This window comes from Colossoma macropomum, unplaced genomic scaffold, assembly GCF_904425465.1.
Source record: "Colossoma macropomum unplaced genomic scaffold, Colossoma_macropomum, whole genome shotgun sequence".
Classification (NCBI taxonomy): Eukaryota; Metazoa; Chordata; class Actinopteri; order Characiformes; family Serrasalmidae; genus Colossoma; species Colossoma macropomum.
The window spans coordinates 29,577,628-29,715,874 of NW_023494788.1; the positions used below are offsets into that span (position 1 = coordinate 29,577,628).

The 138,247-nt window shown below is 39.9% G+C and overlaps 2 protein-coding genes and 1 long non-coding RNA gene across 4 annotated transcripts; 1 reads left to right on the forward strand and 2 right to left on the reverse strand.

The window, feature by feature from the left end:
* Positions 1 to 44,496: 44,496 nt before the first annotated feature.
* zic6 (zic family member 6) lies at positions 44,497 to 49,119 on the reverse strand. Its single transcript, XM_036569101.1, has 2 exons — positions 47,931 to 49,119; positions 44,497 to 46,027 (listed from the first exon to the last, which is right to left on the reverse strand). Exons 1-2 carry the CDS (start codon positions 48,889 to 48,891, stop codon positions 45,429 to 45,431), a joined length of 1,560 nt encoding a protein of 519 aa, XP_036424994.1. The 5' UTR covers positions 48,892 to 49,119; the 3' UTR covers positions 44,497 to 45,428.
* A 2,128-nt stretch (positions 49,120 to 51,247) lies between these two features.
* LOC118807190 lies at positions 51,248 to 108,380 on the reverse strand. Of its 2 annotated transcripts, XR_005007175.1 has the most exons (4): positions 108,138 to 108,380; positions 100,703 to 100,761; positions 93,711 to 93,787; positions 51,248 to 51,636 (listed from the first exon to the last, which is right to left on the reverse strand). It is a non-coding gene; the product is annotated as an uncharacterized LOC118807190 (long non-coding RNA). The 2 variants fall into 2 exon arrangements; XR_005007176.1 differs by lacking the exon at positions 93,711 to 93,787.
* On the forward strand, positions 55,565 to 58,724 carry zic3 (zic family member 3 heterotaxy 1 (odd-paired homolog, Drosophila)). Its single transcript, XM_036569102.1, has 3 exons — positions 55,565 to 56,899; positions 57,763 to 57,926; positions 58,259 to 58,724. Exons 1-3 carry the CDS (start codon positions 55,867 to 55,869, stop codon positions 58,448 to 58,450), a joined length of 1,389 nt encoding a protein of 462 aa, XP_036424995.1. The 5' UTR covers positions 55,565 to 55,866; the 3' UTR covers positions 58,451 to 58,724.
* Positions 108,381 to 138,247: the final 29,867 nt, after the last annotated feature.

Sequence of the window (138,247 nt, forward strand, 5' to 3'; positions counted from 1 at the left end):
GAGCGGATCGAAATAACTAACAGCTGAAAACACAGATCGGACAGTTTAATTCTTACCAATTAAAACCTACAGGAGCACGTGTTTCTTTTCTTTTTTCTCCGCTGGGGGGTTTGTCGGGGGGTGGGGGGGGGGTCCGTTCTCTTTCTGATGGAGCAGAGTCAGTTGTTGTTATTAATCTTTCTTCATTGTGGGGCTGAGCGCAGTGGGCAGTACCGGATATGACAGGACAGGAGAGGAGAGGTGAGGGAGCGCTGCACACTGAGGCTCAGGATGCTCGTAATCACTGATCCATACAGGCCTTAATCCGTCCACAGCAGTAACAGTAAAGCAACCGTCTTTGAATATCAGTAAATAGATTGAAAAGGATCCACAAACAAATAAATAAATAAAACAAAACAAAAATAAAACTATTCATGAATTAAGAAAGAACATGAGACTTAATCCTAAAGTCGTATTTTGTGACTTTCTCTCACCTAAGGTGCTCTCCTGAAGCTAAAGCTAAAGCTAAAGCGCACTTCAGCCTTCAAAAGAGGAGATTCCTGATAGGAAGACAGCGGCGGAGTGTGTCCCACCTTCCAGCTTAAACGGATGATTTTGCTTTACAATCTCTGTAATCCTGTCGATAGTCAATTATTCCAGCTTTTATATTTCCTCATGATCCAATTTTCCAATTTTGTTTGTTGACTGCTAAAGATTTTATGACGATTATAGCCGCAATGACGCAGTGATAGCGTGACAATGCTTCACGCAACTGGATAGAAATGACTGCATGATTCAGGATAATTTGATCAAATAATTAATTATTCCAGGAGTCTTAGTGTCATGATCGGAAAATGCATTTAACAGGAATTGTTTCATATTACATATTTGGCGGAGTGTGTTAATGACGGTTAACTATGACTGGAGCCTACAGAAGAGTTTACCACTTAATAATCAGTTCAAAACAGAGCCAGTGGAGCTGCGTGGTTGTGTGTATGTAGGGGTTTTATTGATGTAATCTGTGTCTACATTGCTTCTCTTAAAACAGGCGATTCTTCAAGGGTTCTTGATAGCACCAAAAAGGGTTCTTCTATTGTTACAATGTCAAACTTGTAACAATAACAGAACCTTTTTTGGTGCTATATAGGACTATTTTCACAAAGGTTCTATATGAAATCATATACAACACATCTTCCCTCAGTCTGAAGACCCAAAGAACTATTTAAGCATGCAAGTAGTTCTGAGTATTATATAGAACATTTGTCTTTACCAAAGAAACGTCTTTTTTACGAGTGTGTAAAAGGCAGTTCACTCTAGTCCTAAAGGAGTTTAATTAATTGATTAATTAATGAATTGAACGCTAAAGTAAAGAGCGCTTCTCAGCGAACTTCTCTGAATAATCCCCTCAGTCAGTATCGCTGCTGCCTCCATCACACTGAAAAGCAAAAGAGGCTGATCTTAACGGAAAAATCAACACAGTGGGCACAATTAACGGAGCTCCACTCACGACCTGAAGAAGAAGAAGAAGAAGAAGAAAGGAAGAAGAAGAAGAGGAAGAAGAGAAAGAAGAAGAAGAAGAGGAGGAGGAGGAGGAGGAGGAAGAAGCCACAGGCTGCTCAGCAGGTCAGAGGAAACGCTCTGCTCCACTGATTAAGAGCATCCCAAAGTGTCCTCTGTGCGTCAGGGGAGAAAGGGAGGGCCCCTTTTCACCTCGCGACGCGCCACTTGAGCAGTGGAGCAAAGGCAAGGCCCTCCTTTAGACCATGTAAACACGGCTCTTTGCATTGTGGAAATTACTTGGATTAGCTCGCTTTTGTTGCTAGAACACTGGACCCTCAATGTACACACAGGCCCCAATTCAAGCCTTCTCCAAAGCCATTTGGCCTTAACTTGCAAAGCCAAATTTAAGGAAGTGTTACAGCCATTCATCCCGCGGACAGCGCTGCTGCCCTAACTTTAATGTGGGACAAGTTATTTTGTGTCCTGCTAATGACAGCCCGGCCTGACCACACTGTTCAGCTTCAGGCTGGAGATTGTCCTCTCTGTGGACTGACTAGGGGTGTTTTAGTAGTCCAGGTGTTGAGGTGGCCGTTTTGAATACACTTTAAAAAAAATTCAGTCAAAAAAAAGTCAGGTCAACTGAAAATTGTGAAGCAGCTCGGAGTTTTTTTTTAATTAATCAAACTTTGAAGGGAATTGACCAATTTTTCATGTGTTTAATTCAATGGTTGATGTAAAAAGTTATTCATAGTGTTTAGTGTGAAATTCTTCGTTCTAGAGAAATTTATTAATTCAGAGTTGTTCACAGTGGTGGTGATGGGAGCCAGTTTGAAGAGTTTATTGCCCCTAAAAGCTCCTCACAGAAAGTTATGAAATGAAATAGATATGAATATGCCGCCTGATGCCTGTTTCACCGTAGTTTTGCGGTAAACTTTAGGCCTACATTTGTTTTAAATCCATTCCTGGTGGAGAGGTACATGCAGGGTAATGTAAGGCAAAATAATCCCCCAAAATTTTGTTTTTAAGATTTACCACTATTTTACTATTAACATTACATTTGAACGTTCAGAAGATTCTTGTCGGTTCACATTTTGCATAGTAAATAAAAAGCCTGTTTGTGTTACAGTTTTGGACACTGAGATGTCTGGTTCCTATCACCACCACTGTCAAGAAATCCGAGTCAGTAAGTTTCTCTGCAGTGAACCATTTCACATCAAACCACTCTGAATGACTTTGTTTACCCCACCACTGAATTATGCAGTTTTTTGTAAAATTGGTGGAATTCCCCTCAACTAAAAAAAAAAGCTGTGAAGTAAACTGCCTTACAAGTTTAACTTGACTTGACTTTTAATTTAGACTGTAGTTAAAGAGGTAGAAGCATTAAAGCAGCACTGATCCAACACGAACCTTAAACGAACTGGAACATCCAAGTACAAATAATCCATATTTTAAATGTTTAGACTCGGACTGCATAAACTCAGCAGTTCGTCCTCCTCTCCGATTAAATAAAGCACATTGACTATAGATGTTTAGTACTGGAAAAATCCGTCGTTGTTCACTATTTCGATGTAACGTCTTTTTAGCAAGCTGGAAGTGAAGGTGCTACAGTTTATTCCCATTTTTCTGTATAATAAAGATCAAAGAAAAATGTTTTACAGCTTACATTAAAGAATACAATCGTGCGAGGGACGTACAGACTCAGATAAAATAAATGTTCAGTTCTTTTAAATGGGTCACTGCGCAAAATCGCAGGCATGTTTTTGATACATTTGAGAATTAGGTCTGTGAGTGACATTTGAATTATTAATAAAATCAGATTCAAATCTGACTGAGAGAAATGTCTGAGGGGATTTTGTCACATTTTTAAAGCACCTTTCATTTTCTACACATAATTATTTACTGATGAATCCGAATTTAATCTTCGAGCGTCTTGCTATTTTCATACACAGTTTCAATCACTGTCAGTTAAAAAAATATTATTAAGGTAGAATGACAGGCTCAGACACCTGTTGGTAGAACTGACTCAGCAAATAAACTGTAGAGAGCACATACATGCATATGTGTATGTATATATATATATATATATATATATATATATATATATATATGTATGTATGTATATGCATGTATGTGCTCTCTACAGTTTCTTTGCTGAGGCAGACTATACAAACAAAGAGTATATAAACACGCAGACTTTAGGTCATGCTTCAAAAATCATATCATCGCTGTCAAAAAAAAAAAAATGTATATACATTTTTGTCTGTTTTTATTTTTCTACACAGTTTGAAGACGCCAGCTGTCCAGCTTCCCTTCACATTGTGTGAAAATCATGCTCCAAAATCACTTTGAACAAAACTTCTTTCCAGTAACTTACATTAAAGTTAAGACTGCTTTGCCCTGGCCTGTAAAGTTACTAATGTGGAGTCACTTTATTTTGTTTTATTGTGTTTTTATTTATGTATTCATTTATTTGTATTTGTTTTGGATCATATACAGTTTAAATATGTGAACACAGAGTTTGTTATTTCGTTTTTTGGCCGTGTGTGCTGACCTCACTGCAGGTGGAACTACATTAGAGTTGAGTGTAGATGAATGTTTTCGCTCTTTTCCTCTGAAACGGACGAATCATTGAGTGGATGAACGAAATTCTCCGATATTAAGGTGCTGAGGGACGGAGATGACGCGCCGCTGTGTGAAAGTGCAGAGCGGCAGCGTGTTGGAGCTGTAGAGGTAAAGTGAGCCCATCTGTGTTATAGATGTGTTATATGGCCCGTTCGGGGATGGGATGGGGTCTGCTAATGAGTAGCCTTTCCCACTTCAGCTTTTGCACGTTGTTCGTTGCCAAAAGTCTGCGCTCTGTTACTGAGCACACACACACACACACACACACACACACACACACACACATACACACACACACACACACACACTGCACATTCTGCAGCTTTGGGGGAAAGATACGCTCTAATTGTTACCCATTAATGTGAATATGTTTAAAAGTTACAAGGGCATTACAAAGAACGTCTATGTCTGTTTATTATTAAAAAAAATTGTGTGTTAGCAGTATTAAGTCCCGATATGGCGCTACACAGCTAGAATAAATACGATAACACACTTTTCGGATGCAAATCTATAACAGTGGATTTAGGTTTAATTTTGAATAAATCATACCATTCAAACAGAAAGAAGCGTTATAAAATAGAAGAATAAAACACGTGATGAAGCAAGTTTTACTTTCGCTTCATCTGAGACAAAATGTCTTCATAGATTTGGATGAGAGAGAGAGAGACTGAGAGAGATTTAAATTTTGTAGTCGTATTTTTTTGAGTGTATGTGGCTGTAAAGTAAACTTTTTTTGAGAGAGCTCAGTCGGTCGTTCTCTCAGAAGCTCTTTGATGTGTGCAGGTGTTTGCATTACTGCTCCTGCTTTGTGTCAGCTGGGTGCAGACTGCACGCGCTCAGGATAGGTGTGTCCTGCCTGAAGTGCCTCCACTTTGGAAATAATGCTTTTGTTTTGCTTCTTTCAGGGCTGCTTACATTCACACTTTGATGTACATCCATTAAATCGTGTGTAAATGCCCCCCAAGACTTCCCCGAGCTTCTGCACCTGCACTCTCACAGCTCACAGCCACAGAGGCAGCCAGTGCTGCTAGTCTCCCTCGATCATACTGTTATACACACACAGCGTCCCGGCAAAGTGAACTGTGCGACTGCAAAGTGCAAATGTTCGTCACGACTTTCTAGAGTCTTAAAAAAATAAAAAAAAGTAGGAAAAGAAACTTTAAATGACGATTATGTGTATAAACTAAATGAAGGCACACACTGTTCATAATCATGTGGTATCATTTTATTTTGTTTTATATGTAATGTCTGAGGTGTTCAAACGGTTAGATGGATCATTCATAGTCCATTGCTGTCTATGTCAGTAATATGTGTGTGTGTGTGTGTGTGTGTGTGTGTGTGTGTGTGTGTGTATATATATATATATATATATATATATATATATACATGTTAAGTGATAATCAAATTCCAAAACTGATAATTTATCAAGAAACATTAAATAAATAATTACAGTGGTTCATTTATCATATAATAACATCTTGACCCTCTTGTGTGTAGTGTGTAACATTTTAATATGCAATTAAATGCAAAAGACTGATTGGTTGATTTTCTAAATAAAAGGTTAACACATTCTTTATAGGAAGAAAAAAACATTGGCATTTTTAACAGTTTAAGAGCACATTTTAATTATAATAAAAAATTATTGTAAAATTAAACATAAAACATATACTGAACAAAAATATAAACACTTTTTCAGAGTGGTGCATGAAACAGAATTCCCATAGTATCTGGTATGACCTCCAATTGCATACAGCAGCATGACACATTTCTAGGAAAAAAAAAACTGGATTTTTAAAAACTAACTGCTGTAAAATGGGAGCAAAACCAGGTGTTGCATTTGTGTTTCAGTTCAGTATCAAATGTGCTTTTGTACAGGCCATTATTTATGTTTTATTCAATTTCAATTATGTTAAATTCAGCAAACAAACTGTAATTGTGCATTAAAAAAGTGCATAAGTGTATTTACTGAGGAAGTGTTGTTCAGTTCTAGGCACCCAAAACAAAAGTCATTGAACTGGCCAGTAAATTATTTGCTCTGAAAAACATTAATGTTCGAATAAATATGAACAACATTGATTCAGAGGGTAGTGATGTTATTTATATCGCAGTGTCAGCTTAACCACTTCTGTCTCTCTCCTTGTGGCAACCTGGTAGTGTTTAGTAGTTATCATCCACCTGGTTTAGCTAACCAGTCCTTCATCGTGTAATTCAGGTGCTGATTTGATTTGTTGTAGTGTTTTTACTGAAAAAAACACAATTAAAATAAATGATTTAAAATATATGCTTAGATGCCTAAGGCTTTTCTACAGTACTGTACATACTGTATATTTTCCTACATTGAAGTAATCACTCACCATAATAACAGAAATTACAGCTTCCTTTACTTATAATTTACTCAAAATTTAAATATTTTTTTCAGTTAAATCTGAGTTTAGTCCTAAACTCGTTGTTTGTTCTAGTGTTTCAGCTGCTGTCCCTGCAGAACTGAGCTGTTCTTCTCTCTGCTGTGCTCCACGCCTCACAAGTCTCCACCAATTGTTCTCTGTGATGAGTGCGGAGGTCTCCGGTGTGGTCTGGTTATTTTGGATAAGGCAGATTATTCTGGATGCCATTTCTCGTAAATGAGTTAATGTGGCTGTTATAATGAGAGAATGAAGCATTCATCAAACACTAAATGTGAGGCACTGCTCTGTGTGTCAGCGGCCGAGGACGTGCCAGGAGAAACTCTAGAGAGCTGCGCTGGACTGCAGACAGCAGGAACTTGCCAGCTGTGAACACAAACACAAACACTGAAAACGTCCCATTCACTGCAGTCATTACTCATGTTGTACACTTGCAAGTGTATGTTATATTGTGTGAAATGTGACGTTCTTGGATTGAAAGCTCAGATTTGTGTTTTTATTTATTATCTAGCTGTATTATAATAACACAAAAGAATTTCTGTTTTCTATTGCAGTGCCTTCAGAGTTCATTTAAGGCCACAGAGGCCTTTATGGCCCTATCTGTATCATTGGGTCGATTACCACAGACAAAAACTTTGACACCTTTCTCTGTACATAAGAACAGAAAACCCATTGACTCAAAACACATTTATAATAGAAGCCAATGGGCAGCTGCTTCAGCACCAAATCAATGTTTTCTCTGTTCTTTTACTAAGTGCAGGGAAACAGGGAAATTATTCTCCATGGTAATCGACCGCAAGCTGCATGCAGCTCGAGATTTGGCTGAAAAATGCAGGAATATTCCTTCAACATGGTCGATTGTATAGTTGTGTCATGTAAAATGTACGATTTCTGGCCCATCGATCAAGAGGCTCAAGGGGGATTTTATTCCGCATGCTGAATAAAAGTTTTAATCTTGCCCATTACTGCTCAACATGCCAAAACTTTAGCAGATGCTATAACCACTCAACAGACCTGTACATCATCTGGCACTCCTACACTAATGAAGACTCATGTTGTCCCCGTGATCAACTGTTATAACACCATCTGCCATCTTACCTTTCTGTGCACAAGTCTGGTCAGTGGTTATAAAGAAGCTGTACTCAGTGTATTCATATGATATGTCTTGTTATGTAGCCTACAAAAAGTGAAATGAATAAATAAAAGTTTATTAATACAACACTGTGCCACTTTTTTCAGCATCAGGAAAAAAACAGGAAGTTTCATTCCAAAATACATCCAAAGTATATTAGGAAACATTTTTATTTCTCTTCTAATAAAGATGCTATAGCATTGACATTTCTTGTATGTTTTCAGGGACATTTTTCCACAACTCTAGTTTAGTCTTAGACGTTGGTTGCATGTTTTGCTTCTCACAATCCAACTAATCCCAAACACATTCAGTGATGTTAAGGTCTGGACTCTGGGGTGACCAGTCTATTGTTCTGAGTACATCAGCAGCTTCTTCAATCTGCTAGTTTTCCTTTTTTTTCCCTAGTAACAGCTTCTTGACAGCTACACATCCTTTCAGACTCATAGTATTGAGTTGTCTTCTCACAGTGGAAGGATGGACAGAAACACCTGAGAATTTTTTTTAGATTTGTTTGATTTGCTCCTCTCTCTCAAAGATGAAAGCTTTTATCTGATGGTGACAGTTATGGTGGTCTACTAGGTCTTGCACATTTATTAGGAGTCTCATTTTGACTAGAATCAGTAATAATTCTTTGAACTACAGTTTTGGAAATTCCTGTTTTTCACAGATTTTCCTTCGACTTTCCCCTACCTTGTGCCAGAATATCTTCTATCTAATCTCATCAGAAATATCTTCTGAAAAATGAATAACTTGAGTTTTAATTTTTAACTGGACATTAAATAAATCAAGACTGCCCTCTGACTTCTGCGCATTACTGTATATTCCTTCCATTTCTTTTTTTGTCAGTCATAACTTCACCATCTGAATCTCTTCAAATATGCAGAGCCTGAAGAGCGACTTCTAAACCTGCTCCTGCTAAGTCAACCAGCAGAGCATTTTGCCTGCAAAATCAAAGTGAATTTGTCAATTTCCCAACTAATGAAATTACATTTCATCTTTGCCCTGTCTGTCACTGATAGCTTATTGAACTGCTCCATGCTTTCTATTATGGAAAACACTTTACTTCCTGGCTTTGAAATGAAACAACCAATAGGATCCATTTTTAGACTCACCAGATGATGCATTTTCACGAGTTTGGTGAATAGAACCAGGAAATAAACATCCTCTATCTTGGTAAACACGTAGGAGTTCCAAACGCATTCCTCTCAGCAGATCCATGACAATCAAGACGAATATTAAAAAAGCAATATTCAGAACTTCATGAGGCTTGCTTTCAAAAATGTGCATATCATTAGAGTTTATCATGTTTATATGAGACTCTTCATGTGTTTTCTGATGAATAAATCATTACATAGATATATAGATTGTGAGTGCTTGTCTTCAGTCTTGTTACTTTCAGTTAATGTTGTTTCCTTTTCTAACAGCATTTGTATACTGAAATCCACATATACAATCATATTTCATATTTGCTATTAGAAAATGAGATTTCATCAATGTCACTGGTGAACAGGGTGAATATCCATATGCATGGAAAGTCGCTGCATCATTTAAGAAGCAAAAAATGGAAGAAGTTGTAATATCATAATATTATAATATTGTAAATCTCTCTCAATATACATTAGAATCATCCTACTCTGGCAGGTTTACTGACTGTAAACCTGCAGTAGTAGGGTTGACTGAATGTTGAATTGTTTAATTTGGAGATTTTTCAAAGGGACCCTGTGTGGAATATTTCAGTTCCTGAAGGGACATAAAGAACAGTGAACATTTCCCATGCCAAAAATCATTCCATCTTCAATTTTCCTAATTGTCTGTCATAAATACGAAGATGAATTGCTTGACAGATGACATTTGAAGGAGAGTGAATGCATAATAGTCACTGCTATTATTGGAATTGCTATGGAGTCTGCTAAATCTCTACAGGGTCAGTGGTGTAACTAGGATTTTATGAAAAACGATACATATGAAAACCCATCAATGAATAAGAAATGACTCATTTTTTATTACTCACTATGGCTATGTCTCAATCACTTTGGAGGGCTAATGGCTAAAGTGTTTTGCCAAGTTACTGTAGTTATCTATGAGTCACTGGTGCAACTTTAGCAATGTACAGGGTCCAGTAAAGATGTTTAAAGGCCTACAGGGCCTAGCATGATAAAGTGCCATTGTATAGGGTGTATACTCGCCTAAACAGGGCTTCATATTCTATAGTAGAGATTATTTTAGATGTTATTAGTGTTGCTTTTTTTGTCTCCGCAATACCAGGACTTGCAGCCATCTTGTTTTAAATGTAATACAACCCTATGTTTGTGTGTGTGCGCATGTTGTCTCTAGCCCCATTAGTGGGGTTTAAAGGTTTAACCCCTATGTTCAGGGAGCCACATTTGCTGCTCACACCAGGCTTCATTGCTCCTCCAGCACGTAGGCACGTTAGCATTTTCTTCCCCCCTCCCACACTTTTGTCCTAAGAGGGCAATTAAGGAAACAAACGTTTTCCTCCAGATTAGACGGCTGGCAGCTTTGCATGCTAATGTAATGCCAAGTGGTTACAAATAGTGAGTGCTCTAATTACAGGCACTGTTTTCAATCAGAAATTGCTCAATTTCCCAGGATGAAGCCTCTGTGGCAGGGGGGAAAAAGCTCCATAACCTGACAGAGGCAAGAGACAATCATCATTGCTTGTGTGTAGGTGGGTGAGAGAGAATATGAGCAGAAGTAAAAGAGTCTGAGAGGCACAGGCACAGCCCCAGCCCACACTGTATGTGCATCAACTGCAATATGTAGCACTACAATTACCCCTCATTCACTGGCCAGCTGCTTAAATGTATGACACATATGCAACATGGCATTCCAGAATCAGCTGGATATCAAACGCCTTCAAGCCAAGCAATTTAACACAATTACCGTTCTGTCACCACCAATAATAAAAAGGCAGCTATTACAAATGAATCCTGACTGCCGTACAAAAGCAGAGATGAAGAAAGCTTTGTGTTATTATTCATATTCCCTTTCCTGACAAGAGGTACAAATGGGAAGCGGTAGGGAAAGCGGAGGCTGGTTTGTGTTGAAGGACGTGTGTTGGTTTCACCAGTGATGTCCAGGGAAAAGTCAGTTGACTGACAAGGGCATCAGTGACAGAAATCTGTCTGATCTGCTTGCAGACAGCAGCATCCTTTTACCAAACCCAGACTGGCGCTAAACCCCATAGCTCTGCTTTTGGATGGCCGGTTGGCCTGATGAGCACCAAAGTATAGCTGTCCATATGGAAAATGCAGCAGATGCCTTACCACTGTCTGGTAGCAATGACTTGGCTCTCTGGATCTCAAACTGGCCTCTGATGAGACAGGACAGCCAGTCTCAGTAGTGAAATGGATCTCTATGGTAAATGAGAAATATTTCAAGAAAGTTGAGCTTGTTCTTTAGAGAACTATTTAAAAAAAATTCTGGGAGTGGAATTCAAACTGCCCTGCGATGGACTGGCGACCTGTCCAGGGTGTATCCTGCCTTCCGCCCGATGACAGCTGGGATAGGCTCCAGCACCCCACCGCGACCCAGAAGGATAAGCGGTTTAGATGATGGATGGATGGAATTCAGACTGAACAGTGTGGATTTCCCAACTGAACCAGAGAACTAAGCTGCAAGGCCTAGAAACAATATTTGAGCGCTCTCTCTGTCAGTTAAGATCTCACATCTAGGGAACTTCTGGAGAACTCGCTTCGGTCAAGCTTTTAGGTTGACGTTTCCCATTAGAACAAACCCCTTTGACCACTGAAGCTACTTGGGAGAGAAGCCTTGTGGAAATATTGTGATGCTGCAGCTCTGCAGTGGTTCAACTTGAGCACTCTTGATGATGCATGACGGAATCTTTTATCAAGACAGGCAAGGGAGGAAAGCCCTGAAACTTAGATTGATTAGATAGCATTCGTTCACGTTTCTCCAAAACCCACGAGCCTGTGAAGAAAACAAGAGGAGTTAATGGCAGATAAAATCACTCGCAGTGGGAGGAAGAGGGGGGAAAAATGACTTCAAAGATGGATTTGCACAGATTGTTCTTTTTATTATCATTAACAGTAATGTGATACACATGCCTCTGGTGACCTTTTAACAGTATTACATATTCCCAGCTGAGTCATTCATTAGTATGGCAGCACAAACAGAAGGCTGAGCGCAGCCATCCATCCGGAGAGTGTGAGAGTGTGTGTGTGTTAAGCGCACCCAGCCAGTGTGTCACACGGGAGCTCTAAGCCCCCGAAGGTCAGAGGCAGTGCTGCTGAAGCATTTCATGCGTTATTTGGCACATCTGACAAGAGTCATTTGTGGCTGATCCTGTGCTTTTGATAAATATGCTTTCTGGAATCAATGGCATATTACTGCAGAGCGCAATCAAAGGCATATTAATTTTTATCTGCTATCAAGATCTCCGAAATTGCAAACTAAAAAAAGCCTCACATGTGTCTCTCACATCTGGATGTCAGGAGGAAGGCATGGCCCTTTTATATGTCAACAGCTATTAGCAGTACATTTAGGCTTAATGAAACACATAGAATGCGTCAGAGAAAAGCACACAGAGACAATCAACAGCAGAGACTGGGGCTGGAATGTTTATGTGTGTGAAGAAGTTGAGCATAGACTCTTAAAAATGAAGCCTTCTAAATCATTCTTGGCTTGGACATATGGTTCTAGGAAAAGCTGCAAAGAGAAATTCAACCCATTTAAAACAATCTGACTAATGAAATCCTTTAAGTTTAAACAAAGTAATTCTGAGTGGTTTGATGAAAAATGTTGCATTGCAGAGAAACTTACAGAGCCAGAATGGCTCACAGTGGAGGTGATAGGAACCAGAAGCCCAAAGTGCTGCCTGAGACATAGTTTTCAGATAAGGTTTGGACCTTAAACATATTTTCTAAAAGCCATTTACACAGGAGGGGTACCCGCAAGCTGTTGTAAAGCAAAATAGTACGAAATGGAAACATTTATTATTCAGATTTATTACTATTGCACCATGTGTATGTTCACTCTGGATAGTAAATAAAATGGCTTTATCTGAATTGTTGACATAACAACCTCTGGTTCTTATAATCACCACTGCAAAGTAATATGAGTGGGCAAGATTTTTCCCAAAGCATCATTTCACTTCAGACCACTTTGAATGAGTTTGTTTACATCTCAACAATTGAATTATGCCAATTCCTCTTTAACTGATATAGAACCTTTACATTATGTGAACTTCATCTCATTTACCAAAAAAGTTCTTTAAAGAATCATTCATTGAAAGATTCTTTAGGAAACCTAAAGTGGGACTTCAGTGGTTCTACTGTTTTCTGCACCTTTTTTTAAAGAAAGTAGTTCTCAGATAGAGAAAATGTCTAAGCATTCGACTTCTACAGATACATATACAGAAACATTTAAATCAGTACAGTTAAATAAATAAAGTAAAATGCAATCCTGGCTTTTAGAGTCTCTTATCAGGACTAAAGGCTAATGTGGAGGCTAGTGAGACTAACCGCAAAGCACCTTATGTTTTTTTTTTAAATATGATATAAATGGATTGTACAGTTTTTGCCTGCATGCTTTGGCCCGGTGTTTATTCAATAAGATTTTACACTTGAGTAGCACTTACTGTGTTTTTTTTGCCACCATCGTGTTACCTACGGTGGGCCACTGCTCTCCATCCTGAACCCCCAGAGCCTCCTATCTTAACAAGCCAATAAAGCCAGCTATGGGCCACATACACGCTAATAAAAATGTAAACTTGTGGATGGGGTATTGGTTACTGACAGTGAGAGAGAGAGAAAGAGAGAGAGAGAGAGAGTGAGAGAGAGAGAGAGAGAGAGAGTGTGTGTGTATGTGTTAGCGTTCTTATCTTTGTCAGATGCTTCGTTGCGAGAGCGGTGGAACACACTCCTGAGCCTCCTGGTTGGATTTGTTGGAATGTGTGAGAGGGAGGATTTTAGCGCCATGAGCCCAGCGCCAGAGAGCCGCAGACTTCATGCCATCTGTCTCCCCCTTCGCTCCTCCACTTGCCAAACTTGCCTTTTTTTCCCCTCCCTCTCCCTCTCTTTCACTCACTCATTGCATCCCCCTTTCATCCCTCTTCACAGGACTAAGGGACATAGAGGGATCAAGCCGTAGACTGGGGGGCTCGGGCAGTTGAAGAGTTTCATAGAGACATGAGAAATCCCTTGGAGTTGTTCATTTTGATTAGTGGCCCAAGAAATGACGTTTAATTAGACTGCATTAGCCTGCTAAGTGTATTGACAGCTGCATGAAAATAATTGCCTATCCTTTCACCATATGACCAACATTTGGGAGAACAGGACTGCTGTATTAATATGGGATATGTTGTATGGCTAAATTAGCTATTCTGTAATAATTGCCCATTTAATACAAATGAAACGAATATGAAAAAGCCAGAAAATTTGGGGATTTTTGGGTGATTATTTTCTCTTTTGTAAAGAGTGATTTCATTTTGCACTCCAGGAAAAAGTATAGACTAAATAAAAGTAGGCTTTAACATAAAGCGGATATAAAACAGCATAAATATAGCAATATAAAACATACAGAAATGCAGAGAATCCATCCTGAAAAGATCCCAAAGTTTCTGCAAAAGAATATTGCATTATTATATTTAGCATGACACATATAGTAAGCAGATAAAATTACCTCACAGAAAGTTATTAAACAAAATGGTTATAAATGCCTCGCATGATAACTGAGACATTGTATTGAGATAAAGTTTTGTCCTAAAATATATGTATTTAAAAAAATACACTGATGTTGGATAGCTACATGCTGGGCATTGTGAGGCTATACAAAAGGCTGACATATATGTTTTAGGCCAAAACCTTATCTCTGAACTGGCATAACACATTTTTAGGCATTGAGGAACATAATCATTATTTCGTGTAATAACTTTCTATGTTGTCGCTTTTAGAAGCATTAAATGCTTCGGATATCTGGCTCACTTCACCATACCCGTGAACAATTCTGACTAAAATAGAGCATTTCACATCAATTCACTCTGAATGACTTTATTTTCTTCTTAACCATTTAACTATGCAAAAATTAAAGCAATAATCAATATACAACATATACCAGAAATACAGAGAATCCATTCTGAAATGATGCAAACACAGAGGAAATTAGGTGGTCTGAAAACGTCCTGTAGCTTCTGTAAAAGAAAATCATGTTATTATATTGAACGCGACACATATAATAAGCAGAAGAAATAATTGCTTGCTCACCCATGTCTAAGCATGTGGGATCGGTGTCGCTTCATTAAAACCAGACCAGATCCCCTCATCAGATGAGGCTGAGCGCATGGATGGGCTTGACCTCTGGCCCTCTCTCTATGTGGGCTGACTGCGCCAGGGCCGGGGTGGACCCCACGCCTCCCCTGGTCTCGCTGAACCTGCTGAAGGGGAGAGGAGGTGGCAGTGGTCCGGGTGTTCCATGACCCGCGCTGAACACCAGGTGGCCGGGCGGCGGGCAGGGGGCCTTTGATGGCGACCCTTGGTCATTCTGCTTGGACGCCTCCTGCCATTGATCTGGCCTGCCGCAGCAGGGAGGGGAGCCAGGTGCCCCCGGTGTGGCCTGGGATGAAGCGCAGGCTGGGGAAGCAGGGCCGGAGGACGCCTGACCTCTCCAAGCAGCCAGACCAGTTTGCAGAAGCCAGGCTGGAGCGCTCAGATCATGGCAGGCAGACATGAGCGGACCAGTGAGCCAGCAGGGCAACAGAGCTAACCTCAACTGAAGCCAGTGATGCTGCTTATGTTACACAATGCCATCGTGTGCTGGGTTTGATACACTCTTACAAATAAAGGTGCCAAAAAAGCAGTTCATTGGAGTGATTTCAAAGGAGAACCACTTTTGATTCTCTAAACAACCTCTACTCAACTGGTTCTTTAAAGGTGAATTTCAGTGATTTGTCAAAGTGTCTGCATAATTAAAGCAGTAAAATGTAAACAAGGTCATTCAAAGAGGTTTGCTGTGAAACGGTGGATTGTAGAGACACTTACTGAGTCACTGCACGACAGTGTTGATAGGAACCAGACAGCTAAAGCATTTAATGCTTCTAAAAGCAACCTCACAGAAAGTTATTACACAAACTGGTTCAATTACATTGTGTGATACCTGAGAAATTATGCTAACTTTGAGATAAGCTTTTGGCTTAAAACCTTTTTTTTAAAAAAACATTCATGGCAGAGATGTAAATGCAGAAGACTGTAGGGCAAAATAGTCCCTAAATAAAGTTGGAAGTGACTGTTTTCCTTTTTATTTGCTATCCAAAACAACCAGTGAACCAACATGTGTCTCCTGATTTTTTGTAATGTCAACATGTAATGTTAATGATAAAATAGTGGCAAAAAGTTTTCACATAATAACTTTCTGTGAGGGAGCTTTTAGAGGCATTAAACACTTTGGACATCAAGTTCCTATCGCCACCACTTTGAACAGTTCTGCTTTTCCAAGTTTCTCCAGAACAGAGCATTTCAAAACACTCTGAATGACTTTCTTTATAGCATAACCATATAATATTGCAGGATGTTTTAAAAATCAGTGGAATTTCCCTTTAAAGAACCATTTGTGGTTCTTTATGCGCAAGAAAAATCTTTTCCAAGTTTAAAGGACCATATAATGTAAAAGTTCTATACCAATTATAAACTTCATAGAACCATACACTCGAGCCAAAAACTGTTCAGAACACCATTATTTTTAAGAGTGTAGTGTTGTGTTGATATAAATGATAAAAAAATGAACATTAAACTTTTATCGTTCATGGATGTCCACATTGAACAAAATAAGGTTTATTATGAGATGAGCGATAGATATCTAGACCTGCCGGCAGGTCTGTAAATGTTTATTAAATTAAGTGGGTAGTTTTTACTGCACGCTCCTATGTTGCCCTGAATATGTAATACGAACAAAGGGCAATCAAAGCTTCATAAATAAATCTTAAAAAGAACAATCTTATAGGGTACACACAATGCTGGCTTCTGCCGACAGACAATATCTTGTATAAATGATGCGAAAAAGAACATTAAATAAAGGACATGGTAGCACTTCACTGCATCCTGAATATAAAACATAAAGAAACAGGGATCAAATATTCATAAATAAATGCTAAACATACATACCTTTTATATGCCTCGCAGGCACATAAAGAAAAATGTTGTAGAGTGCAAATAGGTGTTATTACAGTTGCAAACAGTTTGTTTATACTATTATAACAGCATTTTTATGATCTTGACAACAGACGGGCCAGAGGAGAAACTTCTGAACAGCTGCTGTGATAAACGTCATAAATGTCCTCCAGTGGCCTTCATGTAATGATTTTAACTGATTTGTACAAACAGAACAAAAACCTTTCGAAAGCATAAAAAATAAACAATTGTTAAATCCTTTCAAGTTAAACTTTTGTGTACATTTTTTTCTAGATCTTTCCCACATCTCCTGTACACACAAAAATAACCATACTTGTTTATATAGAACGTCATGACATGGGTGTCCATACAACTGTCCCTCACAGCACCGTGCAAAAATCAAAGATCTTTCATTTATTTAATTTCCAATCAAAATGGCCATTAAGTACAAATTATTCATTTTTCAGCAATGATTATGTTCCCCTTCAAAAAGACATTCACACAAGCAACTGCCCAAACACACCTTAGCTGCCCTGCAGATTTCTTACTCATGAGCATCTGAAATGGCTAAAGGACATTAGGTAGACGACAATTCACTTGCAGAAGGAAGGGGAAAGTCTTGAAAGATACAGATAAAATGGGCCTCCTAACAACCATGCAAGACCGGGCAGACCACCAAAACCGTGACCATCAGATAAACAGAATTTAAAGCTTTCATCTTTGAAAGAGAGGAGAAAATCAAGCTTCACTGTTGCTTCAGATCTGAGAAAAAAACCACAGGTGTTTCTGTCCATCCTTCCACTGTAAGAAGACAACTCAACACTATGGGTCTGAAAGGATGTGTAGCTGACAAGAAGCTGTTAATAAGAAAAGGAAACAGACAAAAAAGAAGAACATTTGTGCTAGAACACTAAAACTGGACATCTCTGTTGCTGTGTTATAAGGTTTTATGAACTGATGAGTCTAAACTTTTTGGGACTGGAATGACTTGTGACCAACTTGCAAGCATGAACTTTAGAGGTATGGAAAAATATCCCTGCAGATTTCTTAGAAAAACTGAAAGCAAGTCAACAAAAACAAATGGAAACTGCAAAAAATGTGAAATAATCAAAGTGGACACAGTAAATACTCAAAATGTTGTTATTGTTAATTTCAGTTCTGTGTAATCTTAAGTTTTATATATGTTTTCTGTTTTTTTCTGGTGCTGAAAAATGAATAACTTTCTAACTTAATGGCTGTTTTGCCTGGAAAATGAAATAAAAGAAAGGGTGGTCTCTGACTTTTGCACAGTACTGTATGGATTCTATGGATAAGTAGTAAGAATTTTCCAATCAACCTAAAGTGAAGCTCAACTTTAACTTCATTGTCAAGAGGTTTTGCTCTTTCAGTAAAAAAGCAAAATTCTGCTGTTTACTGTAGTGGGGCCTTCTGGTTTCACTACAAAGTCCTGAAAATGTACAAAAACATGTACAAACACATTCACACAAATACACACTCACACACAATGAGTGGGGTGGATAATCCTGCCGCTCCCCCTGCTGCTGGTGCCAGTACGTGGAGGAAAGGCAGATTCGAAAAAAAAGAAGGCAGCACAGGATGTGCCTTATAGCATAAGCCTCCTCGGCTATGGTATTTGTAGTTCTTCAGCCCCTTTTCCCTGCACCAGGACCCACTCTGGCATCATCTAGGTGTCTATATGCTCTCTAATCACAAGCCCACAAACAGACCCCTGAAGACCTGCTTTAGAGACCAGGGGAGAGAGAGGCGGTGGGATTGGAGGGATGGGGGGTAAAGAGAGAAGCAGCATCCGCAGAGTCAGAGGAAGCCGCCGAGTGTTATTATTAATAAAGCATTAAAAAAGTGAGCACTTCAAAGCCCACAGGAGTCATGCTATCACACATGAAAGTAACATACTATGGCTTAATGTCTCCTAAGGCGTGTTATGGTGACGTGGCTTTGATTTGAAATGCATTGTGTGGCGAATGGATTTGCGCGAATGGAGAGAGCAAACGCGGTTTGGGCACAGACCATAATTTACAACCTGACCTCACAAGCTCTTCAAAGCATCGGCGAGTGAGGATATTTGGTGCTTACTGATGGGGGGAAACACTACTACACAAACAGCACCTGGATGTGTTTCCTCGGATGCAGCGATTGTTTGGCAGACGAGAAGCTTAACTTTTTACATAAAAAGGGTTTTGAGGGATGACTATGATTTAAGAACAATAATGTGGTGACATTGACTCTTCATTTGCTTCAAGATATACCCTTCAGCAAAGGCAACTATTTATATAGAACAATGAGAACCCACAGAACCATTTGAATGCTCAAATGGTTCCTAGTATGGATAAATGTCTCTTCTCTGTGATGGAGAACCTTTTGCATATCTTTAAAGAACCATTTAAAAATGGTTATGGGCCACTCTACCAAATTAGTTCAAACTGCGGCCCCACAGTAAAAAAAGACTTATTTTAGACGAATTTTAAAAACAACGTTTTCAGACCGTAGATATTTAAAGGATACGTTATGATCTATTTATAGAGTACGTGCTATTGAGAGGTGGCTCCCTCAAACCCTAAATACACTTTCAATTTTTTTCTATTTTTTTTTAAAGATTTTTTTTTTGTCTTTTAAATTGAAGTTGAAAGATTTAGATTTATTATGTGTTCAACTTAAATAAAATCTAAAAAAAAAAATAAATAAAAATAAAAATGCTGTCCCATGTTTTTTATGTCACTACCAAAACACAAAGAGTTTTAGTCTATGGGTGGAGCTTTATTTTAGCCACACCCCTGTATTTTAGAGCAGGAAGCCAGACTGTATTCCTGTCCCTCATGGCCACACGGTGAGCAGTTAGATCCCACTGTTTTAAAGTAAATGAGTCCCAAAGTCTAAAAATCAGTGTGTAAATTTAAGAACTGTCACTACCAGAACACACATGTACAACTGTTCTAAGCTGTGTTTGCTAATCATGTACTAGCTACAGTGGTTTTAAGGTCCAATTGGGTACCTCAAATACATTTTTCCTAGGTGAAAAGTACATATTTGTACCTTTTCATAACATAATGTTTTAAAACAGAACAATAAAATAAAAATCCTGGAGACAAGATGGGGTGTGTGAGTCAATACAACTTAGAAACTATCATTTTAATGGATTTTGGTACAATTATGTTCCCTGACTAAAGGTACTGAGATGTACCCTTGAGGGTACCACCCCTGTGGCAAGAGGGTTACTGCCCAGTGACAGTTTACTACCTTTATTTCTTAGAGTGTAGAGCATCCCTTGTCCAATACCCATGCTGAAACCTTGAGTTTCAATACCGATTAGATTTTTTTTTCTGTAAAAACTGCAAAGCTTTATAATGAGCTTTTGTAGCACTTCACTTAAGATGACCACTGTCCATGCTCAAACTGCTCAAACTGCTCAAATGCTCTACTACCTCCTACCTTACAGGAAGAAATATACAGCTGACAACATGACTTACACCAAATATAGTATTCATTTACACTCCTCCATAACCAAATAAACAAACAGAAAAAATGACAATTTAAAATAGAAGAACTCTAATACCGGGCTGCTTATTCATTGTTAGTTTAGCTCTAGTTTAAACCTAAAGATCTTGCCTGGTTCAAACTCAGTGATTTGTAATCTGTAATCTGATAAGGCATGTTCTGAAGTTTCATTTACACTGTTATTCAAAAGTGAGTAAAGTAAAAGTATTAGTACTTCAGTAACGTCATGACTCAAAATACCTTTCTAAAAAAACAACTTGAGTAAAAGCACAATAGCAGCGACCAAAAAACTACTTAAAGACTGAGTTCCTTATATAGTTGTATTCAAATGTTTGGGCACCCCTGGTCAAATGGCATGTTTTGTTGATTTGAGTGAAAATAAGATGACATTTCTGCATATATTAATGCACAATTGCTGTTTATTTTACTGAGTTTAACATAATTGGGAGGAAAAACATAAAATGTTGCCTGTGTAAAAGTTATAGTTTTATTTATTTTCAATTAGAAAATCAACAAACCATTTGACTTGGAGTGTTTTTGCATATGTCTGCAGAACTGCAGTGGATCTGTTTAGTACATCCAGTACCTATCAGCATAGGAAAGGAAGGTTGGTAGGTACTATTCTGTTCTTGTTGGGCTCCTTTTGGTCTAAAAAAAATAAATTAATAAAGCTCCAAAGTCAGAGGTGCCCGATCACAAAGCAGTCCAATGCCGTCCCCAGCAGAATGCGAACGTTAAACATTTAATGAATTAGCAACTAAATGTAAATGACTAAAATATGCAACTGTGTAAAAAGGAGATTTCCTCACAAATATGTGTGAGCAGATGATACTGTTATCATTTGAAAATACTCAGACAAATCCAACAGGTTTTTAGTTGAGGACATGCAACTGGGTAAATGTAACTAGCTGTTACCCACCTCTGCTGTAATTGTATGTAATTAACAAAATCAAAAATGTTCATATAATGGCTCATAGAAGAGTCCCCTTGGGTTGATCATCCAAAATATGTCTGAAACAAACTCCCTTTTAAAGCAACCAGTGTTAACAGGCAATACTAATAACTAACATAAGGATAAACTGCCTGAACTATTGCATCAGGTCGTTTAAAAACCTTTATCATTCTCTATAATTCCAACTCTGACCCCATCTGTATTGAGAACCAATAACTAGTCTGCCTGAGCTTCAGCAGTAGCAGATCGACTTCGAGTCTCTGCTGCACTGTAGGCAGCTCTGACAGAGGATGTCTTAATCACTGAGGATAATCAGGCTTAGTTAGCTCCAGAATTATGGGCAGAATTTTTCCACGATAAGCAAATGAGGCTGCCGAAAGGCAGTGGCAGGGGGCTGGAGCAGGGGGCTGCTGTGAATTCTGGCCTGGCCTACGCTCCACAAAGAAAGGCCATTTTTCCAACAGGACGCGACAGCTGATTGACAATAGCGTAGCGCTCACCTTGCGGCTTGGAAACAAGATGTTTACAGACGGATTGGGGGTGGGAATTTCGTCTCACTTTGCTTCCACTGGCAAATGACACCCTTGGTGGTTCAAAAAATGTTGGGGTCCCTGAACAGATTTCACAGTTTTATAAATAAAATGTGTGGCACAGACACAAAGATGAGCATAATAAAGCCCACTTTGAACCCAAAAGAGAGAATTGACGAATGCCACCCCACCCCCACGCCTTCTGTAGCATAATTGTTTTTAGAAATGTCACATATAGTCACTCTATATGCAGAGCTATTGAATCATGAATGTACAGTACATACGAAATTTTGACCTTGTGCTAAGTCACAATATCGAGAAAAAATAACAGATGGAAAACAGTTAGTAATCAATCAGTATCTAATAAAGTCAGCACTGTGCAATATTTAGGAGTCACATTAGGTGGAGAAATGTCATTCAAGCCACGACAGATACTTCCATTGTGATTATTTTCTATCTGAGAAATGCTCAACATGAAGTTATCTAACTATGAAGTCCATTCTGGCACCAAGTGGAATCAAATCCATTTAGAAAACAGTACTGCTGTAATATTTACAGTGTAAATCTTGCTGGCTAAAGCAGCCAAATATGTATGCAGTAATATAAATAGCGATCAGTGATATAAAGAGTCATATTTTTGTATGAATTCAGTCAACAACAAAATGGAACAATGCTGAAGCATTCTGAAACAGCAGCATTAGCAGAAGCTAATGCTCCGTGCTGAACAATGGGTCTCTACACATGCCAGTGTTAGCATGTAGGCAAGACAATGTGGTAGTTAGAAATATTGTTTACACAGAATTACACCAAAACAATGAGTAAAAGCTTCACTTAAATCATTTCCCATGCAGGGAACCTATTACAATTGTTTTGGATGTAAATTCATTTCCATATCGGGCTAAGACTCCACAGCCCAGAGATATTGTTCTTGCTATCCCCTCTTGTGTTTATGCATATAGTCGAAGTGGGCTATTTATACTGCTCAGCACAGGGCCTATAGCAAGGCATGATTGTATTATTTTTTTTCCTGTGAGCATTAACTTCAAAAAATGTTTTCAATACACATTTCACTTTATGCAGAAATTCCAAATAGGACGGCTCTGTGGGTGCCCCATGACCCTGAAAATCCACTGCAGCTCCACTATTTGTCTAGTAAGCTGCGGGCGTCCCAAGTTTCTTAGGAGATAAGTAGTTCTGGCTCTATCGAAGAACACAAAGCTTAACGGAAGCTTGAAGGAAAAAAAGAAAGAAATGGTCCAGCAGAGAGCAATCTATAGCACGAACATGAGAATGAATTATTGTAACACTACCACTGACACTAAAATCTAAAGTGATGTATCATAAAATAATAAGTGCCTGCTAGGATCTGTAAGGTGATACTACATCCCTTCTTCTCTCTACTTTTCTAAAACAAATATGTTTCTGCAGGTCTGTGCTCTAAAACATAATGTGCAATCTTAGCAAAGGCACTGTAATGACTTAATGAAGCGCTTGGCCATGGGTGATTAACAGGGGTGTTGGAGTTTTTTTTTTTGTTTTTTTTTTTGGGCCAGATGAAGATTGGGGTGTTTTGGGGAAAGGGAGGGGGGCTAAAAGGAGACTGAATGAAAAGAAAATGTCAGTAGTGCCCACTCAGCTATTTTCCCAGTCAAGATCAAAGACGCCGATGGACTGGCCGCACCGCGGGAAACTTGAAATGTTCCCTGCCTTTGTTTGCTGTTGCTAGGAGACTTACAGCCGGCAGAAAGTGTTTTCAGTAAGCTAGAAGATCAAAAACATTTCAAATATAAATTTTCAAGACTGCCATGTTTGAGGCCTAGTCTTGCAATTTACTGAGGATTCACTGAGGAAGCACAAAGGATAATGATCTTTCTATATCCTGATGCTGGTCATGGTTTGGAATGAGGGTTTATCGATTTTCTTCTTTTTTTCTCTTAGCAAGCAAGGTAAATTATATACTACCACAACTGATTAGAGAAAGGCCTATTTTCTCTTAATGCTGCGGCCTTCAGACGATGCCCACAGAAACAAAATGGTGACAGGATGAGAAGGTAGTTTCTCTTAGTCTGTAGCACACAAACAAATACAGAGAGAGAGAGAGAGAGAGAGAGAGAGAGAGAGAGAGAGAAAGAGAGAGAGAGAGGAAGATGAATCATTTGTTCATGTATATTTCCTGTACTTAAGCAACAATTCAATAGTGAGCTCTGAGTGTGGGTCACTGGGAGCTCATTAGCCATTATTAGTCTAACACTCCAATAAATGTCAGAATGTGCTGAGCAAGAGCTGCTGGTAATGGGCCCTGGGTATTATCAAGACTGCTCATTTAAGGCTGCGTGTCACGTTAGATAAAGGCCAGTGTGGACTGCTGGGCTGCCATCACCCACTATACGTGTGCATCGTTTTCACACATCGCTGAAAAGCATGCTTTTGGGCAAGCGAGGCTCCACGTCGACTCGTCTGGATTGTGTGGTGCTGAGCTCAGACACATTTAAGGGACCAGAATGGCTCATGAAGAATAAATAGCCTAAGTAAGCGCGAGCTTTTTTAATCCGCGCAATTACTTAACGTGGTTTTCAACCACTTAACCTGAATACGTGACCTTACAGAGTCCAGACTTTCTCTTAGCGTCTGTAGCTGAGCTCGCTCTTCAGTGACGTCCTAAACAAAGTACCAATCGTGTTGCGAGACTGGGGTCACACCCACGCGCCCCTGCGCGTTGTCATTGGCTGCTGTAGAAGGCCGCAGTGAAAAGGGCGGAGGTTAGCTTACAACATGCTAATACCAAATCAATTACTGTGGGGTGAGGTGAAAGAGGCAGGCCCTGCCTTACTCTCAGTGCCTCACTGTTACTGTTACTGACTCAATAAGTACTTAAAGGTGGTGAAGATCGTTCCTTTTCCTCAATGGAACAAATAAACATGGTGAGTCCAACCGAGAGTGACCTTCGTGTCTGGAGCGATTAAGATTAGAACCGTGCAGCGTCTGCCTCTTGTTTTGAGGAGGCAGAGCCAACTGGCACGGAGAGGGCTCTCTCTCTCTTTCTCTTTCTCTCCCTCACTCTCTCTCTCTCTCTCTCTCTCACTCACTCACTTACTGTCTCCCTCTGTCTCTCTCTCTCTCTCTCTCTCTCTCTCTCTCTCTCTCTCTCTCTCTCTCACACACACACACACTCACTCCGTCTCTCTCTCTCTCACTCACTCACTCACTCACTTACTGTCTCTCTGTCTCTCTCTCTCTCTCTCCGTCTGCCGAGTGGCCACCGCATGGCGTGTGCAAAGATGACAAAAATACTCTCACGCCAAGAGATTTCCGTGCCGGCCAGGCAAACATCACGCGACTGATTGAAAGAGATGAAGCAGCGCGGCTGGACTCAGAGATACTTTACACTGTCATCCATCACGGATGTTTTAAATTACAAGTTAAGCCACCAGCGGTTTAGCCTACTGTCAGTCTGTCAGTTTATCTCTGTAGCTATCTAGCTCATTCATTCATTCATTCATTTATTTATTTAGTTTAGACTTACAAGTTAAGCAAGTAGTTTATTTTGTCTGTATAACTCTCTCTCTCTCTCTCTCTCTCTCTCTCTCTCTCTCTATATATATATATATATATATATATATATATTCAATCATTCATATTTAAGTTATGCCAATATATTAATCTATTTTTCTGTCTAGCTCATTTATTCATCAGTCAATCAACCAATCAATTAACCAGATTTTTTAATGATAAATTAGGCCAATGTCTGTTTGTCTGTTTCCCTTAACTTTATATGTCTATCTGTCTGTCTATCTATCTAAACAAACAAGCAAATAAATGGGTAAACAAATAACAGAATGGATGACTAGACAGGCAGGCACATAGACAGATCAATCTATCTATCTACCTGAACAAATCCGCAAATAAATAAAACAAATAACAGAATGACGGACGGACGGACGGACGGACGGACGGACAGACAGACAGACAGATAGATCTAAACAAATAAGCAAATAAATGAGTAAACAAATAACAGAATAATAGACAGATGGATGGATGGATAGATAGACAGACACACAGCCAGATAGATAATACCCTCATTCAATCATTCATTCATACTTTCAATAGCTTGTCTATATCATTTTATCTACCTATTTATCTATCTATGCATTTTTAATCCATCAATTAATTCATTAAATTATTTATTTATGTTTTTTTATCACAACTTAAGCTAATAGCCCTCTAACCAATCTAATATATTTAACTAGATATCTAGATCTGTTTATCTTTATCTAGCTAGCTATGTATACATGTATTTAGCTCGTGCACTATCTATGTATGTGTCAATTAATTAAAATAAGTATAAATACATCTATCCATCAATTTATTGATTGATATACATACTTATTTAATACATGTGATTAGTGTCCACTGTGAACTGTAGGATTTATAGGTTTAATGTTTTTAAGCAGTCATATCTAGTCTGTAGCTGACTGACAGTCACTGGTATTTAGTGCAGTGCTGGTGTGCAGCGGGCCTGATTGGTAGTTTCTAGTCTTTGTCCTGTCCAGTACTGTGAACGGTGGGCAGTAAAGTGTCCGAGAGCAGAGAGAGGCAGAGGCCGTGCTCCGTTTGTTTACTCCATTTCTACACCATCACGAGCTCTTTTCACCCGGCGAGATATCTCATACACTCACACACACACATACACACGGTGCGGATAGATCCTCCCAAGAGTGACATCATCTGCCCACACTTTTACTAAAGCAGTTCACACAGCGCACCGCAAACCGCGTATAAACCCAGAGGAGCACAACAGCCCAGAGACACAGAGAGAAGAATAAACTATAATAAATGCATAGTCACAAATAAAGTCAGATAGATAGATAGATAGATAGATAGATACTAATTTTTAAACTAAATTTTAAAAAGTAATAATCGGTCTATGGACGTATCGGAGACGGAATGGAGAGTAATAATATTCTAAGAGCGCTTTAAAGTGATAAATGGCGAAATAATCAGCAGTTAAAATCTAACAGATGAGCAGCTTTTGACAGAAAATGTGTAATCATGCAATTCACGCTTCCAAATCTTCGAGCAGTTTAAATTGTTTGTCCTGCCACTGCAGGCCTGTACACTCTGCCGCAAAAACAAACTCTTTGCAACTTTAATGCAAACCCTAAAGTCTGGCCTACAGAGCTCAGGGCTTAGAACAACACTCGGGCCTGTTCTGTCTCACTGAAACTGCTTTTTTTTCGCCCAGAGCAGTAATGGTGTACTTTCTCCGCCTGTGACTGCTTTCTGAACTCTCCAGGCTTCCCCGTGGTGACTATAAAATGCTTCGCTTCTTCTCAGTTCCATGAAGGTTCAGGCGTTTATAACGCTGCGAGGAGAGAGGTAGTTGAGGAGAGAAAGATTTAGTAATGGTGATTAAGAGATGGGATTCTTGACTGAAAGGTCACAGAGGACAGAGTTACACACTTTACACGCAGAAAGCTAAAGGCCGGACAAAACGAGTCTTTGTGAACTTGCATTTTAAACGAGATAAAACATCTACTGACTTTTCATACTAACTTATTTAATGACAGTCTATGATAGTGCTGCTGTTCAACTGAATGAACCTTCTCAACTCCACTGATGTGTGTGTGAAACCACTGAGGAGAGTTAACAGCGCAGCTAGTGCTGCTTTTATACATTCATACTCGGATTTTCAAAATGTATTTATTTATATTTTTATATAGCTTTTTAGTTCTAGATTTGTGGGGTTACGTTTTTAAATTTCGATATTAAATGTATATTTACCATTTTAAGTTTTATTTTGTATGCATTTATATATATATATATATATATATATATATATATATATATATATATATATATATATATATATATATATATATATATTTTAGATCCAGATTTCAAGGTATTGTTATATTTAGAATTTTAAATGTGTTTCTGTTTTAAGTTATATTTTTATTAGAACTTTTGTACTTTTATTTATTTTTACATGTAGTTTTTGTTGTTTTTTTATTCATTTTATTTGTTTGTGTAGTACCATATAAGTTTTATTACACTAGTATTAGTTTATTAAACTAGTGATTTTTTATTTATTTAAAATTTTTTATATCTAGATTTTCGGCTAATGTTTTTAGTTACATATTTTTTTTCAAATTTTATTTCTATTAAACCATTTAAAAGATATTTTTATTAAAACGTATTTATTTATTTAGGCTTTGAACCCTTTTTAAAATTTGTTTGTTTGTTTGTTTATTTATTAAGGTTTTGATATCTAGATTTTCAGGTTCGTGTTTTTATAGGGTTTTATTTGGTTTAGAGGGCTTTTTTTTCTATTTAACCCTTTTAAGTTCACACACACACACACACACACACACACACACATATATATATATGTATATATATATATGATCACGCGATGGATGAAGTCTTCGATCAGTCAGTGAATCAGTCTGGCTGCTGAATAGATGGATTGAAGTTGAGGATCTGTTAAACTGTTAAATTAAACTGCTAAATAACTCCAGCTGTAGTGAGCGCTCTCTGGAGCTGGTGCGCCTCCACTGGAGGCCGGAGCTTCCAGGACGGGACGCTCCTCTTCCCCCTCAATCTGCTGCTCCCAGGAGCTCCACATTTCAGCCATGCTGTCTCACTCGGTGTGGAGAAGCTTTGGTGGGAGACGGTTCTCTTTCTCCCTATAGAGCCGCGTTAAGAGGCGTAAAGCTGTGTGGACACAGGGGCGGCGCTGACGTCACCGAGCCCGAGTCACCCGCCGTGTGGACGGCGTCTCCAACCAAACACTTAACCCTTCAGAAAGAAAGAGAGGGGTTTCGGCCCGCGGTGTGGGTGGACAGAGCGTGAAACCGACTATCATCATCAGTTCTGAAGGAGAGAAAGAAAACATATATTCCCCCAAAAGAGAGGCTCATTCCGATTCAGCTGCGTTGTTGGGACAACGGGAACCATCCCTCAGATGATTAGTTCCACTTCAAAAGAATTTACTTTCCGCCAGAGAGAAAAGTCCCCCTTTTGTGTCCCTACACACAGTTTTCAGCAGCAAAAAAGAAGAGTCGTACGTTTAGTCACTCTGTTTATTTTTGGCCTTCTCTTCACACTGCAATTGTATTAAATAAATAGAGGAGTGGCCACAATGGCCCGCCAGCTCATAAACATGTAGAGAAGGCTGAAGAAAACGCCTGTGTAACCAGAGGTGAGTAGAGAAGCCTAAACCCACTCACACAAGTAAAAGTGCTGTTACTTCAAAGAAGCAATGACTCAAGTTAAAGTAAAAGTAGCTTTCCTTAAAACCACTGGAGCAGAAGTATAAAAGTAGGAGGTCAAAAAATACTACTTCGTTACTCATTAACTTGTAGAACAGCAGTGGAACTTCTCAGCAAATCCAGCATCTATTAGCAGCTCTGTTCTTCTCTTTTTAATGCATTCTTTGTCTGAAATAAAAACTCCAAAGTCAGATTTGTGACCAATCACAAAGCAGTATAGACTCTGTCACCAACTTAGCATAATGGATTTAAACCCAAATGATTATCAGCTAAATGTTAAAGACGAATTCCTCGTTTTTTTCACGATTTCTGCACACAAAGTTAGTCAAAGTGGTTTGATTTGAAATGCTCAGTTCTTGAGAAATTTACAGAGTCAGTTCACAGTGGTAGTGATAGGAACCAGACATCCAAAGTGTTTAATGCCTCTAGAAGCTGCCTCACATAAAGTTATTGCATAAAATGGTTAGAAATACATTGTGTGATACCTGAGTTTTGAGATTAGCTTTTGGCCTAAAATACATTGTTTACAATACATACATGGCAGAGAGGAACATGCAACATGATGCAATGCAAAATAGTCCCCAAGGAAAACTTTACTACCATTTTACCATGACCAACATTACACATAAAAACTCAGAAGGCACAGTTAAGTTCACTGATCATTTTGGATAAAATGGCTATTTTCTGCAGTGTAGACACTTCAATCACCACCACTGTAAATAACTCTGGGTAAGAGAAATCTTGGGGAGAGTTGGTAAGTATCTCTACAGTGTAACAATTCACATGAAATAAACCTTACTGACTTTGTTTACATCTGAACTATTGAATTATGCAGAAGTTTTGCTGTGGAATTTCTCTATGTACAATGCATATATAGTCAAAGACTGTATATATAGTCAACAATCTAATACATTTACCCAAAACACATCAATACTGATTAAATTTGTGCTCTCACCAAAAGATATTTCTTTATTGACACTTTGACCAAGTAAGGTTGTTGTAACACAGAAGTGAGCTATAGCTATAGTTCAGGAGATCTGAACTTGGCAATTTTCAACACAAACAGCAAAAAGACTCAAATTTAAGCACCTCATAACGACATCACTGAGCTAATGGCTGATTACAGGATAGTGTCCTCAGTGAATCCTCTCACAAAATGTTCCACTTTAATTCCAGCCAAAGAAAACATGGTGACACTGTTCATTTCCCACTGACCCATATTAATGTGCTCTTTAGTCAGTGAGAAACAGGTTTGACTGTTCAGCACAGGACTGCAGAACTCCTTAAGTGCCGTTTACAACCAAAAGTCATATAAATAAACTTGGGACTGCTGTCAATTAACTTGGATTTGTTGCTCTTTTTAGGGAACAGAGGGTCATGCATATAAACATACGGAAATCTGGGACATCTGGCGCAATTTTACACTGATTGGAACATTTCTGAACTGTGAGGTTTCCCCTGAAAACTGCAGGCGTTCAGACACCAACATGATATTTGGTGTGCATTACTGTATACTAACAGCAGGTACCTCATATCCAGTACTGTACAAAAGCCAGAGAACACCTTTTTTGCATAAGGAAGGGGAAAGTCAGAAGAAAATAAGTTAAAAAAACTGCTTAACTGAATGAACCTTCTGGAAAAAAAGTTTCCAAAACTGCCGTTCAAAAAATACAGAATGAGCCTCATAACAACCATGCAAAACCTGATAGATCACCAAAACCACTATCATCAGATAAACAGTACTTAAAGCTTTCAACTTTGAGAGAGAGAGAGAGGAGAAAATCAAGCTCCACTCTTGTTTCAGATCTGAAAATGTCCACAGGTGTTTCTGTTCATCCTTCCACTGTGAGAGGACAACTCAACACTATGAAAGGATGTGTAGCTGTCAAGAAACCATTACTGATAAATCTGAATTTTCACTAGAACACTGACACTGGGCATGTTAAATATTTGGTGTTATATTTAGTTGCTGAGGCTTCTTTGTATTTTTCAGTTAAATAGGTTTTCTCCTTTTTTTCTGATGCTGAAAAATGAATAATTTGCATTTAACGGCTGTTCTGACTGAAAATTAAACAAACGAAGGCTGGTCTCTGACTTTTGCACAGTACTGCACATTACAACGTCCATAATAATGTCTCTTTTTCCAAATCCAGAGTACAACTTATATGCACCAATATTTGACGGCAGTATCTAAACACACACTCTTAAAAATGAAGAAGCCAGAAGGGGTTCTTGGCACGATGCCATAGAAGAACCAACTGTATTTTCGAAGAGTGTAAGTGCATTAGGGAGCTATTTTACACTAAAAAATGCCATGGCAGAGCTTTACTATGTGCAACACTGATTAATGCTAAAGATGCATGTAAATACAGCACACTGACCTCCTGCAATGTTGTAAAAGCTATGTCAGTATGGTCAGTCCGAACTGTCCACTATCATTGATAATTCAGTAACGCAATACAAATTAGTCAACTGTACAATCCAAACGATGTCTTCATGCACGCTCTAAAGCTTCACACAGGTGTTTTTATCAACACGTGGATTTAGCGACATACAATTCCCTGCCTGGTTTCTTGCAATATTCCATATGTAAAAATGTACTGCAGTTATTTTCATCGCCATGTGCTGGGAAGTGTGCAACAAAAAATCCAAAGATCAAAAGACAGTGACGTGCATCGAAATAAATACAATTATACTTGCAAGTGCAAGGAAGGGAAATCAAAGCGTTTTAAAAGCATACAATTTTCTTCTCTCCCTATTATAGGAAGAAGGTTGACTAGTGGAAGTGGAAACATTCTTGACTGAAGTGCAACTAATTGCTTCTTTCATCTACCCAATTAAAGGCTGAAGTTTAATCCAAGAAGTTTTATTTAGTCTTATTTTGATAGCTCATCACATGCCTTTGCCCTTTAATCAGAATAAAAAAAAAAGTGGTGTTTCTTATTAATTCTCACCTGAAGGTTGCTATTTAGGTTATCGATTCGGATCAACCTCACAAGGTATAGGCCCCCTCGTGAGTAGCTTAGGGGACTAAATGATGTGTAAAAGAAGCTGAAGATGTTGAAAGCGAAGCTAAAGGCTAACACTTCTCCCTCTGCTGGAGGCAGGCTATGTGCAAAAGGATGTGAAATCACAAATGGCGGTTGCAATCAATGAAATATTGATGCGTGTAAAAGACCTCAAAAAGACAATGCTAGACATGTGACTGCACACTGGCAGCTAGTGTGGCTCGGCTGCTGCACCAGCAGCTAACTGCTAAAGAGGCAGGCGCAGTCAGCACTTACCCTGCACTGGCCTAGCACTGATGAAACATCCCAGTTCCATGAGGTAATCGCCCCCCTCCCAAATCCTCACTCAGGCTAATATGAGATGCTAATGTTTACATTTGGGGAATACGGGAACACACAGCCCACTTTAGCCGGCGCTAAAAGAGGCGTATACCTCAACTGTGACTAATAATAGAGCCTCCTACTGTATTCCTTAGGCAAGCATTGAAATACAATGTTGTGTCTCACAGCACAGATCCAAAATATAGGTCAATGGGAAATCTAAAAAAGAGAGAGGGAACAAAAATGGAGAAAAAAAGAAAACAAAATAAAATATGCAGTGCTGACTAAAGATCTAAGGAATCCAGTTGCTATTAAGGAAATTATTTGGGGAGAATAACGGCACAGAAGATTAATTAACATAGTTGGTTTTAACTGATTGAAAGGAAATATGTCCGTGCTGAAGCAGGCCTAATTATATCCAACCCTTACTTGTCTTATTAGGCTTTGTAAACAAAAGTGCCAGTGACTTGAAAAATGTTCAAAGGCAATGTGAAAAGCACCAATTAATTTATCACAAAAGTTGATCAAAAAGCTTTGTTCCCAAAATGATTGGTTATTTTATGCGGAAAGACCACCCGGATACATTGGTTTAGGTCTAACATGCATTATGATTTGAAATATATACATGTCGTGCACTAGTACCACATAAGAATAACAGTTAAAGTGAATTTAAATGTGCTTTTGACCTCGGCTCCCCAGAATATTTAATGTTGCCACAGAACTCTGATTAGCTGGAAATCACAGTGATAAAAATCATAAGACAAAATCACAGACAAACAACTGATCTGAATATGCAGTGAGTGGATTCCCATGCCCCAGTGCACTGACATGCTTACAAAATGCCTGTTCACCTAAACCCTCCTTCATTTCATCTGGGCTCCTCCCTCGAGAAAGCGCTTCCACCAATCTCAACGAGAGACTGCAGTGACCTGATATCTGTCAAGCCAAAGGGGATTTTAGCAGCACCACTTCACGGCATAAATTTTCATGAGGCATGACTTTCTCTTTTCTTTCTTTTTTCTTCCTTTGGCAGATTGAAAAATTTGAGCCCCTCTCAGTTATACGACGCAATTGCATAACTCTGTCACTTACGTAATGGCGAAAATATCATGTGTCACATTCTCAGCCGCGGTAATGCAGGTTTATGGTAATGCAGGAGATAGATGGGCTGAGCCAGGGATGGAAGCACTAATTACTCTAGCTCTATTCCCCTCTAATAATGGGCTAAAGGAATTTCCAGGAAATTCTCTTCTTTCATGTGCATGGATTTTTGTTCCACCGCTTAATCAATACATCTAAAACAGGGATTTCTTTCCCCTGAGCTGAATGATTATGACTTAGTGTCTTTCGCAGCCTGTTTCAAAGTTGTTGGCTCCGGCTGTAATGACCTCTATATATGCAGAGATGTCACTGCAGACTGTTATCTAAGGGTGGGCGCGAGGGGCACCTGGCGCGCACTAACAGAAGCTGAAAAAGTCACACAAAAAGTCATTCGGAGAGACTCACCATGTGATAAAAGTTGCCATTTGACAAAGAATTATGACAGATATTTAAGGAAAGGGTAGGGATTTAACATCAAATAGTGTCGCTTTCCAGAGGGATATCTATCTCATCGACTGATGGAGGGATAAAGGTAACATATATTGATTTGTCTTTCTGTCCTAGAGCTTGCTACCTGTGCTCCTTTGAGACTGAGCAGGGACTGAAAACACTGCAATGTTCAAGGTGCCGCTGTCTTTCCCATTGGACCAGATGGCTATCATTACAGGACATATTAGCTGTTTATAAAAGATATTCTGGTAACGTTTTACCGTAGGCAGTTTTCTTAAGGCTGCAAGGCAACTACATAAGCTTGTCATAACAACAGACAAAAACCTGCACAAACATTTATAAATGCCTATTCTGATTAGTGACATCTGTCCTTTGATGTCAAGTTGACATAACACCTGTCAGGTGATACATTGCATTATGTCATGACCCAATGTTATAGCACATTGTAACAACTGACTTTGTAGCTTACTGTACATTACAGTGACATAATATTGATGATGTGACATAGCTTAAGTATTATAAATGATACAATTAAACTCAAAGTAACATTTTCAATGGGTACCATGTCTATAAGAATCTATGAACACATTCATAACATGTTAAAATACATTCATTATAAACATGACTATAAATATTTTTTTAAATGCATCACACTTTATAGTCTGTTTATAATGCACAATGAATTGTTAACATAATGCATTATAAACGTGCATAACACGTAATACTGTCAGTGCCAAAAAAAGACATAAAACATAACACATTATGATCTGCCTACCCATATACACTCACTGAGCAAAATCATGATTTCTTGGAATAACATTGGATCCAGAATGAAATATCAGCCTATTATAATTGTAGTGTATTGTAACATTTTGTCTTTGCAAGCTGACAGCATTTATACGCCTGTCATTATGGTTGTAAATCATTATTGATAGACATAAGATATTATAACTTAATTAGAAGAACTTTTATTTGTGAGCTATAAGTGAGACATATTTTAGACCAAAGGAAAGTTTATTGAAGCCATGGCATTGCTCAGCATTTATGACTAGGCAGGTTGTATTGCAAGCTGAGTTTCTACTGGCATTATAACATGTTATGAAGACCATTTATAATGCACTATGTTACATTAAAATGTTGAATTTAGACAATCTGTGTTTTCAAATGTCTGTTTGGTGTTTAAGATAATCCATAATGTCTCTGTAGAGCTTTGTTCAGCTCTATAAACAGGATCAAGGCCACAAGGTCACTGCCTAAACTACTACCTTTGCATAGTCTGAAATTTTATTTAAAGATTTTTTTGTTTTAAATATGAAAACGTGCAGACTTTGATATTTTTTCTTGTGATGTTAAAAAGTGGACTCAATATTATTTGAGCTCTTTTCACATTTTACATGTTGTATAGTTGTTGGTCAGTGAGCGTTAGTGTGTATTTGTGGTGAGCTGGGGAAGAGTTGGTTATATGTTCAGATATAGCAATGAGATTATCACTGAGATTGTGTGATTTAACTGTATTCTGTCTGTGTAATTTGCACTGTATCTATTGTGTCTTTTGTATTAATTATGTGTTTACCTGCCTGGGAACTGCAGATTAAAATTAGCAGGTTTGCTAACACTAAAGCAAAGCATTGTTTTTTTCATGTATTTATTTGTTTGTGGTTTTGAGATTTAGGTGTTTTTGAACATGGTCCCTGATAAAATAAAAACAATAAATAACTCACCTTACACAAAGGCCACAAAAAAATGCTCACTTTTGATCAACCAGCCTGTCTAGGTAAGCGACATTATATAATCTGTAGCATACACTAAGACACAAAGGCTTTAACTGTGTCCAAAACCGCAATATGACAATACTAAACATTTTAAACTAATGAATGGACTTCTAATACTGGCATACATACAAAATATTATTTAGTATGGTAGTATGTGGTTTTGGATGCGCCATGTGTCATTTCCCCCCAGAGAGGGACACAAACTAATGTCCAGAAAAAAATCAGTGTGACGTGACATAGATGCTATGTCGACATGACACCAACAGACATTACCTACAGGAATCCCCATAAATATTTATGGAGGTTCATGTCAGATGTCATGACAAGCTTATGCAGGTATCATGTAGCCTTATTACACTGCCCTACACTACCCTATACGGTCACCATTATTTAGCTGTGAAGCTGCCCTTAGAGGGAGCAGAAGAAGTAGAAGAGTCTTGGCCCCACTGCTTCGGTCTCAATCTAGCTGTGTTCCTCAGAGTGGATGGTCAGCACCAAGCCAAATCCGATTTGTCCCTACCATTAATGTCATGGCCTTTAAGCTACATATCATCACAGAGAGTGAGCTTGCTCAGACTGTAATTGAAAGGGCCTGGGGAGAAATCCTAAGGTTCCGCTTTCCACCCTCAGCCCACTATATCCACACTACCATCCATCACTGTACAGACTGGCCTCAAGGTGCTACCGTAATGCTGAGAGGTTAACAGCGAGATCACTCCAGCAATGCTCACTTACTGTTTCCAGAACCACTAGCCTTCAGGCACACACACACACACAGACACACTCATAAACAGTCTAAGGGCTGTGTCAAGTATACATTAATTCAGCCACTATGCAGTGGAGAGTGCTAGTTTGAATGTGTTGACAGTGGCATGCTCAGAGGATGGATGGACTTCAATAGGGGAAGTGATCAGAAACGCCATCCTTCCTTTAGATGTCGAGTTCACAGGCTTGATTACACAGCCCTCTCGCGACGCATCCTGCTACAGATAAAATTAAACACCCGCGATTACACACTACTTTGAAATACCCTGGATCGTGATCAATGTGGTCCCTGATTTAAAGCGCAATCTCAGAAGGCAGGGTATTTCATAAAAAATTCAAATATGATATCTCACGACAGGCCTGCATTGTTGCTAATGAAAAGTGATGGTGCTGAGGGAAGAAAAGACAATAGGCACTTGAGGGTTCTTGCTAGCCTGTTTGTCAAACGGAAAAGGATGCTGCTCTTCGGGCGCCTTGATCAAAGACGCTTTAACATTTTTCTGCAAGTATTCAAGATGCATTCTGTATCATGTAAATCATTGACTAGCAATGTTAAATAATGACATGTAATTTAGATAAAGAAACATTTTGATGAATCTCTTTGCTGAGGCTGTGACACTCTAAGAGCAGATCGTTTGGCTCCACTGCGCCCCCCCCCCTCATAGCATGTTCAGCTGGCCTCTAACATACATGAGATCTGCCAGCATGTCCTTGCCAAGAAGTGGAGGACACAGCGCTGATCTCTAATGAAAAGGATCTGGAGGGAAGATCAGAGAAAAGGACTGATGGCAGCGGTCACCCTTCTGAAAGCGTGGCACTGCCTCTCGGAGTCAGGGGCATACTCAAAGTTACCCCCTCCAACCCTTCAAAAGAGGGGGCGAATCTAAGGCACATGGACTCAGCCCACGATGGACTGACTTTGTTCCCTGGGTCGATTGTGGACCTCCTAGAAGTCCACACACAACCTGCTGTCCAGCCAGAAGATGAGCCTGTGTCAACAGCCATGCAGGAGCGTAAACCAATCGATTGAGTAGAGACCTTTAATGTCTTCTTTACTGCCCTGAGAACCCACCATCAGACACTGTCACATATCTCTTATGTAAGGCATGGATAATGAATGAAAAAAGAAAGGGAGTTAAAAAATATCTTTTTAAGAAATGTCCACGGGGGTGAATAGAAAACCCAAAATGCATCAAACGACAAAAATGCGTCAGATTCTGAGACGGGTAGGGTCGGCTTCTCGCAGACCGAAGCTGTGTTGAATCGAGCTACCCCATACCGAAAAACAGAGAGGAAAATGCGAAAAAAGGAACCCCACATTGGAGGGAGCTTAGGGTTTGACAGCAGAGCTGAATGTCCAGCAAATGAATAGGCTACTATTTAATAATCTGGTACCAGCTGAGCTACACAGGGGACTGGCACCACCACTGACACAAGAAAACTGCTCTGTGGATGAAGATGAGAGAGAAATCCAACGGATCAGCCGACTCAGTCGCCAGCACTGGGCTCCGGGGCACTAAACAGCTCTCATTTTCCATTTTGCCAGCAAAGAGACAGTAGATAATATACAGACATTATTGATTCAGTCCGAAAATTCACAGTGACTTATGTATGAATCCTCGCGTAGCTGATGCATTTTTCAAAACTGTGTTAATTGTCAAGCTGATGTACGGTCCGTTTTTCATTTTTCCCCTTTTTCTTTTAGTGTTTTGTTTTTTTTCCTCCCCTGATGGAACCGGAGGCACATATGAGACAAATTAGCTCGCAGAGATTTGCAGGAAACATGACATCCAATGAGACGACACTTTCGTCGAGCCGCATTTCTCACCGCTCTCCCACGACTCATCTCTTTGATAGGCTCATTACAGTCTCACCTCTAAAATCAATTTGCCTGCATTGCTAGCATCACTCTCATTACACATGGTTAGCATCAGGAGCGTACGAGTGCCAAAGCCCTGCAACTGAGCCTCGCGCATGGCTCGTTTGGAAACAGATAAATGAGAACTACTCTAAGGAGAGGGCTGAGCTGCGGCTACACAAAAGGGAGCAGAGGTCCAGAGTTTGGACTGTGCATGCACATGTGAGTGCCCTCGTGTTTGCGCGTATGTGTACACAAGAAAGCGAGGCTGCAAATGATCCAGAGGAAAGGAAAAAAAACAGGATCTGAGGAGGTGAGCTTTTGGGGAGCAGAGCTTCAGAAAAGCTCAGAACTCCCACCTGCCACAGGACCACACTGAAGAGGCACGCAGATTAAGGGGCCAACGTGAAGGGAGGGATGGGAGAAGAGGGTGGTCAGGAGCGCCGAGCGGAGTAGCAGATGAGAGAGGGGAATGGTGGGCTCTGCTGGAAAGGAGGGGGTGGGCAGCCATGGATGAAAAGAAGCTCCAGCCAGGGAGCACCAGCACCACTGGCTTGACCTGGGGATGCTGGAAAGAGGCAGGAATCCAATTAAAATCGCACCCCATCGGCCTGCACAGCCACCGCCCCCTCACCAGGCTGACGCAACCTCGCACGGCTTCTGCAGGACGCGTGATTCGGGAATAGTGCGAAAGCGGAGGACGTGGAGATCTTGTGGCGTCACTTGCACATGAGCCCTACGTGGCAGTAAGGATGTATCATGGCCAAAGTGGCCGTGACACCAAACCTGTCCCATAACAATGGCCTGGCAAAGGATTCATAAAGCTAGCATAGAGGGAACGAATGGGTTTATATATAGGTTGAGTCACAGGAGGCAGTGTAGAATTGCATATCCTTTCCGAAAACCTGCAACCAAACCTACGCCATCGCCTGGTGTTGCTAGGCAGAAAGTGTTGCTCGAGTAAATGTAGAGCAATGTGCTGGGTGAGAGAGGTTCCGCCATGCTATGTTCATCAGCAATGACATTAGGAAGAAATGGGCCAAGGGTGTGGTTAGCCATCTATTTATGGAACACCACTATTGCCTTGCCAATTGGAAGATACAAAGAGAAAGCTTTTAGAATAGATAAACTGTGGGTATTAAAGGATCTCTGCATGAGGCGGGGGGACAAATCGCGTTTCAGGGTGTGCACACTCAATGTATACATCACCACTCCGCCTGCATAACAAATCTAATGGAGGCTAGATTATTCCCCTCAAGTAAAGACATTTATCCAGGGCAATTATGTATGCAGCAGTATCAATGTCCTCCAAAGACTTCAGGGAACAGATGAACCATGTTTGAGGACAAAAACAAACAGTAACTGGGAATAAAATCTATGTTGAAGGGCCGGGATGCAGCTCCAGAAAAATGGAACAGATTTGCAGGCCACTGTAATGGAGAAGTTTTTTAAAAAGTGATTTTGCATTTTGATGAATTTAAGTGATAAAATAACCAGATGCCTGTGCTATAAGTGAAGTGCATGCAAAAAGACCTGTGTATCTTTGTATGACAATATATGACAGTCAAGATAAGAATCATATATAGCTAAATATATACAGTACTGTGCAAAAGTCAGAGACTACTCTTTCATGTATTTCCAATCAAATCCAGTACAAGTTATTCATTTTCCAGTGTCCAGAAAAAAGCAGTCCACATTTAACTTTTTTTTTTACTTGTGTGCACCCTTCTGCCATTTTAACTCTTTCATCCTTCCAACCAACAAGTTCCAGCTGTATCCTCCCAACAAAAGCTGTTCCCATAGGTGTCAATGACATTGCATTGATCTTCAAAGAGACACTAACATTCACACAACCAACTACACAAATTTCTTTCTCATGTGCATCTAAAATGGCTAAATAAGATATTTCTTAGATTAGATATAAGATCATCCACTCGCATACGTTAGGGGGAGTGTAACAGGCAAGTGACTGAAAACCTGGAGTTGAAAAATAATTTAAGATATCAAGAAAATGGGACTCATTACAACCATGCAAGACTTGGTAGACCATAAAACTGTCACAAGATAAAGCTTTCATCTTTGAGAGAGGAGAAACTCAAGCTCCACTGTTGCTTCAGATCTGAAAAAAATATAGGTGTTTCTTTTCATCCTTCTACTGTGAGAAGACAACTCAACACTATAAGTCTGAAAGGATGTGTAGCTGTTTATAAGGTGTTACAGAGAAAATTAACTACACAAAAAAGAAGAAAACTTGCACGAAAATTTGCACAAGAACACAAAAACTGGACATCTGAGATGTAGAGTCAAGTTTTACAGACTGACAAGTCTTAATTTGTAATTGGGATGACTTGGATTATGAGAAGCAAAAATGCCACCAACTTCTAAGACTCAACTTTAGAGGTGTGGAAAAATATCCCTGCATATTTCTTAGAAACTGAAAGAGAGTCATCTGAAAAGATTATATGTGATAAAGGCAAAAGAAGGACACTCTCAATACTGAAAATTTAATTTTACATTTAATTGTTGAGACTTATGTATAATTTAATGTAAAATATATGTTTAATTTTTTTTTTCTAATACGTAAATATGAATAATTTTACATTTAACTGCCATTTTGACTGGAAATTAAATGAATGAACAACGGTCTCTGACTTCTGCACTGTACTGTATATTACAAAGAAAGCAGTCAAAAAGACAAAATGCCTTTTCTGTTTTTTTTTCACTCCATCCAAAAAACAGTACATCCTTCCACAATGTGTGCTCACCTGAAACATTCAAAGGAAAATTCCCTTTTCAACTTCTTTTCAGTGTACAGTGAGGCTTATTGTGGCTAGTTAAGAGACCTTCTGACCAGCAGGGAGTCAGATCATGTCAACATTGTATAAGGTCATTTAATGTCAACCATCATGCTAACAGGAGCCGCTAATTATTGTGAAGAGATGAGCCACCAAAATATAAAGCCTGCAGTGTACAATGTACTCTATGTCCTCTAACAGCACTTTTGGTCTCGGGCAAAGTAACTGTAACTGCTGAACAGGGAGGTGCCCGTTATGTTTGACTGACAGAGAGAACTTGAAACAGATGGTTTAAACCTTTTAATGCTTTTTCTTCTCTTTTTTTTCCCCCATATTTGACATTTACAGGCAGACACGCCTTAGTGAAAGTGAGATGCACTAGCAAAATCAACCAGTAATTTTGTGAAAGAAACCTTCAGGAATTTCAGGGTTGTATGCGTTGTGCATTTTGATGCTGTGAGATGAGCAGTATTTGCTTAATGTCTTAAGGTGATTTTCTGGCATATGACTCTACTCATATTCAGGAGGAAACAGGTTATGTTCCGATTTTGGTAAGTAAGGAATCTCTGATTTATGGCCCGAATATATCTGAGACTGTAATGTTTGTACTATTCAAACTGGGATGAGAAAAGATGTAACAAATGACATGAGACAACAATAGACAATTATAAGAAGTAAGCAGGGTTCACTGCTTACAATCACACAGAGGCCTTATAACAATGTATAATGCCACTTGGCTTGATTGAACTCCAATTATACAACTGATGCATAATTGCACCAAATATGCTTAATAATGCCTGGCAAAGTGTGCAAGTTCCCTCTCAACTCAAGATACGCCTGTAAGTATAATTTAAAAACTGACATTCATTCCCACAGGTGGCCTAATTACTTACGCTCTGAGGAGTACCTCATGCAACATGATGCAAATGCAACATGAAGATGTAGTTCAAGTCCTGTTGTTTGAAAGCTCCAAAGTTTTGCTGTATCTATGACTACCCTCATTTTTTTCCCAGTTACTTCAATAAAGCATAATTCCCCAAAATTCTGTCCTAAATTTGAAAGGCCTCATGATTATTATGTGAGATAAGGTTACTGTCCACAAAAGGGGCATTTATGAATCTATCATATCTAGGCCTCAAGGCATAAATAAATGCATGAATAAACTCAAAATCAGGTCGGTATATATTTTTGATATTTTGATGGAAGCCCCATGTGGTCAAAAGCCCGAGTAACCTTTTTTCCTTGCAAAAAACAGTTAACTTAGACACTGGTGGTGTTGCGCGCCTCAATTCCAAACAGAAAAAAATTAGCTGGCCTAGTTAGCGCGCTAAATTCTACAGTCACTGATTTTTCAGCAGTTTCTCTTTTTAAGCACACTATAATGATCGTGTGCCCGGGGCACTATCCTCGACAATGGGAATTGTGCTCGTAAACTATGAATGAGCAGCATTATTGTAATAACCATCCCAGGCAGAAATTAGCATTTGTAATAGAAAAGGCCTACCCGAACATTAGCCTAGCAGGCTCTGCAAAATCACACAGAGAAACGCGATACGGAACTGAATCTCTACGTGCCTGAAATGAGACAAGGAACATCCACTTATGCTAAAACTGATTCACACAGACCTACAGTGAGGCAGTTACTCGGAAAACGTAGTCAACAAAGAAGTCAAAAGCAGACAAAACAACCTTACAGCTACTCCCCTCCCACAGCGTAGTCATACTGGGCCACTTCCACAACAAATGGATCCGTCAAGAAGACAAATGTCAGAAGTTTCCAAACTCATCCTTTATGTGCACGCGGAAAGTTGACGTGAAAGCAGCTCCAACCAAACTCTTCAATAAATCAGACACGTGACGTCAGTTCGTGTGGAGTCGCTTCCAGTGTCAGTCAAAAAGCTGAAAGCGACGAAAATTCAATTCAATTAGTTTGTTAATTACTTAAAGGGGAATTCCACCGATTTTTCAATTTTTCCTTTTTTTTTGCACAGTTCCGTCCTTGCTACGTAAACAAAGTCACTGGGTTGATAAGAAATGGTCCGTTGTACAGTAAGTTACAGTTACATATTTCTTTACAGTGGTGGTGACAGGAACCAGACGTCGCCGTGTCTACAACACAAATACAGCCATTTTACTACTTATCCAAAGCCACCACTGAACCTACACTTGTCTTCTGAGTTTTTATATACGTCGATGATGCTAAAATGGTGGAAAATATGAAAAAAATATGTTTTCTTTGGGGACTATTTTGGCTTATAACCCGCTGTATGTACCTCACTGCCATCAATGGATTAAAATAAGAGGATTAAGACGTTTAGGCCAAAACTTTATCGCAAAACTAGCGTAAAACAATGTATCAGGCATCAGGTGGCGTCTTCACAGTATCAGGCATCAGGCGGAGCATTCATAACCAATTTGTGTAATTAACTTTCTGTGAGGAAGCTCTTAAAGGCATTAAACTCTTCAGGCGTTTAGTTCCTATCAGCACCAGTGGGAACAATTCTGACTCGGTAAGTTTCTCTAGAATGGAGCATTTCACATCGAACCACTCTGAATGGCTTTGTTTACATCTTAACCATTTAATTATGTGAAACTTTTGAAAAATTGGTGGAGTTCTCCTTTAATTGGTTTCGCGTCGTCTAAGCGTCTAAAGCCTTCATTTTAGTGAAGCACAGTTATGGACTAATAGCGTAGACGTCTAGGCCTGGATATTTATGTTGATTTTTTATAGATTTTTTTTTAGACATCCATCTATAAGTACTGGGTGTCTGTCAGTGCACTCTTTACCGGCGCAAACTTAAGCGATCACAGAAAAGTGAGTAAGAACACTGTATAAGTTGTAGTAAAGTGGTGTGGCGGTGAGCACCAGGTGGGCATGTGGGCTAAACTTTCCTACAGTGGCTTTAATAGTGCGGTCAGATATACTGTGACAGATATAACGTTCATATTGAGAACTCTACTGCAGTCTAATAAGCGTGACACATTCAGATTATGACCAGCACTTGCTTTAATATTCCCGCTTCTTTCTAAAACCAGCAATAGTAAAGAAAGGACTGTAAATGTGTAAATTGCGGAATTCTCAGTGGGCGATTAGTTCAGACTTGTCCGCGTCTGCTTTAGTCCGCGATAACATGTTTGGAACGAATTCAAAATGCTGAAATTTTAAACAGAAGGGCCCGTAATCTAGCCTTCTGTTCCGAAGCACCCCACCGTGCTCACTGACCACTACTGCCATTACCTGGATTTTGTGTCTTGCTAATTGAATTCCAAGAAATCTGAGTGATCCATCTTGTAAGGCAGAAATAAACACACGAGTTGAGTGAGTCTCGACTGCAGCACGTTTTCTTTAAGAATGCATTGAGTTTAATCACACTAGGCCTGATCAAAGAGAATAGAGACACTTTAATGAAATCTTGAATGCATAATTAATGGTACAGTATATATACAGTGGAATTTAATTAAACATTTTAATTCTTATGAGAGACTGAGAGTGGGATTGTAAATGTTATTCACCGAAAAGAAAAAAATATATATATAAATTTTTATTTCACAAAAGTAGGAAATAGTGTCGACACATACAAACGGAGAGCGAGGGCTTTGTGGTGCAGTGGTCTCTATGAACATGGCCTAAAAAATGGTTCTCCAATGCAGAAGGCCTAGTCTCATCCACTTGGGGGTTAATAACAAAAAAGCTTTTTACATTTTTCTTTTTAAGTTGGACCCATGTGAAATAAACTGAAGGCCTCGGCACTGTAAGTGGGGTCAAGCTTTAATGCACGAGCCTCCCACTAAAAAAAAAAAAGTTCTTTTTAGAGATAGAAGTTGAGTGAGTCTAAATTATAATTCCCTTTAGTTTCTCATTGTAACACATAAGATATCTGCCTCTCCTTAAAAGGCCTCGTGACCTCCACGTTGTGGTTAAAAACCTCTTATACAGACAAAAAACGTAAACTTACGACCATATTATATATCCTTCGTCTCATAAAATATTTAGACTATATATTATGAATAGGAAGAGAAAGAGCGTGTATAGACTAATATCTAACAATACTTCAAGTCCAGTGAAGGGTGGAGTAAGTACTCTACCTTCAGTTAAAGAACATCACTAACACAATTCAAGCCCACCAATACACCAATAACTGTCATGTACAACAGATAAAGCTCACAGCAAACAAATTGCACTATGCTATACAGACAGCTGACATATAGGACAATTTGACACCAAAGGTCTCTCCATACTGTCATGCTGCCTTATATGTTGAATCCGAGTTTAAATGACCCCAAAACCCACCCCTTCAATTTCCCGAGCGCACATCATACATCATTATTACACTGCTTGGACGAGAAAGTCTCCACGCCACCATGGCACGTGTACCAACCGTTCACGAGACTCTTTTGGAAAGGTGAGTGGGGTGAGAAGGTCCTGTGGCTAGGGGCGAGAGTGGGGCTCGCTTGGCTACACGGGTACTGGCCAGTTTCGGGTCTGTAATTGCCCCGGTGTATCAGCAAAGGGTCCAGAAGGGACTGCGGCCTGTGCGCCGTGTAGTCCAAGCTGTTGTCAAACGTGTGATGGAAGCGAGGCCTCAGGGCCGGCTCGCTCAGGGCCTCGGGGGACGGGGGCTCTTGAGAGGGGACGGGCGGCAAGGAGGACGCGTCCTGCTGTTCAGTCACCTCGGGAGAGCCGGCCCGGCCAAGGTGCTCCCCGTCCTCGCCCATTTTGCCAACGTAGGCCTTGCAATGGAGTTTCATGTGCTTTCTCAGGGAGCTGGGGTGCGTGTAACATTTCTCGCAGCCTCTGACCTTGCACGTGTAGGGCTTATCGCTGGAGTGCACGTGCGAGTGCTTCTTCCGGTCACTGCTGTTCGCGAACCTCCGAGTGCAGCCCTCAAACTCGCATTTAAACGGTTTCTCACCTAAACGGGGAGCAGAGGAGGAGACAAAATGACCGGCGGGTTACGGGTGATGGAGCCTGAGCTATAGCCCTCCACTCATCAGCTCTGAGCCCACAACGGGATGGACAGCACTAGCACTGTGGCTTAGTCTGTTTTTTTTTTTGTTGTTTTTTTTTGTTTTTTTTAATAAAATAAAATTAATTTGTAAGCCCCACTTGCTGCATTCAACAAGCAAAGAGGACGCGGATTGTTTAGGTGCCTCTTTCTCCCAAAGTTTACAACACGACGGTTAGTGAGACTCACTCCTCATTCACTGTGGACTCTGCTCTGTTCACAGCTTCCGTCAATTTAATAAACAAATAAATAAATAAACAGAAATTAAGCTTTTCATTTCTCATTTCTGTTTTGGCCCATTTAAGGATCTCAGCTTGTATTCATGGAGCATCATACAGCTCTGCTAATTTGTAGTTTAGGTAATCCAAGGTAGGCCCTCACAAAACATCAGAAACAAACAGAGTGGACCAAATGCAACATAACTCAATTCTCTCAAACTGTTTGTCCGATTTCTCCCTTCTACCGAAAACAAACCTTCTATTGTCCGTAAGTTAGCAACTTAAAGGACAGATAATATCATGTAATGAGGCTGTGTATCAAACCTGCATAAAATAATACGAAACACAATTTCATTGTCTGTGGTCAAATTATTTAGATCTATGAGACCTCTCATATCAGTTAACTGCAAGAGTCGTTATGTGGGCTCCCACTTCAGTTCCACATGGTATAACTTACATATTAGTTTTGCAGTAGTTAGCGAACCGTTTATAGCTGTTACTGAATTGAATTGAAGTACTAAAATGCAATAAAAGTAATAAATCTTAAGACTAATAACTACATAAAGTTTGAGAGAGGTTAACAAATCAGGCCTAGATTAAAGAAACTATTTCAACCTAAACCTGTACGTTGTAAGCCTTCTTCGACTTAACTTTCTATCGTTTGAAAGTTCGCTGAAGTGGCTCAGCAAACTTTCTGCGGGATATTTCACAGATCAGAGAGAAACACAACAGCCCAGCTCTACAGAGTAATGATAGCAGGCTAGTCTATGTAGACTATATCAGAGAGCGTTCCGTATATTCCTATACGGTCTATAAATCATGTATAAACATTACATTAATGCAACGATGGTCTCGTGCATTATTCAGCAAAGATTATTATTTTCAGGAATGACGTGACGTCAGTTCCACCCGAGGACCGTGTGCTCGCTGAGTGGGGAGCGCGCAGCCGTAGCTGCTGCAGCGTCAACGCTACGTCACAGCTCTCCGGTGTCCCGCGCTTTATTTATTTATTTCACTGCATGAATGAGAGGCACCCAAACAACTGCCCCTGAGAACCTGCCTCCTTTCAGCACCGCGACTGCTTTCCTGTTTTAATCAATCCGAGAGCCACTGACCTGATAACTGATAGAACATCAGTGCTTATTAGGCTCCAGCAGAACGCTACTGATTATTACCGACAAAAGCTCTTCTGATTAGAAAGGAAGGTGCTAAAGGAGGACACACAGCTGCGCGAAAAGTGCTGAGTAGATTTTTGTTGGCGGAAACGCGTGACTAAAGCAGCCACAGAGCGAATAAAACGTTTTTCTACATCTTCAAAAGATAGGCTGCTTCTATAAGTTGAGATAAATGTTTCATGAACAGTTCTTACAGAGCTAATACATTTTGCCTTAAAATTATGGAGCTTGTAAAATCCGGCGCTTTGAAGTTCAAATCTGAAGTGAAACAATATATGTATATATTTTCTCACAAAAAAAGAATTGTTAAAATACTACAATACACATTATAAATTAATATATTATCATTATTATTATTACTGTTATTGTCATTATTATTATTATTATTATTATTATTATTATTATTATTTGACCAACCTGTGTGTGTTCTCTTGTGAATCTTGAGGTTTTCGGATCTGGCGAAAACTTTCTCACATCCGTGGAAAGGGCAGGGGAAGGGCTTTTCCCCCGTGTGCACTCTGACGTGGTTGACCAGCTTGTATTTGGCTTTGAAGGGCTTCCTGTCTCTGGGACAGTTCTCCCAGTGGCACACGTAGTCGGAGTGCTCGGGTCCCCCGACATGCTCGATCGTCACATGTGTGACAAGTTCGTACATGGTCCCGAAGGTCCTGGCACATGGCGGCTTGCCAGCGCCTTCTTGGCCGTCCCGCCACTTGCACACCAGCTCGTGTGCGAGGTTCTGCCTGGAGCACCTGAGGAACGCGTCGCCCCCTCCCCGCTGCACGGCCATGTTCAGCGGCTTGTAGAGCCCCAAGAACTGGGTGACCAGCTGCTGGCCGTTGGCCCGAGGGCCGCCGTGCGCCTGCCCGTACGGGTGCGCGCGCGAGAGGATCTCTCCTGGAAGACCCAGCATGACCTGGCTGCTGAGGTCTCGCGCGGCGTCCGCGGAGCCGTGGGCCTGCTCTTGGTAGGTGGCGAAGAACGCGTGGCTTCTGCCATCTCTATAGCCGTGGAGGTCACGGTGCCTTCCAATAGCGCCATGTTGGTTGGGTCTCGGCGCCAGTTGATCGGCCACGGGTGGCATGCCTGCTCCTGACAGACCTGTCCCAATGATAATGCCCCTAGGACTGGCTTCTAAGCGGTGGCTGGTGTATCCAGTGTCTGGAAAGTGGGGGATCGAGTGGTCAACATACGCAGTGGCCCTCGTCTCGGGGTAGTCTCGCAGACTGTGCGAGGGGCAGAGTTTTAAGGAAGTGCCAGTGGGGTGCCCCATGTGCTCCCCTGCCAAAGGTGGCAGCACCACACTGGGTTCAGTATTGCTCTCCCCAGGGTTGACGCAAGAAAGAGGGCAGCCACTAAACCTCGACAGGCTTGTCATTGTTGTTATTGGTGCTAAGTTTGGCTGTGGGTCTGCAAAAGCAACCGAACCTCTTCACGCTCGAGGTTTACCTACAAAACCTTGTCCCCCATTGGCCCTGCCCGTGTATCATCTGCACGTGCAGCTCTCGGCCGTGAACGTCGCGGACGCACGAATCGGACCCGAGTTCGTTAAAGCCGGTGCGAGTCCCATGCCGTTCACTTTGCCCTCTTGATTTGTGGCAATAACCGTGGTAGTAAAAAATGCTCCGAACCAGGCCAGGCTGCAATATAAAAGCACAGCAGGCAAACCTGGGTTTAAAAAAAGGGCGCTTGGGGATTGGTTGGAATGCCCGGTGATTGACAGCGACTGGGTTTGTTTTAAAAGGGACACGCAGGCGTTCACCACACGACTCCGTTTTCAAATCTCGCAGTGAAAATGCTTTGATATGTGCCGCTTATGCGCTGCCAAATATCGCCGCCTCTTTGACTTCAAGGCGTCAGATTACAACTTGCAAAATATCTCGTGGTGGAACATCTAGACGTTGCCTTATAGAGGGATAATGCAGAAGATTTTTGCTGGAGTCTGAAAAGAAATTAGGATGTGCAGTAAATCATCTGTCAAATCGGCACGAAAATCAAAACGCGCAGTGTCTGTTCGCTCCTTACATGCATATATTCTTGTATGTGCGAGGCTGAAGAGTTTAGGACAAAAAAATAAATTAACACTAAAGAAAAAAAGCAGACTCTTATTTCGTTCCGTAATATGTGTGCTTTGGCAACACTACACTTTCAAAAATCATTCCGTTTATTCAACAGACATATCTGACAAGGTAAACTACGCTTGGCACGATTTCATGACAACCGACAGCACAATGACACTATCATTTTACTTCCAAGTGCTTCTTAGCCATAGGGTACCCACTACCAAGACTCTAATGGAGTCCGTTTGGACATGGGGTCTTGGCTATTTTTCAAATCCAACACAAGTGGGACGTTACCAAAAAATTGGCACTAAAAAGACCCACAGAGAAATATAGACAAAACATCATCCGAATGAATTATATTTTAGCTTTAAGGTGGGCTAGTTTCATGCCTCAGAGATTTTGCAAAGGCAAGTATGGCCTAATTCCCCACTTTAATATGTAACAGCTGAGTTTGCAGTAAAATACAGGGACAAACTGAGCAACAGCATTTATCTAACTGATCTAGTTACATCTCCGTTATATTAGCAATATAATTGCTAGCAATAGCTGTTGATTATCTGTGGTGAGCTACGTATTACATCTTATGTTGCTTTTTAATTTCATTATTTACTGATTTTTTAATTATTTTTTAAAATGTCCAAACGTGTGTAATTACATGCTTATAAAGCAGCACATATTTTTCTTTCATTCTGTGTAAAACATACGGGTACTTCTATCTAAAAAAAGCGTCAAGAGGGCGAGTGAGTGTCAATTTCATCTGAAGCCTTTAAATATCCAAATAAATGACCAAATTTGTGTCTGTACAGGCCTAACTATATACTGTAGGTCTATTCATAGTTCTCTGTACACCAGCTTCATAACCATCATCATCACCCCCTCCCTCTGCACTGGTGTGTTTGTGTAAGAACAGATAAAATGATTACAGTCTGTAATAGCCCATAGACAACCACAGTTCATCTCAGGCCATGGAGATTTATTTCTAGCACTCCAATGATGCATTTTACAGCCCAATAAGGGAAGTAATTACTATGTAATTAATAAGCTGTTATGTTTCCGAATGGAACTGGAATTTTTCACCTTGTAAACAGGAAATTTTGCACAGGTGCAAAGTGCACTGAAGTATATTCATAAGCTACATATGAACTCATATATATATATATATATATATATATATACATATATATATATATATATATATATATATATATATATATATATATATATATGTATATATATATATACATATATATATATATATATTCTTTTTGTCCTGAGTTAAATAATTTATGGGTCCAAAAAGCTCTAAGTTCTAAGTCAGTCATTTTTTTTCCCAAGAAGAGGCTTGATCTGGATATGAGTGTGCACAAAACCACCACAGAAATGGTCAATTTTACAGCAGCAAAAAATTTATTTTGTATATTTATTTTTTCTGCGTTATTGTATTACATATATAACACGTATGTAATAATAATAATAATAATAATAATAATAATAATGATAATAATAATAATAATAATAATAGTAAATTTCTCTATAGTAAGAGCTGGCATTCAGTGACCATAACACTGTTACTCTGGTTTACTTTCTTTGAAAATAATTTTTAATTAAACATCACAGATTAACTATTAATTCCAATCTGGTGTCAAGTATAAAAGATTTTTACAGTAAAAAAGTGATGACAAAGCCTTCAGACACTTTCATGGCATTGCTTGTAAATAAATCAAGGCAGCAAAATTACATAGACGTTACATTTCACATGTATTGAGTCACGACAGTGATACTACAAAGGCTAGAGCTAGCGGTTCACCTAACCTCAGAACATCAGCCCCATGCAATATGGCTGCAATCAACAAATTCTGAGAGAACTGGCTGTGAGAGTGCTGCCCATTACCACATTCAAACACTGTAGAGCCCAACACTGTTGAGTCAACTGCAAATGATTCTTTCTGAAAATACCACCCAACAGTTCCTGGTCACCCACCACCTTCTCTACAGTCGCCCGACGCACAGCTTACTTCTCCATTATGTGCTGCTTTTTCATCTTCTTCAGTTCTTTGGTTCTAGAAAAAAAGAAAAAAAACATTTAATTACAAAATTTGTGGCATCCATAATATCATACTAGGCTTTTCATTACAGTTTCCATCTAAAAAGCTTTCCAAGTCTACCTACATTAGTACACACACCTGTTTAGTACACTTAGTACATATGTTGGCATTACATTTCTATTATAGGCGTCTATCTGTATATATAAAACAGAAAGAGAGAGAGAGATAACTAGATTATCTGTATAGTTCTGTAGTACTGTATGTCTTTTTTTCCATTTTTTTTTTAACAAAAATGAATAAGTAGAACTGGGTGGAGATCACAGCAACATTACCAAAATACAGCCATATCATAGAGTTTTAATTTTCCACTAAGGAAACAAGAATCTGAGCTAAAGTGAAGCCACTTCAGATATTAAATGACCAAAAAATATTTTTAAGAACGTTTTTACTCTTAACATAATAAAGCGATATCATGTGGCCACAAACTGAAAATGGACACCTACTGAACTTCTGAACTTGCTCAGAATTCATCAAACTAAGGTCAAACGTAAGCTTTAGCGAAATAACCACAAAACCTCAGTCTTATTCCCATTTCTGTAAAGCTATTTTAAGTAGTTACCAGCATCAAATATCACAGCTACATCAGAAGGAAAAACAACTCTGGCTCTTTGTAAACTAGATGCACCGATCACTTTAGTGCACATGCAGTTACAGGTGTGTGTGTACGCGTGTGTGTGTGTGTGAGGAAAGTTGTTAGCCACCTGTTCCACAATTTAACTATCATGATAACATTTACCATTAACATATTAAACATGAGAAATATGTGACCACAAACCATCAGTGTATGCATTTTCAGATCTCTTATTATAAATTATTCAAAGGTGTGTAATCATTAGATGTACTGATTTTTACATAGACATTATATATAGACATTTGCCATATAGACTTTTCCAGAATCAAAAAAAATTACATTTGCTTTCATACAGCAGACTCCATCTCCTTCCTTCTCTCTCACCTGCTATGTGCCTGCAGATTTAGAAATATGAGTCTAGTTCTAAACTACAAGTAGGGGAGTACTACAAACCAGTGATGACTCAATCATACTTTAAAATCAAGAGCAAAATTAAATGAAGACTCTCTTGTTTAATGACAGCCTGTAGTATGAAATTCTCTCTGCCACAATCAGCTGAACTGCAGCAGTTGGTATTGCATTTCTATTACAGACAATGTCTGGGAGCTATTGGGTTAACAGCTGAGGAGAACGTTTCACTGCACTGAAGGGCAAATGGCCTGCACTGCTTCCCACAGGCAACTGGTCTAAAATCAAAACGGGCTCGCTGGCTGAAGAAGGCAGAGGAAGACAAACTCAGATGTTTTCAGAGAAACATATTCCAGTTAAGTGGGAGCGATAACACTGCCGGCCCTGCTTCATACACGCGCTCAAGATGGACCTCCTGAAAACTTACAGAACGTCCCCAAATAGCAACAGTTCATTAGTCAGGAAAAAGTTATCTGCAACTTTCATTTCACTTCATTATTTTCGTTGACGGAGCTGAGCGAGTAATTAATGCATTTCCTAATAAGCTCTGCTCTCACGCGCATGCCCATAAGAAATATGCCCATTAGAGTGGTGGGCAATGTCCAGTAAGCAATTTTGCGAATTACGTTTAAAAAAAAAAAAAAGTTCTTTTTTCATGTGAACAACAATAATGACAATAGTAATAACAATAAGAAAAATAAATGTGCTATTATTATTATTATTATTATTATTATTATTATTATACTATTGTTATTAACTAGTATTAATCATTATTTACTTAGCATAGAAGGAGAATCTATAGACTATCGTGTTTATATATAGTGCAGTCAAAACTGATCTTATACTACTTGTTGACCAGGCTGTAAGATGTAAAACAGGTGATGTCATTTTCTGACGTGAGAAATTTGCTAAATTATAACCGGCCCAGATAATTATTAGGAAAAATAAATTGTTTTGCTGGCTTTGTTTTCTGTTTTTTTAAGCCATCTTAAATGTAAGGCTGAATTACTAAACTACCTGTAGTACAGAGGCAGGTATATTTTGTCTTACAGCATAACAGTGCCTGTAAAATAACGAGAAGGAAAAGTTACTCGCTGTCACTTGTAAAACTTCAAAAAGGTCGCCATAAATCTGTGTGTGTGAGTGAGTATGTGTGTGTGTGTGTGTGTGTGTGTGTGAGAGAGAGAGAGAGAGACAGAGAGAGAGAGAGAGAGAGAGAGAGAGAGAGAGAGAGAGAGAGAAAGGAGGGGTTTGGGGGAGATAGATGGAACTGAACAGAAAGAGAGTATCTCTGATTTTGTTACCGTTCCCCTTTAAATTTTACACTTTTTTTCTCTGAGGACGGTGTGATTTTTATCAAACGCAACGGCTCGCGCTCTTATCTTAAATACCTAAACCGTAAACCAGCAACACTAAACATAAACCAGTCGCGCCCTAATATTCTATGTCCCATTTTGAACCTCTGGGTGCTGCTGTACTTTAGGAGAGTGTACAGTAATATTTGTCCACTTTCCTTCCAAAGCAACTAACACACACACACACACACACACACAGCTCTACAGGTTAACTACACTTTCTAAACGTACTAAGAAAGAAAACATAATCAGAGCAGAGAGACTCACCTTCAGATCACATTAAGGCTACAGTGAGTTTTTTCCTGAGCATTGTGTGGTGCGTGCGGATGGGCGGAGGGGCTACGGCGGAGTGAGAGAGTGATTTGAGGCTGATTTTGCTCGTTTCAGGTTTGTAAAATGCTGAAGTGAGGGGGAGAGCGTGTGAAAGGCTCGGCGCTCTAAAGCGCTGCTTGAAGCGCAGCGCGTCTCTGAACTTGATCAGATTTTATGTGTCCTGCAGGGAGTCAGCGGCGAGCCCGAGAAACGCGCTCAATTGCACGGGCTCCTGGCAGAAGAGAGGAGGGGGGAACAGAGAACTCCGAAGATATTACAATTACTGCCATCTTTCTTTCTGCCTTTTATTCCTGCGTCCTACGCCCTGTAATGCTTTACAAACCGCCCCCTTCCCAACGGCTCCAAGACAGAGAACATTCGGAACTGAGCCAGAACAGCCGTTTAATAACACAGGCCAACATTTCACAAGAGAATGGGTTTAATGGGATAGATAGATAGATAGATAGATAGATAGATAGATAGATAGATAGATAGATAAATAGATAGATAGATAGATAGATAGATAGATAGATAGATAGATAGATAGATAACTCTCGTTGCATTTTAGAAATGAGTAATGTCCTCACAAGCATAAAATTTCAATATTTCAATTTCAGGTATTTAAATCTATTTCTAAAATGCACACCACCAACGACTGAATTACGTTGCTTAGCTTTTTCTATACCATCAACTTGTTTAATGCAGTGTAGTTAGTCTGTATTCGCCTGTTGATGCTGAATGGTGATTGGTCCAAGTTTTAACGTTAAGCATATGTTTTTTCTTATTTTTCACGTCAGTGACTTTTTAGTAATGTAAAAGTTATTGTTAATGAAAACTTGTTTGTAAACTGCTTTTCTTGTGCCCAGTTTTGAGACTGACAGGGACGGTGTGCAAAATATAGTGCAAGACTCAGCAATCAGTGTCTGAAATATGTTTCTGTAACTTTTTTTTTGGAGCAGCTGTCGTGCTGAGGGCGGCACATCCAAACTGCAGCCCAAACGCGTCCCGGCTGCCTCACCTGCACAATAATGCCAGCGCTGACCAATCAAAGTGACCCGCTGAGGCGAACTGCCATTTTCAATCCCAAACGCTGCCAATCAGCCGCCAACCAGCCAATTAACTCTTCGCGCCGCCGTCACGTGACGCGGAGGGAGCGTGGTTTCCATTGGTCGGAGCGGACCTGCCTCCCGAGCTCATTTATGTGCAAGGAGTGAGTGATTGACTTTATCAGTCCAAGGACATCATTCGCGCGGAGAGGGGGGGAAGTTTGATCCTCGTTCTCACGGATCCCTCTAACGGGAGTTTACTCTCCCCCGCTCCCTGAGCCCGGGACTACTCATCTGCGCTCGAAACTTTTCTCTTTTTTTCCTTTTAGGCTAAGAATTAGAGCTTCGCGTTCCGTGCACAGGCTGAGTCCCGCTTTTCGTCGCTCGCGTTTGTTGAACTTCACTCCGCTAACCTGGGGTTTCCAATCTCTTTCCTCCTCCTCCTCCTTCTCCTCCTCTTTCTCCTTCCATTGCTTTTGTCACTCGAGCCCGAATGACGATGCTCCTCGATAGCGGTCCGCAGTTCCCGTCGTTAGGAGTGGGAGGCTTCGGCACGCCGAGGCACCATGAGCTGGGCAACCGCGACCCTGGCCTGGGGCTGGGCCCCTTCGGCGACTCCTCGGCGCACTCAGCGGCGTTTAAGATCAGCCCTGTGGCCCACGACATCGCCTCCAGCCAGACGTCCGCGTTCACGCCGCAGGCCAGCGGCTACGCGGCCGCGCTCGGCCACCACCATCATCACCACCACCACCACCCCGGCGGCCAGGTGGGCTCGTACGGCGGCGCCGCCTTCAACTCCACGCGGGACTTTCTGTTCAGGAACCGGGGCGCCGGCATCGGCGAGACGGCAGCGGCGGCCACGAGCGCACAGCACGGGATCTTCGCCGCGTCGGCCGGCAGTCTGCACGCGCCGCCCGGGATCTCGGACAACGCGGGCCATCTGCTCTTCCCGGGGCTGCACGAGCAGAGCGTGGGGCACGCGTCGCCCGGCGGACATGTCGTGAACGGACAGATGCACTTGGGCTTGCGCCCGGGGGACCTTTTTGGGCGGCCCGACCCGTACCGGCCCGTGGCGAGCCCGCGCGCCGACCCGTACGGCGCCGCGCCGCTGCACAACTACAACCACGCCATCAACGTGAACGTGGGCATGAACGTGCCCGCGCACCACGGCCCGGGCGCCTTCTTCCGCTACATGCGGCAGCCCATAAAGCAAGAGCTGTCCTGCAAGTGGATAGACGAGAACCAGCTGAACAGGCCCAAAAAAACGTGTGACAGGACTTTCAGCACCATGCACGAAATGGTCACGCACGTGTCCATGGAGCACGTCGGCGGACCCGAGCAGAGCAACCACATCTGCTACTGGGAGGACTGTCCGAGAGAGGGGAAATCCTTTAAGGCCAAATACAAACTCGTGAACCACATCCGAGTGCACACTGGAGAGAAACCCTTCCCCTGTCCGTTCCCCGGCTGCGGGAAAATATTCGCGAGGTCGGAAAATTTGAAAATTCACAAGAGAACTCATACAGGTAGGTCACTTGTCTGCTGCTTTCTTTCTGCTGCATTTGGAAATAAGCAAAGGTGTGAATTAAGTGAGAGACTGACCTGAGCGTTTAGGCCTTCGAGGCCGCATGTTTTCGTCTTGAGAAGCTGAGCAAATGTTTAAAAAGTGGTGACAAATGAGGTTGTGTGGAGCAAAAGTGTAGAAATAACGCGCATAAGTAGGTTTCATTTTACTATTCCGAGTTGGGAACCATTTAAGTCGATCTGTCTGGTTTTTTGCTGTTGTTTTTTTTTTTTTGTTTTTCCTGTGAATGGCTGTCTGCTTCTTCCATTTGTAAATCTACTCCTGATGACTGGGGCTTAAAGTTGTCAACAGAATGTGTCCTTGTTTGCTTAGTTGCGCGAATCCATGACAAAAAAGCGACAAAAACGTTAAATGTTTGTGTGGAAGTGTGAAGTGGGCAAATTACATTTTAGTCTGATGGCCCCTTGATGGATCTGTGTGGAAATCGATGACCCGTTACTTCTGAGAATCACACGCAACGTAAAGCAAGCTGTTGAAAATGGCTACAGTTTGGCAATTAGGTTGCTGTGGCTCGCAGAAAGCGGAATTTCGTCTTGCTGGAAAGTAGAACTGCATGTACTTGTTGTGCAGTGCAAAGTTAATTAAGAAACCATCGCTGCTGCTTCAGATGAAAAACTAGCTTTATTTGTAAGTCACAATATCAGGGTAACTTTGGTGGGGCAGTGGGCTACTAGCCTGTTGAAACGAATTGCATATTACATAATAGGACGCAGAAACCTCTTTGGCGGAACATCAGCAGTCTGCTGTTTGCTGTTGGATGCATGCTTTTTAAATGCCCTCCCGTTCTGCTTCTCTGTTTTTTAGGCGAGAAGCCGTTTAAGTGCGAGTTCGATGGCTGCGACAGGCGCTTTGCAAACAGCAGCGACAGGAAAAAGCACATGCACGTGCACACGTCGGACAAGCCATACATCTGCAAAGTGTGCGACAAGTCCTACACGCACCCAAGCTCTCTCAGGAAACACATGAAGGTAATTACACCTGGCTTTACTGTGACCACTTACCTCCCAACAAGTCTGACACAACGAGAACTAAATAAACACACTAATGCTGAGGAGGTTTTCATGCTGGTCAATGATGATGATGATGATGATGATGATGAGTTTGCCACATTCTCTGGAAAGCTGCATGTATTTTTCCCAGTTGGTCACTCTTGCAGTAGATCTCAATGCTGAGTAAACGCAGCTGTAGCTTGTATGATTGTGATGACTGTGCCACAAGCCAAACCAGAGCATTATCTCAAATACCGTACAACTGTGTCTGCCATCACCCTTAAACGCTCTTAACTGTCGTCAATAAACAGGTACACGAGTCCCAAGGCTCAGAGTCGTCTCCAGCTGCCAGCTCGGGCTACGAGTCCTCCACGCCACCGGTCCTGGTGTCAGCCAGCACGGAGGACCCCACCAAAACCCCCCCGTCCGCCGTACAGAGCGCAGCAGCAGCAGCAGCACACAGCGAAGGACTGGCGCCCAACTTCAACGAATGGTACGTTTGAAGCTATAGGCGCAGAACTCTTACTGCGGACCAAAAGGTTAAAGAAACCTTAAAACAAAATAAACAACAGCAGCAGCAACGACTACAACAACAACAACCACCATTCACACCACGGTGAACAAAATGGCAATGGAAGAACGTGAAGAGAGATGAGAGTTCGCCAACAGGCCTCGTCCATTCTCAGGATTCCAAAATCAGACTCTTATTCCGAGTGCGAAGAAATGAAAGAAAAAAAAACATTAATAATACAAAAAACTACTACACTTTCTAAGAAATAAATAAAATGGTTTTCCGTTTTACTTTTCAGATTTCAGATGATTATTTTATTTTTCATTTTATGTATTTTCTCAAAAGTTTATTTAAAAAAAAAAATAAAGGAAAAAAAGGAATAATATTTCACGGTGTTTTTATATCGGTGGCGCCAACGTCACCTTTGGATTGATTGTTAAAAACTTCGAACAGTCTTAAGAAACGTGCCAAAGTCTTTGTCTTGAACTTGAACAACAACGACAGAAAAAAAGAATAATAAATCCTAAATAAGTATATAGCCTACTCGTGAATGTATTTCCTTGTTTGATGGAGTCGAATCTGTTGTCCACGTCCGTTTTTTTCAGATGGAGAAATGTGCTAGTAGGTTACGATTGTTACCTTTGAATATAACGTTGCCTTTTGTTAATAACGATGTAAATACATATCCATGATGCCATATTTATCGATTTGTAATTTAATTATCGGCCAGAGAGCCGAATCTTAAATGATATTTATGGAAAATGTTTTCTAACAAGATTGTACAGTTTTGAGTCATAATAACCAGCTTAACATTGAAAGAAGGTCATCAACTCTAAAAGCTTCCTTGACGCGATTGTATCTTTTTTTAACCAATAAATGTGTCTTACCTGGATCACAAAAATATCACCTATGAATATAATGGATTGACTTTTTTTCCTAAAGGTTAGAGTATTGTATAGGTTATTCGAGGTCTTTAAGCTCTTAAGGGCATTGATAGACGCAGCAAAACACTCTGAGAGAGAAATTAGCTATATGAAGCGTTGCTGTCGACGTTTTCTTGATTTTTGATCCAAAATTAACTTTTTTGTGCATTTTTTTTCTTTACTCTTAGCGAGAGGTTAGAACTACACTTCTATAAGCAGCTATTAGGTACAAAATTCGAGAGGCCCATTAGGCAGCATCTGACTCCTCGCATTTCGATCAGACTCTCATTTGTGTTATGCAAGAGCATATAGCTTTCATCCATGAACTTTTAACTCGTGTGACAGTGTTACAGACACCAGATTCTTGGGGTCGTTCGAGTCAGTATCGTACTCCATTTTGATGGTTCCAGTACTGTCTTTGTGGATGCAAGTATGTGTTTAAATGTTTCCAACCAGAACAATGAACTGTCACCACACAGTAATCTCAAATAAAACTTTTTTTTGTCTGTCACTTTGCATTGTTTTAAATGTAGTTCTTATGTGGATATAAGCGTGTTATTCGTCATGAGTACTGTGGTGTTACATATAGAAGAGTCTTATTACGCATTTGCTTGTTTTATGTGAACAGCATTTCCAGATGAATTATGTGTGGACGGAATTTTAGTCTTGAGAGTAATAGAAATATGTTTCATGAGGGGGAAAAAAAATGTTCAGTGGCACAAAGAGTTACAGCATTGCATTGTAACCTATTTTTGAGAATGAAAATATTATGCATTCACAGATATATTGTGCTTACGATTTCAGACCACCAGCACTACTTTTGAAAAAAAAAGAAAAAAACAAATAATAATAATGTACAAAAATACAGTACCTCGCAAGTTAACAGTGATATATCAAATACTTTTATTTAAATAATTTAATGAATATATGTTTTATAAGCTATTTTCTATACCTTAATTTAAAAGAAATAAGCGTTTATTTCAGCCACCCTCACTGTATCATAAGCCGTGGACTCGGATGTAAATCTGATGTGCAAGAGCAGCTTGAATGTGATGTTGTAACACTTTCTGGGAGAAATGGGTCACGCAGCAAGTTATTCCTGAAAAGCAGAAGTTTAACTGACGAACTGTGTCACTGTGCCACATTCGGGGTGAATTATGTTTCATTTTTCAACGAGCCTATTCGTAATTTAGCTAAACAGGAGAACCTTGTACTTTTCAAAGTAGGCCTATTGTTTGTCGGTTTGTTTGTTGAACAAACTATTTATGATGAAATGTGAACCTAAGTTTTGACTGAAATTAAAAAAGTTACGAAATGTGACCAATGGAGACCCGAATCCATCTCTTCTTTTATGAATTTGTCCTCCTCTGACCGCGGCAGCGCATCTTGCTAGCCTCTGCTCCGTCCTTAGCCTACGAGTCACTAACACAACTTGAACTTGACAGTGAATAAGACGCCATTTTAGCATCTTGTTTCTTAAAGGGGCGGAATAAGCTGTAGTCTGTAAATACCTTGAAGCGAAAGGTTTCCAGGTTTGCTTGAACACGAGTAAGTGTGGAATTCATAAGCTAACCTGAGACTGTTTAGCAAGTTTTTTTAGCATGTTCGCCGCTGTAGTCTATGAGGAGCGAGTTCAGCCTAAAATCACAGCAGATGAGAAAAGGACAGCGTCTCAAATCACATACTACTACACTACACACACCACACTCATGAATGTACTGCTAATAGTGGTGTACTGTTTTTGGCATACTATTTAGCCTACGGTAGTATGCGGTTTGAGACGCAGCCTGCTCATATTTGTGCTCTGTTTGCGGCTATTCTGGACTGACAGAGCTTGTCTGAGAACACGCCGAACATGCTGACTCAAGGAATTTAATTCAGAACACAGCATTATCTAAGTGAATTTGTGTAGGTGCAAAAGAGCACTTCTACTCTCAGTACCAGGATACATCTGAATGAACTCCACACCACACCTAACATATCAAAACAAGTAATGAAGGAGCCAAAATGAAAAAAAGAAAAACGAGGCAAGTTTTGTTTCCAGCGCAAGAAAAAGAAAAACAATGTAAAATACTTTTCACACTGGTTCACCACTTTACACTCAAACATGTCTAGACTGTAATTAGCTCGTTATTTTAATAGGAATTCGGCTCGGTTTTGTAGCAGTTATGTTGTTCAGTATTTCGGCGCCATCTCCACAGACCCCACCCCTACCTCAACCCACCCCCATCTTCGAATATAAACAGTTTTAAGAATTCATTTAAACCGCATCTTTTCTCTCTCTTGCGCAAGCGCAGTCTTTTATTTCTCCCATTTTTTTTTCTGTTCTTACTCCAGTCTCTCCAAACCCCTGACACGCGCGGTGACGTCACAACATGGCGCGGGTTCTCGAGTCTCGGCGAAGTAGACTAGCGAGTGAACTTGAGCGGCGGGAGTGAGCGCGCGCGGACTCCGGGTTAAAAAAAAAGAAAAAGTACGGCGTGTGAACGAAATTATATCGACGGTCACATGAAAAGGCCTGGTCTTTGGATCATATCACCTAAAGAAAAACCATGAAAGGCTGCTTTTCTGTGGATTCTCAAAAGGATTAGACAGCCTTGGCGATCACGTGGGAGGAGTTCTGTAGGGTTACTAGCATAGCTGCTGCTACACAGGGATGATGCAGAACCGTGGCTGTTACAGAAGTGCAGGACTGACTAAAATGTAAAATATCCTCAATTTAAGAAGAACGATTCAGTATTGAACTGCTTTCTCATCAGAATTGGTTTATAAGATCGTAATAACACATTCAGATACCCACTCGTACCAAATGTAACGGGCAAAGTTTTCCTGGTGTTTGTCGCCAAGTCACTCTGAGGTGATTTTTTAAGGGGGCGAGAGTTGCTGCGTTCTGGCCGACGGTTTAGCAGCCACCGCCTTTCCCGAAGCCCCACACAATCTCCCAGCTTTGCTGTCTAAGCAGGGAAGCGCAGTCTAAGAGGATAAACCGGCACAGGCATGGCCCAAACGCTGTTTTTGTCACGCAACTCAATTTGCCATCTTAATAAAGTCAGTGGCTAAATTACGTCGCGCGTGACGTGGAATATCGAACATCATCACCGCGAGACATTCCCCCCTCGCGCTGTCTGCGATACACTAACCTACATTCTTCCACTGCTCCGCTCTCCTTTTTCCCCTTTTAAATATTTGAAGCACCACGACTCCCCTCTTAGACACTCACGCACGCGCACACAAACACACGCGCGCGCATACACATCTCAGGCTCTATTATATCAACACACAATGATGTCAGTCATGTGATGTTGAGATGAGGGTGTTTCGCGCAGCCAGGAGTTGGCAGCACTTTTCAAACCGAGACACGCTGCTGGTGCAGGCAGCACGCAGCGTCTGAACACAGTTCCTTTACTATATCCAGAAACCTAATGGTAGATTTAGGCTTAAGCTACTGACGACAGTTTAACTATCCTAATAGCTTAAACTAGTTCAAAACTTCTATTAAGATCTGACTAATTGCTTTGGGGAATATGAAAAAAATAATTTTCAATATTGTAGAAAGTTATGACAACACTTCTTGGTCTAAAAGGAAAATATATATAAAAGTAATGTGATGTGAAATTTATATATATATATATTTTTTTTTCTTCCAGGCACGTTTTAAAGGGATTTCAGTAAGCCTGCGCGAAGTGGACTCTTATTTATGCTTATTCACCTGCTAGAAAAGTGCTGAATATGCAAAGGTGTTCAACGAAGAGCGTAATCCAGGATGTACCCTTTTAAGGTCAATTTAGGACGCGATGCGAGACCATTGTAATGTTAAATGACGCTCACAACAGTATTGTTATTTAGGGCACATCAGGAATTCCTAAGTTGAACGTTTAAGACTGTTTACATTTCACTTTGTCTCATTTGGAATTACAAGTAGGACACATCATCGAGTCGCTGACAAAATAAATCAGATCGCATACCCCAGGGAAAAGTACATACTTCTACTTTCTCCCTAACTAAAAATACTGTAGACATACCCTTGAGTTTACCACCCCAGTGAGAAGAGGGGTACTGCCCCAGCTATCGTTTAGTAGCCATTTTTCTGAGCGTGTATATCTATCTTTCAGGGCATACACGCTGTCACGGGGTGGTGCCCCTCAAGGCTACGTCTTCAGTATTTTCAGCCAGGGAACATAATTGTGTCATATTCTGTTGCAGTTATGTTTTAAGTTACACTGACTTCATCACTGTCTTGACTAGAGGAGTTTTTTATTTTTGTACTTAAAAAAAGTTATGAAAAGGAACACATATGCCCCATTTAACCCTAAGAGGGAACATGTTGTACCTTTGACGGTACATTTACATTGTATCTAACTTGGGGGACTAAAATGTATCTAGAGGGGACCTTTTCTGACAGTGTAGGCTTACAGTAAAATAAAGACACGGCTAGAATTTGCACAAATTATATTTCCAGGTGAAATTAGCCTCATTTATAATACAAATATTAAGTTTACTCTTACTAGACCTGCATTCGTTATTCGTTTGGGATCAGATATTCGTTTCTTTGTCATTCGCTACGTGATCCTGAAAATAAAGATTCTCACTTCACCTCCCTCGCAGCTACTTCATGACAATGCGATAATAGAAAACGTAATGCTTTAACAATTGCGTCATTATCCAGCAATCAGAAAACAGAAGTTTATCAAGTCCAAGTCCAACGGCAGTCAATTCTAACGCTTTAACATCTGGGAGGCTTTTTTTCCCTTGACAAATCCATTCACTGTGTGGATGTTAATGGGTCTCCAGGGTGAACGTGAATTGACAACGTGCTTTTTTTTCAGCAAAGCAGCTGTTCTGCAACGGTGTGACTGTTTTGACACCTTCACCCCAAACACAAATGAGAGGTGTGTAAAGACAGACTGACGGTTAAATACAGTTTAACGTAAAAACGCTTTTCAACACCAAATCAGATGTTTCCAGGTGAAAGTAGCCTCAACTCGCCATTTCTCTGCTCCTGACTGGCCAGATCTGATAATGAATTTAGAGAATTAGCTGAGACCGATGTGTAAATCCCAATGTTAGCCTGTGTTTACTTCAAAGACGGTTTGCACTTGAATAGATTGTGTCTGGAATGAAGAAAGGATATCCCACTGAAACAATGCGTCTCCTGGAAAGCAGTTAAAAGGCGCAGATCAGCAGCCTTTACAATGAAAACAATGAATGCAGACGCGATGCACAGCCTTGTTAATGTTCTTCAGTAGATAAGGCAAAAACCACTCTAATTTTTTATTTAAGGTGAGCGCATGGGCTGCTATGGAGCAAATTAGTTACACGAATATGCCTAAAAATATTCAGAAATCCTGTTCATAAAAGATTAAATGATTCATTAAAAATGAAGACCGGCCCACACATGGAAGCTGAAAGGCAGAAGTCGCCTTAAAACGTGTTTACCATTTGTCATGTGCCTAAAATAACATTAGAGTCCATCTGTTCGAATCTTTATGCATGAAGCTACATGTGAACAAGTGATGAGTCACGTAAAGTAAATTGTCACAAAAAAAATGCATATTATATTTTTTCACTAGTGTACTACTAACTACTAGTTAAACATTCTGCAATGCTATAAGAACAACGTTACTTAAACGGACCTATTCAGCAATAACTTAAAGGGGAATTTCACATATTTTTCAAAATTTCAGTTTAATCAAGGGTTAAGATGTAAACAAAAGCATTCAAAGTAGTTTGATGTGAAGTGCTCCATTCTAAAGAAATTAACAGAGTCGGAGTTGTTCACAGCGGTGGTGATAGGAACCAGACGTCTGATGTGTTTATTGTTCCTAAAAGCTACATTACAGAAAGTTATCACATAAAATGGGTATGAATACACTCACTGATTGAACAACTGAACAACATCTCAATGATTCAAGACACTGTTTTATTGTAGTTCTGCTAAAGGTTTTTAGCCCAAAGCATAATTTTAAAAAGTTATTCATGGCATAGAAGGACATGCAGGGTGTTGTAAGGCCAAATAGTCCCCAAAGATTTTTTTTTTGCAGATTTACCACTATTTTACCATTATCATCATTGCATTTAAAAACTCAAAAGGCTTGTGTAGGTTCACTGGTCATTTTGGATAGTAAATAAAATGCTATATTTGCACTGTAGACATCATGACTCTTGGTTCCTATCACCGCCATTATAAAGAGGTCTGAGTCAGTAGGTTTCTCGACAAAAAAACATTTTACATCAAACCATTCTGAATGACTTTGTTTACATTTCACCAATTTAACTGTACAAAACTTTGAAAAAATTGCTGACTTCCCTATTAAGCAAGACTAATTTTCCATGCAGGAAAGATATCGCATGTAGCCAAATACAATGCTACAAAACTCAGACTGAAGTTTGAATCTGAGTATATTTAACGATAACACTGCTGTGCTATTGTATGACTAAAGGTTGTATTCAAGTAAATATGAATCAGAAATAATAATGTGTTTTCCTTTTGTAACAGAACCAGGGAGGGTCTGAGCTAGCAGATAGTCTTCTCTCAGTGACAAGTGGAGGTGATGGGAGGAGAACATGATATTATTGGCTGATATTATGTTCCCCGCCCACTTGTGCATGGTGACATAGGCAAAAATCAGAAGACATTTTAGAGGTGGGAAAAGCTCATTATTGTGACAGAAGATTAGCAGAAAACAAAAAAATTGTCTTTTATAATGTAGTATGAGTTATCCAAGTTACCTATAGCCAATCCACATGTTTATTCTGTTCCATATCAGCCACCTCAGGTGTGACTAGACACAGAACAATATAAATCTGGAATGGCTGGGGCCACCAACAGACTGGACCAAAACTCCTAAGATCACATATGTGATCTTATTTTCTTTAATGCAACTGAAAAGATTAAGAAAATATTTTACTGAAGCCTTTTATAGACCTGTGTCATCTACAACACATAACTGTCCAAAGTGTCCAACACATGGTAACGTTAAGTAAATGTTTTACTAAAGAAAGTAGAGGGGACAGGAAATCATTTAGATGTAAACAAAGTCCGTCAGAGAGTTTTGAGGTGAAATGGTTCATTGTAGACTTTCCAGCTCAGATTTCTTTGCAATGGTGGTGACAGTCTTCTGAATTTTATATGTATATGATCAGTTCATGTAAAATGAGTTATTTGCTGATAATAGCAAAATAATGGTAAATACAAAAAAAAAAATTTGTTTGGTACTATTTTGCCTTACAAGCCCTGCATGTATAGCGCTCCATCATCAATGGATTTCTAAAAATACATTTTAGATCCAAAAACTTATGTCAAAACATGAGCTTACACACAAAGAATAAGAAAACAACGTCTCAGGAGACAGGCAACGTAATAACTTTCTGTGACGTAAAGCTTCAGATGTTTGGTTCCTGTCACCACTGTTGAGAACATTCTGACTTGGTTCTATAGAATACCACATTTGACTACATCTCAATGATTTATGCAGAAATGCTATAAGTGGAAAACCCTTTCAAGGGCTCGAACAGTACACAGGTTAGAGTTCATTGCCATGTTCAGTTTCTCTGGTCAGTGGACTCCTTATATGTATGGAGAATCACATATTCACCAGAAACACTGAATTTATAAGCACAACAAACCACTTTTTAAATAGACTATCCATGTAATAATCTCTGCTATGAAATCAGTAAGGGTCTGACCAAACTGTCTGTTTTTGGGTAAATTTTATAGTATCAGAAAGATACCATTTAAACTATGCTATCAATTACACTACTCTACACTCAAATGTACAGAAATACGTCATTGCATGAATGTAATTAAATTACGCAACACATTTTTATAAAATAAAACAGAGAACAGTCAATATGAACAGACTCTGTGACCTCAATATTAGATACAACTTATTTGAAGAGGACATACTTTCATATTTGTAAGTCAAACACCCCCTCTGCTCGTTTTTTGAGTGCAACAACCCGTTCTTCTGTTATGGACTGTAAGTCTAGCTGTGGTTTATATTGTTAATGCCATTTTCATCCAATATAGAGGGGTGTTTTAAGCTATGCGGTGTCTGTACAATTCATGTCATGTTTATTATCATATACTTATTTGCTTTGTGTTTAGAAATCCAAAGGGCTGCAGTAATGTCTGGCTTTGGTAAGAATATCCCTATTCATTGCCAAAGTGCTTTTCACACCGTATGAACTAAGCTGGAACCTTTTCTCAAACATACTATCCAGAACTAGATAACAAAAACAATCCTGGCCACTGGTGTTGTGACTTGAAATATTTTCCTTCTCTGCACAGAAATCACAAATATCTTTGGGCCCATGCGCAGCGTATCTCACATTTCATCAAATCAAGTTAAAGGTGTTATCATTACAATTCTTAGGACACTGATCAGATGATTTCATGGGCTTTAAGATTTTTTAAAAACATGTATGGATGGTTTTCACTGACACTGCCGTCATTTAACAGTCTGCAGTGGAATTCCTCCCAGCTAAGGGAAAGAGAAGAATTTAGAAAGAGCAGGTTTGAGACCATTTACTATCACAACAGTCCTTGTTCTCCATCCACCTTCATTTGCCAGATTGAAAAGGTGGAAATATAGATATTGAAAAACTAGACACTGAGTGCCCTTTGCTTTGTTGGAGACCTACTACTATCATGGGTATACCATTAAAAAGGATTTTCAATAGTTTTTTATTGAATTTTCTGCAAAATTGAATCAATAAGATAAAGTAAATAAAGTCAGTCAGAGTGGTTTGCTGTGAAATGCTTTTTAGAGCAACTTGCCAAGTCAGAATTGTTCACACACTGTAATTTGATAGGCTGATCTTACTTAAAGGAATCTAGGAAACCGGGTGCCTTGAAAAAGTAAATATTACTATTCTTTTTGAGTTATATTTACTTGGTCATAGGAATCAGACAGGTTTTAACGCCTCTAAAAGCTCCATCACAAAAAATTATTACATGAAATAGTTATGAATATGCCTAAGACATTGTTTTATGCTACTCTTTCAGTGAAGATTTTGGCCTAAAGATGTATTTTTCTAATCCATTCATGACTGGAGAGGTACATGAAGCAAGGCAAATTAGTACCTAAAGAAAACTCTTTTTTAAATGTACCGTTATTTCACCATTATCAACATTACATCATCATGTTTTGGATAGTAAATACAACATACATGTGATAGGGTCTTGACCCCTGGATCCTACCACCACCACTCCAAAGAAATCTGATTCAGTAAGTTTCTTTAGAACACTGCATTTCACATCAAACCACTCTCAATGACTTTGTTTACATGACTGGATTATGCAGAAATTTTGAAAAAAATGATGGTTCTTACAAGATTCTAAACTCATCTAGTTAACATCCCACAATGGCTTTGAAAGATTACACAAAAAAGAAAGTCCATCGGTTGGACAAACAGTTCACAAGAGTGAAACAAGGCTCCATGTCAACCCCCTACCTCCCCCCCTTTAAGACTCACAAAGTGGTTTTGAAGTAGTGCAACCTCAAAGGGTCACAACACCACGAGATAATGTCAGAGAAGGAAAGTCCAGCACTGGACATGACGGGCTAATCCAGGCCAAAGGGTCAGTGGTTGGCAGAGCAGGTCAATAGGCAGTCCATTATGGGACAGTGACATGTCATCAGACAGGGTCACTGATATCACTCCAGGGAGTGAAGATCTACTTGGCCTGGTCCAAACTGAGCCATCAATACAACACCTGTACATAAATAGCAGGGTGAGTGAAAGAGCAGGTGCTATTGGTTCAATGTTGTGGAAGCCTCCATACACACTCAGGCCAGAGAATACAACTACACTACAAATGGATGCACTTAACAAAGTGAGAGTTTTCACCTTGTCCTTGCAGCAGCTGACACAACATTCACACCAGGAGTTCTCCTGCAAAAGCATCTAGACTTCCAGCCTATTCCAGTCTTTTCAGCTCTTCCGCCTACGCCTCAAAACAAAGTATCCCCTGCTTAATGTACATCTTACTCAATGAGAGTACGAACAACGTTGCAGAAATCTCCTTTGAATATGATGCAAATTGCACAAAATGCAGTTAATTCAAAAATCAGGTGTTCATTCAAATCTAAAAGAAAAAATGTTTTCAGTTGCAACAATCAACATTTTATAATGTAAACCTTGTTTAAAAATGTGAAAATAAGAGTATGTTGACTATATTGTTACTTTTGTATTATATTAAATCTTGGTAAATCACTACATGACTACTGAAGTTCAGCACTTCTTGATTCAATCAGTTCACTTGCTTTTTGTAAGAACAGCAATTATTCACTACCTATTCACATATTCTGCTTTGTGAAATGAACAAAAGGTCAGCAAAGCATCACAGGGGACACTGAGCAGGGGAGATGGTATGGAAGCAAGCACAGGTAGACTGACCATTGCGAGGGGGGGTGGGGCAGATGCCTAGTGGAAATTGTCAGACTATTGCCAAAGCGACCTCATGCCAGGATAATACAAGGTCCATAGGTGTTCCTGAGTCAGTCCCAACCCACATGCTGATAGCCTTACAATGCCTGAGGGCCAATCTCCAGAGTAATTGCTTTTCCTCTGTTTCATCTCTTCTTTTCGATGGGCATTCCAGAAAAAAAAGATAAAGGATTATTCACTTTGTCTTCCCTCAGCTTTTCCGTGTGAGAAAAGATGAGGTCTGTACGCCACTTCCAGAGTCTGTATCTTGCTGTGCTTGTGTTTCCTTCAAAACCATTCTGTGATCAACGCAAGCAGGCATCTTACATAAATAACAACTTTTGATTTGAATTAATATGCAATTGTAATATTTGAGGGACAATTATGGTTGTATAATGCACAAAAATATTTTGATTTATTTTATTTATTCCGGTATGACTATTGCAGGTCTACAAACTTAAACATAGTCAGTAAAGCATCCGAGGGTGAGTTCTGAAAGTGCTGTGACATTAAAAACATTTAGTCAGTTAGACAATTATTGAAAAGAAGACTTTTTTTTAAATAAGACATTATTATTATTATTATTATTAGTAGTAGTAGTAGTAGTAGTAGTAGCAGTAAACTTTATACAATATTATTTGAAAGAGGATATTACGATCATTATTTATTATTATTATTATTATTATTATTATTATTAAGGAATTTCGTTTGGACAAATATATTTACTGAAAATTAATTATTCACCTTTATTATTATTATTATTATTACTATTATTATTAACAATAACAATAATAATAATAATAACAATAATAATAATTAATAATATTTTAACTCTTCATTGGTCTGTTTTTTTAAGACCTCACGTGAAGGAAAGTGGCGCTCTGTAAAACCAGACTGAGGCCGTTTCTGCTGATAAAATCTCTTCCTGCGCTAAAATGAGCGTTTTGTATGAAACTACATGCTAGCTTATCCATGCTTACATATATCTTAGCATGTTTATAGGCGCCTTCAGAGGAAAAAAAAAAACATGCCAGTCTAGAAGATGAGACTCAAAACGACAAACTGAAATGACCCTGAGCCCTGAAGCTGCAGATTCTACTGTATGAAAGCGTCGCGTTTGTTGTTATTCTCGCCAGGCATTAATAATACACCAGCCCGCCAGTCTGCCTCACATTTCATATGCACTCGTTCAAGCATTAGAAATAAGTTAAAAGAACGGGTGGCTCGACGTGTAGCAGTGATATTATAAGGTGGGGCTCAGATGATGTGGGAGACTCCTTCACTTCCACAAGCAGCGACCAAAACTTAGCGTTAGCAGTTACACATGAATTAGCACCTGCTAATTCACGACGAGAAAAAAATACACAAAATGGCGCTGACGAAACAACAAGCTCCACAGTAAACCACCGTCCAATATGGCCTACAAACTAGCAAAGCAAGCTGTGACTGTGTATAGGTGAGTATCCATAAAATATCGTTAAAAACAGCCCATAGCCTATGACAATGAACATTACACTTTGCCCTGATGTATGTCTGAAGTCCTCCTACCTACTTTAACAAATGTGTTGATTCCTCCAGAAAGCTCAAATGCTGTGTGTGTGTGTGTGTGTGTGTGTGTGTGTGTGTGTGTGTGTGTGGAGTATTCTGTTTAATTTAGCTTGTCTCCTAAGTGATTTTGTTACATTACCTAAATAAGGTGAAATCTGGGGCAGGCAGACTCAAGTAGACTGGTTGTCGGACTCAGTGAAGTGTGAAATTGCAACACCAGACAGGCAGCATAATAGCTCAGAAGGGGGCTAATGTTCCTGCTACATTCACAGAACATTTTTATAATGGCTAAATTAAAAGAAAAAAATATATAGATTTATTCTGGGCTCAGTTTTCTTTTTAATTCATTGTTTCATTTTTGCATTCTTGTTTCAAATTCCCATTCATTCCCTCCATTTGGCCCTTTTCTTTCAGCAAGGTCCCAGGTAATGGACTGATGCTTATTAAAAGGAAAAAGGGCCCATGGTTAGAGAAAGAAAGCGGAAATCAAATGGGTATAGCTGGGTAGAGGAGATACATGAGGTTTGTAATTTGGGCCTTTGGAAGCCCCCCGCCACGAACAAGCTCCCTGTCGTGTCAGCAAAGGAAGGAACAATTTAAATTAATAACTGTGAGTATCCCTGTTTTTGACTAAGCCCGTCCCATCCCCCTGCAGGCCTCTCCTCCAAGGTGACAGCCAAGCAGATCAATAGTGGCCGCAGGTTGCTTAAGTCACGAGTGCTTCTGTCAAAGAGTGAACTTTTCCTTCAGCAAGACTGTTTCAGAGTAAACCAAATCCCACATGCATATTTACAAGGCCCAGGCTACTAAGAACTTAAGAACCAACTTCAAAACGTTGTTAACAAGTCTATAGTGTTTCTTAGACACATTAGAAAGGCCTCTAAAGCAAATGGTGGAGCACACGAACACTGTGGAACTATTTGTTGAAAGATCTACCTCACTGTTAATGGACATCTAGCTATGACCACACTGAGAGGACTCTGCCCAACCTGTTATGAACATGACCTTGGTGGCGGAAACTGATATGAAGATGATCCTGGATGGAAGGAGCTGTCTCGTGAGCTTTCTTCTCAATGTCGTGGAAGTCTTACGCACAGATAATACAGCACTACTTTTTCTTTGTTGTTTTGCTCCATGGTGATGAGTGCTCCCAGCAGACGGGGTCTTGTCTAAGCACACTGGGCATGCAGACAGACAGACAGCACGTGTAGATTAAGAAGGTTTAACCTTGTTTAAAATTATTAATCCACTTCTAATTCCAGCTGGCTCCCCCGAGAGAGGGACCCTATCAGAAAAATCAGCGCATTCATTGTGAGATCCAGCTGAAGGAAAGGGGTGTGTGCTCGCCCCCGTCCACTATGCTTCCAGCAGACCACTGATTAAAAAAAAAAACTCCATTACCCCCCCTGCCTTACCCACACACTGTGCAAAGTCTCACCAGGGAAGAGCCTCATTACTTCCTTTTGGGAGAAGTGTTCTTTTGGGGGGGGCTTTTTTGTGCTTGTACGTGCTATTTATTAGGCATTAACGTTCATGGAAGGTCATATGCTGTGCTTTTACTTTTCAACAAGAATGAAATATGAAAGTTCTTCAAGTTTTTTTTTTTAGTTGTCTGCATTTTTCTGAATCCTGCCACTTGAGAGGTTGTAGGATGCCACTGCATATGACTTTATATGACATGCAATAATAACACAGCCATTTACTAAAGCAGTGCACATTTTCACAATGTGCTTATTGATTGTATCTTAAAGGTCTTGATCATTCACCTACTGGTTTGGCACAGATTGCAAAACGCTGCACAACTAGCCAGTTGACACACTGTAAAAAAATACAGTTGAATCCTGCAGTCATCTACTCTATTCCTTAAGTACAGCAGAGTGCTGTAAAAATGGTGCTTTCTAGTAGATCCAAGTCAAGCATCTTTTTAAAGAGGTTAAAATGTTGACTGTTAATTTTTTGCAAGTCTCTGAATACAACAGCACTGGGGGTGGAGCTTCCCAGCATTCCTTATGGTTTTGTTAATTAGCTTTTATTTCTTCAACTACTTTCACATGAGTTTGTGTTGTTTATTTAACAGGTTATTCTTACCCTCAAGATGTATTTAAACACATTTTACATGTTTTGTTATTCCAACCATGACGGTGTTTTGTGCTATAATTGTGATCTGCAGTATCAATTTTTCAAATTTCTGCATAATTTAATGAAGTGAAATGGTATTATACAGAAATTTACAGACTTTTTTTTTTTAAACAGGGATAGTGATAGGAACAAGGGGTCTCAAAGTCAAATACAGCAAATAAAGACATTTTATTTACTATTTAAAACAAGTAGTGATAAATCCCCTTACAACACCCTGCTTGGACCTCTTTGCATTTAAAAAAAAAAAGTGTTGGGCAATTTTACAGGTAATTGTTTTATAGTCCAGACATAATAACTAATGCATACGTTTACTAAAGAAATGAACATTAAACAGTGTAACCGATAACCACATTGTAAAGTTCTTTACCAGTCGCTGTGTTACTGATTTAGCAGAAATTGCAAAATTGTGCATATGACTAGTAAATTGGTTCAAAAGTGACTCCCACCCCGCATTCACGCAAGCACCAGGAAAATGACTGCGGCCTTTAATAACATACATTTGCAGCAGCTGCAGCCAATGTGACTTCACTTCTCACTGTACTGCATGTCAGTTGCACTAAGTAACAGCTAGAATCCCTCAGGAAATCGAACTGTCGTTTTAGCCCGATGAATGAATACCTAAATCCAAAAGTCTGTATAATGTTCCTCGTTTATTCCCCTTTAATGCGCTTGGGTGCTTGAAAGGTGTTGCTTCTGGAAAAAGGAAAAAAAAAAGAAGGACCAAACTTTGGGTTATATCCAACATGCATGTGAGCAGAATTGTGACATACATTGCAGACTAACAAGTTAATGGGTTATGTAGACAGCATAGATAAGCCCAGAGAGCCCAAACATTAAGGCCCCCACTAACATACTTGTATCTTATTATGTCTATCTCAGTTGCGCTGATGGCTGTGCATATCTCTCCATTTCTCCTTGCCACATTTTTCTTTCAGACAGCCATTAGACCTGTCATCTCCCATACTGCATACACTCTTGCTCTTGTGGCAGAAAATTGCGCCCCAATTAAAAGTAATCAAAGGATGATGAGTAAAAAGCATCCCTCCGTCTATGCTTTTAATTTTGCCTTTTTTATTTCCATCTGGCCACTCATATGATGATATGTGAGTGCCGGTGGATTGACAGAACAAAAGAAACTGTTGTGCAGTCGCTTATTTAATCAATTATTTATTTATTTTAATGTCACAGGAAGTTGTTGTGCCCTGATTTCGAACAGTGGATGGAAAATTACTGTGATTAGGCAGAGCCACTGCTCCTGCCCTTACAAGCACACCAGGAGCAAGTTTGGCACCCAGGGACAGATAGTTCAGGGGAAAAAACAAAAAAAAACCTTAAAAAAGTCCATCTGAATAGGTCTCTGTGGACCTCTTTTCTGGGCTGCCCTGCATACCTTGTGTCCACATTAAGGGTATAATGATTTCAATGCAGTATTGTATTGAAACATTCAATTCAAATATTTGTGCATTGAAATTTAAAACTCTATAGCTTACACTCCCAATGGTCTCTTTCAAGCATCTCTCATTTACCATCTTTCATGCAAAACAGTGTCAAAATTAGGCATCTGGGTGCATCTGTTTTTGTCTTCATAACTCAATTGCACTGTTTTATATCACAGTTTTACACATGCTACTTTGCATGTCCTTAATTTTGTTTTGAAGTCAAATTTGCAGTCAAACCAATTCTGAGTGTAACCAATCTGTGTAGTATTTAATTTGTGGTCTGTAGAATCAAGACATTTCTAATATATAAAATATTAAAAATCATTTTGAAACTTGACCTCAGAACTGAATGTCACATTGAAGCTAAAAATATGTGTATTGTTACACCCTGAATCTACATGCTGGACAAGAAACACCGGAAATATCCATCAAGAGATGACTTAAGCATCATGATCCAAACGTGGAACGTTCTACCAATGATGTAATTTGATTAAGCTTAATAAGAAAAATTTGAATGGTCAATTCATTCCTGTTAATATAATATGACTTGCACCTTATTCAAACCCACTGGGACTTGGAGAAGGAGACAAGGGACAGCTGTGTCATCACTGCTTTCACATGTACAGTAAGTAAAATATTTATAGCCTGTGGCAGCCATTAGCTGGACACACAAATTTTCCAGTACAGCTAAAATGGTACGCCTTCCACATCCGTCTGTCCATGTGTAAACTGAATTTGTCAATTTCACAAAATATCAAACTACTGATCCACTATTGAATCACTGTTGACATAATAAAACAGTAGCAATATTATACACATTATGTGACACAAAGCATATTAATATTCTACTGCAATAAATAAGCATAATAATACAAACATTATAGGCTCTTTAATAGAAATAATAGAAAGAATTCTTCTAGTGAATCATTTTGTCACTGCTTTTGACTTATACGAGGCTTCATGCCCTCATCACTGTAAAATAGCTGTTACACTGATTCTGGCCCTATGGATTGGCAGTTGGCAGTCAAGCAAGCCTCTGCCAGGATCATACTTTTTTCAGCAAAAATATTTTTACAGAAAAAACATTTACAGTCCCTAGTAACAACTTGAGATGTTTCCTGAAATAGCATTTTGAGCAAATGATATATGATGGATTACATTCTCTTGGTATACTTGGCTGGGAGTTGAAATCCTGGCATTTACACATTGAATAAATTAAACATTGGCTCCTAATGCTTGCTGCACACGTATTAGGTTAAATGATGGTGGTCTATGTACATCTGACTGTACAAGCCGCCAATCAGTTCCTCTACTGCAATTTCACAGCTATTAACAATCAGTTAGTTTTAATTTCCATTCCTTACTGCAGTAAGGGCACTTCCAACACTGGTCTTCCTTTGCTGTGCTGTTGCTTTGCTGTTACCGAATTGTCTTCTCTATTTTTCCCCACACTTGTTCATTTCTTGTAGTGTCTTTATCAAGCTGCTCTTAGGACAGGAGAAACAGTATGGAGCATTAGCACATGCAAAAAAATAGCAAAAAAGATAACCGGTCAAAGCACTGGTCACTTCCTAATTGTTAATTGTTGTTTGCGAAGCTGGAATTTCTTTCGCTCTTTCTTCAATTAGCATACTGAGCAGGAAAGCGTCAATTTCATAAAACCTGGTCCTGTTTAAACGGCCCACCGCCACATTTTAACTGTTGCTTTTCCTTGGGTTCCTTTGAGTCTTGTTAACTGAAGTTATCAGACACATGTTGCACAACGAGTGCTGGAAGGAGAGACTTGAAGAAAGGTTTGTGAGGTAACAGGGATGAAAGTCCATTTGCTCATTTTATGATTGCATGGCCCAGTGTTCTAAATGTGAAAGGGAAGAGTTATGGGCTCTGTTTGACCCCTGGCATCAACTCGCGTTGTTATCACTGCATGAAAAAGGAGAAAGGAGCCTCTCTTCTCACACAGTCTATTCCAAAGCTTTAAACATCTCTAACAAACGCACGTCAGCAGAGGGATGGCTCGTACCGCAATGCGTTTAAACCTCTTTTATTCACCCTGTCCGATCTCTGCCATATGTGCAGGTCTCTAAAAAAACAGCCTGGTCCCCTTTGTTCTGGCCGAATGCTTTGCGCCGAGTGTCCTGCATTTGGTCGTCTTCCTCACACAGGGGCCGGCAGGAGCTCTCCAGGTTTCCACTCATGCTTCTCATTACTGGGGCATGTTGGAGTTTTATGGAGTCTTGTAAACCACTAAATTACTGCACTTTAAAATAGATTTTGACACTATTATGTGAGCGTACTTATGGAAAAGACTTTCATTGCTAGACGGAAGACTCATACTGGCGGATGACAAAAGAGCATGACTTGTTAATTATTTTTAACTGCCGGATAAAATGATTATGAACTGAGTAAAATACACAAAGGGCCAGTAACAAGAATAAGACTCATGTGAGAAAAGAATTCAGTGACCTTTTTTTGTAGACCAAAAAAAAAAGTTTATCTGAACAAACGTGAATGGTTTCAATACATTACAATAATCAAAACAATCATAGTAACGTAAGATTCAACAATTAGAAACATTATTTCTCTCTGTTTATAGAACAGTATCATTCAATGTAATGTAATCTGCTGAGTTTTGCATATTGTCTCTTGTTTGAAATAAGACAATTTAATAGTGTTTTATATGAATACTGGCTGAACAGATTTTAATAATCATATCTTACTGTCAAAACACCTGCTCCACGTCTCACTTTTCAACAACATCATCAATTAAAATAACATCTACAATTTGATCAACTCAAAGAAACTGGAAACTGCAAACTCACATTTAATAAAAGGAGAGCTTTGATAATCACACTACGATCTAATTTGCACACCGCTAAAGGAAAATAAATTGTCAATTAGGAAAAAATCTACTGAATTAATTATTTTGTGGAGAGAGACAAATTGTGTAAATACACAAGAACCTGGTAATTGCATCACTGTATCACACACAATTCTGAAAGACAATTAGAACATAAATTATCTTTTTAGTGACAGCCGTACATATGGACAGCCGCATGTTCGGATCTGCATTTGTCTTGTCTATGTCTGCCCTCTTGGGCTCTTTTGAGGCAGAGGCCGTCTGCTGGGCGGCAGAGCGGTCAGAATAGGTGGTGGCAGCCAGTCAAAACACTGCCTGTTATTCCAGCCTGGGCCCAAGTGCTGGTGAAGAGCTTCTTTTCATGCACCCTTAATGTGGTAAAGTGATCTTCTGCACAATAGGAACACTCAAGGAGGCCATCCCCAGCAAACAGGCCAAAACAAACAGCTCCCCCAGGCCCCTCTGCTCACTCCGGCCAGCAGAGCTCACCACCTCTCAGGTCTGCCGCACTGGACTCACATGTGGCAGTACACACTGTGTACACGCATGCACATACTTAAGGGTGGGCCAAATGGCAAAACAAGACATAATGCTTGAAGACATTTTCAGCAAACATGATACTTATAGCAATATTTAGTTTTTTTTGAGGTTTACAAATGGAACAAATGCACCACTACAACAATAGTACCACTTTCATAAATGGCTATAAAAAACAGAAGGGGAAATAACTGCATAAAATGGGATAAAGGGCTACTATACAGCTACTATGCAGTTTATGCACTTAAAGAGTTTCATTCCAAAATACTGTGTATCTATTTATAACAATTTAGATATGTTTTTGAAAAGAATATCAGCTGATGTATAATGAAAACAAGATTTTTTATTTCACTAATACAGGCTGTATTGATCATGACATTGATAATCCTTATCTGTATAATGACGACTCCCACCAATAAAAAAAAAAATCTTGAAAGTGGTCTATAATGTATTTGGAACAAAACCCTTCAGTTATGCGCTCTCTGACTGTTTTTTTGTGATACATATACTTACTCAGGGTTCTAGACATACAAAAGTACTCAAAAAAGTGTAATGTGACATAATTTAATATGCTCACATATGGTATTGCCCACCCTACACACACACAAGCATATTATGTACTAGGAGTGCAACAATACAATGTATACTGTTCAATACAAGCCTCTCAATAAATAAGCTCAGAGCATGTAAATTCTTAAGCACTGTAAATATGCAAACACCTAACGACAGTAACTTGTTAAAAGCACATATTGAAGCTCTAATTGCTTCATTTACATTGTTGTTGCTCGCAACAAATGGAGTCAACAATCCTGATGCTGGGCACTTAAATCTGAGCTGGTTGGATGGACGTCAAAGTAACTGGCTGTGGTTTCAAAATAGCATTGTTATCAATAATGTAACTGATTTCTGGTAATGTACTTTTTCAAAGTATTAATAAGTAATCTTTTGTTATGATATGTTATATGCTATATGATATGTATGTTTGGATAATATGGAATTCATTTGACTAGTGTTGTGAAAATGTGCAGACGGCGTGCATATGTATTAAACTTTCTGGTCGTTTCCCATATTTCTTCAGAAATATTTAATATTTAACACCCTGCACAATTGCTGTGCTTGTGTACACAAAAAGAAAAAGTTTTAACTTTAAAGTTTTGTTGATTTTCAACTTTAAAAATTAAGAAGGATGATGCTAATTCCTCATGTTAATATCTAGGTCTGCACACAAACTTTAATTAAACTTTTGTCTGTTTTTAGCTACTATATTTTTAATGACTGTGAAGTACAGCAGGCCAAAGGCCCTAACATATCCGTACAGTGACTGAGAGTCTAACTAACAACTCGGCTGTAGTTTTGACTTTGTGTACGAGCTCTCTGAATGCTGACCAGAGCGGCTGCTTGAGCAGAGGCCCAGCTGGCCCTGGGACAATTTGGCTGACAATGACAGAATAATTAGCACTCACTTTTATTAGCCCAGCCTCAAATTACTTTCACCCACTCTCTAAGCCACTCTCACTAAATGAAACAAGCAAATTCAAAAAGCAACTTTATTTGAGGTCAGCCCATGCCCGTAACAAGCCCCTATTCTCAGTTCCAAAGACATAATCGTGGCGAATAAAAAAACCCGACTGTTTACGACACACCAACAATCGTGAGCATTATACGAGGCAAATACAAACGACTCCTGGAACAGGCCCTTTCACTAGACCAAGAGAGAAAGAGAGCAAAAGAGACAGAATAAGAAGGCTAGGGCTATTTTTCTTTTTCACCCCTCTTCTTCTCTTCTTTCTCCTCTTTTTCTTCTTCCCTTTGCCTTAGTCTTCTTGTCTGCTGAAACATGTGGTCAGCTGTTGTGCTTCCATGTGGTCAGATGATCAAAGGCAGAGTGGGGTAGTAATTGTCCCCCGCTGAAGCGCAGCTCGGCCTGGGATCAGGGTCCCAGCAGGTGGGGGGACAGCCATGAGAACGGCCGGAGAAGGCTGGAGGAACGCGAGAGGCCCTGCCTGGCAGAAATAAAGACTTCCTAAGGGCTCCTCTCTGACAACAGAGCCGCTTGGGGAGGGTGAAAAATGAAGCCTCCACACATTTTTTTTTTTGAAGGGGGGAAAAAGGGGCTGCCGTTGGGGGATGGGGTGGGCAAAATGGATGCATAAAAACGAGGGATTATAATATTTGGAATGAGAAAAGGTTTTTGATGGAGGGTCATTTTTTTAGCTCGCCTGCTAACAAATGACCATTATCAACATTTCGTCTTCCATTAGTGACGTATAAGGGATCATATCAGTTGCATCCTTAAAGTGTTTCCATAACCACCAAATTACAGAAGAACACAAAACCAGGTCCTTATAGCAATTGAGATGGATACATTCACCAATCACCATTCACACACCCACTGGAAACGCAAATTGTGAATGAGGCAGCATGAGGAAAGCACAGCAGAGCTAAGTCTGTATTTACCTGCTGACCAGAGGGAGCTGTGAAAGCTCACAAGTTGGGCTACTTCACATATATGTGGGAGCCCACAAAACACTTTTCACTGCTGTCTGTCATTTTGATTGCCCAGCACGACTCCCTCCGCACTCACCCACCCCAACCGACCACGTTCCCCCCACCCTCCCCCTTCGATCCCGCCCTCCCTCCAGCCAGATGGCTTTTAACTGTCTGTGGGCTCTTGCACCTCCACACTAAATCCCTAGAAGAAGCAGGAGGAACAGGCCAGCGGGGTGTGTGTGGACAAATGGTTTGGAGGTAGCAGAGCAAATAAAACGGATTAAGAAGGAGCCTTTTCACAGATAGCCCCAAACTAGTTTTTGGCGCTTCTTGGCCACGGCCTTGATAAGCAACATGGGTCAGCCAACTCAGGGAGAACATAGCAAAATGATAAACAATCTAAATGATCTATCCGCCTGTCCCAGAGCACCAGAACAACACTTCACTTTGAAATACAATCATTACAGTAATTTAAAAGTCTCACTAGTTTAAAGTGTGTGAATCCATTTAACATCTCAACCCTTTTATCTACACACATTCACCACTAAAAATATCTGCAATATTTTACATGTCAATGTTCAACAAGAAGATGCAATTGAATTTCCTGAAGATCATGAGAGGATGAAAAATCAGTTCCCTAATTTTTACTTTGCTTTTGTTGATACTACCCTAAAAATGATACTGACATCACTTTGACAGTACATCCATCCTAAACCTAATTTATAGACCGACTGTAAATTATTCATCAAAAAATTCATTTCTGCAAATCATCGAAATGTCCTTAATGTCCCTGTGTCATTAGCATGCATGCTAGTTAGTTCTAATTCTATGCTAAAAGAACGTAATCCCTGTTACTATATATATGTATGTATTTATTTTTTTCCTGTTATGGGTTAACACATTTTAACAGTTAAATGCATGTTTACTTAGATTTAATGTTGAAAAACAATTAAAAAAGTAACATTTAATTTTTAAGAGGCACAATGACTAAACGCCACTCCAATAAAGGTTTCTAAATGGTTGTTTGGTTGGCTCTAAGAAAAACCTTTTCTTAAAAAAAAAACTTCAAAAAGGTTCTTCACATTCATCTCATTTACAAAAGAAAGACTCTTTAGGGAACCAAAAGTGGTTCTTCTATGAAAAACATTCCAAAAAACTATTTTTTCCACGTTTATTTTTTAGTAGAATAGAAAGAATAATGAAGCACATCTATAAACACGGTCTACTAGTTTTATGGGTGTGTGAGCTTACTCTAAAATTAACCAAGCATCAAAAATCTAACTCTGGTTGAGATGAGGGGGGTAATAAAGAATGTGTTTTCAATTAATCTCAATCTTCATAAATGTAGGTTATGCTTGTGTCAAATACATACAAAACTGCAACATGCTCTAATAAATAAGTGAAGAATGTGTCCTATAACAGATCTATCATGAATGCAGAACTACAAAACTACAATCCCCCTCGAGAAGAAAATCTCAATGTCTGAAACATGTTGGTAACAACAGAACCTGAAGTCAATCTGCCACCAGTTGCAAATACTTCAAATTGAAAATAAAAAAGAATTTGGTCTCTGCAGGATAAATAAGTTACTGTTTCTGTCTTTATCCATGAATATACTGCTGAGATAGCAGTGCAGGGATTTTGCTCATGCCATCCTTATAGTTATGCTAGTCAGGCTTCTTGATGTATGTTTCTGAACATCTTTTGTATATGTTTGTGCATTAGGTTTTAATGGACTTGGTCTAATTTCTCTCCAGATTCCTGCGATGGACAAGAGTTTAAAAGAACATTCAAATCAAACATACATACATACATACATCATCTAAACCGCTTAACCTTCTGGGTTGCGGTGGGGTGCTGGAGCCTATCCCAGCTGTCATTGGGCGGAAGGCAGGATACACCCTGGACAGGTTTCAAATCAAACACATTTATCAAATATATAACTACATATTAATTCAAATATATTGAATACTAATGCAATGGCAGTCGACTGAAACATAAACTGCAAATTTCAGAGCGGGCTGACATTTGACTTCCTGATCAAGTGTCATCATGTCACTAGGCAACATGGCATGAATGTCTTGCTTGAATAAGGAGAGATATTTCGGGTTGGCAATCGATAAAAGAAAGCTGACGTATTTTGCATAAGTGATGCACATGGAAAACAAAAGGAGTATCATAATTATCATTTCTTCAATGTGTCATTCCAGAAAATCTCCAGAACAGAATCCCATTCGCACCATTGAGTTAACAACCATTTGCACCAATAAATTCCACTTATTACTAGAGATACTCAGTGAACAACTACATCTGTCGTCTCATGAGTTTGATGTAAAGTAAAAGCATGTATAGAGCTCATGGTATAGAGTTGTTACTATTAATTAAATTAGTAATGGAGTCTACGATAGCCTACAGATTATTTTGATGCTTAATCCAGGAATTAGTAGGGGTGCACACAATTTAATTCTGATTTCTTTACATCAAAATTAGCCAATTTTTATTAGCTTCTTTTGTTAAATGCCCAAAGCTCACACTGGGCTAAATAAACACATGAAACAAGTTAGCATATTGCCTTTTGATTAGCTGAAGTTGCAATATAAATGGCATTATTTGCTCTATAATGGGCCAAACTGCCATTTCAAATTAGCCAATTTAAATAACACAAATATATAAGGTCCTCCATCAGTAGTAAGAGGCAACTGGCCATTTAGCACAATGAGTCATGTATAACTGGACTCCTCCAAGGAAAAAACATTTATTAACCATTCCATAAATTTCATTCACAGTAATAAAAGATTTTAAAACAGGCTAAATAAATGTACTTAACTGAATAACAAATCATGTAATGCCTTTCATAGATTTTTCAGTGTAAAAAGATAAACAAAAAACCAAGACTTCATTGAATATAAAACTCCATGTGGCAAAAGATACACATGGGCGTGTCCATCGGGCTCTGTTTGGTGAACTTAAAATATGCATTACCATCATCCAAACTGACAACTACTTATTGCCAATTCATTGCAAAGGTATATTGTAATCAATCATTTTTAGTCATGTGATGGAATTAAATTGAGTTTAATCAGGTAAACATGACAGCCGTAATCTGATGTCACTGCATGCACTCTTCTCCTTCAGGAGACTGCTGAGACACTGTGCAGTCACATCTGCCAACCTCAGGTCACAGGGCCCATGTCACATGACACCAAGGCCCTGACCCTCCTAACAGTGACACGTTACTAAAAGGTCTGTCAGATCAGTCAATTAGCCAGAGAGGACAAAAGCCTGGGCGTGGATGAGGCCAGAGATCAGCCACCCTGCCAGCAGCCTGTCCAAAGCAATCCAGCCATGGTGTTCTCATCCTCTCTCTCTCTCTCTCTCTCTCTTTCTGTCTGTCTTTCTGCCCGGCCCAGCCTGGCCTGGCTCTCTTATAGAAGCCCACTGACCACAGGCCAGTCCACTGCTGCGATCTGCAGCCAACAAGCCGGCCAAGAGGAGCTGAGGAGTAACTGGTGTCTGCCACATGGCAAAAGTCTGATCTCAGAGAGAGTGAGGAACACACGCTGAGAGGAGAAAATAAAGCTGTTCACTGAAGAAAATGCATGCATGCGTAACATACATTTACATGTACACATCAAACACTATCACCCAGGCATACATAGGGAATCATAATGTATGTGCAAGCAGGCAAAAAGACAAAACAAACATAAACAAACACCCAGTCACATACACATACACATGCACAAGGCCGATTTCTGTACTGTATTACACTACCCCATCCACTCTCTCTCCCTCCCCTTCTCTCTCTTTTTCAGGCAGAAGTGTTTCACTCGCACACTCTTGCCCAGAGGGAATGGAGCAGCGGTGGAGCTCAGCTGGGAGAGTGATTGTAGTCAGAGATCACATGATGCATTTTAGGTGAATCACACTCTGATGGAGGCAGCTGAGGGGCTCGATCTGAAGCTGAAGTCTCTCTGTTGCAGCACACACACACACACGTACATGCACACTCGCACACACACACTCTGATGATCAAGATACCCTGCTGTCAGAAAGGATTGCTCCCCGCACTTCAGCTACACTCTTGTGCAAATGACGAATATGTAAAAAAATAAAATAAAACACAAAATAACAACTCTACGAAATGTCATAGCTTGGAGTATGCTGCCTGTTGCTAAGGAAGGCAATTCGGGCCTCGCTCTCACTGAGTGACAGAATTGAAAACGTGTCAACACTGAGGCAGGCACACATACACACATATACAGTGTTGTGGAAAAATCAGAGACCATGTTTCTTTTATTTCATTTCCAGTCAAAATGGCCATTAAGCCATTAAGTGAAGGTATAACCGATAAACTAGTACATAACTAGTTACAACTGAAATGCAAAAAATAATTTAAATATACAGAGAAAATTGGCCTCCTAACCTGGTAGATCACCAAAACTGTCACCATCAGATAAAAAGTACTATATTGAGAAATAGGAGAAAATCAACTCCACTCTTGCTTCAGATCTGAAAAAAATCCAGAAGTGTTTCTGTCTCTGCTGTGAGACAGCAACTCAATGCTATGGGTCTGCAGGGATATGTAGCTGTCAAGAAGCTGTTACTGAGAAAAGGAAATAGACAAAAAAGAAGAAAATTTACAAATCAAAAAAGAAGCTGCTGGTATTCTCAGAACAATGGACCCACCCCAGAGTCCAGACCACAAACTCACTGAACATGTTTAAGACTACTTAGATAGTGAAAAGTAGAAAATGCAAGTAATGTCTAAGACTGAACTTTAAAGGTGCAGAAAAGAAGGAAGAATGCAAAAAAAGAATGGTGGTCTCTGAATTTTGCATTTAGCAGACACACACACACACACACACACACACACACACACTATAATATTCATCCAGACAGCAGTCTTTTCTCCCTATTCCCTCTATTAAAGATTAATTCTAATGACACAAACTTACAAATGTTCCACTACTGTAAGCACAGTGCAACAGCTGGACCTGTGATTCGCATAATACAAACTTCCACAGCTGCCTTCTCTGAGCATCTGCTCAGCTATTTATGGAGATAATACCACGCATCCTTGTAAAGATCCTCATAAAATGATCCTCAATCTCTAAACCCATTGGTGCTGAGAAACGCAGTAAATCCAGACTAGATTTTCCCCCAGAGTGGATAAGCACTATATTCCAAGGCTCGCGCAATATATAAAAAGGCCATTCACCAAGTGCTCTGCCCTTAACAGAAAGCCGGGGCAATTTCTCAAATGCTGTTTTGACATGTTTAATAACATTTGGGCATGATTATGTCATTGCAGTGCATTAAACGATGCTGCTAATGAATGCCAGTAGAACAGTGAAGCTGATGGTCCAAATCACAGGGACAAACTGGGAGACCTATTCAAGCACTGTCAAAAGCCTTGCTCGTCCTGTCTCCTCCCACTGCAAGCGCATCCACCATCAGCAGTTAGCACTTAGCTAATGGCTCCCTTTTGGCTTGTATAATTGCACAATGATTTGGCTTTTGCGTTGCCCAAACTTTCACACTTCACCTTGTGTTGCTGCACCAGCAGGCCCTGGGAACATGAGTGACAGACCCCATGAGTTAACGCTGATGGGCCCCAGACACGTGCAAAGTGGCACCTCTCACTGTTGATTCTACCTGTGTGTGTGTTTATATATATTTAATTAGCACTAATCCAATTGAGGGCCATTACTTCCTCTCAAGCAAGGTGTTGAGAGACAAAAAGAGGTTAGACAGAAACACATCCATCAGTCTGGTGACCACTAAGAGAACGTCTACTTAGCTCAAGACAGGACATATGAGAGTCTGAAGTCTACTCTGTTCTAATCAGGACATATGTTTAGTCTTTTTTTTCTAAATAGTCTTTTTTTAATCAAATAGAAGCAAACAGTGTGGGAAAATAAGTATTCAGACACTTTTGTTTTGTACTTATACATATGAACAAAAAAGCATGCATTCATAAGCATAACTAAAATGTTTGAAAAACAAAACTGAAAGGAAATAAAGTATTCAGACACAATACACACGTTATTTTGTGTGTATCACTGCTATTGGAAGAAAACCTCGTACCTCCATCTTTGTCATCTTTGTTTTTCAGTTTTTGACATAATTTAAAAATGCCTGTTGCCCCTTACATTGTGTGTAAATTTCATGAAGAATGGACCAAAAAAACGGCCCAACATGACTTGGAAAACCGTCTGGTTCCATTGACTTCTCCTGTAAAGTTACCATTTTGGAGATACAAGGTTTTCTTCCGACAACAGCGATATATCCCATTATATGTGAGAACATATATGTGAATTTAATGTTACACACACACACCACACACACACACAGGCAACCTCCCTAACTACACCTACCTTGTTTTTACACTCTTTGTCTGTTTTATCAGGTTCCATATAGGTGCACTTCATAGTTGGACTACAGACTGTAGTCCAGCTGTTTGTCTGCATACTTTCTTAGCCCCATTTCAGCCTGTTCTTTAATGATCAGGACCACTACGTAGCAAAAATTATTTGAGTGGTGGGTAATTCTCAGCACTGCAGTGACATTGATGTGGTGGTGGCATGTTAATGTGTGTTGTGCTGGTATGAGTGGATCAGATACAGCAGTGCTGCTGGAGTTTTTAAACACTGTACCCATTAACTGTCCATTCTATTAGACACACCTACTTTGTTGGTGCATCTTGTTGATGTAAAGTCAAAAGCTCATTTGCTCATCTGTTGCTGCACTGTTTGAGTTAGTCCTTCATCATGCTGGTTGGGAAGATTAAAGTTATTAAAGTTCTCAGGAACATTATTAAACAGCACTTGAATGGACAAAAGCTCCAGAGCCATAGCAAAGACCTTAAACATCTCTTACAGCAAAACTTGATGATGTGCAAGTGAAAAGTTCACGGAACTTCTCGTCCCCAGACAGGTGGGCCAAGATTTCACAAAGTGCTCTCAAACTAGTGATAAGAAAGGTAACAGAGAAACCAGCAGTGACTTGAAAAGAGTCGCTGGACAACTTAAAAGTAGCAGGAACAACAGTCACACAGAGAACAACCAATGAACTGCACTGCAATCATCTCCGATCATACACTCCACATAAAAGAAAAGAAGCACAAAGTTGTGTGTATAAAACTTGCACATAAGTATTTGACAAATCAGAACTCTTTTGAAACAATGTACTCAATTTAGATGAAACAAAAATATAATTTTTCCAGAAAAATTCAGTTTATCATGTTTAGAAAAAGAAGGGTAGCATAAATGATTCCAAGAATACCATACCCACAGTGAAATATGGAGGTGGAAGCATCATGATATGGCACTGCTTCTCTGCAAACAGCACTGGGGCATTAATCATCACCAAAGGACACATGAAAGGAGTGATGTACCGGTACGTATTAGTGGAGAATTTGCCCCCCCCAAAAAAAAAAACTCATCTGGAAAAAAAGGTGGACATTTCAACAAGACTATGACCCCAAATATTCTAAAAAAAAGAAAAGAGAGGTGCTTCAATGGCCTAGCCATTATAAATCTTATCAGATGGACACTCGTAACCTTGGGGAACTGAAAACAGTTTTCCAAGACGAATAAGCCACAATTGGAACCCAAAGCACTAATGTTATTAATTTTTGGTGTCTAAATACTTTTTTCCCCCTATCTATTTTGTAGATGTGTTTATACTTATGAATACATATTTTTTGTCAAAGACATGTATCAAATAACAAAAAACAAAAGAGAATTGAATATTTGTTTCCCTTCACTGTAGTATTAAAAAGTAACATACAAAAGAGAACTACATTCAAGGATGTTTACACAACAAAACACAATTCAAAGCATTTTTGTTTCCGTAGATATCTGTGCAACCAAATTTGACTCAAAAAGAAAAAAAAATCACAAATTAGGTTCAATCTATCATTACAATAAAATTAACATTTTTTCTCTTGAAAAAAAAAAACAACCATTTTTTGGAACAATCGCTATCAAATGACTGCATAAGCCCCTGCAGAGCGCCCTCCCCACAATATGGGGGAAAATTGCTGTCAATTTGAATGTCTGATGAAATTCTCCCCAGTCTGTTTCTGTTAGGCTGAGCATATGGGGGTGAGAGAAGGATTGATGGGGTGAAGAGGCTCAGCCATCAATCTCACTTCCTCTTTTCCAATCAGTCATCACAAGCATTACCACCTTTCCCTATGGTTAGTATTGGATATGCTACTGTGGGAGATTCAAGCAGTAGAGAGATTGCTGTGCATACCAATGGCAACTGTACAAGACAATGCAAGTGGTGTGTGGTGTATGGTGTAATATAACACCAATCCACAATTAAACACACACACATGTATGAGGTTTAGGCTCTATATGGTACCTAGGCTAACTGTCAAAACCTTTGAAATAAGCCTGTATTTCAACTCTTCATCAAAAGGCTGTGCAGCTTGGACAATGGCAGTCTGCATTTTTGACAGATGAAGCACTGTCCCCATCGCAAGTTAAAAAATGCCATTTTTGGTTCTAAGACAAAAATGTAAATGTGAAACATGTTAGCAAATGGGAGCCCTGATGTCGCAGCAAATGACCAGTTTCAGCAAAAGCGGGTAAAAATGGCTGACAGCAATGCATGCAACAGAGTTTGCTAGTACGCTAATTGCAAGAGTATACATTCATATAGCTGTATAGTTTATTTTTAAGGTTCCTGAGATATTTCTATTGTCCACATCATTGAACAATCTTTTGTAACAGCTTCCATTCCATCCACAGTTCTCAGGAGAATTCTGAAAAAGGTGATTCCTCTTCAGATCAATAGCAGAGCAGCTGAGTGGAGGCCAAACACCTGAGGCCCTAGCTTGGCCACTCATATGGCCTTATATGCACTCCTTAAAGGATAACAGGCCACAGCACACAGTACATGCCCTCAGCCATTTGTTCAAAGTCTCTGGGTGAGCTCTCAAATGCCAAGAGTTTGCCCCTTCACTTGCCCCTCTCCCTCTTGTATGCACTAGCATAAAAACGTCAAGTTAAGTGACGCCCCTGAAGTTAAGTGATTATTCTCTCCGTAGCCACACTGCATGTTCTCCAGGAAGCCAGGAAATAAAGCGTGTGGAAAAAAAAAGCCAGCAGCGATAAGCCAAACGCAGACACCCCACAGGCAGACCACCTCGCCTTGGAGACACTTAAGCAGCTACGGTTTCGACAGTGTTTTTCATCACGCCCGCTTACCCCCCTTTGCCATCTGCGAATTCGCCCAGGCAGCATCAAACCGAGCCCGAGAAATCCCGAGCCCGGAGACAAACCGAGAGCGCCATCCATCGTGCTGACACGCACAGGGGGAGGGAAAAAAGCACAAAAAATTTGAAAAAAAACAGACTCTTAAGTGTAGTACAGTGTGCTGGTGTCACTGAGGCAGGTGGCAGAGCTTAACATGGCACTACTAGTGAGCTTCCCGACAGGTAACATTTTTTTTTTTCCCCTTTTCCTCCCAGCCCTTTCCAATGTGGTGGCACAGCAGCAGCACTGCCATGTGCGCAATTCGGGGCTGCCCTGGCCAAGTCCGCTCGCAACTCGCATCAATTACAGCGGATGGGCCTGACAGCCGTAATTACACACCTCCGCCACTGATTATGCGCAGCCTGTCATGGAGACCAGCAAGGCACCTATTTTGGTGCGCTCGTTCAAGCAGTCAGTTGTCAGGGCAAAGTGGCAGAGCAGCCCCTCCACTGGGGGGGGTGGAAAGGGTGCAAGCGGAGGGGAACGGGAAGTGGGAGGGATGCAGTGAGTGCAGAATGTGGTAAACCCACCTTCCTCCTGCGCTCATCCTCAGCAGGCCGGCCTAGCCTCAGCCTCCCACTGCTCTGAGCCGCAAGAGCTACTACATAAAGAGCCCCTGCATCAGTATTGTCAAAATAACACGGGACTGACAGGGAATTGATGCAGACTCAGTCAGACTGTTTCCTGCCCTTGTTTCAAATAACATGGAGCATATGCGAAAGCAATGTCGCTGCAAGCTACCAGTAGGACAGAATGTGTAAAGCAGATAAAGTGGTAACCCCAATATTATCCTGAGAGCACTCCCAAATGACAATGACATATACACTATAACATATTCTGTATTTTGAAATATATTGACAACATATTAAAGTATATTCTATTTCCATATGGAAAATACCACATGGGATTTTGAGTGTTTAATGAAGGTGATCTATAGAAGAAGGTTCTCAAGGGGTTCAAAAGCTACAAAATATCTTCTATGGCCCTCTCCTTTATTTGCCTATATCATGGCTACGGACTGCTTATTTGGACTGCAGTCGTGATTCTATTTGAGATGGAGCTAGAACTGATGTAAGGATCCCCGCTGAATCAATCGTGAGGAAAATCAAATATGTCATCAATATTTAATCTGCTGTCTGAGCAAGGTAAATGCATTCCAGGATTGCGTTGGGGAAATCGCAGCCATGGCGTTTTGTTCAGTAGTGAAGATTGTGGAGGAATTAAGATGTCTCGCACAGCTGAACTTCAGGGACATACATACACACGTCTGCGTACGCACACACTTAAAACCAAAATACTGTCAGACTTATCTACTGTTGACCCCCGCCCCCCACCAAAATATCTCGCCATGCCCTGTCCATGGCACCATCAGCTTCACCAGTGCATCCCAATCTCAAATCCCAGACAACCCCCCACAACCCCCCACCCAGCTCACACATTAAAAGCATGGGCCAATCCAGCTGTGAGCTTTGGCAAAGGGCCAAACTGTCTGGCACAGTAGAGCGGAAATCTCGGAAACAAATACAATAGCACAGATTGTGCCAGGCATCTACAGCACAGAGCATTCAAGCCCCATCTACAGCTTGGCTGCAATCTCCAAATAAACTCTAGTAATCAGTGGACCAGAGCGAAGTTCATTCAGACAGCAATTCCACAATATGGTGATTATGATGTGAAAACTGTGTGGGTATTCCATTCATTCTTAAAAAAGAAAGGCAACCTCTGTAACCCTCCCAATCTCCATCCCCACAAAACTGACCCACTGACGCAAAACTTTTTTTTTAAAAAAAGTGATTCACTGCAATCCCCTGTAATGTTACAATACAGCACAAAGGTCAGAACCAACAACAGAGTAATTGTGTGAAGGTTATGGTTTGATTGATGTGCTACTCCTGACTGAAATAATCACATAGACATCACAATCATCACAATCAAACTTGTATATTGGCCCTAGCTACAGTAAGTTCGTCCTATATAGTCTAGGGCCAAACCAATAAGAACATTTTGGAATTGATACCAGTTCTAATTTTAGGAAGCCAAAATTTCCACTAACTAATAATACCAGCTGATAATATAATAGAAATTAATGTGGCCAAAAATTAAACAGACTCCAACTGTTTTAGATAAACTGTGCTTTAGTGCTTGCTGTGATTGCCTGTTGTCAGCTGTGAAATTTGTCATATTTCTTAAATTCAAATCGTAGAACACTATACAATATAAATAATGTAATGTGAGGGGAGGTGCTTCGCGACATTCTTAGTAATTTTGATGGTTTCTGAACATATGGTACTGTGCAAAAGTCAGAGTCCACCCTTTCATTTATTCTATTTCCAGTCAAAATGGCCATTAAGTACAAATCATTCATTTTTTAGTGTCAGGAAAGAAGCAGAAAACATATTTAACAGAAAATTACACAACACTCCAAGACTAAGCATAATATCAAATGTAAACACACACACACACACACACACATTTTCTAAACCGCTTATTCTTTGGGCTCACAGGGCCTATCCTAGCGGTCACTGGGGGGAAGGCAAGATACACCCTGGACAGGTCAATATCAAATCTATCAGTATTTAATTTGACCACTCTTTTCTTTTGTGTATCTTGATGCCTATTTAACTCTTCCATCCTTCCAGTCTTAAAACCAATGAGTTACAGCTGTGTGCTGCTGAAAAAAAAAGATGTTCCCAAAGGAGTCACATTATGTTCCTCTTCAAAGAGACATTAACTTTCACACAAGCAAATACACCTTAGCTGGCTTGCAAATGTCTTTCTCATATACGTCAAAATGGCTGAAAAAGACATTCCTGAGATTAGATATAAAATAATCCACTTGCATAATGGAAGGAAAATAAGTTAAAAAGATGTGAAGGTTTTAGGGACTGTTGCATCTGAATCTGTAACTGGGATTACTTGGATGGTCAGAAGCAGAAAATGCAACCAATTTTTATGACTGAACTTTGGAGATGTGGAAAAATATCCCTGCAGATCTCTTCGAAAAACTGAAAGCAAATCCCCCAAAAAGACAAGTTGTAGGCAAAGGCTATGTGTGGAGATTATATTTAGATGTTGAGGCTTTTGTGATTTTTTTAAAATATGTTTTCTGCTTTTTTCCTGATGTTGAAAGATGAGGTACTTGCACTTAATGGCTGTTTTGACTGGAAATTACATAAATCAGAGGTCTCTGACATCTGCAAGTACTGCAATTTGCTTGTATTTTTCTCATTTTCTTCATAAAAAGTGTTCTCTGTGTTCTCCTAAACATTAACTTTATGCCAAAGGTTAGTTTTGAATGCATTTTACATGTCTTATTGGTTAATTTAATCATGATTATGTTTTGTGTTCAGATTTATGAATTTAGCCTGTATTTTTTGAATACACATAAGCAGTCCACGATCGTCATCTTAGCAGCCTCTATAAAATGAGACGTTTTCAAGTAAGATGTGTTTATTTCTTTACAACATAAAACCAGCCACAAAATGCTGGCGCCCTTGCTTTTTGCTGATAATGATACATTTGCCAAACCTCAAAATCAGCTGATATTATCAGCCAATTGATATCAGTCAGGCCTTAATATATCCACTGATGAACAAGCAAATAGAGCAGTTGAGCCTACCTCCTCTCCTGTCATAATCCTGACTGTGCGGCAGCTCCAGCTGAGCTTCAGACTCATCTACAGACAGCAGGTGTTCACTGCAGGAAACAGAGGTTTAAAAACCCTTTAGCCCTAAACAGCCATACCTAACCACATAGATTATGCAACACTGTATATTTTGACCTGTGAAAATACTTCAAATCACAGCAAACTATTTCCAATTAAAAGCAAAGGTCGAGCAAACTGTCCAATGTAATTTTGCAGAGAAGCTGTAAAAGAGAGAAAATAAAAAATGGTGTGCGATGGGTACCTTCTTTGAAAGAACCTACTGCCTAACCTTGAGAGCAGGTATGATGTGTACAAATTTTCAGTGGCATCTCTTTTGTTACGGCTTTTCATACTAGTGAACTGCATCTCTGAGGGGAACAAACTGTATACAAAAATTGTTTGCACTTATAAAACCTTCACCACACAATCCACTCAACAATGAGGGGTGCTACTGCTTTTTCAGTGACCATAAAAGGCGTATTGATTTCTACGAATGTCAAAGAGACAACTCATTTTGCCTCTGCTCTCATATATTTTGGGTTCATTGTGCTGAGCACAGCCTTTTTCTTCCCTGTTAAACCCTCCATGTCATCAGCGGCATGGTAATGAAATAATCGTACTTTCTGCCACCACAAAAGACAAACAACAAATGTCAAAACAGCTACGAAAGAGCGTGCATAGCTATTTGTCCAAATGCATTGCAGGCATAATGGCATTTAATCCTTCCACGTCTGCCCCCGCTCTGTCTAGCGCCACAAACACACACACACACACAGGCTCACAATGGCTGTCCTTCAATAATCAGCTGTCAAGTCCTTGGCTTCAAGGCCAGTGCTTTTCTGATTGCCGGCCCATTGTCATATTGCCTATCGACATGTTAGATTAAACAAAATTTCACATGTCAATTAAATGAGTGTTGCCCGCGTGATTAGCAGATCCCACTAATTGTCCTCCCTCCTCTATCGCCACCATTTTCCACATGGACGAGCAGCAAAGAGGGCTTTGTCCGGCAGGGCCCCCATCAAACGTGTCAAAGCAGGGGCTTCACCGCCTCCTCGGCCCGCTTCCATTCTCCTGGGGGAGATGCTCAGGAAGAGATGGATTGAGGGAAGAGTGAAGGGAGGAGTGAGGAGAGGACAACTTGGCATTGGAAAGGTTTGGATTCTGTTTTCAGGGCGTTCCTGCTCAGACCAAGGCTGCTTGCTGATGGGGTATAGCTGGAAGTGAGTTGCACATCAATGCTAGGCACGCATACACAACAGACCAAAAGTATGGAAGCAATCTGTGACAATATCAAAAATACTTCACAATTTTACAACAACTAACACACCTTTACACGTTTAATGACTTCAAGTTTAACCAAAGAGAAAATTTTCCAAAATCTTTCATTGGTTTCCAGTGATATGCTTAGTATAATAGGAAAATCTTTTGCAGTCTTTTGTTTTGCCTGAGCCATTGTAAAACTTTACATAGGCACACATATGACTGCATACATTAACTAAATTCTACCCTAAAAATAATTTTGCTGTTCATCAAATGATTTTGGACCATTATATTGCTTGGCAACCACAGCCTACTGACAAAATATTTTGCTTTGAAGAAGATATTATTAAAAATAACTTATTGAACGCTGATGTATTATCGCATGTTTAACTTTATCACTGCTTTAAATAAGCGAAGGTTTTAAGGAACACCCGTAAATCATGGCAAAATCAAAGAAAAGCACCCACAAAGTCCAGGCCACTAACTGTTTTCTGAAGAGGCCAAAGCGCTCACAAGACTCTCATCTCTCCACAGCCTTTGTCTCACTTTTCCTCAGCAAGTGTTTGTTTTGCCTTTCCTTAATGGAGCTGATGTCAGGATCCCTGTCACATCTCTAGGGGTGATGTTCCACCATCTGGTATGCCGGGTGCATTTAAGGTATCGCCTAAAAAAAGTGAGGACAACTAGTCTGGAACCACAATGAGACTGGGAGGTAGAAGCAACTCCTGAAGTGAAAGTCTGACCTAGGGCTGAAAGATTAATCATTTGTGATTCTACAATCAATTGTGATTTTGACATAAGTTTTTGACAGTTGCAATATTAGTCTGAAGAATCACAATTCGTTCAGCCCCAGTTCAACCAAAAAAGTATGTTTTATGCAGTGCACTTTCATCCAGTGTTTGAGGTAATATGCCACACAATGATAGAAATAGAAATTGACAATTTGAGATTAGCTATATATAAACTCAGTATAGTCAGACGCAAGTGCTTGATGATTTAGGTATGTAGTTTATACATGCTAAACATATCTTCTTCTAGCTCCAGTGAAAAACTAAAGAAGCAAACCTTGGACACTAAATATAACTTGAAAAATAAGTACATTTTGTAAATGTGTAAATTTGATTTTTAGCTGAAAGATTGCTTTAAGCTGCATGGAGGAATGCATGATGATATGTAAACACCAACTGACACTTTGTAGTTCCACAAAGTCTGTGATTGTAGAGCTACAAAGTGCACATCCTTGTTTCACACTCGTACGTTTTATCATACAGCTGCCCTTTGTGGTTTGTTAGCCCCTTTTTCACCCTGTTCTTCAATGGTTAGGACCACAACAGGGCAGGTATGATTTGGGTGGTGGATCATTCACACACTGCAGTGACACTGACATGGTGGTGGCTAAATTGGTGTGTGCTGCACTGGTACCAGAGGATCAGACACAGCAGTGTGGCAAGAGTTTTTAAACACTGTGTCCACTTAATGTCCAGTCTGTTAGACACATCTACCTTCTTGGTCCACCTTGTCGATGTAAAGTCAGAGACAGTTGCTGCTCTGTTGTTGCACAGTTTGTGTTGGTCATCCTCTAGTGCTCCATCAGTGGTCACAGGACACTGCCAATAGGATGCTGCTGGTTAGATATTTTTGGTTGGTGGACTATTCTCAGTCCAGCAGTAAAACTGAGTGACACAAAGTATGCAGAGAAACAGACGGATTACCCAGTCTGTAATTGTAGAACTAGAAAGGGCACCTATATGGTGAATATCGCTGATACAACAGACAATCACTCCTACCTTTAGTTTGGGAAGATAATCAAAATCCATGGCAATTATATTTTTTTTAAAGTGCACTAACCCCACCTACCCTATTTTGTTTCTGGGCTTTTTATTTTATTGCTCTGTTTTTAAACATTACGTTACGAAAAGGTATAAATTTGAACCGTTCCCCTGGGAAAAACTTATTTAAGGTGCACAGTTTGGGGTTAAAACCACTGCTGTACTTTTGAGGGTATATTTACAATGTTTGTACCTTAATGAACAAAAAATATACCAGCTCTATACCTTTTTTTCTGGCAGTGGTGAGATGTAAATACAAGTAGGTGCAGCCAATGAAGAGGGCAGTCGGAGTGTGTTTTGTGGTTATGTTTGCAGTAAAAGAAAATGTGGAACGACAGAATTGGGTAAATAATCAACATGAGCTTTGAACACGAACATGGGTTGGTTTTGTTTTACTTCCCCACAGCCTTTGGTTAAAAACAAACAAACAAAACAAAAGTTTGGGATGGCTCTGGACAAAGATGACACAGGCTTTTATTTGCACTTTATTCTCCAGCACAGAGAAAGATTCCTTTTCGTAAAAATTAATTAATTAATTAATTAATTTAAAAAAAGACACTGCATGGTGCTTCTTTTGTGCTCAGGCACTAGAGCAGATTCGTGGTAGACAGGCCACAGAGTGGTAAAAAAATCTCTGCCTGCTACACTGACCAGCCTGTTTCACTGTCTAAAAAGCCTGCAGAAATACTACACATCCAGCTACTCTACAGTTCATTCAGAAATCTCTACTCACTCTCTCGCTCTCTGTATCTGTCTATCTCTCTCTCCCTGGCCGAGTTTTCCCTGCAGCCTGAATGTGAGAGTGTGCGTGAGTTTGTGTGCGTGTAGGGCTCGAGCAGCACAGTGTGCCGTGTGAATGCGAGGTCATGCGTGAAAGTGTGTGCGTGTGTGTGCAGAAGAGTCCTGGTTGCAGAAAGAGACAGCAGACACACACACAGACTCCTGAGCTAGTGACTCCATGGAGAAGTATGCCACAGCATTCAGCTCAGTTTGAATTTTCCCCCCACACATTATTTTCCCCATGAACACTTGTAAAAACGGCCGACGATGAGGAGCGTGTGATATAAGTGAAACTGACATCAATAATAAAAATGCAGTGAGCAGGAAAAAGATTTGAATCTTTCATATCAGTTTGATGTCTGGCCACTCCATTCCTTTTCATTTCCATCCCTCCACAAGCCAGGAAAGTGCAATTCTGCAAATCATACATTTCAGAGTTCAAACGTTTAAGACTGAAGAACGTCCATCATCAAGACTTATCATGAGTTATAGCAGCCAAGGATATATTGCAAAGCATCTGTTAAAAAAAACGGAGACACTTTTGAAGCGTAACTGAATTCATCTAATAAACATATAGACACTCTTATGATCACACAAACACATCCATAGATTTATTGCGTTGTGTATGTAATGCTGTTACTGCACCTTGGTAAATCTCCAATCTGACACAAAGCTATTTTATTTTACTTAAACAGGCAGACAAGCTGTCAACTTCAAAATGAGTACTTTCATAAACTGAAAGCGCCACTGTCTTGACATCTGTCATCTCAGCATAAATTCTAGGTTAAATACAGGATTCTTTAAATGTCATTTCTTAAATTTCCAGTCAAAACAAGTTATTCATTGTTCAGGAGATATTACTGAGGAGATCAGATGTAAGATAATCCATATGCATAAGGAATCGGGAAGTGAAAAAACAGGATTTTCCATGACTGTAGTTCAAAAACTTGAAAAGATTTAGAGAAAACTGGCCTCCTAACAACCCTGTAAGACCTGGTAGATCACCAAAACTGTCACTATCAGATTAACAGCACTTAAAGATTTCGTCTTTGAGAGAAAATTAAGCTTGACTCTTGCTTCAGATCTAAAAAAAACCTACAGGTGTTTCTATCTGTTCTCCCGTTGTTAGAAGACATCTCAACGCTATGGGTCTGAAAGGATGTGTAGCAGTCAAGAAGGCATTACTGAGAAAAGAAAATTTGCAAATTCTGTTCTCAGAACAATGGATTGTCCACCTTAGAGTCCAGACCTCAACATCACTGAACGTGTTCGGGATTACTGGAAAAAACAACCAAACTTCCAAGACTGAAATTTGGAAGTGTGGACAAATATTCTTGCAGATTTCTAGTAAAACTGGGTGCAAGTCTCCAAAAAGAATGGAAGCTGCAATAAAGGCAAAGGGTGGACACACTAAATACTGAAAAAAAATGATATTGTATTTAGTTGTATTTACTGTTTTGACTGGAATTTAAATAAATGAAGGTTCTCTGACTTCTGCACAGTAGTGGACCTCATGATTTTTCTAGACATTTTTGCAATATGTGACATGCATATATACAAAACAGGAACCATGAGTCCTACATTTAAACAATTAAAAACTATGAATACAAGGATTTTGTTTTAACATTTCATATACTGCATTGCACAATTAAACTGACCTGATTATGCTCACTTTATAATGAAACATGTAGTAGGTCAGCGCTCTTTAAATATAAACAATATCTACAAAATATCAGAAAACCATATTGTGACATAATTTATCACAATAACGATAAATACTGTATTGCCCACCCCTAATTATAAATTAACAAGACTTGCAGGGTTAGAATAGCACTGACATTTTGTCAATAAATTTGTTTTTTTATAATATTTTGCGATTATAAACAATTTAAAAGTAATAGTGAAACATAATGAAACTTAGTTTCAATGTCATTTTGCTCTACCATCAAACTGGTATTCATGTAATGTATGAATACATTTTATCTTAAAATTGTGTTAAAAGAGCTGACAGAGGTGACTCAATAAGTTTACTCAAATAAAAAAAAATGTAATTTGTATCGTATCAGACACACAAAAGAAACTCATGATTACCTGTTTACTTGTGCTTAGTGGACCATCATGGTCCAGATCCCCCAAGTGCTTAAGCATATTCACATTTCTGAAAAAACTTCAAATCAATAACTGGAACATTTCACCTCCTTCAACCTATCATACGTCCCTTTTTCTCTTTGCTCAAGTACACAATCAGGCATTATTAAACTAATAACTAATATAAGCAGCAAAACTGTATCTGCCCAAAGTTATTAAAGTCTGATGTAAACTACAGGGCCTGGAAAATGGGAGGAAGCCTGGGGGAAGGGGGCGGGTGGTTTTGGGGTTTCTATGGCAACGCAGAAGTTCAGTCCCTTTGGTTATAGGAGCTGACTAGCAGAACTCTGGAGGGTTCCAGAGTGGACTGCTAAGGCTTTTGTTGGGGGCAAGATGGGGGCAGTTTGGGCATGCGTGTGAGTGTGTGTGGGTGTACTAGGCTTGGATGGCTGGGTATAGGCCTGATGTCATTAAATAAATCATGGAGCAGAGGTCCCTGGGGGACGGGGTCAGGGAGTGGCCGGGCCGGTCTGGGGCCCCCTCGTGTCCACAGGAAGGTGGCCCTCGACTGGCACTAATTGGAAGTGGCGAGGTGATCTGATGAAACTGTAGGGATACTCTGCTTTGTCACAATGCGTAAGGCCCTCATTTTTAAGGATGGCTGCGCTCACAGCAGCAGTAATTAATGCACCGTTTAATGCAAACTGCTGAGGACAGAACCCAACTGCTGGACCGGAGGGTCACAGAGTCTGACCAAGTTTAAACTCCAGTGTTAACCCTTGCAGTCTTGTAGTGTGCGGTGTAAGTGACGGACATTATATCAAGACAACAGTCGACACCAAAGATCTCTGGAACAGCTAAATTACAGCACTAATCAATCACAATACAGTGTTTAGAATCTCCTTTGTGGAAAAACACAAAAACATCAAGAACTGTGAACAGACTCAAAGCCATAAAAACAGAGTACAGATTCCATCAACAGAATGGATCAATACAGCCTCTTACTTTTTCTGGAGCTCCACCAGATTTGATACCTGTCTTGCGTGGGCTAGTTCAGCGAGCCACTGTCGAGAGAAAACATAAAAGACCATCAGCTTTCAACATCTGACAATAATAGTATATGATCTGCCTTCTGCAACCTTATGAGCTAGCTACTCCCTTTAGACCATCATTCATGAGTGCTGCGAAATGTAAAATCTAAGAAAGCTAAATCCCATGCCACTGTTAGTTGCAGAGGGAAGAAAAGGTAACTTGAAACATCCTTTCCTCACTTTTATCATTGATTGGTTGAATCTCTAGTACTTGAGTGAAATCTTGAACAATATGGTCAATATCTGCTGTTTTCTTCCCATTAAAGCTCTTCAGGTTTTGATAGATGCCACTAGAGACAACACTGAATGTTTGATGGCATTTTAATACACAATAGAAAATTTGGCTGAAACAAGGCATCTCAGCAAGGCTACATTTGGCTTTTTTTATGGGAACATTAACATTAACTTTTTCAATTTCGTTCAATTCACCAATTATACAGCATTCGGCCTTGCCTTATTGTGAACTGAACCAATCCAAAGACAACACCCATGACAACCAGTCTTTATGGTGCAGTTGTTACTTGTGAAGCTGTGATTTATATATGTGCACTAAACACAGCTTGAGACAAACAAACAGCACAAAAACCAAGTTAGAGCTTTCAAAAGAGCGCAAAGACTTCTCAGCATTTATTAAGGTCCAAAAAAACCCTTAAAATTTTGCAAACACAATTTGCTGCAGAAATTAAAAGTGATAACACACATACAGGCCAACATCTGTGTTTGTTTAAATGCATTTTCAGAGAAAAATGTCCTTCCCTTGCAGAAAAACTAGGCTAACAACAAAATGATTCTGATTTTGTAACTTTGTTTTGGTTGCAAAAGCTACATATTTTAAAAAGAAACGAAAAGCATTTCTTTTTGAATACTCAGATTAAGGTTAAGGCTTAGATATTTCTAATTACATGCTGATAAGTACTGTGCAAAATTCAGCAACCACCCATCATTTATTTCATTTTCAGTCAAAACAAGCTAAATTAAAAAAGAGTTTTTATATCAGGGAAAAAAGTATAAAACATATTTAACAGAAAATTACACAGAACCCTCAACAACTAAACATTTTATTACATCTTCAGTATGTAGTATGTCCACTCCTTGCCTTTACTACTGTTTCCATTTCACTTGCTTTTAGTTTTTCAAAGAAATCAGCTGGAATATTTTTCATTCTTATAAGTTGGTTGCATTTTCTGCTTCTCACAATATACGTAACCACAAAGACATTAGACTATGTTTAGGTCTGAGCTAAACGTTGTCTTCTCCATTGTTCTTTTGAACACCAGCAGCTTCTTTGTTTGATTTCCAATTTTTCTTCTTTTTGTCTCTTTTCTCAGTAACAACTTCTTGACAGCCACACATCCTTTCAGACGCATAGCGATGAGCTGTTTTCTCGTCATGGAAGGATGTACAGAAACACCTGTGGATTTTTTCAGATCTGCAGCAAGAGTGGAACTTGACATTAGATAAAAGCTTTAAGTACTGTTTATATGATGGTGACAGTTTTGGTGGTCTACCAGGTCTTGGACAGTTGCTGGGATCCCCATTTTCTCTCTGTCTTTTCACATTTTTTAACTCAGGTTTTGGAAAATTTCCCCTTCCATACAGAAGTGGACTATCTTGTATCTAATCTCTTCAGAAATATACCCTGATAAATGAACAACTTAAGTGTTTTTAATTTGAAAATGAAGGGATGTCTCTGACTTTTGCACAGTATTGTATATATACACACAGTAGATTCGGGTATTTTGGTTGACTTTAAGAAATTCCTGTTAATTTGAGGCTGAGCTGTCACTTTGCAAATGAGTAAAATAAATTTTGCTAATTTAAAAGAATAAAATAATGGTATTATCGTTCAGGGTCTATTACCTATGTGTCCTATATTACCTACCATGTTACCCTATTTTACCTGAAGCACCCGAGTACTCATTGGACATATGTATGATGCCATTCTCTGACATTGTACAAATACAAGCCTGCGTATGTGCGTGCGCATATGGTAGCACTCTCTTTCCCGGTGGATGCATTAAACGTCTCCATCCAATATCCAATGTGTGAAGCCTGCCAGTACAGAATGAAATGAAGAGGGCCAAGCACCTATTTGCATTGCAAATGCACCATGAAAAATCCAGTTTCTCAACTGGAAGTCCAGCCTCGCCAGCCTGTAGCTCTGGATTCAAGGTTTTCATAAGCATGAGGAGAGATCTTCAAACGCACCCATCCATGGCACCCCCAACCACCACCACCAAAACCCCTGACTGCATGCTGCCCCCCAGGGGGAGCACCACCTTCTGACCTCCTCCTCCAGGGGGGTCAAAGGGAATTTAACACGAGGGTCCCACATTCCTCCAAGGTGATAATTGCTGTTGCTCTCCACAGGGGGCCATCAGGCAGTGGGTAAACAGGAGGAGAAAAAGGCCCACCCCCACTCTACATACAGCCACACTCAACCACACTCACACACATACACACTGCATGGCTGACACACGTGAATTACGGCATCAACTGACGGTGTATGTCACCAGTCATACTGACATGGGGCAGTTGTTTTCTTTTTTTTTTTGTCAAGCTCTCTCAAGTGTGCAGCTGTTAAGCCCAGTGTAAACAGCACAGCCACTTCACACCTCCAGCCAGCCTCCTCCAAACACGCTCTATGCTAATAAGATTTATTGAAAACTTCAAACAAGGTTCGTTTTAAAGCAAAAACATCACGAAAGCTTAATGACTCCCTTCCATCATCATCTGTACCCCCCACGCAGTGGACCCTAAAAGAAAGGTCCTTGGTGTAAGCTGATGGATGAACAGTGCCAATGACGAGACTGCTCTCATTCATCCACAGCTTACTGGAGGTGTGCTTCTCTTCTCTCATTATCGTGAGTGTGAAAGCCATGTTAAATGCACAACACCTGGGGCCTGTCTCACAAAGCATATTCAAATTAGACAGTATACCTGACTAAGTTTCAGCCTCACAAACCTAACAAACGCAGCTACGGTTAACTTGTTAAAAATTTACTCTGTTAATCCAGGTTTAGATACTTGAGCTAAGATTAGTTCCTATGAGCAAACACATGAAAGAGTGATGTTCACAACTAATGTTACGAAACGCAGCTAGAAGCAAAGCAGCTATTTTCAAAAACAAGAAATCATAGATGATTTCAAACAATGTAAATATGCCTCCAATCCATGATCCTGAAATTAACCTAGCCTGGGGCAGGTTAAACATGCAGCATAAGATGCCACTGCAATGTATCCTGGCAAAAAGTGTTCCATAAAATCCAGGGTAAATCAAAATAAGTTCAAAGTTACCTGGCTAATCAAGACATCCTGCTTTGTGAGACAACGGCCTGGTTCAGATAGTGATGGGTGATATGTTGTTTGTACCAGTGCTGGCGTCACTTACAACTTACATACCATGACAAATTGGGAAAATATTGTGACAAATCTGGAAAATATTTAATTTCATCAGTACCGTCTGGTACACCTTTACAGATTTGTTTTAATTTAAAATTGCAAGGAGCAATAATTCCACTGAAGTACTAAACTGGAAGAACCATACTATCGTGAGCCAAAACTAGGCAAACATAAAACTATTCTGTTTTCTTCAGCTTAAAGAGATACTTCTGTAAAAAATTAAATTTGCATTATTTTCACCTTACCCTAAATAAAGTCAACAAGCCAAGACATGTTTAGTGTCTGAAGTTTCTTTCTTCCTCAGTTTTGCACTAAAGCTATGAGGCAAAAGTAAAAATACTTCTGTCTATTTTAATAGATGACAGTAATGATGTACAATGTCAGAAACCACATAAGACTTTTTACTTGAGATCCCTTAACATCATAGGGTGTGAAGATTTAGACATCGCGAACTGGTGACATATATTTTTTTCCATTACTTGTTAGCTATATAGGTCTCTAAGCTCCTGGAAAATTGAACACAATTTTTGCCAAATTATCTTTTCAGGTAATTGTGAAAACTTACAGGTATGACTTGTGAAGAGCTAACCCTAACCCTAACCCTAGACCACTCGAAAGTACTGTCCTGTCCAGCCTTAACGCCATACCGCAAAACTTCATTCATTAAAAAAACTATTCTTTAAACAGCTCACCACAGTTTCCTCCACATCCCTTCTAATCATATCTAATAACTCATAAACTACTGTTCAGGCACAGCAAAGTTTAGTCAGGAGTAGACTGCCTTAAGCGTTTGGTTAAGGCCATTACTTTTAAAGGCAAAGGGAGACTTTCTTTTTTTCCTCGTCTGCTCGACATTTCCCGGCCTATGCCCACATGTGGTTTCCGCAAGCCACACACTGAGGCTTCGGGGGTTATAAAAGCCGAGGTGGTGATTAAGAAGCAGGAATAATGGCCTCCACAAAACCTGGAATGCGTTTAACAGCCATGCTGGCCCGGGAATCATTCAGGACCCGACTCCATTAATAACTGGTATTATTCAGCTTTTCCAGGGCAGATGCATTGCTGACTTATTAGCCACTTTGACTATGATCATTAGTGATTCTACAAGTGCTGTTCTGAGAAAAATAGAGATGTTTCTGAGCACTATGTGGGAAAACGTCTAGGCTGTCAAATGAGTAATTTTTGGTAAGCTCCCTATTTCTGCTCCTGTACTTTAACCTGACTACTGATTTTACCTTGCTAAATTTTGTGAGCACTCCCATTCTCTAAATCCAGGATTAGGGAGGACAACAGTCATGGAGAAGTTCTCTCAATCACACTCAGATTCTTTCTCTCTGTCTGTCTCTTACACACCCACCCACACACACACACACACTCAGAGGTTGCAAGTTCAGCACACCCAAACCCCATCACTTTGCTCATTACAGGAGCTTCATGGCTCTTAGGGGCTCTGGGCTTTAGCAGGGATTTCACGTCACCCCTCCCACTTGACATCTCCAGCCCTGCGACCTGCAATCAGAACCTAAAGCAAGGCGCCAGTGTACCTTCATTTGTGCAAAGCACCACTGGTCCAGCTAAGCCCTAATAATAAGTCAGTAATACTCTCCTGCCCTCTACCTATTGCAAATACTGACTGTAGGTAATGGTATAAGTGTTGGAGTGACCATGTTTTTTTTTTTTTGTTTTTTTTTAACTGCCAGACCAGTGGTCCTGTACTGTGCAGTGGCTCGTAGGTATATCTGCTCTGTTACAGTATGTGTGTGTGCCTCTCTATTGTATGTGTGCTTGGGGTGTGTGCATTTAATTGAGAAAGTAAGCAAAAAGGTTTTTTTTTTGCCTTCAGAAGTTTCCAATAAATATCCTGCCCTTAATTTTAAACACCTGGTCATAAACCTTGGAGGAATGCTAAATAAAAGCAAGTTTTAAGAAAAAAAGGCCTCCTGTCTGGCTATTACTCACCAAGACAGAAGGATTTGTAATGGCTGTAACCCGTTAGCTAGTTCAAGCAAAACTGCCCAAGCAACGGAAATGAAGGGCATCACAACAATACACACTTTCCGCACACTATTTTCAGTTCAGCATGAACCCAGTCGTCTGACTAAATGTGTCTGTTAGCTATAGTGTAATCAGGAGTGTCTGTATTGTGTTATCGATTAGTGATTATTGTACAGGAAGAAACCACTCGAAAAAATGAGAGTGGCAAAATTTGCTGACAATTCTGATCTCAGCAGCCGCTTTCCACCAGCCACTGAAAAACTGTGAACATAGCTGGGTGGGAAGCGGGTCTTGAACTTGCATTCCACTTTGACCCTTAGTAGGGGCCCCTGCAGTGACCCAGGGACCAGACACAGTGGCACTGAGCCACAGCTCTGGTACCCCAGCTACCTACGCCTTCCGCCACTGCACCTGTCACCCGTCAATAGACCCCCTGCCCACTACCCTTTCAGCATGGTGAATATATGGCCATGCTGAATGCCCCCGCCCAGCTAATTACCACTGGCCCCAAAGGTCTGGCTGCAATACGCTGCACGCACCACAGCACCACCATTCCGGCGAGTGCCTGCTCTGACCTGAGCATTCCACACACACACACGCACACGCACACGCACACACACACACACACACACACACACGCACATACCTTGCACACACGTGGGCCGCTTACGAGCAGCTGATGGAAGCACTACAGCGTGGTGAGAGATTAACGGTGCTGTCTACACGCAAGCATGAATAATAGAGTTATCACTCTAGACAGGCAGGCAACACAGGCAGGAGGTTTTACCCAGCGGCTCAGAGCTGTGTGCCGGAGTCCTGGCAGGACACTGCCTTTAAATAGAAACTCTCAGCTGCTGAAGATGGACCTGGTCTGGAAAGACAAAGTTATTATGCAGATTACTATGAAAAACTCAGCAGTCTTTACAACACAAATAAACGAATGAATGAATGAATAAATACACACAAATATACAGTGACTGAAGCAGACCACGACAGAAAAAATCATTTTAACAATGAGGTGTGAATAAAAACCGTACACAATCTCATTTTTGATTAATCTCTGTAACATACGTGCATTCTCGAGTATACACGCGTGTACGTGTCATAAAACGCGCAATATGTTCCACACTGATATACCCACTAATCCCTATGCATGCTCGTAGCCTACACGTCACACTGCCACCATTAAGCACATCAGCACACGATTCAGATTCGCAGGCGATCTACGCAACACGCCCCTGTGTAATCTCCACGCGATCTTACTGGACGAGCAACAACAAACAACACGTGACCCGGCGCACGCAGCTTTTAAAAAGACACGCACACTCGGCGTCCCCGCTCAGCAGCTGTAGCTCGGATTGGGACGCGCCCACCGGCAACAGCGCTATAGGTAAATAACGGAATATATATATATATATATATATATATATATATATATATATATATATATATATATATATTCCCGCACGGGTCTTCCTCAAGAGAGCTGTGAACAAACAGGACTGTCGATATGGCACAGTCCTCGCCACGAAGCGGGACGATACGCCACAAAATGTCAACGCTTCAGTCTCCACCGGCACTGATGTCTCTGTTCTCTTTACAACCCCCCCATCGCTTCCCAGCCAAGCGGCTGAGGTCCAAACCTCGCCGCGTTCGCCCTACTGTACTTTGACAAGCCCCGCTCTGTCATCCGCCACAGCAAAACGGGCACCGTGCTGGGTTTAAAAACAGCTTCTGGTCGTCTTACACGCGAGCCGACATTGCCGCGTATAACCGGCGTCAGAGAGTGTGTGTGTATGAGAGAGTGAGAGAGGGGGGGAGAGAAAACTTGATGTAGCTGGATGGAAGTCGTGGCTGAAAAAAAGCGCCGTGTCAGCGCGCGAGTCCCTCCCGCCGCTTCGTCCCCTCATCAGTCGCTGCGCCATAACATAAAACAATGCTAACCGGCTAACCTGAAGTAAAGCATCCCCGCTCCGTCCTCGCGGCCAGGGCGGCCTCATCCCACCGGTCCGTCCGGCGACATATTTTCAGTTTTTGACCCGTTGATGTCATTTCCTGTGCGGGTACCACGCCAACGGGTTCGACTTCACCTCCCGAACGGCCACATTTGTTTCCAGTCATTTTACCTCAGGGAGGTTCACAAGGTCAGAAGCGAAGTCCTGTAGAGGCGAAGAGGAGCCTTTGTCGTCCTGGGTGTCTTGGAGGAATATTAAAAAAGAAAAAAAAAAACTAAAGTGATATACAACATCCTGCTTCGTCCATCCGGTGACATTGAGGCGCTTTTTTCACTTTTACATAATCATCATCTGATCCGTTCCCTTATCATGACGTTGTCGGAGTTCAGCATGTTTACGTTGGAGTGCGGTGCAGTTTGAGAATGAGGCGCTTAACATCTTCATCACCGCACTGAGTAGCCTACATGAGTGCTGAGGGACTTTTCGTGTACTCCAAATATGTTTGACAAATATATATTGATTTAAAACGCCTTCATCCTGTGAAATGGATGAAAAAACGTTGGAATTGTTTATTTTCCCTGTCAGTTCATTTCTCCTACTCAAATATCAGAGCAAGATTGATACTCAGTTCAGGTGTAAGTCAATGCTGGAGTAACTACACGTCATTATCTAATGTCGTGTAGTGACGTAGATTGTAGGCTATTGTCTTTTGTCAATGAAAAGCTTGAAAACAACTGTATGGCACTTTAGTTGGTAGGCAAACAGTGCTGATACAGAGTCATTTCTATGTTTTTGAGTTTCCAAGTGTTCTTTTCATCATATGTGACCAATAGGACCCCAGACATGGAGCTACCTTTGCTGAAAGAGTTGAAAGAATAAACAGTTGGTATGTCAGCATCGAGAAGTAAAAAAACTGCTGCTGCAGTCAGGTGAAATTAAACAGCTCAGGTGTATACGTTATATAGTTCTCCTACTTTGGGCAGACATGCTTTTGTTAATTGTGATTCCTTATTAAAGAAAGTGAATGTTATCAGCAGTTCACCCTTGTCCTGCCTGGCTGCTCTCTTTTTCATGGATGCAGAGTGGTTGTACAGGGTTTCAGAAGAGTTGGTTAAGCATTGAACCCCTGCGTGGCACCGTATCCCCTTTCTCAAGCCTGCCTTTCTCTCTGTCTCCTTTACCTTTGAACCTGTGGCCCCAGCAGTCCATTTCTGATCTATAGAGTGGCGTCCCCTGTGCCGGACGGCCATGATAGATGGCCATCGGCCTGCCAATACGGCACAATATTTCAATTTCCTGCCTGGGCCGAGGTATTCCAGGGGTTGAGCAGAGTTCAGCAGCACAGTGTGGTGCCTGCTAGCTGCCTCTCCCCCATCCTCACCAGTACCCACAGTAGAGACCCCCAGACCCAAACACAGGGCTCCAGCACATTCCACAGGCTCTCTCTGTGTCAGCAAAAAGATCCTTACACTGTAGTGCAACAGAACACACTGCTGATGGTATGAGTGAACAGCACAGCTCAAAATAACTTGACACTTTATAGAAAATGCACAACATAGACTAAACGCATTATACAGAATGTTGTCCCTTTTTTAAATGAATGTTCCTGTTTTAAAAGGAACAATGTCAGCAATTTATCCATATGTGGATTTTTTCTTTCATGTACCAATTTTATAAAACGTTTTGATTACTGTGAAATTTAAATGTGAATCTATAACACACCAATATATAAATGTAACCAAAATGGACACGATTATTATATTATTACGTATTACATGAATGGGTTTATGAAAAGCACAGCCTATCTTAATTTTTATGGCCTTTTTAGTCACAGTTTATGCCGGGGTACTTTTTTCCTTGTGTATTAACAAAATTATTTTTTTATCTCAAATATCTCATATCTCAGATGAACTGTGATAATCCAATGAGCAATCTCACAGTGCCATGACCACGCTAACTCAAAGAAAATATCAGAAGATCAAAAGGCCCTCGAACATGTGAGAGTGTGTCATATTAGGCAAAAAGAAAATCAGTTGAAAGAGATTCCCCAGCACAAAAGATATGCAGCTAGGCTTTTCAAGAAAGCATACTTTACTTTGGATTCTGTCTCTCCAGTGACGTGCTCTCTCCCAAAGCACATATGGCAAACATTGAGAGAGAGAGAGAAAAGGGAGGGGAAAAGGAGACAAAAATACACGCAAGAATGAAGTCATGGATCACACTGTGCTACATATCTCATATTTTGACATTGTTATCTGGGTCAGTTATATTTATGAGTATCATGGTGTTACTCAGAAATACGATTATGCATGTTCATTTTATGTGACAAAATCAGCATGATATCCTGTAAGTGTGCGTGCGTGCATATGTGTATGTATGTGTGGGATTGAGCACATTTTATTCTTGTGACTGTAGATTGGAGACGGGGGGAGGGGGGCGAGGGGGGCAGCAAAGCTTTTGTGATTGGATGTAGTGAATTTGGGGGCTCATGGCATGCAGTGCACCCTAGTGGTGGGAGAGGAGGACAGAAGACATATACACACTCACAGTACACACGCAGTCTGAATGCTTCCTGCGAATATGCACAGATAAACAGTCAAATCATCCTTCACATCACGACAGCACAGACATGAGCCTTTACAAAGGGGTTGATTGATCTGAAAGGAAAATGCTAAAGCATACTGTCAACGAGTCTCTGGCACTCCACGTATCATCCATACATTCACACATCTAGTCATGAGAATGAATATATGCATTTACACACTTCTAGAGAGCCAGACCGAATGTCTTAATCCTATTGAAGCATTAACCACGTCATGAAAGCACAATACACTCGCTCTTTTATGTTTGAAACACGCTGCAGGCTACTGTGCATCCCTCTCCCTATTTCAGCATCACAATACCATGATGCAGTATGTATTTATGGTGTAAGCTTGGTTCTAAAAATAGCAAATAGCCACATAACACTCAATGAACCCTCCCACTATGGGAGACTTCCTGCTCCTTGGGTCAGACCAGGGTTTGTGAACCTTCTAACTCCATTGAATCTAAAAGCCCAACAAAAAACAAAAGTTACTAATGGCATCTTCAAAGTTAATGACTTTTTTGGTCATCATTGCATCATCAACATAAAATAACTGCTAAAAGATAAAGGACGGTAGGGGTCGTAGTATTGCGTTTGAAGCAATGCTATAGAAGAACTACATTTGGTTCCCTAAAAACTTTTGAATTAATAATTCTTTAAAGAACAAACAAGATGTGCGGGTGTGACTTGTCTAGTTTAAAGAAGGGACCACATCCTGTATTTTCTTGTACTGCATTTTCTTCCCTCAGGTCCAATTATGATGTTTGTTGGGGTTAATGTACCAGAAATAGTCATTATCATTTACCATTTGTCAATTACCATTTTCTACCTATCTTAATTTCTGATAATAGGATTCTTTTATTACTGTGTCTTTCAGACTTATATGTAAATTATCTGTGTTCTGATTGGTTGCCTTGTATTGCACTTCAAAAAGCAATTTAGGCTGAAATACATCTTATAACCTCTACTTCAATGGACTAGCTAAACTGTTGTAGGCTGTATGTGACATGTGTTGACTTTTGTGACATCACAGAAACTATTTAAATCAGGCTGCTTTTGCAGTTTACTTTCCATGTATTGGTCAAACATATTTACTGTGAAGTGACTGGTATGTTTTAAAACTTTTATAATGTTTACATATTGCATCAAACTGTAGGAAAATGTCGTCTTTACCAATATAGGCCAGGAACCATTTAGGAACTTTATTTTTAAGAGTGCACCTCAAATGTTAAGGCATAATGTCTGCACTGTAGCTCCACAGATTTTCTTAATTTCCCCTTCACAATCCTTAGATTATCCCCTACTTCCAGATGTTTGGGGGGCTAGATTACAAAATAGCAGCCGAGAAGTGAAGTGGTGTTCGATCTTAAATTTGGGTGCAAAGGCTGACTATGGAGATTGGGAGGGGCATGATGAGTTGTGTTAAAGCTGGACGATGTTGATGGATGGGGTCAGTCTGCAGTCTGAGGCAGAGCCCCTAAAGCAGGGTTTAGCTGAGGACTATAGGCCCAGGCAGCAGGCAGACCCCTCTTTGCCTGTGAAGGGGATTAATAATGAATTAAGGCATCTAAACCCCACCCACTAAACCCCTCTACACCCCCCTCACCACCCAAAAAAAGAGATTCATGCATGCTAATGCATCCATTATTTATAGTGCGCACACACGGCTAGGCTAGCAATGGCGGCATGCGAGAGACAAGGAAGGAGGGAGGGCTGTTTGCCCCTGGACGGAATTCCCAGGCTGAGGAGGGTATATCCGCCCATTGTGTGGCACGGCAGAGGTATCAGCAATGGGGGCTGCTGTGGGGGTGTATCTGGGATGATGAAGGGGGGCTGGTTGTCCCTCTCTGCCAGACAGCCGTGCCTAGTGCAAAGGGAACCAGGCAGCCGAGTGCTGCTTGGGGGAGGGGTGGATTAAACAAATAAATACATGATAAGAAATAATCATGCTGGGATAGTAGGGCTCACTGGAGACAAAGAGGCTAAGGGGGTAAGTGGGGGGGCTGGCTAAGTCAACCCCGGATTTACTGTCTGGACTACAGCCTTGGTCTGGGCTAGAATGGTGTTAGGGCACAGCAACTTTTTTTGGGACCCCTTGGCATTATTAGGCTTCCAGAGTATTTGGTCTGCCTGTTGTGGGCAATATGGCAAAAATACAAGATCACAATACTTGATGACATTTTCTGTATATGTATAATGAAATTTAATTTTGAGGTTTGATACACTGGAACTAACAGCAGTGCCCCTTTAAAAACACAAAATATGAGTACAATTTTGATTCAACACTTTACATACAACACTGGAGTAAATCCTATTAAACAGGCCCGATCATGCTCTTTTTAATGAAACATGCAGTTGTTCAACATTCTGACAACATCCACAGTATTGTGATGTAATCACAAGACAATAAAATATTGCCATATTGCCCAGCACTGACGTATAAAAAAAATCATGCTTCTCTAAAAAAATTCAAGTTGATATAAAAATCTGGTGAAACCCATTAGATTCTTGACAGTCTTAGGGTTAGGGTCAGGTTTAGATGTTTTTGGGTTGAGATTAAGGTTAGAGTTAAAGTAAGCATTAGGTTTGGGGTTAGGAAGAGGTTAAGATGAATTTAATAGATATTGTGTGCATCTACGAAACATCTTCAGTTCACCACCAAAATAGTGTTACCATAATTTTTTACTGAGTACTTTTAAAAACACTTTTAGATGCGTGTTTTAGGTGATGGGGAGGAGAAAGAGAGCAAGAGCTAAAAGAGTGAGCACAAGTTAGCAGCAGGAGACGGATAAGAGGCAGGAGAAAATCGAGGAGACTGGCATCAGCTGCCAACCATGCTCACACGCCGAGCATGATAAGATGATAAGATAAGTGAAGCTGGACGAGCGACCAACCTGCTGACCTCTATATCTGCATAGATATGGGGAGATGAGGGGACACCTGGAGAGCACCAGCAGACCATCACCAGAATTATCCCTCATCTCCATAGATACCTGTGGGTCTGCAGCTGGCCATTGTTTGGAGTCGAGCAGAGATAACTATGGAAAGCTGCAGAATGGTTGCTCTGCAGACAAAAAATTGATTCTTAAATGGTTAAATAGAGCACACACAGATGTCCCACCCAAAAGAATTGATTTGAAACAAAGAGATTGCGGTCTCTCAGAGTACTGAGAGTATGGTACGTGAACTCCTGAAAACTATGCTTGGTTTCAATACATATTTATTTACATATGATGATATTGACCCTTGGGTTGATGCAATGAAACTGTTGAAATGTGATAATATCATTCTAGCATTTTGGAGTCTCTACGTTATTGCTAGATGTATATTTGCAATCCTGCTGCATGTCAAAAAATATTTACTCATTGTAAACAAATCAGGCAATCCTTTATTTAAGGGATTTATTAAGTCCATTCACAAGTTATTTTGTCTGGATGTCTATGTATGTTTAGCCATTTGGATGAATAAAAAAACACTAATTCAGAAAAGAGAATAGTCAGGTTCTAATTTACAGTGGTTTAACAACGTGGTCTGCTTGAATTATCACCTAAGGCCAGACCTCCCAGGAGGAAATCTACATTGTGCAAACATTGCAACCTTTGTTCCTCTACACATACAGCCCTTAAACCTTTTATACCCAATTTTGCCACACACAGGAAAAATCCATAAACTTTGGAATTATGTCAAAATAACACATTGAGGTTTTGACAGATTGGATTTTCCACTGTTCAAAGTCAAAATTGCCTCCACAACATCCCCACCCTTCACAGTTTTATGGCAAATACAACAGCATCCTAATTACATGTGTGGCCACCGTGGTAAGAGCCATCTTGTTAACTCGTAAATGCTAAGAGCCCATCTAAAAATGCTGCTGCCGCACTTTGGGATTTTTCCTTCCTACTTCGTCTACCACAGCTGCTTTATACAACAGGAACTTTAATCAGAATCAGAACAGGCCGCTCCATCTAACCAGATAGCATGTACTGGACAATGCTGTGACTGTGCCTACCGTGAAAGGCAGTGATGATTGTGGAATTTTCATACTTACTGATTCAATTATGTGTTTCAAAGATGTTTATATCACTGCAAGTGCAGTAATTCATGTTTCAGTTCATTTAAGATATTGCTGTACATCAGGAAAAATATTGGGTTGCTGATTATGTAATTCACTGACTGACCTTGGTTTTGTAGACACTTTTTAGGAACTTCTGCCTGTCAAACATTTGGGGAGACTCAGACTTTTTAAAATGTTCCAAAAAATGTTTTCTGTTATGAAAGTAACTTTCATTGTTACTTTTTAGTTAAATAAGTTAAACAGTTAAATAATATTTTGGCAACTTTAGCTTGTACATCAAAGTGTCTTTCTTGGAACAGTCGTATGCAAAAGTTGGGGCACTATAAATTATGTTTTGTTGCTTTTATAAGTGAAAAAAAGCTACCAACCCTCTAAAAAGAACACACTTCCCATATTGCTATGCACAATAACTGTTAAAGTCAGCAAAAACAGAAATTGTGCACTGAAATCTGTAAAGATATGTCAGATTTAAGTTTCTTCTCTTTAGAGGTGGCATTAACTTATCTTCAATATGTTAAGTTAAAATGTGCAACTGTTTTCCTGTCAGTTCTGTTACAGAATGAAAATTACAACAAATGATGGATATTCCAACAAGACAATATAAGATGCCACACAGTTAACTAAATAAATTTCAGGCACAATTTAAAACCCATTGAGACCTTGTGGGCCTATGTAGAGAAATGTGTGGAGAGCAAAATCCACCAGGGATGGTTTGTGAACAACAGTGAAAAATGTGTGGGAAGTAGTTCCTTTAAAGATGTGATAAAGCGCTGTGATGTAGTTCAAAACTAGATGACTTACAAAACGCTGCTTTTTCTTTTCCACACATTTCCGAATGTAGCCCCACAAAATCTTAATGGTTTTTTCATGCCTGAATTTCACATAATGAACTGTATGGCATACCATGTTGTCTTGTAGGATCTTTTCTTTCTTTTTGTGGTTTACTACTCCTTTAAGTAAACAGAAAGGATGAACACATAGGTTGCCGAATGACATGTTCATGTGAGCAATTCCTTTTGACTGCTAGTGTATTAAAACACTTTGAAAAGCTTTGTGTGCCCAAACTTTTGATGGCCAGTGTAAATGTCTTCAATGGTCAGATCAGAACTGCAGCTGTAGAACGACCAAGAAGCCATGGCTGTGGCCTGCCCCAGGGTGCCCGAACAGAAGGCTTTGAGTGTCTTAACGACGCAGAACGCCAGCATCATCCTCCAGAGACTTTCATTAGGTTTCAAAGACTTCCTGGTTTTAGATTACTGGGCAAACACGCAGCTTACTGTGATCACTCTCCACCAAACACTATGAAGACCAAGCTGGTCAAAGACACATGCATTCAAACTCAACTGGGAATCCAGGAGGAACCCATTAGCACTGCTATTTGACCAAAAGACTCATACGAAGGCAGGTGTGATTTTCATTCCATAACCTTTGGTCACAACAAAACCTTCACGTTTGCCTGACTTCAAAGGACAACACGGGGAGCTAGAGAATGCTCTAGATACCACACACAGGCAGTCGCCAGCCTGCCTGACCCGTCCTGCTCTCCAGTGGCACACTGTCAATCTCAGGCAAAGAGAGCATGGGGCAAGAACTCATGGCACACTTCATCAAACACACAGTCTGTCACAGCCTCTGGGGAGAAATATGACCTATGTTAATGTTAATGTGATGGGTAAGAAGGTCCTGAAAGACGTCCCCTCTATCTAATTATGTCCCTCACCTCTATTGTCTCAGAGCAGACCTTATGGCCTTCCAAGTCTGTCCTTTAAGAACATCTTACGAAGAAAAACAAAAAAAAGGCCCTCCACTTCTCTGGAATGGGCCACACATCCATTATCAGAAGGGCCTTTAGCATGAGAATGGCTCCTGCCTGCATGCATAATTCTGCTGAGTAATTGTGATGGCCTTTTCTGCTGGCCACTGACAAAAAGCGCCGGCACGGGGGCTATTGTCATGGGCGCATCCATCTGCATCCAGGCCATTAGAGGATATTTGCACTTCCTCAGAGGCTGCTTGCCCGGGTGGGTTTTTGACATGCAGCACAAGGACCCTGGACTTTGGCCACCAGCTCTTGAGGTGCAGATTTTGGGGCGGCATGAGGGGCCGTGCTCCTGTCAGGCTCTCTGACGAACGGACGGAACGAAGGGAGCGGCGGGGGAGCTGCCGACAAGGCAAGGGTGAGGGGATTTCTACCTTTGTGGCCAAGGATGTTTAGAGGGAGATGCTACGTGTTGGGCTTTGTCTGCACAGTGCGACTGACTGGCCAGTTGAATGAGCCTTCAACACACACATACACAGACAGACTGACAGATGGGAGAAGTGTGTTGGAACTGGAGTCTCGATACATGAATCTGAATACAGCACCAGGAGAAATGTATGCATTACGCAGTGTTTTTGTATACCATTGTTGTGGCAAGAAAACTTGCCATCTCTAAAAAGGTAACTTTATAGGCAAAGGAAAAAGTTTGCAACCTTAATGCATGTTAATTAGGGCTATCAAAGTTAACACATTAATAACGCAATAATATGACAAATTATTAACGCCACTACTGTTTTGTTCTCCGTTAACGTGAGGCTGAAGGCTAGTTGCGCAAGCGTTGTATGTTGCTATGACACATTCACCGATTGTAGCCCTCTCATTCAAATACAGCTCTTAAAAGGCTTCTAAGGCAATACCTTCAGCGGAATACGCTTCATGATGCTCACAGAAGACCTACAAAAATCAGCAAGCAGCAAACTAACAAAAGTCAGTGCTTCCCACACATACAGTGGGGTCTAAAAGTCTAAGACCACCAGGGAAAATGCTTGCATTTTGCTTTCTTTTGTAATGCAAAGTTTCTCATTACATTCTGGTTATTGTACTATCAGAAAAACAATTTGAGCAAAAAGTATAATCTTGAAATGTTTACAACAATTTCATAATTTCTTAGTATTTCGTATGTCTACTATTTGCCTTAATGACAGTGTGCAGTCAAGCAAGCATGGACTCCAGTCAAGCCTTTCAAAAGTAGATCAAATCCACCTGTGAGTTGAACACAAGCTTCAATGGAACAGATAAGACTAAAAAATTGACATTTTTGAACAAAGGCCTTCACATTGTCAACGACAATTCTGCTTAAATTTGAATAGTGATCTTGAAATATATCAGAATCTTGAATATTTCTTTCTTTTACTTGTCATAACCTTTCTTGTTTCCTTGTTTTCAAAATACTACAACTTTCTGTTGTTCACTTTCTGGTCTAAATATCCCAGATTTTCAATGTGCCAGGCTTTTAGACTTCAATATAGGTTATACTTCAGAAGCCCACCCAAGTACATTTTGACCTATTTATTTATTAGTCTATTTCAAAAAACAAACAAACAAAAAAAAAAAAACAACGCACTTTGCCACCTTTTGGCTGCTACATGAACACAGGCTCAGCACCAAAATATTTCAAAACTGTGGGAAACGGTGAAAAGCAACAGCAAAGTAGACAACTACAAGTTCCCTCGAGAGCCTCCACTGTAACAAGAATCCATCTAAGATTTGCCTAAACGAGAGTGAGAGTGAAGAACTATAACTGTGGAAAAGTTGGAACCAGTGATAAGATATAGTTTATATGATTTATATCATATATACTTATTCATTGGAACATGTAGTCACTGTTGTGGTCACTGCACGCTGATCATAAAGACTGGAAACTTGCTCTTCATATAAAAATCACATATTTTTCTATTTTTTTATGTTCAGATTCAGCTAAAGCTTATTTTGTCCACTCATATCAGGGATGGATCATAGTCTTGCAAAGCCCCTTGGCGCAAGCCTTGTTGGAGGCCCCCCCACCCACTATAACAATTATGCATCTGCAAATTTAAATAATATAAACTAGCTCATATTTCAAAAAAGGGAATTCTTATTATTGTTTACTATATTTATGTTTATTCACATCTATTCTAATGCTTATTGCCAAGATAAAAGCTTTTAAACAATGTGTTTAGGTACCTGAAACTCTACACCCTTTGCACCGTACTGTATATATATAGCAATATGCAAAAGTTTGGGTGCCCCTGTCAAATGACATGTTTTGTTCATTTTACAAGTGAAAACATACTTGAGAAGACACCTCTGCACATTTTAATGCACGACTACTGTTTACTTGCTAAATTTAACATATTAGACAAAAAATACAACCTAAAATGCTGCCTGTGCAAAAGGTATGGTGCATTTTTATTCCATTATATTTTATTTAATTACTCAGCAAATAAATATAAACTGTGCATTAAAAATTGCAGAAAAAGCCATATTTAAGTTTGCTCCTTTAAGCTTTAAAATGTGTTATTAAAATCAATAAAACATGTCATTTAACTGAGGGTATTCAAACTTTTGCATGCGATTATATGTTTATTTATTTTATTATTTATTTAGAAATTTTTTGCTGAGTGTCCTGAGTCTTTCAGCAACCCTGGCCCTGTATTCTGAGAGCCCCCAAAGCTATCAGAGGCCCCTGTGCCCTGGCTCCATTTGTCCAGTCAGTAATCCATCCCTGATTCATAACAAAAATATGCTATTATAAAATACATTGCTTTTAAAATGAATCAATCTTGAGCAAATAAGACGAATGCGATTAATCACAATAAATTATTTTTATCATGTGATAGCTCTAATGTAAGTTTTTGCAAGTATTTTTGGACCATTTCTATTATCATAAATACCCATCATCAACAAATGTTTTACCATTCAGTGCAGTGTCAACGTCAGCAAGCCTAAGGCCGGGAATGTTATAGACAGTGTTCTAATAAATTACCCAGAATGTTCAAGTTGAGGGCAGCTGTTTCTAAGTCAGAAGCCACTGAGAAAACCAGGCTTCAGAACCCATGGACAAATATGAGGTTTATATGCGCAGCGCCAATAAGGACCACAATCATACACACACAGCGGCCATCACCACATGAAGCCTGTGCTTATATTAAATGCACATACGGTCTCAGTCACACACGCAAACCTACACATGCCTGTCAATCTATATCTTACTGTGAGTAACTTACAGGCTTGTTCCTACATTATCTATTGATGGAATGCTGACGGATAGAGATAGAAATCTTGATTGAATTAGGTAGTAGTGGAAAGACCTCTGCCAGGGTGTGTGTGTGTGTGTGTGTGTGTGTGGAGTGTGTGTGTGTTTGCAGGTGGCGGTGCCATTGGGCAGGGGGTACCTGTGGGCAGGCTTCTACTGGGACTCATTTGGATCTGACAGCTCCCAATGTGTTCATTAGGGCTGTGATTGGGCCCTGCTCCTGTGGGGAGGGCCTGCCAGCCCCACGCTGAATAGTCCTGATTGTGCTCAGCATAAATCGCCATCTGTTTCAGCAGGAGAGAGAGAGAGAGAGACAGAGAGAGAGAGAGAGAGAGTGAGAGAAAATGGCAGAAAGCCATTTTTTTTTTTTACCCATCTGCATTTTGGAGATTTGGTAAGTTGAAGCAAAAACTGAACAAAAGTAGCCTCAGTGGAGCTAATGCTAATATACTAAGCGGCAAGTCTGTTAACACAATCTTTCTTTGTCATAAACTGTCTGCTTGGCCTGTGCAAACTAAAAGTGGAATGGGGTTTATGAACTACTTGAATTTTTCCATTTCTCTGGGATCCATGGCAAAAAACGTAAGTATTCCATACAGTAAAGGTTGCTTCTAAATGGTATTCTCTTAATGAAATGTAACTTTGAAAGACAACGCTCGCCACATACTCACACAAACACGTGCACACTGGATGGAGTCTATGATAGCACGCAACGTCACCCTGTCTCTCTATGAAACCCACTGAGTGTGGGAATGATGGGGCAGGGCTGATTGATCGGCTGGGAAGGTACTGTAAAACTGGGGCTCGCTCTCTACCACACAGATCGATGCAGCTAGAGAGCTGCAGCAGAGGGTTGGCAGATTCTATGAGGTCAAGCTACAGGAAAGGAAGCCATGGAAGAGTCCATTAAGCCCTCCCATTATGGCATCCATCCTTTTCTCCAAGCCCTTTTAAAATATGTCATCTCAAAGTTGCACCCCAAAATATTGCCATGCTTTGGTGTTTTCCGGTATACAGCATGCAACATTTACATTCAGAGAAGTGGCCACGAACTAATGCCTGGAGAGATAAATTAGAATCTCACATCCCCTCTTTCTCTTTTTGCCTTTTCTTCTCTCTCACTCCAGGGCATTGGGAAGAAAAAGAAAGACTGAATGAAAGAAAGATGGAGAAAAAAAAAACAGAGAAGAGGAGGGTTGCTGCTCCTCGCAACTCGACTTTTTGAAGCATCTTTATCGGGCCTGGCAGCAGCATCCTGCCCGTCCGAGCCTTCCGTCGCTTTTCATCCTTTGTGCTGGCCAAGGTGTGTCCAATGCACTGAGTCTTTGTGTGTGTGTGTGTGCACACATCACATTCGGTCTTCTGTCTCCGATGGAGAAGGGGGGGTTATGGATAGAGGGAGAATGGGGGGTGGGGGGTGTTGGGGGGGTGGCGACAAAAAGGCAACTTGCACAGGGCCATGGTGCTTCAAAGCTCAACTACACAAAGGCTTATGAAGCGTTACTTCATGGAGAGTCGTGCCAGATGTAATTGCAGGGTTCTCAAAGATAGCGAATCACACGCAATGCATGGCCCCGCCCCGCGACGCCATGAAAGAGGCCGCCACTAAAAGGCTCCCATGCTAAAGAGAGAGAAAGTTGGCCGTACTTTGATTAACCATAAACAAGGGCGTAAATAAGCTATCCTTCGGGGCACCGTTGCAAATCCTCCCACTTGCTGACTCCAAAAGGCAATTTCACGCATTGAGCTTGATATATGCTGAGTGAATGGAGGCCTCCACCGGAATTCATAAAGGGCGAAGCTCCACCGAGTGCCAGGCGATTTCAAAACTGATTCCCACTTTTCGGCTATCAGCATTATCAGCCTCTGTGTTTGCCTCTTTCAAGTTTGAATTGAACTTTTGACAGCCAATGGTGCTGATTTGCCATTGATAGTTTGCCTCTTTGCGCAGTGTCTGCGGGTATTGTGAGGGGACGTATAGGCCACACTATTAGAGATAAGCCTTACTCATCTTGATGTGTCGCACAGTGGCTTCCTGCTGAGATGGAGACACATGTGGTGTACATGTCTGAATATGTTTCTGGGCGCAAACAGTTGAGAAGGGGGCAGGTACTCAACAAGCCCTGTGCCTTTGTATGACCGACTGACGTATAATTGGAGGTGACCAGCGATTGGGTGAGAAGACCGAGGGGGGTTACAAAAGCTCCCAGACGGAGCTCTCCAAGGATCTAGGGGTTCCTGCGCTGTTGGCGGTATGAGCTCCATGCTTTCCCATGTTGGCACTTCTTGGAACAGCTCCATCCGGCTCGCCACAGGTGGGCCTGCAGACACTGAGGGCATCTCAGGCAGTTGACACCAGTTCTGATCAACACTGAGGAGCAGGTTCACACCCAAACTCTGGGGAGGAAGCTCTTGAGCTACAATGCTCCAATTACACCTATAACTCCAAACTTCTCACATATATTAACTGCTGGCACAAGTACAGTAAAGTATGCCATGACTTTATCAAGGCACTCCTTGATGTACGTTTGTAGTTTAAGTTTTGTTGGCTGAAATCTGCATGTAGTGGCTTTTGTAATAAATAATAGTATTATGTGAATGTTAAGGTTTTCCTCTTGTTGAGTGATGAGAGCTTTGGGGCAAGAACAAGGCCAGACACTTCTAGAGAGAATTCTTCCAAGTGCAGAGGTTAGCCCTCTATAGCTGAAATGATTTGGCTAAATATGCCCTTGCAGGGTTGGTCATGAATGGAACAATTACTCTATCTCTGTGATGGAGTGAAATCTTAGCTTGATTAAAGTGGAAATGAAGGATCCCTTGTACATCCAAGCGATATTAAATGGCACCTGGCAGACTGGGGCAGGCCTGACTCTGCTTTGCATATCAATGACGAGGCGGCCATGAAACGGAATAATTCATCCTCCTGCGGCACAGGCACAGTGGAGTCGGCATCATATTCGATAGGTGTAGTGCTGTTTTCTGGCCCTGACCCATTCACACACAAAATGGCGGACCAACGCCAAGACAGTGACAAAGAGACTCATTGGGTTGACCCATAATAGGGGGTGAAAACAACTCACGGACCTTTCTCGGATTCAAGGTCGATGTGGCAGTCAAGAAAAACAAATGGAGATATAGAATTTGGTCCAGAGGCCAAGAGTGTAGCTTCAAAAATGCGAATGATTAATTTTCGTGTTGGAAGGCTTCTTTAGCCAGGAACATCTGGACTTGCGATGCCCAGATCAGTAGGAGGTTTTGCTAATACGGCTAAAAATGAATTTATTGATGAGCACCTCAACTTTTGCCGAATAGGCATCTTGAAAATACATTCTCCTCTGTTGGAGGAGATGGACAAGTTCGGCCAACAGCCAGGGGGTTCTGGAGGGCAAAGAAAACCTACAGTATGCCCAGAAAATGAACCCTACTGTGCATCCACTCTAGCAGCCCCCTCAAGTTCCATATGGAAGCCTGGCAATCATTCAAGCAATACAGCTAAAAATATAGCTCAAATACCATGTCGGGTTAGTGACCTTTTCCTGTCAGGCCACCAGTATGCACAGATGGGGGCCCGTAATGATACCAGAGGGCTGCCACACCCCAATATGGGGTCTCCCCTCAACACCAAGGCAGCTCTATTCAGGTTTCCACTTTTTTCAGGAATGTTCAAAGGCAAGCAAAAGAATTCACCCCATGAGAGACAATTAGGCACAACCCAGTGGCCCTGCCACCAGGCTTTTTCCATTCACAACACTCATACAAGCCCTATCACAGTGACATCTCCATGCCTCACCTCAGGCATGTGCAAGAAACCCCCACAAAACAAACCAGCATCTTATGTTACTGCAAATGCAAAACGCTGCTGCTAGCTTATTGGACATAGACTACAATTTCAGAAATAACGGTATGAAACGATCACTGGAGCAGTGCCCCTCTTGTCAAAGGTACATCTTTGCGCGTACCACTCTAGTGACAAGAGTGGAACATAATTGTACCATAATCCATTGAAATTATATTTTCTAAGTTGTATTGACTCCACCCACTCCAACTTGTCTCCAGGATTTTTATTCTATTGTTCTGTTTTAAAACATGAGGTTACGAAAAGGTACAAATATGTACTTTTTATTTATTTAGGGTACACAACTGGACCGTAAAACCACTGCTGTACCTTTGAGGGTACATTTACATTGTTTGTACGAAAAATGTACCTGTACAGTACCTTTATCTCTAACAGTGTACAGAAAAAAGGAAAAAAGTTAGACAAGAGCACTACACACCCACTGAAACGCTCACTCATATTCCCTCCCTTCTTTAAATGACACAATGTACTTAAAATCTGGGATATACCCTTGACCTCAGTAACTGGTGTTAATCAGACTTCTATAACTGGTAACCACTTCTCTCATGATGACATATTAAGACTGAACAATGTTTGATCTGCAGGGCCTCTCGTAGTCTTCTGTAAGTCCCCACAAGTTTTTAGGGAATTTCACTGCAACAGTTTCACCTATTCATTGTAGGGGATGATAAGAACTTGAACTTGAGTCAAATCTAAGTGCATAAGCGGGCAATCATTAAGACGTTTTAGCATGGAACAAGGCCGTTGAACATATGCATACATAACATGTTGGGGCTGCAGCCTCCTGCTGAGAGCAGGCACGACAAAGCCTCTCTAACAGGAATACCTCTGGGATCGCTAATGATTAATTAGCTTGTGTCATTAAGTGAAGCAAATGTCACCCTAGCTTCCTGGGGAAGCTGTCACACCACGTGTGCGCTCGCGCCTTAAAGCTCCCCAAGGGGCTCCAGGCTCCGTAGCCAGGCGCATACTGGCATCTGGTGGTCAAAAGAAGCAATGCAATTTGATGCCACTCTCAGAGACTTGGCCACCACAAAGTAGGTGACTTGCAAATGTGGCATGAAAATGACCAGATATGATTTAAAACTGTTTCAATATCACAAATTGTTGTTCTATCACATATTAAGACAAAACTGGACTGTTCATCGCAGAGAATTGCCTTTGATCTTAGACTGTGGTTGTTTCACACGAATGCCCAATGGCCATCTGTGGGACCACAGCTATGCATTTAATGACATGATTCACCATGAACAGTCAAACATCACTAAAAGAAATGCTAGCCAAGAGGATATTCAAAATATTCTTACCAGTCTGGAGAAAGGAGCGCTCAACTGGTCAGGCAGAATCAGTGCCCCAGGTGTAGAAGAGCTGCCTTCTACGGTGGTGGCTATTAACCCTGGTTCCTTTCCTTTCTTAAAACAGTTTTTTTTGCTCTCTTTCTCCCTCTATGTTTCTATGTTCCTTCTCTGACCTGTCTGGGTGGCAGAATGGAGACTGGTGCTGGCTCTCGGGCTCATTAAGGGTAGCTCAGCCAACTGTGAGAGAGGAGCTTTCTCTCCTCAGGAAGGTGATGAGGGCATGGCGGAAGTACACAGAAGGAGAGGCAACTGTTCAAACGGGCCCTTTACAAAAAACGAAAAAAAAATCATGGCTGATAAACACATTAGCAGACACAAAACTCCCCTGGACCACTCTTCCTTCACACACCACCCTCACGCACACAATGGCACACCTGTCAGAGCCTTTCCACTCAGTAAGCACGAGCAAAGCGCCCGGGCCCTCCCTCTGCTGCCTCTCTCTATGTGGTGCAGCATGCCATGTGTATGAAAGAAAACCATTCAGTCGCCTTGCTTTTCTCAGTTATAACCCTGAGATAATGGCGTAAGTAATTTCACATGTACACGAGCACCCTTTTTCCTTTTTTTTGTTTCTGTCTCACTCCATGTCCCTCCGTTCATGTGTTTGTTCCTTTCCGTCTTTTGTCTTTCTCTCTGTTATACATGTGCTTTCTTTACCACTTTCCCTCTCAAACCCACACCCTTCTCTCACCAAGGTCAGAAACTGGCTGTGATTCACATTTTTGTGTGCATGTGTGTGTGCGTGCGTGTGTGTGTGTGTGTGTGTGTATGTATGCATGTGTGAGACTGTGTGTGTGTGTGTGTGTGTGTGGTTGGCTGTGGTGTTTTCTTTGTGGTCAGGGCGGTCACAGAGGCCCTGCAGGAGGCAAAGATGGACACGGCAGACTGAGCTTTGATGGAGCTGTGTGTTTCGGCACAAAGCGGCCCACAGTCTTTATGTGTGAGGGGGTGGAGGCCAGTTGGCTCTAATCCTTCTGATCACCTCTTTGATGTTCTGATATCTACGTCGCTTACAACTACAGCATCACAATAACCATGCTCTACCTCACACAAAATTAGCTTAACACACACACACATATATATATATATATATATATATATATATATATATATATATATATATACACATATATATACACACACATACATATACATATATGTGTGTAAGACTGGTATGCACATACATCAAAGTGTCTATAGTTCTGTGTTTATAGTGTTTATAGTTCTGTACAAAAGTCTTAAGCACATGAAAAATTATATTTAAGCTATTTATCAGGGCAGTAAGCATCTTTTGACTCTAACTAACATTACGATATACACAATTAACAGTGGGACAAAAGGTAATGATTTCCTGTTTGTCAGTATTTTCATTTTTAACTCTGTCCTTGAGGAACCTCAATATTACTTAGAAATTAACTAATTTTTTGAAAACTTTTTTACTTTTAACTGCATTAATGTTAGATCTTATTCATTCTAATGTTGTAAGGTGCTTTTACAAGCAGAAACATCACCCCCAGTCAAATATTACATTTAGCTGATTTTCTAAGTGAAAGTAAGTTACTACAGAAAAGTAAACCTATATATGACATTTTGCTTAAAAGATTTAGTGCACATTTCTCTTTATTTGCCAAGTTGAATATATTAGGAAAAAAAATATAATATAAAATATAAAATGTGCCATAACTGTGCCATAAATGCGCCCCCTAATACATTAAATTAAAAAGTGCACATGTGCGTTCTCTACAGAGAACCTGTTAACTTATTTTCACTTACAAAACCAACAAAACAAACTTTTACATACAACTGTATATAATAAGTTGAGACTTGCCCACTCAGAGAAGGACTTTATTTTTAACCTACTAATTAACACAAAACTATGAAATAGCATATCAAATTATGCGTTTATCATGACAACGCTTTGATGTAAAATTTATGCATTCTTGGCATTCGAGACCTTACTGGCTGCTCAAAACTACTTTTTGAGGGACATTACAAAACTGAAAATAATCATTTTGAATGTTCATTTGGAAAATAACTTCACATCTAGGCATAATCTGCACTTTGTACATTTGTTCAGGTCAACTTTTCAAGCATTTGTGCATAAAAACAAAACATCTTTAAGATGATGAAAAACATTGTGTCTAAACTTCTGACATATTTACAAACGTGTACATATATATATATATATATATATATATATATATATATATATACATATATATATAAATATGTGTGTGTATATATATATATATATAAATATGTGTGTGTGTATATATATATATATATATATGCTGTACACTGTTACTAGTTAAAAATGGAGCTCTGCTTCAACAGTTTTGCATTATCTGTGCAGCATGTTGAAGTTTGCTCCATAACATGTCCTACTTCAGAGACGCTTGTCTGACAGAAAGGTTTAATTAAAGTCTACTTTGGTCCTTTATGCTGCTTTCCCTTTGCGGGCCGCACCACAACACGGCCTCTCTGAAATTAATTAGGCTGAGGCGCTTTGGTGGCCATGCTGCAGATCCTCAATGTTAAATAGAGAGAATCATCTTCGCATGAATGGGAAGCTAACGTCTAAGAAGACACTTTATTTTTCTACACTTGAGGTTTGTTGTCTTTTGTGACCATTACCCTATTCAGCCATGGCTTTCACACAGCTGTGGCCTTGGCTGAAAAAAAGCCTTTGTGCTGCCTCCATGAATACGGTCCATGGCAGGTAGCCCTCGTAGCAAGTTAATCTCCTGAAAGAGCTCTTTACAAGCACTTTTAACGTCTTCCTTTGGCCCAAAGAGGACTGTCATCAATTGAGCACTTTGCCCCGTTGTGGTGGCGGTCCACTAGCCTGAATGGGAAGCTCCAAGGAAAACACAAGTAATTACTTCTAAACTGTTTCAGCATTAGAAACAAACAGCATTGTGTGTGAATGGGACCCTTTCTCATGCTTGTACTATGGTTGCTAGTAGTAGACTGCGTGTTTAGACTGTGTGTTTATCTGTCTGCAGAGGGGCCGGAGTGTTTTTGTGTCAGTGCCCTCTTGATCCCGGAGAGCGTGTCTGAATGTGTGTATGTGCGTGTGAGTGAGTGAGTGAGTGAGTGAGTGAGTGAAAAAGAGAGAGAGAGAGTTTGTTTGGTACGTCATGTTAAGAGGCAGCATGCTCTAGTAAGTTACTGTGCCTTCCAAAATTATTAGCACTCTCAGTTATCCAGTGAATAAAGAATACAGAATGTCTAACTGATGGGATTTTAGCTGGCCAGTGTGGTGTTAAACTAACTAATATTTACAATATTTACAGCTTTAATACCAAGTAAAATATTTCATAGTTGCCCTCAATTCCTACCTTCCACATCCCAGCAGCTTCCTGGCTACAAGAGCATCCTGTGGACTAGACTTGGCTATAAACTGGTGGTAGGAAAGAACTCTTCTGATCTTGTTGCTGAGGAGATAACTGAGTTATAGGCTTCTATGCTTTCATAATTCCTCAGCTCCGGTGGTCTAATTTATATCTTCAGAAAGAACAAGGTAGTTGATAAAATCAACATCTGGCCAGAGTTTCATCATCAGTTCACATGTTGGGTAGCTTCACTGGATGAGGAACAGATTGAGTTGTTTATAGTTCTGTTTATAGTTCGGGTTAAACAGTCTTGTTCGTGATGCCACCAAAACACACTTGCATTTACAGCCAAAAAAACTAGCCAAACCTCTCAACTTTTGGCTATTGATACGCAAACCTCATTAGCCACAAAGCTAATTAGCTGTCGGTTGTCAACAACTAGCGTTTACCGACGGTTTTATCTGTTCTCGTTCTGTTCTTGCGATAAGTGTAACAGAAAATGTCGTCCAGGATTTTTTAAGTTATTATAGATCCATATTCATGTGATACAGTGCTTTAGACTGTAAACATAAGTACTGCCAGGGGAAATAAGATAACAACAGTATTTCACGAAAAAGAAGTTAAGTGCACAAATAAAAAAATATGTATATCAGCTATAAGACATCACATCTTGTATGCGCTTAATACAACATATCTTCAAACAAATTTAAGTTGTGTCAAAACGTTCACCGGTTTTGCTTCTTTTTTACAATACATATATTAAACTGAGGAGATATTTGTAAAAGTCATCTTTAAATAACTTGTAATTTAGAATTATTTTTGTAAATTTTGTTTTATGTATAAATTAACAGATTAATTAAATAACATGTATGGGTCATTCTACAGAAACATTTTTGTGTCCCTAGCGTTTACAGATATATTACACTTAAAAAAGACGGTTAGGGTTACAATTTGTTTATATACCTTCTTGAGCCGTCAATTTAGCAATATTGTTTTTTAAATCAATTATTTAGAATTCCAAGCACCACAAAAGTGCTTGTCCCCACAGTCATGTGTAAAGGATGAGCACCATTTCTAACTACAATAATCTATGCATGACTATGGAATATATAAATTAAATGACATAAAGAAAACAAATGCCAAATAAATATTATAAAATATATAATGAAAGTTGCTGTTCCCACGAGTCATGTCACTGGTGTTACTGCGTAATAAAAAATCTCTTATTTTGAAATAAAATCACACTGATGACATCACTCGACTTCCTTTTAATTGTTAGCTGAGGATCTATGAAGAAAAGCACATGGTAAGTCCACTGTGTCTTTTCAGTTATCCGAAATTTTCTCATTTAGCTCATGATTTCATATGAAGCTTTTAGTTGAAGTCACTGGTGTGACCTACTTTATTCTTAGGTAATTGTGAAAAAATAGAATACAAATGGATTAAATTACATATTTTAGTGGATATTCCATGATTGACAACATGTGGTTTGATGCTCTGTAGCAGCCATTTTGTAAAATGCACTTTTCATTAAAAATGTCACTGGTGTTACTGTCACTGGTGTTACCTTTCTTATGTGTAACACCAATGAGGACAGGTAAAACCAGTCACACGTGACACCTATGGAGAGATAGAAAAGTGGACGTTTCTGTAGAATGACCCGTATCCTTATTGCAGTCTTCATAATAAAACTAAATATCAAACGTTTCTGTCCTTAATGTGCTGTTCATTTTTTGTCCAGTGTCCTTAATTTCATCTTTCCAAACATTCTTAGAATGGATACAGTGGGAGAATGTGTTCATGTGTTCATGTGTTCATGCATTACATATATCCCCGTTACATATTCATTAGGTAGAGTCAATAACTTATTCCAATCAACAACGAATATCGAAGCCCACAGAGACAGAACTGCAGGTGTATATCTCAGGATGTACAAGCCTCTAACAAATCTATTATTAAATCATTCTTTACTGATGTTAATTCCATTAATTGAAGCTGTGTTAAGGTTATCAAAGGTTGATGCTTTTTTTTCTATTGTGTTGTCTCTTCAGACAGTGACCAGACCTTTAGGAAAAGCTTTTGTCACTATAATGTATTCTTGGGTGCCACTTTCAATTTTATATATAAGTAGAACATTGGAGTGTAAATAGAATTGACCACTATAACCTAATGTTTTAAAACAATAAACGAAAAAGTCACTGTCTTGTCTCAAGTGTGTGCAGTCAATACAACTTAAAAAATATAACTGCAATGGATTATGATACAATTATGTTCTTAAATTAAAAGAACTGAAGACATACCTTTGAGGGAACCACCTCAGTGATAGTTTAGTCCTATTTTTCTGAGAGTTTATACTACAACAGAACATTTTGTTTTTTGATAGCATCCTTTTTATTTTTGTGTGGCTTCTACCGACCAAAACTGAATAATATTCTATCAAGGGAGTCACAGATGGCATGTGGGGCATTTAGAGAGTAGAAAGAGGCACAAGAAATGCCCTCTGTTTAAGTTTATAAAACTCTCCCTTAGATCTCTTGCCAACCATGAGTTCATGTTCTTCCTGATGGAGATCCAAGAAAATACCAGAGATACAACTAACCATTCGTGCTCCACCCTCAATGCATTTTTTGCAGCAAATGTTACCAGGTTGGACAAGCTTAACAAAATGTTGGGAAAATCTCTTTCCATCAAATGAGATATTGTAACACACAACTTTGTTTTGTAAAAATACCCATCATTTCAAATGATATTTAGTTTGTATGCATGTGAAAGTAAACTTGCATGTACAATATTTAATAATAGGTCAGATTTGCCCTGAATATAGTCATTGCTTTATTTTCTTTACTAAACTTTTTTTCTGACCAAGATTAATGAAATATTCTTTTTCAGTCTTGTTTGCAAAACAATATGAAGTCAGGTTGTGGGGCTAACATTAGAGCTAACGTTAGCATGGTGGCAAACTGGTTATAGTTGTTTCCAACCTGCCTAGTTTTGAGCAGCTACAATAACATGGAACAGTTCAATAGTCTATCTGTCACAAACTACCCCATCCTAGGCGTTTCTAGCTCCACCCTGGCTTCGCCCACTCCTTCACACACCCACAGATCACCCCTGGACTAATTCCAATACGTACCCCTTTATTTGGCCTGGAGCCTCACAGAGTCTTTCTTTGATAGTTTGCTTCTGTGCTTCTGTGACTACACAAGCTAGTTCACATGATGCTGTGAACTGTAAGCATAAACACTGCAAAAACAGTAGCTAAAATACAAGAAATAAACACTGAATTTGAGTGTAAATGACAATTAACATTAGCGAAAGTATCTGTCGGTGCAGCAAGATAATTTTACTTAACAAGACATCTTAAAATAAGTTGGTTCCAGTCTAGAAATAAGTACACTATGACAAAGGTTTACATTTTTTTTTTTACTTGAGAACAGACGTGCTATATTAGCAAATAATTCTTAATTTCATTTTTGTGCATTTTTATTTTTAGCACACTGAAAAAAATGGCCAAGAAAAAAAAAAAGACCAAGGAACAAGAAAATAAATCACTAATTAAAATGGAAATTACTTAATACTAGTGGGGTATGATTATGCTGTTATTTGAAATAAGTTGGCTGATCTTGAAATAGGTAGACCTAAACCCATATTTCATTTTAAACTAGTCCTTAATCTCAGAGTGTACATCTCAAAACAGAAAAATGGTTTTACTGAAATCACAACCTGGACAAGTGAAATTTCAGTCCACATTTATTGACAAGTGAACACAGAGACAGAGAGTGAGAGAGCAAGACATGACACTGGACCATTGAAGAGCAAAAAATGGATATAGTTTAATAGTTTATACAGGATATAGTTTAAACATCAGAGAGCAAAAAAGCAACAACAACAACAACAACAACAACAATAATAATAATAATAATAATAATAATAATATACCCTGTCTAATCAGAAAAATGCTGGACCTCAAATTCAAAAGGATTGCTGTGACACATAGGTTAATGTAATCACTCTGCGTCATAGACACTGTTTCCCTGAACTGGACAATCAGTGTTTTTACTTAAAAATTAAAACGGTAATGACTTAAAATGGATTTATTTAATCACTGGAGTGATATGATATTAAGATGATCACCGGTAAATGTATTTTTCCATCAGTGTGGGGCAAGGAAAACAACTGAAATGATTTACAGATATATTTATAATGCCTGGGAAAAGCTAGTAAATAAGTTTTAAAACGACTATTAATGTAATATTGTCAGATCTAAGACTTCTAATTTTGGCAAACTCAACAATTTGTAGTGTGATCCATGTAATTGCACACATATACTGTACCTATTTATTATGTATGCATAACATATGTATGTTTATTATTATACTTAGTATGGCTGCTATATAAACCGTCTCCTGCTACACATTCCACCTGAACCTGTACAATATTGTACAAATTTATATTGTGTATGTATTTATGTTTTACTTTTTATAACATTTTTTATATTGATGTATTGTGTATAGCAACCACTCTTCAGAACAAAATGCGTGAATATGAAAACATTTTTGGCCGTGCATTTGTTATTCTGATTCTAAATCTGTTACCCCTCCTTAGAGAAAAAAAAAATCTGAACAATCTGTATGTCACAATTATTGGCACCCCTTCATTTAGCACTCTGCCAGGACTGCAGCACCAAGTTCTCTCCAATATGTTGCATATGTCTCAATTTGTTACATGAGGGGGAGAACACATGTGAAATCTTTTCTTCTTCCCACAGGCAGAATATATCCAGGTCCAATAGATTCCTCAATTTTTCAAGTTTAGGTCCAGCATCAAGATGACCATTCTAAAGCTTGATTCTGTGGTTGAGGAGTAATTTTTGTTGATCTGGAAGAATGCTACGGGCCATGTTCTTGTTGAAAGATCCAACAAAGAGCCAGTTTTAGCTTCTCAGCAGGAGCAGTCAGATTTTAGTTCTAAACTGTTCTAGTATTTAGACTCCATGATCCCATGCATCCCAACAAGGTTCCAGAAGCTGTAAAAGCAAAACAGCGCAGCAGCTTAGTAGGGATTAGGTTCTTTTGTGCATGAGTGTTCTTTATACTTTATACCATCTCTGGTGACCGTGGCCAAAAAGCCTTGTTTAGTTCTAGAAGCTCTAGAATGTGAGCAGTCTGCTGGCACATATCTCTGTGTAAACGCTTTCCTCTGTCCAGAGAGATTATTGAAGGATCAAAGAATGGTCATTGTTGATAGTAAATAAAATAGATTTGTAGACATAACTCCTGTCTATTCCTATCACCACCATTGCAAAAAAGCATCTTGTGTGTGTGTGTGTGTGTGTGTGTGTGTGTGTATATATATATATATATATATATATATATATATATATATATATATATATATATATATATATATATGCTTTTTAAGCTGACCTAATTAACCTTTAATAAATTAATTTTAAACCATTTATAAACCATTTTATAAGGGTAGTCTTATTCTAAAGTGATACCATATATGTACGTATATATGACACATGGATTTCTCTGCAATGCTCTGTTTTACATTAAACCACTCTGACAGACTTTGTTTACATGACAGCGAAATTTAGAAAAAAAATTGGTCAATTGTCTTCTGAGAAAATTGACAAATTGACAGAGCAGCCACTAGATGGCACCCCTCAATTTCCCAAACTCAGCAACTCAGCAGTTTAATACTGAGAGAGAGAGAGAGAGAGAGAGAGAGAGAGAGAGAGAGAGAGAGAGAGAGAGAGAGAGAGAGAGAGAGAGAGAGAAGATCCACAGTTGATACATTTTTTGCTTCAGCAGTACTAGTAGACTGATACATATTTATTTATTCATTTGTTGATGATTGAATAAACGTGAAGAATTTATCACACAGATATTTCTTTTTTAATTAAAACAATAATAAAAATAATAATGGTAAAGTTTCATTTAAAAATATTGCCTGTACCAAACCTCCACAAAAGAGTGTGCAAAACAAGATATAAATCATTTTGGCTAATTGTATTTGGAGAGCTTACAGTTGTATTTTTAATTAAACATCCAGGAAACTCCACTGTAGCAACATCAATCCCACACACAGCATTCCAGCACAATGCATGCCTCAGTTTTTGATTTTTTTTTTTTTTTGATTATTTACAAAGTCTATTTCCTTCAGACTGTCTATGCTTTCATTGCCTTCATTTGATCAATATTGTCCATCTCAGGCCTAAAACACCTGCTCACACTGGCCTTGACCTGAGTAGTGATGTGTCCACCACTTCCTGTTCCACCAGTCCACTGACTCTTCTTCCTCAGGCCTCCGGGTCATAGTTTAATCACAACAGTTTCTTTGAACTAGAGCCCCCTGAGGGGAGAACATAGTCCTCAAACCAACTGCATGAAATGGACAGCACTCCTTTCTCAGCACTTCAAAGAGTGTCTAATAGAGGTCTGTCTTTTCTGCTTTTCTACATTGTCAATGTATTGCTAGAAAAAATCAATAGTGTCTGAAGCATTAAAATTATACTAATCATATTCAGATGCAGCTGTAAATTCTGTTCTAGGAAGCACCACTGTATAGGCAATGATAAAAACACATATAAAACATGTGTTACATATAAAATATATAGTGTTGCGTTCAAGGGGTTATATTTCCATAAAAGCATAGTGTACTATACAAATTAGTTAACTGTAACTGTAATTCTTCTGCAGTATATTTGGTGCTGTAAATGTTTGGGACTGATTAAATACAATGTATCAGCATTTTGACTTATGTATACCTACGCCCACACCTACAAACCCACATGCATGCTGTGCACACAAATTTACATTTAGCCATTTTGCAGACTGTCTTATCTAGAGCTACTTACAGAAACATGCAACAGCAGAAAGCACAGTGATAAAACATACACTCATAATCTGAAAAGATTTATAGCCCTAAAAGATAAACGTCATATCTTATTCAAGTGTAAAAAATCATTTTAAAGTGCAATAGCACAGAAAGAAAAACACCCTCACCCAGACCCAGTCCTGACCTCCCTGGGGCCCTAAGTGAAATTCTGCAAAGGGGCCCTCCTACCTGACCTGTGAGCAGCCATGTTAACCATTTGCAATTGCCACACAGTTGCGCCTGAGGCGGGGCCCTTGTGAAATTTGCAGGGCCTGACGCAACGTGCATAGTGAACATTTAGAGCTGACTGGCTCTGCTCTCACCTCAATTACATTTAGCAAAAAAGAACTTCATAGTAAGTGAACAGATGATTAATCGCTTGAGTGTTCTGTAAGTGCATACTTGCATATGCATACACATACACATAACCACAGGGACTCTATCCAACTTATTCCTGCGCTCCACACCAGCACAAAAAAACAGCACAGACCAGCATAGCTGTTCACCAGCAAAACCAGCATATCTTGTGTTTTAAATGCTGGTATGCTGGTTAGCAGCAATGGGAAATGTTCTGCTGATCACCACCAAAGCCAGCATATGTTGTGTTTTGGATGCTAGTACACTGGTCAACCAGCATGACCGTGCTGGGTCACCAGCTAAACCAGCAACAGACCAGTGTAAGACAGCTTATATGGAATTCATGCTGGTCTGAAACAACAGTAATGAACAACATTTCTATTCTCTAACCAGATATTTCACTTATAATCTTGAAACACACTGGTCATGTGAAAATTAGGCTGGATTAAAGTTATAAATATTGTTCACCGTTTTTAAAGAAGGAGACACAGCTTATGCACAGGTTGTTGTGCTTTATTAAGCAGCTGCAATTTGCCACAGCTATGCCATACAAGCTCTCAGCTCACATCTGCACTCTAGGCTCCCAGCACCAGAATCAGAATAACCCAGTGAATAAATGCTAAGGGACACATTAACCTAAAATTAACCTGAAAAACATTTCCCAAAGACAGTATGTACTTTTTTGGCAATTGCGAATCTGACTGTTAGAACTTGGCCATCAGTTTGAGCCATAAGTGTCAAAACACAGTCAAACTAGGAAAAAATATCTCTACAATAGTGCTTAATTCTGCTAGCACCCCTATGGGATTCTAGTAGCATTTTGGCACTAAGCTAATGATTCACATGATCATTTCTGGCTTTTGAACACAGGCAATTGAAGATTGTAAAAATATGCCATGTTTTATTTGAACCTTGTAACAGACATATTAACATATATTTTGCTTTGAATGTGACTTGTTCTGCAAAGACCCCTGGCATAGAGCTGTGGATGTTTCCCATTTTCAACATCTGACTAAAACACACTGGTCAGGCTACCACTAATACTCACAGTCAGTATCTAGGATTTCTAAAAGGCCTAAAGTGACATTTTTCCTCATGAAAGTTATTCCACTTATGCTAAACTTGATTGATTCTGCTATCATTTCCTACTCAAGTTAGTGGTACAGCTGGGAGTCAATCTCAAAAATAATCAATTGCTCACAACTAAACATTTGAAAGTTGGCTACAAACCTTTGAACTCAATTCCGCACAGTGACATTCAAGTTTGCCTAAACTCATGTGCATGCAGAGTATGAGATATTCTGCTGTCGCTGTCTAGACAACAGGTCTGAAAAATGCATTTCCCCTTAACTCACGCATTGATAATCCAACTGTAAGTGGAAAATGGAAGATTGTGAATTACACTCAAATAACATTGCCAGTACCAAAACATCTACCCGTTTGACAGGGTTTACAGAGGACGGTTGAGGCAGCCCCTGTTAGTCAGCTAAGTTAAAAAGTTTTGCGAAAGCTCATTTCTATGCTATTGTCAGTTTTAATTCATAGTACTCTTTATTTTGCCAGATGTCCTTTTATATGTCTTAGTCTTTGGAATCAAGGTTATTGTGTGTAATCAATCAGAATTGGAGTTGATTCCAAAATGCCTGTAACAGCCCTAGCTAGTAGTTAATCTGACATGTCAGGATTAAAGTTCAACTGCTGAAGACCTAAACTATAGGAGAGGCTGCTTGGCTGTGTCTACCTTCTCTAACTCTGATTGGACAAGTTTCAGTTTCAAGAGTTGAACCATTCTGTTTCCACCCAAATGACGAAATAAGAGTTTTACTACAATACTCTAGTAATACTCTAATACTACTAATATAAAGGAGCATGCTAACTATTAAATAAAATGTATGGGTTTTGCTGTTTTATGTTCGCTGCATGGCTCTCTTTTGAAAAACTCAAAGCAGCTGAGTAAACTAGGTCGTGGGCATTTTTTTTCGGTGCTGACAGATCAGATCAAAGCTAAGGTCGGCCTTCAATAACAGTAGTAAAGGAGGGTTATTAGTGGCTAAAGTCCTTCACAGATCGAGTTCATGACACTAACAAAAAGCAGATTATTAAAAAGTTTAGCTTATTTAGCTTTTTTTGTTCCAGCTTTATGTATGTAAGTTAATAGTAGTAGTTAACCTTTTTTCCTCATATTTTTTGCTTACATATAGAAACCATCGCTTGCTAGCAGACCTGACTAGCACTGTTCTTGCTTACCAATGGGGAGACACCCAGCCAGAAGCCCCAGAAAAAAGACATTTGGTCCACCTTTAGAAAAAGGCAGTGTGAGCCCAGCCTAAGACTGGGCTGTATTGTGCATCAGGACTTGGCTTGGCTGTATTGCGCCTCATTCCAAAAGCAGCCTGGGCTGAAACATTCCTTAGGACTTCACTGTGCATGGGTGGGCAGACCTGCTGTGGGCTGAATGTTATAAGACACATGGGAAAAACGATTGTTGTGATTTTTTATTTAATTTACACTGTTCTGTGTTGGGGTGGCACGGTGGCACAGTGGGTAGCGCTGTCGCCTCACAGCAAGAATGGCCTGGGTTCGATTCCCGGCCAGGCGACCAG

Bases quoted from the DNA above. Each gene is read 5' to 3' on its own strand.
- zic6 (XM_036569101.1), bottom strand. From the start codon at position 48,891: ATGACAAGCCTGTCGAGGTTTAGTGGCTGCCCTCTTTCTTGCGTCAAC. The intron at 46,028-47,930 runs GTTGGTCAAATA...CTCCCCGTTTAG, and splicing joins TCACAAGAGAACACACACAG to GTGAGAAACCGTTTAAATGC.
- zic3 (XM_036569102.1), top strand. From the start codon at position 55,867: ATGACGATGCTCCTCGATAGCGGTCCGCAGTTCCCGTCGTTAGGAGTG. The intron at 56,900-57,762 runs GTAGGTCACTTG...TCTGTTTTTTAG, and splicing joins TCACAAGAGAACTCATACAG to GCGAGAAGCCGTTTAAGTGC. The intron at 57,927-58,258 runs GTAATTACACCT...GTCAATAAACAG, and splicing joins CTCTCAGGAAACACATGAAG to GTACACGAGTCCCAAGGCTC.